The following is a 144,179-nucleotide window of genomic DNA, read 5'->3' on the forward strand; positions in this document are numbered from 1 at the left end:
TTCACCATAAAATTGCACTTATAAGAAATTCACATATATAGCTATTTATTCCTTTGTTATACACTGCAATAACTTATCTGCATACTAAAAACTTTACATGTAATTTTTATTTTTTTATTTTAATTTTTTTTATTTTTTTTTTCCATTTATTTTTATTAGTTGGAGGCTAATTACTTTACATCATTGCAGTGGTCTTTGTCATACATTGAAATGAATTAGCCATGGATTTACATGTATTCCCCATCCTGGTCCCCCCTCCCACCTCCCTCTGGGTCTTCCCAGTGCACCAGGCCCGAGCACTTGTCTCATGCACCCAACCTGGGCTGGTGATCTGTTTCACCCTAGATAATATACATGTTTCAATGCTGTTCTCTTGAAACATCCCACCCTCGCCTTCTCCCAGAGTCCACAAATCTGTTCTATACATCTGAGTCTCTTTTTCTGTTTTGCATATAGGGTTATCATTACCATCTTTCTAAATTCCATATATATGTGTTAGTATACTGTAATGTTCTTTATCTTTCTGGCTTACTTCGCTCTGTATAATGGGCTCCAGTTTTATCCATCTCATTAGAACTGATTCAAATGAATTCTTTTTAATGGCTGAGTAATATTCCATGGTGTATATGTACCACAGCTTCCTCATCCATTCGTCTGCAGATGGGCATCTAGGTTGCTTCCATGTCCTGGCTATTATAAACAGTGCTGTGATGAACATTGGGGTGCACGTTGTCTCTTTCAGATCTGGTTTCCTCGGTGTGTGTGCCCTCTAACACCATACATGTAATTTTTAAAAAAAGACTCTGATATTATATCTTCTTAATTTTTCCACTGCTTTTTCTCTTTTCAATCCCAAGAATACCTTTTAATATATTGGTGAAATATATATCTTTTAAATATTCCTCTTGAAAGAACTTGTAGCTAAACAGTGGATACTACATATCTATAAACTATAACATATTTGAGGAAAATCAAAAGCAGCAAAATCATATTATTAGTTAATGACTTACTCTTTGTGGTATATTACATTCCTCCATGCATCTTCAGAGGACTTGTATTTATATCAGAAGCAAAAAACTTTTGCAAACCTATTTCACATAGTCACCAAGAAGTAATTAAATTACAGTAAAACTATTAGACTATCAAAGGGCATGATAAGAAATTTGATAAAAATTTTAAACTCTGTTTTCTTTTGAATCAATCTTGATTTATGTAATTGTATGTTGTAATTTTTTACTTCGCTGGTACAATGAATTTGGAAAAGAAATGATAAACAAGAGATTTTTATTCATCTATTTATCAAGACAGTAATGAGTTCCCTTATGGCTTTTGAATGTAAAGCAAATTTCCTGTGAAGGATTAATTGACAAATGCATGTACACTTTTCTGCTTTATTGACAAGCTTCTAAATGTAAGACTTGTTCTCTAAAATTTATATTTCGAATTGACAAAGAAAAATAAGCTACTTCAGATTAAAATTTAAACTTATTTTCAATGCTCTTAAGGCCAGTGCAACTATTCATCTAAATAATATACTGCTTACCCGTTAGAATAGGTAAGAATAAAATATGTCTTATGCAGATACTCACCATTAAATCATATACATTTTATATAGATAAGCACAGTTTGAAACAACACAATAAGAGAAAGATGGACAAAAGATGGTAAAAACTGTCTACAATTATACTATGAGTTTTATCTTCCATTAATTATTTCATATTGACTAGGAAAGTTTTTTAGTGCTTATTAAGAAAGCAAGTAAACACAAGAAAGCAATATAGACACTAGTATGATAATATAAATGATGCAAATATAAATAAGAATATAAACAAAGCATAATATAAATCTCATAAAAATTTAACATTGCACAAATCAATCATAAACAGCATGTTATATACCATTTTATTTTAATGATTGGAGATTGAATATACATGAATCTGAATCTATCAGGGCATATTGTTAAGCATCCCTTGGGCAGAACAATAAACTCTTAACTTTATTTTCATCATCCATACAGTGATATTAATCACTCCAATCTTAAAAGACTGGTGGCTGAAATAAATAATAATATCAAACACGTGATTGATAGTAGACAACTAGTGGGCATTTACAGTTTCATTTCATTAATGAGAATACAACATGACCCAAATATTTTAAAATAGAGACCCATTCTTTCTTTTAGTCATAGTCATTCTTTTTACCATCCATCCATATACTCATTCATTCATTCATAGATGCTTATAGAGTGTCTATTATGTATCAAGTCCTATTAAAGACACTGTGGAACACTGTGGTATAGAAATGTATTCAATATAAAATTTGCTGACATATCCTAGCATGTCCTAAAACCACTTTGTGGTACCTCTCTAGAACCAAAAAGAGGAAACAGGTAATAAAATTTTTCAGATAAATATATATTTTAATAAGTGAGATTCTTATAATATGTTTTAAAAAAATTTTGTCCAAAATATATCAAACCTCTTTAAAATATAATAAAATGGTACAAATAAACTTTGTGTGGAAAATGCATAATATCAGCTGAAAATATTAGGGAAAGTATAGAGGAAACATAATCTCATATATTTTAACATATCTCTGTATAAAATTTAATATAAATTCAGCCAGAAACTGTAGAAACCTCAACTTCAGCTATCTTAAATTATAAAGACAAAAATTATTTTACCTGAGAGTAAGTCTAGAAATATGTCAGGTTTCTAATTTGATTGACATAGTGGATTAACTTTGACTGTTGTGAAGAGCCCACTCATTGAAAAAGACCCTGATGATGGGAAAGACTGAGGGCAGGAGAAGCGGACCATGGAGGATGAGCTGCTTGGATGGCATCATCACCTCAACGGACGTGAGTCTGAACAAACTCTGGGAGATAGTGAAGGAAAGGGAAGGCTGGCATGCTGCAGTTCATGGGGTCACAAAAAGTCAGACATGACTCAGTGACTGAACAAGTGAAGTAGCAATGTGATCAAAGAATGTAGTCCTTTCCATTTTTTGACTCTGCCATTCAGTCAGTTGTTGCTTGTTGACTGCCGGTAGACTTCTGTACTACCTCTGTACTCTACTTTCTTTGCAGGAGGCTGGAGGCCGCAAACCACATTTCTAAGGTTCCTATGTCAATGAAGACCCTGGTGGGAGATTGTAAAATTGGAAGAGAAAGAAACTTGTGTGTCTTCTGACGATGCTTTTTGCTGTTACAACATCTGTGAGTGTGATTTGAAGACAACTGACCGATGCAGAGAATTTGGAGGCTCTATCGGCATTCACAGGGTTTTCAGCAGCAAGGTCAATGGCACAGTGCTCTTGTGGCAAGAGCCCTGCCTTCAGCTAGTGGCCGGCAAGTGTACGGTCAAGGGCTTCGGCCAAAGGATGAGAGCAGCACTGTGGTACGTGTTCACGCTTTCTTCTCTTTGCTCCTCCATCCTTGCTCTGTCTTTTTTTGCTATTTCAGCCCTTCCAAAGACTTGCTAATGAATTTCCTGCATTAAATCCTCTCCTGTTAGAACACCTTGAGTCGCTTCTGTTTTCCTGACTGGACTCTAATTAATAGAGCCAGCTTCAACGATGACTTTGTCCTTAGGCTGGTAGGCTGGAGCAAGATGACAAGAACATTCCCCGGCATCACTCCAGATATGACAATGCTCACAATAATAATAATAATAAAAAGTTGTCTCTTCCTGCAGCTCTCTTAGGAGTGAAGACCTTTTCCCCAGAAAACTCACACCAGATAGCCCTTCATAGACCCAAAATAATATTATCTCTAAAAACAGACTTTTTTCCCTCTCTTTCACTTAAGCATTCAGATGTGGACAGTTCAGGAGGAGTACAGTGGCTCTGGTGTTGTACAAAACAAAGTCTAGTCCAACTTTTTTCTTCCCTATACCTGGGATGTGGTGCTAATCCTCATAATCTGAGCCGACACTCCAGCTTTCATAACCATATAGTCAGAGGATTTTGAAAGTGGAACAAGCATCAGCTCATTTTAAGGACGTGCATGCCTATGTACTAAGTCACTTCAGTCATGTCCAACTCTTTGCAACCCTATGGACTGTAGCCCACCAGACTCCTCTGTCCATGGGCATTGTCCAGGCAGGAATACTGGAGTCGGTTGCCATGCCCTTTTGCAGGGGACCTTCTCTACCCAGAGATCGAACCTGCAGCATGGCTCCTGCCTTACAGGCAGATTCTTTAACCCTGAGCCACTAGGGAAGCCCCCACTTTAAAGACACATCCCAGCAGTTGTACAAGTCATTTCTGCTTATGCACAGATGGTCAGAACATAGGCACATGGTCACTTTAAGAAGAGTGGCAATGGAAGATTTCCTTATTGTATTTTTGTGTCTGTGTAAAATTGGGAATTCTATTAAGGTATAAGGAAAGAATAGATATTATAGGAAAACTATTAGTTTTCAGCCAGCCTTTAGCCTTTCAAATATTATTAAGCATCCTTCTTTCTACTGAAAAGAGCATTTGCACTTTTCTTCTGAGAGATACAAGCACCAAGCCCTATTACACTAGAACACTCACCAAGAAATCTAGGCTCCCTTAGTGATTCAGCCTTCTGTACCATGTGCCAATGTAACTGCTCGTGGGCCAGTAATCTATAAACTAAAGCTGTCTGAAGCCAATACAAATAATGCACAGTAAGAGCTCAGATTTGGAAAAGTTCCATGGCAATTTTAACATCCTACTGGGCACTGATAACAAACATGTTCTTCTCTGTAAGTAGAATCAATTCTTCATTGATTCTCTTTTCGGCAAAGAGTTTTTGGTTTTTTTTTTTTCCTGCAAAGAACTTTTTGTTCATTATCTTCCATAGTCTTATTTGGCAGGAACTTTATTTTTTATCTTTCATAAATTTTACTAGAATATAGTTGCTTTATAACATTGTGTTGGTTTCTGCTGTACCTCAAAGGGAATCAGCTCTACATATATCCCCTCTTTTTTTGGATTTCTTTCCCATTTAGGTCACTATAGAGCACTGAGTAGAGTTTCCTGTGTGAAACAGTTGGTTCTCATTATTTGTCTATTTTACACATAAAAGTGAAAGTGTCACTCGCTCAGTTGTGTCCAACTCTTTGCAAGCCCATGGACTGTAGCCTACCAGGCTCCTCTGTCCACGGAATTCTCCAGGCAAGACTAGAGTGGGTAGCCATTCCCATTTTCAGGGGATCTTCCTGACCCACAGATCAAACCCAGGTCTCTTGCACTGCAGGCAGATTCTTTACTCTCTGAGCCACCAGGAAAGGCCATAGTAGTATATATATGTGTATATATATACATATACATATATACATATACATATATACATATACATATACATATAGTATATATATGTCAATCCCCATCTCCCAATTCATCCCTGTCCTCTTCTCCACCTTGGTGTCCATAGGTTTGTTTTCTACATCTGTGTCTCTATTTCTGCTTTGCAAATAGGTTCATCTGTATGACTGGAACTTGAAAGAGAAGGGTATACTAGAAACTTTTATAGACCACTCCCTACTGATGCAAATTTAGGGACCAGACATGATTTCAAGTCAGGTTTGGATTTTTTTTTGTGAAACAAGCCTGCCAAAAACTTGGTAGAGTTGAGGTTTGCTTCCTGCTAACTCCATGTGTGAGTTGTCACAGCCAAAGTTTTCATCTAGTAACAACTATTCACTTCATATCTGGTTTTGCACTTATTGATCTCTGTGTTGTGTTCATTCCGTCCTATCTCGGCTCTCAGGAAGCTCTCTCAGAATATGCATTTGGGTGGTATTTTAGCTGAGGTCTGGGGCTTCCCAGGTGGCACTGGTGGTAAAGAACCTGCCTAACAATCCAGGAGATGTAAGAGATACAGGTTCCATCTCTGGGTCAGGAAGGTCCCCTGGAGGAAGGCTTAGCAACCCACTCCAGTATTCTTGCCCAAAGAATCCCCTGGATGAAGGAGCCTGATGAGCTACAGTCCACAGGGTCACACAGAGTCAGACATGACTCAAGCAACTTAGCATGCACACACGTTAGCTGAGGTCTCTTTCATACTTAACACAGAGCACAAGGTTCTTCTTGTATGCAGGTAGTTCATTTGGGAGTCTGTTGTCAGGGAGCAAACATGAGGATTGGACTCTGAATAGGGGACAAAAGAAAGTGGCTTCCGTAGAGACAAGGCTGATGACTGGTTTCATGTGTGACTTTCTAAAGTACCTTATGAGATGATTCTCAAAACTTCTCAGTCTAAGAACTGGGAAGGCATTCACTAACTCTCTCACATCTCCTGTTAGTTTGCATGTGTGCTCAGGCACTTCAGTCATGTCAGACTCTTTGCAACCCCATGTACTATAGCCCACCAGGCTCCTCCTCTGTCCTTGGGATTCTCCAGACAAGAATACTGGAGTGGGTTTCCATGTCCTCCTCCAGGGGATCTTCCAAACTGAGGGATGAAACCCACGTCTCCTGCATTGCAGGCAGGTTCTTAACCCACTGAGCCACCTTGGAAACAGTTTTGTTAGTTTTAAGGTCACCCAAATTTCTCCAAGTTACAAGTCTGAGGGGGCTGAGACTGAGGTTTCATGCCCAAGAGTTAGAAATGTCCAGGAGCAGGAAAATAAAAATATCCAGAACATGCTTAGAGGTGGGGTACTTGTGGGCAAAGACAGTTAAAGCTTGCACGGCATTTTACACTATAGATCTGGCTGGAGTCAGAGGTGAAGTTGAGAGATGGTGAAGCAAAGTATAGGAGATGACTAGGCACTTGGGAATGTGTTGCCCTTAACCTAATCTTTGATGCTGGAATGGCTTCTACTGCCTTTCATTACATTTTAAAGCAAGATGTTGGGAAAAGACTTGCAGCCACAGATATATCTCCTGCAAAGTTTGCTGCTTTGCAGTCATATTTTATAACCACTTCCATTTCAAGCAGAGAAACTTCTGGAACTTTCTACTCTGCATGGTCCTAATTCACCACAGTCTCAATCACTTTATCTTATAGGCCATAAGGAAATAGCACCTCCATTATTAAAGCAACATTTCATCCCATCTCTGTTTGCAGGTTATTGCTGTTGTCATTGCTATTGTCGTTGTTCAGTCACTTAGTCATGTCCAACTCTTTGTGAACCCATGGACTCCAATACTACAGGCTTCCTTGTCTTTCACCATTCCCTGGAGCTTGCTCAAACTCATGTCCATTGAATCAGTGATGCCAACCAACCACCTCATCCTCTGTTGTCCCGTTCTCCTCCTGCCTTCAATCTTTCCTAGCATCAGGGTCTTTTATAATGAATTGGCTCTTCTTATTAGAACTTCAGCTTCAGCATCAGTCCCTCCAATGAATATTCAGGATTGATTTCCTTTAGGATTGATGGGTTTGATCTCTTTGCAGTCCAAGGGACTCTCAAGAGTCTTCTCCAACACCACAGTTCAAAAGCATCAATTCTTCAGCGCTCAGCCTTCTTTATGGTCCAACTCTAACATCCATACATGACTACTGAAAAAACCATAGGTTTGACTATACAACCTTTGTTGGCAAAGTAATGTCTCTGCTGTTTAAAATGCTGTCTAGGTTTATCATAGATTTTCTTCCAAGGAGCGTTGCCTTTCAATTTTATGACTGCAGCCACCATCTGCAGTGATTCTGGAGCCCAGGAAAATAAAGTCTGTCACCGTTTCCATTGTTTCTGCATCTATTTGCCATGAAGTGATGAGACCAGATTCCATGATCTTCATTTCTTGAATGTTGCATTTTAAGCCAGCTTTTTCACTTCCCTCTTTCACTTTCATCAAGAGGTGTTTTAGTTCCTCTTCTCTTTCTGCCATAACAGTGGTGTCATCTGCATATCTGAGGTTATTGATGTTTCTCTTGTTAATCTTGTGCTTGTGCATCCAGCTTGTGCATTATCCAGCCTAGCTCTTTGCATGATGTACTCTGCATAGAAGTTAAATAAGCAGGGTGACCATGTACAACATTGACGTACTCCTTTCCCAACTTGGAACCAGTCTATTGTTCCATATTCAGTTCTAACTGTTGCTTCTTGACCTGCATACAGGTTTTGAAGGAGACAGAAAGGTGGTCTGTTTTTCCTATCTCTTGAAGGATTTCCCACAGTTTGTGGTGATCCACACAGTTAAAGACTTCAGTATAGTCAATGAAACAGAAGTATATGTTTTTCTGGAATTTTTTTTATCTTTTCTATGATCCAACGAATGGATGTTGGCAATCTAATCTCTGGTTTCTCTGCCTTTTCCAAATCCAGCTTCAACATCTGGAATTTCTTGGTTCACATACTGCTGAAGCCTAGCTTGGAGAATTTTGAGCATTACTTTGCTAGCATGTGAAATGAGGGCAATTGCACAGTAGTTTGAGCATTCTTTGGCATTGCCTTTCTTTGGGATTGGAATGAAAACTGACCTTTTCCACTGTGGCCACTGCTGAGTTTTCCAAATTTGCTGACATTTTGAGTGCAGCCCTTTCAGAGCATCATCTTTTAGGATTTGAAATAGCTCAACTGGAATTCCATCACCTCCTCTAGCTTTGTTCATAGTGATGCTTCCTAAGGCCCACTTGACTTCACATTCCAGGATGTCTAGCTCTAGGTGAGTGATCACACCATCATGGTTATCTGGTTCATTAAGATCTTTTTTGTATAGTTCTTCTGTGTATTATTGCCACCTCTTCTTAATATCTTCTGCTTCTGTTAGGTCCATACCATTTCTGTGCTTAATTTGCCCATCTTTGCACAACAGGACTAGAAAATGATCATTCTTCAAACACCACAGTAATTGTGGGAGCCAAGAATTGTCAATATATGTTAAAATTTAGTGTGGGAAAAGTAAGCAAAAATGAGAATATTTGAATAATTTCAAATAATTACAAAAGGAATAATAATTTTGCAGCTATTATTATAGCCAAGTCTTCAAAATTCACATCACCAGTAGTAATGAGACCTACAGATTTCTGGTACCTCTAATGTAGTACGTTGAAAAGGGAAAACATCTCTCCTGAAGGGTTTGCATCAAGAAATACATACCCTCAGTCTAACCAAAAGAGAACATCAAACAAATCCAATTTGAGAAAAATTCTCCGAAATAATTGGCTAGGATTTTCCATTATTTCAAGGTCATAAAAGACAAAGACTGAGGAACTATCCTAGATTTAGAGAAGAAAGAGGAGATATGACAAGCAAATGCAATATGGGATCCTGGATTTTAATCAGTACTACAAGGCAATAGGCAATCTCTGAATGCGATTCTATAAATTTGTTAGTAGCATTGTGACAATGTAAAGTTCCTGGTTTTAACAATCATACTATAGTAATATAAAAGTATCAACATTTGGGGAAGTTGAGTAAAGGGTATGTGAGAACTTATACTGTAATGTTTGAAGTATTTTGGTAAACTATCTGCAAACACATAAACACTTAGCTTGAACATTTCTGAACCTTTTTTCTGTTTCCTTGTGGAATAAAGCTTCTTGTTTAGGAATAATATTAATTCAATGGGGATAAGATTTTTACAGGACCAATCATAACAGTAGGGTTTCCCTGGTAGCTCAGTGGTAAAAAATTCACTTTCCACAGCAGGAGATGGGTTCAATCCGTGGGCGGGAATATCCCCTGGAGAAGGGAATGGCAACCCTCTAATATTCTTGCCTGGGAAATTCCATGGAAAGAAGTCAGGAGGGCTACAGTCCAAGGGGTTGCAAAAGGGTCAGACACAACTTAGCAACAAAACAACAACAAGTCTTAACATTCATGGAAAAAAATACATCCATGGAGTGTGGCACAGGAGACATCTTTGAGTGGACATTTCAAGGCATCATGTCACAATGAATGAAATGCATGAGCTACACACATTTATGAGGCTTTGAAAAATCATAGAATCATAGAATTTTTTCACTGTAGTTTCTTTCTTATATATCCAACTTCTTAATGTCAAGTTCTGTTACAACACTTCAATGACAGGGAGTTCATGTTCTTAAAATACAGTTTACTTTATTGTTGAAGGGTTCTAGTTATCAACATCCTTTTATCAACCCAAATCTGTCTAATTGGTCTAAAATCTTCAGTATAGGACAGTCTAACTTCTTCTTCATAGAACAACTCCTATAATAGTTTAGAGCCACGGTCACGTTCACTTCTTCATCTCTTCTATTTCCAGTTCCTTCAGTTACTTCTTATATATTTTAGATTCCAGACAGCTTACTGAATTGGTCACTTTATTCAGCATGATATTATCATTCATTTGCTGAATGTGGTATTTCAAGCCTAAAAGGAGTTATTTACTATTTCTCTCTAGAGAATTCAAACGTAAAGTGTCCAATCAACCAATAACTCTTCACCTAAGCTGATTCATATGTACTGGTTGATAAGGGAAATTAAAACTTCAAATTACCTCATTCTTTTTTTTTTTTTCCTTTGGTTGTGCCATGCAGCATGTGAGATCCAAGTTCCCCAACCAGGGATCAAAACCCATGCCCTTTGCAGTGGAAGCATGGAGTCCTAACCGCTGGACCAACAGAGAAGTCCCCAAATTACTCATTCTTAAAGAGTGATTAGAGTCTGCACTTATCTATAATGTACAGGAAATGTGAATTTTCTTCTTGGGCATCTATAATATTGCCCTGTTGCAGGGTGCAGGAGAAGCTTCATTGATGCTGCCTAATCATGTGTGTGAGATATCCTGATATTTACTAAGAAATTAGACATTCAAAAGAATTCTTTGTTCTCAGAAGACATATATATAAAAAATTTCCTCACTCTATATTTTTGTGTTTCTCAGTCTTATTATTCATCAACTGGCACTTAAGTGCATTCACCAAACTGCATCATAAACTCAAAGTAGATTTTTTCACCTTACCCTATATGAAATTATTATGGTTATCAACCAATATTTGAGCCCTTAACATGAGCAAATCATCTAGGCTGTTAAGCACAGAGGGACAGAGTATGGAGTTGAAAGTGCACACACCTAGATTTGAACAAATTACTTAATCCTTCTAAGTCTTCATTTTTGTACTTGTAAAATGAGAATAATTACAACATGGAACTCATAAGGCAGATAACAGAAAACATCCAGGTGCTACATACAAAAAGTTTATTTGACTACCTGGAAAAGTATCCATTCATTATTAACATGATGTGATAATGATGGTGATGATGATGAAGCTAGCAGCAGGTGTTCTTATTAGACCTGTAAGAGTAAGTGAATAAGGCACCAGATCATGTCTGTGTACATTTGCTTTCTAAAGCTACCCTACCTTTGCCTTCCCGCTGACTCCACTCCTCATCTATTTAAAGATCTCCCAGGATAGCTTAGGTCTTCTCTTCTATGAAGTTATTCTGAACTACTCCTCTAGAATGAACTTAAAATATGTTTCTTCCACTTACATCAATTTACATCAGGTACTAACTTCTGCAGTGGAATTTAATTTCAGTCTTTGTCTCTCAATCAACTTGCAGCTCTTTTGAGGAAAGAAACTGGTTTTATTCCTTGAAACTAAAACAGTGCCAATCATGTAAGTCATAAATGTCAAGTTCAGCACCTTGAAGTTATTTTTTCCTAGTATGTTAATGAAAACACTTAAGGAAAAATCAGACTCCATGTTCACACAGTCCTAAGAATGGACTTTCTTATAACTTGTGTAATTCTGTATGTAGAAAGTGAAGATTAATCAATGGCAGACTTTATATTTGTACAATCTTAAACTAATTTAAGAAAAGGCATCTTATCTTACTGAGTTAAGTTAAAAACATTAAGCTTCTTAAATATTTAACTAAGAGTGAGACTAGTTTTTTCCCACAATTCTGTGTTCTCAAACTTTAACCATTTTTTACTATCATCTTCCAGATTCAGTTAAAGTGTGGTTCTTAACATAACTCCAAGTTTTAAAACTAATTAAATAAGGTTAAACACCTAGTGATTTCAACCTCTTTTGATCAACCTCAACATTTCTTCAAAAATAATTCCCATTGACCACAATATCTACCCTTTCAGTCTTCTTTCTCAAATAAAAACAAGAAAAAATTCACAGTGACAGTTCCAGAATCATCCACGAGGGGGCAAACATGCCTCATATACACACAAAGAAGAGAAAACGAGTAATAAACCAGGCTTCTTCGGTGACTCAGACAGTAAAGAGTCTGCCTGCAATGCTGGAGACCGAGGAGGTGAGTAACAAACTTGCTATATCGAGAAAAAATGAAAATGGTGTCAATAGAGAGATTTGACCTATATTAGAAAGAAAACATGTTACATATCTCTTTGAAGATAATATATTTGTTGAACTTTTACATTTTACTCTTATTTTCAGTGCCAGAGGAAGAACACCTGGAGATTGGAGCTAGGTGTAACAGTGGACAAATGTCTCTTTAGAGATAAGCAAAACCCTTGAAAACACTGAAAGCTCTATTATATTAATTTCTATTCTAACACCTTTAAGATTAAAAGTAGTCTTGCAAAATGCATTTCTAACAGACTTTATCAAAAATGCATACCTCACCTCAGATAATGCCATTGACGTAAAGGTCAAGAAATTGCAGTCAGGAATTTAGCAGAAAGAAACACGGAGATTCCTGTGTGACAGTGTGAACTGTGGAGGTTAGGTTCTAACTATGTTTGTTCTTACAATCCCACTATCAGTCAACATTTTCTGCTCTTGTGATCCAACATCCAGTTAAAATCCAGTATAGAAAAATCAATAAATAAAATCAAGTGTAGCGCTGCAGGCCTGATTCCTAAGTTCTCTGCTCACCAAGGTTAGAACACATGGGCCGCTGTTAGGATCTCTCTTCCATGTAGACGCTCTGAAGTCCCTCGGCCCTCACTGTCAGTTGGTATTGGCTGTGCAAAATGCCAGCCCCAGTGAAATGGAACTTTATGCCAATTCAGCATCTGTGCCAAACACCTAAACATGACTGGAGGAAAATAAAAAAACAGCAACCTTGCTAATTGGTCTCATTTAAATTCACACTCATTTATCCCATGTGAACTCTTAGTACTTACTAGAAAACTGACTGCTTAATCAATTCTCTTTTCTTCTGTCCTAGACAACAATTCTGTAACTCCTCTTTCTTTACGTCTGTAACATGTCTTCCTGTCTCTAAATTCTCAGTTGCTTCTTGTTGCACTGAGTCTATAGGAGGGATCAGAACAGAACATCTATGAACTCCAGACACCCAGTCTGCCTCCCTACCTGGGTCTACCTGAAACTACATATTTTGCCTTCCCTCTTTAGCACAAGCCTTGTGTGTCTTCCGTTCTAAGGCAAAACCCTCTCTTCTGCACTGGATCTCTCATCTCTTGCCTAATCAGGGATTTTTCTTCTACTGTATCTCCTCTTCCCTGAATCTTCCATTAGTTGTTCTCTACCAGATGTTCTCATTAGCATACAAAGATCTAATAGCTTCTGTCTTAAAGGGGAAAGAATTCTTTCTTTGTTCCCATATCCAGTTCTAATCATTGCCCCATCACTCTGCTCCTCTTTATAGCAAACTCTTCAAAAACGGTAGCTCTTTTTCCCACTTACCTGCTTCTCCCACTTATCTGTTTTTGTCCTCTCCACAATATAGAAACTATTTTCTTCTCAAGGTTGTTAGTGATATCTCTGTTTCCAAGTCCTGTATTAAATTAGCAGTTCTCATCTTAATCCACTGGTAGGATTAATGGTCACTTCTCTTCCAACACCTACCACTTGGCTCATGGGTTCCTGTTATCTCTTATTTCCCTTCTCACTCCTTATATCCTCTGGTGAATCCTCTAGATATTGGAGTGTCTCAAGGCTCAGTCCTTCAACATCATCTATTTTCTGCCTACACCTACTCATAAAGTGATTTCATCTTTAAATCTAAAAACTTTACATACCATGTGTGTAATCACTCAGTCGTGTCTGACTGTTTGTGACCCCATGAACAGTAGCCCACCAGGCTCCTCTGTTCATGGGATTCTCCAGGCAAGAATACTGGAGTGGGTTGCCATTTCTTTCTCCATTTACCTACCATGATGATTTACAGATTTTCATCTACAGCCATGATGCCTCTTTCTACTGAATTTCAGACGAGTATGTCCAGTTGTCTACTTTACATATTCACTAAGATCTGATTGGTATCACAAATTTAGTTTGCTCAAAAGTAGACCCTTAATCCTCTAAAGTTCTCTTGTGACCACTACCTTAAAGGCCCTGAATTAATTTTTTACTCACTTAACTTTCTAATCCCAACTTCTTAGAAATTTCCCTTTTGATTTTGTTGTTATTCAGTCCCTCAGTCGTGCCCAACTCTTTGCAACCCCATGGGCTGCAGCACACCAGGCTCCCCTGTCCTTTACCATCTCCCAGAGCTTGCTTAAATTTATGTCTATTGAGTCACTGGTGCCATAACCAGCTCATTTCACTCAGACAAACTATCCTCCCAGTCTCTGAAACACAGACAGTATAAGCCCAACCACCTACATATGCCAAGCCTCTTTTTCCAATGTATTCATATGACTCGTCCTCACACTTCTTTCAAATCTCTACTCAGATGTTCCCTAAACACCCTGTATAGTTGACCCAACCCTTGCATCATTATGCTGCTCCTTCATGGTCCTCTTTACCAACTAGCAGGCTATATTTATGCATTTATGGTCATTTCCTTCTACTGAAAAGTGAGCTCCATGAAGAAGAGATCTATTTGTTCACTCCTGTATCTCTTGTGTCTAAAACAGTGGCACAAATTGGACACTCCTTCAATGTCTGCTGAATAAATGGATATTAACTTGCCTGATGACCAAGTGCATTTCATTGAAATTTGCTTTTTAATTAAATTTAAATTTCCTCTTTTTATTAGCTTAAATTTGATTTGAAAAAGAGAGACAATTATTTATAAAAACTGTTCAATAATCTATTTATTGGGGCTTCCCAGTGGCTCAGTGGCAAAGAATCTGCCTGCAGTGCAGGAGATCTGTAGGAGATGTGGGTTCGATCCCTGGGTGTGGAAGAACCCCTGGAGAAGGAAGTGGCAACCCACTCCAGTATTCTTGCATGGAGAATTCCATGAACAGAGGAGCCTAGTGGGTTTCAGTCTATAGGGTCACAAAGAACTGGACATGACTGAAGTGACTAAGCACACACACACAGAATCTACTTATTACAATAGAAAAGTTTTCTTCAAAGCATACTTTTCTCCAGGAGAGATTTTGGTTTTAGTTTTGTCAGATTCTTTAAAAACTTGAGGTTAACAATGAGGTACCATTATACGCCAGTCAGGATGGCTGCTATCCAAAAGTCTACAAGCAATAAATGCTGGAGAGGGTGTGGAGAAAAGGGAACCCTCTTACACTGTTGGTGGGAATGCAGACTAGTACAGCCACTATGGAAAACAGTGTGAAGATTTCTTAAAAAGCTGGAAATAGAACTGCCATATGACCCAGCAATCCCACTTCTGGGCATACACACCAAGGAAACCAGATCTGAAAGAGACACGTGCACCCCAATGTTCATCGCAGCACTGTTTATAATAGCCAGGACATGGAAGCAACCCAGATGCCCATCAGCAGACGAATGGATGAGGAAGCTGTGGTACATATACACCATGGAATACTACTCAGCCATTAAAAAGAATTCATTTGAATCAGTTCTAATGAGATGGATGAAACTGGAGCCCATTATACAGAGCGAAGTAAGCCAGAAAGATAAAGACCATTACAGTATACTAACACATATATATGGACTTTAGAAATATGGTAATGATAACCCTATATGCAAAACAGAAAAAGAGACTCAGATGTATAGAACAGACTTGTGGACTCTGGGAGAAGGCGAGGGTGGGATGTTTCAAGAGAACAGCATTGAAACATGTATATTATCTAGGGTGAAACAAATAACCAGCCCAGGTTGGGTACATGAGACAAGTGCTAGGGCCTGGTGCACTGGGAAGACCCAGAGGGATCGGGTGGAGAGGGAGGTGGGAGGGGGGACTGGGATGGGGAATACATGTAAATCCATGGCTAATTCATTTCAATGTATAACAAAAACTACTGTAATGATGTAAAGTAATTAGCCTCCAACTAATAAAAAAAATATATATATATTAAAAAAAAAACTCAAAAACTCAAAAACTTGAGGTTAAAAAATTTAAAAACCATTGGCCTGATTGTTTTATTTCATGACTTCACAAGATAATGTTTTTTAAAAACAGTTTATTTGAGAATTAGTTACACCACACTATTGAATATATCATATGCCATTTACCAAGCATCTCACATAAGTAAATATATACATTTTACAATTAAATCTTGAGTTCCAATTACAGAATACTACCTGTATTATATAGATATGGTATTATCTGGCAACTCCTTACTAGCTAAAACAAGGTAAATTTTTAGCAATGTCTAAAGAAACAGTTTCTATTCTGTTTGTAATCACTTCCCTTCTCTCGTTTTCCTATTTCTGCTATAGATATTCAATATCAAATGCCAATCTTCAGACAATGATCATTTTCTAATACTCCTATATCAGTGCTTTCATATTAATGCAGAAAATTAAACCTACCTATAATTACCTGAAAACAGTTCTGTTTCTGTTACTATAGATTTGCTATCCCTGAACTACATTTGTGCATAATTTACATGGTATACTTTCTGACCCCATTGAAAAGGCAGATGTTTGTCATTAAAATTTTAGAATTCTGTAGAACATAGTTAATAAACTTCAGATGAGCATCTATTCCCCTCAACACACACAAAAGTACTATTATTATAGAAATCCTCCTCCTATCCTTTCTCATAAATCAATTATATAAAACAAAATTGGTTGTCTTGGACTAAGCGCTCAATTCTTTCCTAGTTAACTAAGTTCCTAGCTTAGTTAGGGCAGACCCACATGTAGTGATGAGGGCAGACTTGGCAGTCAGTGGATGACAGATGCATGGGCCAAATCACCCTGGCAACTCCTCTCCATAATAAATCTGAGAGGCTAATCTCTACTAAATTGTTAATGCCTGCTAATGAGATACTGGATACAGGGTTACTCCTTCAGATAGCGTATTTGCATTTTAATGAGTCTTTTCTGGAAGGACTCCTTAACCCAAAGCAGTGGTTCTAATGCTGACAGCTTTAGGCATGGAGGGCCTCTGGCTCAGGTTTCATATTGTCTGTCCACTGTGGAAACTCATGGCGTCATTCGCTATTCCACCTCTAATTCCAGGATCTCAAAAAGGAAGCATTGCAGACCTCAAAGTCACAATCTGAAGATTGTTTTTTTCAAAAAACAAAACAAAAAGGATTGTGCAATGAAAGGTCATGTATTAAAAAATTGGTCTGTTTCACCTCACCTTAGCCATTGCTCATTAACTTAAATTATCTGGCATATTGGTGTACGTCAAGTTCCAAGCACACAGATGCAAACCCACATGTTGATGTAAGACATTTCTCAGTTCACTTTGTAACTTTCTGTTTACCCCTGTCTCTCACCGTGGTATAGTATCTGAAGCAGTTAATTCCTGCCATTTGATAGCTTTAATTTTTGCTTTCCCCCTAGCACCCTCAATACTTACTGACTTCTATGAGTAAAAAGATCCTGGCATACATATGTCTCTTTCATTTATGGTTTTCTCAGGGTATAAGCCCAGTAGTGGGATTGTTGGGTCATATGGTATTTCTATTTCTAGCTTTTTAAGGAATCTCCATACTGTTCTCCAGAGTGACTGTATCATTTTACATTCTCACCAACAGTGCAAGAGAGTTCCCCTTTCTCCATATCCTCTCCAGCATTTATTGTTTGTAGGTTTTTTAATGACGGCCATTCTGACTGGTGTAAGGTGATACCTTATTATACTTTTGATTTGCATTTCTTTAATAATGAGCTATATTGAGCATCTTTTCATGTGTTTGTTGGCCATCTGTATGCCTTCTTTGGAGAAATGTATATTTATGTCTTCAACCCGTGTTTTGATTTTGGGTTGTTTGTTTTTCTGGTATTGAGCTGCATGAGTTGATTGTATATTTTGGAAATTAATCATTTGTCAGTTGTTTCATTTGCAATTATTTTCTTCCATTCTAATGGTTGTCTTTTAATCTTGTTTATTGTTTCATTTGCTGTGCAAAAGCTTTTAAGTTTAATTAAGCCCCATTTGCTTACCTTTGTTTTTATTTCTATTACTGTAGGAAGTGGGTCAAAGAGGATCTTGCTGTGATGTATGTCAAAAAGTGTACCGCAGTGTTCATTACAGCACTTTCTACAATAGCTAGGACATGGAAGCAACCTAGATGTACATCAACAGATGAATGGATACAGAAATTGTGGTACGTGGGAGGGGGGACCGGGATGCGGAATACATGTAAATCCATGGCTAATTCATTTCAATGTATGACAAAAACCACTGCAATGATGTAAAGTAATTAGCCTCCAACTAATAAAAATAAATGGGGGAAAAAATTAAAAAAAAAAAAGAAATTGTGGTACATATATACAATGGAATATTACTCAGCTATAAAAAAAAATGCATTCAAGTCAGTCCTAATGAGGTGGATGAAACTAGAGCCTATTATACAGAGTGAAGTAAGTTGGAAACAGAAACAAATATTGTATACTAACACATGTGTATAGAATCTAGAAAGATGGTACTGATGAACCCATTTTCAGGGCAGCAATGGAGATGCAGACATAGAGAACAGATTTGTGGACATGGTGGGGCAAGGAGTTGGGGGGAAAGAATTGAAAGAATAGTATGGAAACATATACATTACCATATGCAAAATAGAGAGCAAGTGGGAATTTGCTCTGTGACACAAGGAGCTCAACTCTGTGCTCTGTGACAGCATTGAGGGGTGAGACGGGGGTGGGAGATGGGAGGGGGGTTCTAGAGGGAGGGGACATACCTGCAGCTGATTCATGTTGATGTATGACAGAAACCAACACAATAATATACAGCAATTGTCCTCCAATTAAAAAAAAAAAAGCACCTGGCAAGTGTACTTTGATGGATGAAGGAAACTAAACTATTATAAGAAACTCCAGTAAGTCCGACTTCATAGAATTAAAACTATAGTAGGAAGGACAATATGGTATATTATGGGATTGTCCCAAATTACCACATTTAATCCCCACTGCCTCACACAAATTAAAAGGCACAATTAAACATCTACTTTGGCTCTTAAGGACAGGCCTATGTAATAGCCATTGTTCTTATTTCAAAAATGAGACAAAATCAGGCTATGAATGGTAGGATCCAAGCCCCAGTTGCTTCAACTACAAAACCCCTTACCTTCACAGTCATCCTGGTCTTCTGGCTTCCCTCATCTTCTCATCCTCCACTTAACATTACATGAACTTTTACCTTCAATACCTGATATCTAGCAAGTCCTTCAACTAAATCATAAATTATTAAGGCTTAGCATGTTCTCTCTTTCAAGGTATTTATTATTTGTTGTTTCTTAACATCTGTACTGGATAACTTCACATCATCTCATTATAACCTCACAATAATCTTCATGCAGTTGAGATTCTAACCTTCTTTTTACTGTGAATCCCTTTGACAATCCCATTTAAATCTTCTTAAAATAATACTTTTAAATTTATAAAATGTAATATATAAATTTCAAATGAAACTAATTGCTACTGTTTTAAATATTTTAAAATTTTTATTTACTTCTGGCTGCGCTAGGTCTCTGATGCTGGCTCTAGTTGCAGTGAGCAAGGGGCCACTCTAGTTGCAGTGCAGGCTTCTCACTGCAGTGCCTTCTCTTGTTGCAGGGGATGGGCTCTAGGGCACATCGGCTTCAGTTGTTGTGGTCCTTGGGCTTAACTGCTCCGCTGCATGTGGAATCTTCCCAGACCAGGGATCAAACTCTTGTTCCTTTCATTGGCAGGCAGATTCTTAACCACTGGGCTACCAGGGAAATCCCTAATTACTAATTTTTAAATGTAGTTATTAGAATAACTTACAAACAAAATTTGTGATATAGAAGTGTATGGGCATTTAAACTCATTAAATAACAAGATGTAACAGAGATTGTATTAACTACTATACTTAAAAATAGTTGTTGTTGTCTGCCTAGATTAACAATTCTGATACATGTGCATGGGAATTGAATAATTAAATAAATAGATGGTGGATGGTGGAAGCCACATTTCTCAGTACTGAAATATGAATATATGGATAAGTAAGACAAAGCTAAAACAATCTGTTAATGGATTATAGTGCAGATATCAGTATATATTCAGATCAATATAGGTATATAAATTTGTTATTTAGTCACTAAGTCATGTCTGACTCTTTGTGACCCCGTGGACTATACCCACCAGGCTCCGCTGTGCATGAGATTTTCCAGGCAAGGATGCTGGAGTGGATTCCATTTCCTTCTCCAGGGGATCTTCCCAGCCCAGAGATTGAACCTGCATCACCTGCATTAGAAATCAGATTCTTTATCACTGAGCCACCAGGGAAACGGATATATCAATAGCTATATACAAAAATATGTATTGATATGTGTATATCCATGGGTTAATATAGACATATTTCTTTGCTCTCTCAGTTAAGAGAACCTAAAGAAAATAGTATCCCATTAACAATCAGCACATCTAGAACCCAGATTTTGGTTTCTATTACCACTCCCCAATAAAAGGAATCAGTGTTCCTTAGAGAACTGGGACAGGAAATACACAAAATGAGCCTGGAGCATCTTGTGGTACCTGAAAGTCAGGAAGTGTTAAACACACCCATACACACACACATGCTAAACACAAGTACACACGCATGCACAGACACACACACACACACACACACACACACACACACACACCCGAAAGGTGCATGTCAAAAAAAGATAGGCACCAATAGAGAAAGCTCCCAGTGGTGAGTGCTGGAACAATTTAAACAACAAAATAAACTAGTATTGGATTATAACCCAAAGTATAAAATAAATATTCATGCATCTATACTGAATATATAAACTATTGAATGAATTGATATTTAGAGGAAAATAGAACTTCCTAGGTGCTCCAAGTGGTAAAGAACGAACCTGTCAATGCAGGAGACATAAGAAATGTGGGTTCAGTCTCTGGGTTGGAAAGATACCCTTGAGGAGGAAATGACAACCCACTCCAGTATTCTTGCCTAGAGAATCTCATGGACAAAGGAGATTGATGGGCTACAGTGCATCAGTAGTACATTGCAAAGGGTCAGACAGGACTGAAGTGCCTTAGCACACAGACAAATCTCCTATGCAGAAGAATTCCAAATAGTTTATGTGCATACTCTGTCCTCAAGGTGGTGAAGCAAAACTCTTCACTCCTTGGGTGTGGGCTTCAAATAGTGACTTCCTTCCAACAAGTGTAGTACGGAGGCGGTGAAGGAGTAACTTTACAGAGGAGAAATCTGAGACCTACCTCAGCCAGGTTATCAAGGTCAACATCAGCAGTCAAATCACATTGATAGTATGTACCCTTGATCTGACATTATAAAAATGACACTTCATCTGAGTGTTCTCCCAATAAACCATAATCCCAGTCTTATCATGGAAAAGCATTAGAAAGATTACATTAGTGAGGTATGTTACAAAATACTTGATCACTACTTCTCAAACCTGTCAAGGTTATCGAAGACAAGCTTGAGAAGCTGTCACAGCCTGGAGGCGCCTAAGGGACTTGATAACTAAATGTACTGTGGTGTCCTGGAGGGAAGCTTGAAACAGAACGAAGGACGTCAGACCAAAGCCGAAGAAATCTGAATTAAGCACAAACTCTGGTTAATATTATTGTATTAATATTGGCTCGTTACTTGTAACAAAACTACTACTATAGTGGAAAGTATTAATAATAGAGGAAATTGAGAATGGACTAATTCCAAACTATTGTTACAGGGAAGAATCTGTTTCTTTTACTTTACCCTCAGTTTCCCATAGCTTTTCTTTGCTAAAAGACTACTATAAATACATAATAGCCTGCCTCAGGGAACCCTGCCCTTCTGCCTGAATATTAAACCAAAGTGTCTTTGTTCAGGGAAACATCTTGACTGTGTCCACAGGAAAATGGTGGCTTGGTTGATAAGTCATGTCCAATTCTTGGGACCCGATGGACTGTAGCCCACCAGGTTACTCTGTCCATGGGATTCTCCAGGCAAGCATGCTGGAATGAGTTGCCATTTCTCTTCAGGTTATCTCCCAGATCCAAGAATCGAACCCAGGACTCCTGCATTGCAGGAAGATTCTTTTACCAACTGAGCTACAATGAAGCCCAAATGAGAATGTCTGTAAGAAATAAGAAATTAACCCAACCCTGCCCCAAGGCTGGTCATTCCAGAAGATATTTGTGAGATAAATAGCCTTTTTACTTTACTTCCTCACTTTCTCTCCCCTCTGTGTTCTATAAGAGAACCTGAAATCCAGACCCTGATAAGATAGGTATTTTGACATTAGCCTGCCATCTTCTAGGTCTGCCAGCTTTCTGAATAAAGTTGTTACTCCTTTCCTCAACATTCGTCTCCCAATTTATTGATCCGCTGTGTAAAGAACAGACTGAGCTTGGACTCAGTAGCACTATCTTAATTTTTTCTGTATATCTAAAACCATTCTAAAAAATATAATCTATTTAGTAAAATAAAAAACATAGTGATGATTTGACTGTAACATCATGGTAGTGATGTTGTAGCCACGCATTCCAGGAAACACACTCACTCAGAAGGACAGTGCAGATAGTGGAGTGCAGTTTATTACACCAGCAGGCCCAAGGCAGAGTCTCCTCTTAACCAAGGGCCTGACCAGTTTTTGTGAAAACCTTATATACCCTAAGAGTATATACACAAACCCCGCCTCCCCAAGTTACCTGAACCTAGTCTGAACGAAGGAAAAAGAAAGATACAATCAAAGTTAACCCATGATTCATATGTCTTAAGCCTAGGTAGTTAACAGTGAACACTTATCAATAGGCCTGTGGTCATACCCCAATAAGCATAATGGAATGTATGATTCTATTCAGTTACACAGATAATTAGGGTATTCTTTTAGGCGATGGAGAGCCTTAGGGCTCTTTCTTCCGGGGGCCTGGTTTTCCAGTTGGTATGTTGTTTCCATAGATACTGGGCATAGAGCTCAAAGTCCACAGTCCGGCCCAAGATGGAGTCCTGCTTTCAAGATAGAGCCTGTTCTGTTTCCTCCTTCAGTGATACTTTGAGATAGCTATAAAAACTGCGATAGGAAATTATCTGTGACATCTACTAGTGACAAAGTCACAGGCATCCCAATACTATTGTGGTTTGATGTCTGCATTTATACTTAAAGGAAATGCTAAACACTGTTGAAGACAGAGATTAGTGAAATTAAAGATGCAATATTCCCACTCAGATTACACACACCTTTTGATACATATCCCCTGCTCTTTGGTGGTATTCATGGTGTAATTTTACGAAAGTGAAGCTCAGAGAAATGAATTAGATTGTTTTAGCTTGCATTTTAGGGTCAAGAATTCTGAGTCTCACTGGATTCTGTTCGCTACACTACCTCCTAATCTTGGAGCCACTAAACAGGGGTTTGGGGACTCTTCCCAGATCAAGGGTTGGCCTTGGCCTTGTGCAATTGCACTCTTTAGGTTTCTGGACAAATTCAAGCATAAAACTGGGCTAGACCTGTTATTGTTGTTGTTCATTCACTAAGTTGAGTCTGACTATTTACAAACCCATGGATCGACTCTAGCATGCCAGACTCCTCTATTCCCTGTTATCTCCCAGAGTTTGCTCAAATTCATGTCCACTGAGTCTTGGTGCTATTTAACCGTCTCATCCTCTGCTGACCTCTTTTGCCTTCAATCTTTCCCAACGATAGGGGTCTTTTCTAATGAGTCCGATAGCTCTTCACATCAGGTGGTTAAAGTATTGGAGCTTCAGCTTCAGCATCAGTCCTTCCAATGAATATTCAGGGTTGATTTCCTTTAGGGTTGACTGATTTGATCTCCTTGCCGTGATGGGCAATTCCAAAAGGAAGTTGAGTATAAGAACTTCACTCACAGAACCCCAGTGACCAAGAGCCTCTCTCACTGGGGCTAGCTCAACATTGGGAAAAGAAACCCTGGTTTAGCTGTAAAGAGGGCATCTCTTTGGCATTTTTCCCCTTTCTTCTAAGTCCCCAAATTGTTGATCTGAACAGCTTAGGAGAGGGAGGGGGAAGGAAGACTAAGAGAGAGACAGAGATACTTGCCAATTTAAAGAGAGAAGGGCTTATATGCATATATGCTTATGTTATTCCCAATGCAAGTCTGATAAAAATCCTTCAGGAAAGAAAGAGATACAGCCATCTGTTAATGGGGGGATTCAGCTTCTTTGTTTCCAAATGTTATAGCTCTCACCGGAGCAGCCATCCCACGTGAGGGAGGGCTGATATGGGAGGTATTAGAGGGGAAACATCTGTTCACTAAGTACTCTACTGAACAGCAAAAAAAATCCTGGGCCACCCCTCTTGAGTGCTTTCTCTAGCCGGTCCTACTTCACTCCTTTGGGAGTTTCCTGTTCCATTACGTAGGTAAGAGAGCGAGAAGTCCCGGCTTTCATAATTGTGAGTGGTTTGACTGTGTGTGTACGTGCGCGAGTGTGTGTCTGTGTGTGTGTGCGTATTGGAGGAAAGTGGAGCCTGCTACAAGGGGCTTAGAAATCTAGTTGTCAATTTAAAATATTTTCGGAGTGCTTGAATGCTAGCTCCAAAGCGAATCGCACTCTCAAATTCAGCAAAATGAACAATACTGATAAGGAAGATGAGGAGGGTGGGAAACCCACACGGCGGAATGGAGCTGTCCATGAGGCGGCAGTGACAGGGGAGCGCTCGGGGGAGAGGCGCTCTGCAGAGAGAGTCTCTCGGCCTCTTCTCTCTCGGTCCACCCTCAGGCGACGCTTCTTCGGTAAAAAGCACTCATAGGAAATAATCCCAAAGCCGGGAACCCGGGCGATCGTCGGGCGCAGCTTCCGGGCGCGGGTGCCCGCCGCCGGGAGAGGTCCCTCTCCCCCCGCGGCTGGCGCGGAGTGTGGCGATCCGGCCCGGGGCGGGGGATGACTTCATGCGGCCGGAGCTCGGCGGCGGGAGCGGCTGCAGCAGCTGGCAGCTGGGGTGGGGGCCGGCTGAGCTGACCACGCGGCGGCCGGCGCGGCGGCACTGCGGCCGGGGGCAGCGGACGCCTGGGACGTGCGCTGACTCGATCGCGCCCGAGAAGGTAAGCTGCCGGGCTATCACTACCTTCGGCCGCGCTGCGCGGTGCTCTGCGCTCGGTTAATAATGGGGTTTGTGATACCCTGGGAAGAAGGCGACTGTCCCTGCTGCATTCTGTATTGGGGTGAAGGAGCAACAACTGGAAATGTTAATCAAGTGCTTGAGATCGGAGGAGCGGTGTTTTGGGGCAGACAAAGAAGGCGGTCAGCCTCTATATTCATATTAAAGATAATCGACCGTGGCAATGCTAGACTCACTTAGATATTGAAGAGTATTCAAAATGTAAAATAATTTTGAGTTGCACTTTTAACGTTGCTGCCTTCAACCTTCGCTTGGGTGTTTTCTGGTTTGTGAGCAGCAGGTCCTTGGCAGGAGCTTGGAGAAGTCATCGAAAATCTTCCCTCTTCTTCTGCCTTCTTCCCTTCTTCTCCCTTTCCAGTGCTCAGAATGGGTTCCGTGTACATTTCGACGTCAAACGCCCGCTTCAACACCCGACCCTTAGAAAGAGTCTCAGATTCGAGGTGAAACTTGCCTTCGGAGTTCAGCTTGGGTTGTGCAGCACTTGGCACCACTTCTCCCCTCATTTCTCTTGTCAATCATTTACTTGATTTTTTTTTCCCCCCGTGGATGCTGTGGCTATCCCCCGGCCAGCTCTTGTCAGCCCCTGTCCACCACCTCTTTTCCATGACTGATTTTGTCAAGGACTCAGAAAGGGCATTGCCCTCCACCACGTTTGGATTGTTACTCGTGTCCTTCCCCCAAATACAGGGCATGAAAAAAGTCCTTTCAGCCCAGTACCAACATGGTTTCCGATAACTCGCTTCGTTGGAGACCCTGCAGCTACCCCAGACGGGTTTCGAGGACAGCAGAATCCGTCGGGCTGTGAGAAAGAGAGAGCGATACCTAACGAATTTTGCTCCTGTGCCTAAGAATAGGTGGAAGTAGGGATGTGAATGCCAGCCTATCCCGTTTTTCTTGAAGCCTTTTTTAGAAGGCTGTGAGACACCTAGCTGGGTAGGGTATGAAGCAAGTCCTCCGGCCAAAGCAAGCCATGCGTTTGTCCTAGGATTCCCCCAATACCTCAAAAGAGTTTCCGGAGGCTTTCCCCACAGGCAGTGAGAAAGCCAGGGGAGCTGGCCAGTCTAAGCCTCGGGTTATTGGGGCATCCTCAAGGTTTTAGGGATTCCGACCTCGGATTTCCCCACAGACGCCTCGCTACTGAGCTCAAGTGCCCATTCCTGTGGCCCACCTAAGGACGTGCATTTGAATGTTATTCTGTGAAATGGTTAAGATGGCTGTGATGGGAATTGCAAATGTGCCACTTCCCCAACAGAGAACAGTTGCAATAAGCCGAACTGTGGTGTCTGTGCGTTAATAATATTCTATTTTGAAAGACATTTATTCTCTTTACATTTGAAATTATAGAGACAGTTTGACTCCAAAGCCCTGCAATTTTAACACATAGAGGAGATCAATGAAAAAGAGGACCAGGGTTTTATAGCTAAAAAATTGACCTCTGCTTACCTTTTTTTTTTTTAATATGGCTTTTAGACAAAGATACTGGTTCTGCAAAATCATGTTATATCATTATTGTTTTTCTGATTACAGATTCTCTATTTATAAATATACTGTGGAAAAATTTGACTTGGTTTCTTTGTTCCTACCTTCAGTATATGAGGCAGAAGGAGTAGGGGTGGGGGGTGGAATTTCACTCCAAGTGGTTCACCCCAGGAACTGTTCCTCTGAATCATGAAAATCTTTGGACCGAAAAATTTTTTGGCTTGTTGTTGTTATTATTATCTGTTGAATGTGGTTTGTGTTTGAGGTATTAAATTTTCAAGATTCTGAAATTTTGACACAGGCACATCAACTAGACAGGGAAACAAAGGACAAAAACATCAAAACCCTTTCTTTTACCACCTTTTCTACCTAATCGTAAAATATTTAACCATATGAATAACTTCTGAATAATAAGTGAAAAGCATAGTAAATAATATTTCATTTTTAAAAGAATAGTCCACGGTCTATGAAATACAGGTTAGTGCAATTGATCTTACGTACCATAAAAATTTCTGTAATTTTAACAGGCATATTTATGTTGAAGATAGTATATGAAAACATGCTAATGATGGTTAGAAATTGAAAATGTCTGTTACTTGGTTTCTGAAGAATCTGAATTCTTTGGCAAGAAATGGGTCAGGACTCGGGGACTGGTGCTGCCTAAAATCATCTTACCTGCCAGTGCTTTTACAGGTGAGATGAATGTACTAAGTTATAGATTATGGTTGGAGAAGCCTTTAGGGAAGAAAGAAAACCCAGATAGAAAATATAATTTCCTATTGTAGTGCAACTAATTAAGATAAATAAATTTAAGGGATTTCTGAACTTAGACTTTGTTACGTTTAAACAATTTCTGAGGAAACTTTCTAAATTCAAAGCCTTGGGAAGAAACAGTTGTGTGATATCCTGACTGAAACTGATTTATTACTTTATTTCCTTTTTTTAAAATGTTTCCCAGAGAAAGGAAAAATTAATCACCTGGTATTAAGGAAGAGGAACACCAAATAGAAGGGTGTGCACTATTAGATGTTAAATGAACTGTAGGAATGTTTTGTAGCTTTGACAAGATAGATTTGAAATCAGTCTGTTGCTTTCCAATCAAGTAAAAATGTATTTAGTCTGGTGGGTGGTCAGTGTTATCAGTAACTTTGTTGTCATTATGCATGCATGCTCAGTCATGTCTGACTCTATGTGACACCTTGGACTGTAAGCCTGCCAGGCTCCTCTGATCATGGAATTTTTTTTTAGTTTCTTACAAATCCCCTTAAATTACCCCATGACCAACCAAGACCAAGTAGTCTTTATTCCATTTTGTGCCCCATGACATCACACCTGTATGTCTTCTTTGTTCCATTCACTCACCCTGCTACATGTTGAAAACTTATTCACATCTTATACTGCCTCTTCCATGAAGCCTTCTCCGTAAGCCTACCCACCTTCCTTTATGTCTCAGATGTGTTTCTCCCTTGTCTAAATTCCTATGGCATTTTCCATTTTGGTCTGCCCTTTAGTTTGAACATGATCTGCTCTTGTAAAACAGGCCTAGAGAGCAGAGTCTGTGACTAACAACTTTTTATTACCTACAACTCATGATACAGTTCTTAGCTATGTATATGCAAACTAGATGTTCAGCAATTTGATTTTAGTGAAGAAATGAGTTATTATTTTCCAGGGGTATATATACACCTACTCTAATAGCCAAGTTGGGTGTGTGTGTACTTAGTCACTCAGTTGTGCCGACTCTTTGCAACACTGTGGACTGTAGCCCACCAGCCTTCTCTGTCCATGAAATTTTTTTCAGGCAAGAATACTGGAATGGGTTGCCATTTCCTCCTCCAGGGGATCTTCCCAACCCAGGGATCAAACCTGCATCTCTGGCATCTCCTGCACTGGCAAGCAGATTCTTTGCTACTGTGCTACCTTGGAAGTCAAAAGCCAAGTTAGGCTCTAAATGATGTCTGCAAGTACCACTTTACTTGTTTAAAATCCTTACATAATAAATAAATAAAGTACATTCAAATAGTCATATTCACAAAAGTTATTGTGAACTTACATGCCCTTAAATGGATATTGGCTCATCCATATTAAAAAACATAGTAAGCATCACAAAACAAAACTTATACTTATCCAAAAAGTCATTACCAAGACCCTGTAGTGAGCTTTATGCCTGTTTTCTTCTAGCAGTTTCATAGTTTCTGGTCTTACACCCGAGTTGCTTTAATCCAATTCAAGTTAATTTTGTGAGTGTTATAAGATTTATTGGTCCAGTTTCTTTTACATGTGAATATCCAATTATCCCAGAGTTCCCTTATATGTACCTTTTCTCTTTTCTCTTGCTGCTCTTAAAATTATTTCTTTGTCTTTGACTTTTAGCAACTTAATTACAATGTGTATCAATGTAGCCATATTTGAGTCCAACCTATTTGGGGTCATTTGGGCCTTATGGATCTGGATATCCATTTGTCATCCCAGGTTTGGGAAGTTTTCAACCATTATTGCTTTAAATATACTTTCTGTCCCTTCCTCTCTTTTCTCCTGGAATTCCCATAACATGTATATTGTTTATTCTTTTTCTTTTGTCCTTTAATTGGGTAATTTCTAATGTCTTATCCCCTAGTCTGCTGATCCTTTCTTCTGCATGGTTAAATCTACCTTTGATATTCTATTGAATTCTTCAGTTCAGTTATTGTTGTTGTGCTTTTTAATTCTAGTATTCCTGTTTTTTTTTTTAATGTTTCTATTTCCTTGTCAAACATCTTGTCTAGTTCACCATTGTTTTCCTAATTTCAGTGATTTGTCTGTGTTTTCTTGTAGTTCACTAAACTTCCTTAAGAGGATTATTCTGACAGTTCCTAGATCTTCACTTTTTAAAGGTCATTTATTGGAGCTTTATTAGTTTCCTATGGTGGTGTCATATTTGCCTAATTTTTTGTGATCCTTTATTCCTTACATTGGTAAGGATACTTGATTAATTTGGCTCCTCCTCCAGACTTAACTGGTGATTATATTCGGTAGTATATGGGGCTATGAATTAGTTTCTTGGCAGGGCAGCAGGACAGCACACGGAACCTATATATATAGCTCATTGTTTGGGGACCCAAGTCAGGCCAGAGCGTGCCCTGAATTCCCTGGTCAGGTGAAGACACTGGTTTTGCTCAGCAGAGGGGGGTCAAGTGCCACTGTACTGCTATTGAATGGGCTATACAGCTTCCCATGTGCTCTGATTAGGCTCCTGGTTAGTCAGGCTGAAGTCTTTTTTCCAGTGATAGTAGGGCTATGAATTAAATTCCCTGCCCAGGCACAGCAGCAGGAGAAGCACCTTTAAAGCCAGTAAAGCTCTTTTGTTATGTTAATTTAACCTGACCCGCACGCCACTGGCTTGGCATTGCAAACTATCAGCTGTGCCTTCTCTAGGCTTGTACACTGCTGGGCCACACAATTTCTAGGAGTTGTCACCAACCCTTCTAGTTCATTTGGGGCAGGAAGACCCTTTTCACAGAGTGGAGATGGGGGGATGCGTGAACTGGGGAAGGGCCACTCCAACTACCCTTTCTGTCTCCAGCAGGCTGCCCAGTTGGGAGGAGCTGGGAGCTACTCTCAGCCTTGGCTAAGGGTTAATCTCCCTGCCTAAGCGTAGTATAGGAGCCCTCCACGCCGGGTACTGTCTTTGCTTTGGGGGTGATTGCTCTGCCTGCCTGCCTCTTGGTTAGAGTGCCATTGGGCCACACAACTTCCAGGATTTATTGCCAGCCCTTTTGTTCAGATGGCCGGAAGACACTCTCCGCATTGGTAGGCTGTGACTATGCTCTTTCCCTGGGGGTAGGCAAACCAGGCTCTAGGGCTGTATGAAAATCAGGTGGATCTGTACCCCTCTGATTTCCCTGGTTGTAGTGCCCCCTAACCTGGCTCTACAGATGAACAAAGACACTAGTTGTGATCATTACTTGGGCACTGCAGGTATGAATTCTGTCTGTCACAATCCATGTGCTGGCTGTTGCATGCCTCTAACCCCTTCATCACAGTCCAACTTTCAGTGGTCAGGCCCTGCAGATTCCCCTGCAAACCCAGTGGAGCAGATCAGAGTAGTGACTCCCACAAAGCTACCCCAATGCTCGGGGCAGTGCTGGCTGTCCCCCAGTTCTCTTCTCCTACTGCAAGAACCAGCCCCTCAGTGGTGCTTCCCTGGCCCGGGGGAGGAGCAATGCAGCCTAATACAGTCTGTCTTGGTCTTTGTGGTGCAACGGTGCTTCAGCCTCATCTCTGTGCTCCGGGATTCTCTCAAATAGTGTCCTGTTTCCAAATAATTTTTGGTTGTTCCTCCTGTGAGGGCAGCTAGAGCCAGGAATGACCCTGGTAATTCCTCTGGGCTTACTTTGACAACATGTATGTCCTTTATAGCCCAGATATGTCTGGTACTTGAGATGAGGTTCTCCTTTTATTGTTATCCCAGCTTTAGGACGTAAAATCAGAACTCTTCACTAGCATTGGCACAAAGGCAGCTGAGAAGACTAGGAAGCAGGTGCCAAGGAGGATAGTGAGTCAAAGAACCTTGATTCATAGAAAAGGAATCCCAGAAGGAGCTCTAAATGTTATACATTCCAAATGATTTATTGAGGATTTTCCAATCAAAATCATTTTTACAAAAAGACACAGTTCTCAGACTTGGAGTACTATACTGCCAAATATGTGGAAGAGCATCGCCAGCAATTGAGTGGTGTAGGCTACTCTGAAATATATTGTTTCCTTAGGATGGATATATGTCTGCCTGAAAGTTACTATTTCTTTCTAATAATGCTATCTACAGTAATATATTTGCTTTTGCCAAGAAATGACATTCCTCTCAGGTTCTAAAACAATTACAAATACAAAAGTATATTAAGGTTTTTAGCTAATACTTAAGGAAACCAGTACGAGCTAACTGCCTCCTACTGATGCTAGGATTCAAAGACTGGTGTGAGAAGACCATTAACCTAGAAAAAACAGAGAGAGATGGAAAGATGGAGAGAAAGAACTCAGAAGAAGACTACTTTAACTGTTGCTTTCTTTGTTGTTGTTCAGTCACTTAGTCATGTCCGAACGACTCTTTATGACCCATGGACTGCAGCACACCAGGCTTCCCTGTCCTCCACCATCTCCCAGAGCTTGCTCAATGGACTCATGTCCATTGGGTCGGTGACGCCATCCAACCATCTTGTCCTCTGTCATCCCCTTCTCCTCCTGCCTTCAGTTTTTCCCAGCATCAGTGTCTTTTCAAATGAGTCGGCTCTTTGCATCAGATGGCCAAATTATTGGAACTTTGCTTTCTTTATTTGTCCCAAAATATGAGAAAAGCTGTATAAGTTCCTAAAATAAATGCAAGTTTATGGAAACTTCATAATATGCCTAATATGAGGTAAATTTTTACTTTATTTTATAGTTCATTTTTATTTTGGTAAAATGTCCCATAACATAAAGTTTACCATTTTAGCCAGTTTTAAGTAAAATCTAAGATTTTAATTAGATTAATTTAAAAAATAAAAAGATGAATTTTTAATTTAAAACTACCTTATTTCATATTTATGTACCTGCGTTATGGTATATCTTTTGTTGTTTTTTCTTAGTTTTTCTTTAGAGTATCTTTTAAACTTTATTTTAAAACAAAATAATTAAATCCCAAAGATGCAAGTGTCTTATTTAAGCTAAACTACTTAATGTTGGAATATCTGAAGTGTGAGCACAATTGGCAAAACTTTTAACTACCTTCCTTAGAAGAAGGCTGTCTTGATTTGCATTGTCCCAGAAAGGAGAAACTGAGAGCTTGCTGGGGATTACATCATGCTTTACTTAATTAGACATTAGCATGCTAAAAGGATAAGGATGAAGCAACGTGTTATAACATTTTTGAAAAGCTAGGTAAAGGTGAAGGGTTGCAAGAATACAGGCAGACACACCCTAGACATTTCACAGCAATATTTAAAGTATACTGTTTCTTTAGTGGATTGGGATGGAGGAACCTATTAACAAACATTTCCCCTATTTACTTTTGTGCTTATTGCTGTCTAATCAAGCGCGCGTTAAAAAGCAGACATGAGACAAGCATTCTCACTTTGGCCTAGGTAATCAACAATCCCATATCTTAACGGACTGCAATGACTATGAGACTGAGGATTCTTGGTCATTGCAATAGTAACAGCAACACAACCTGCTTTGTTCCTTTTGTTGTATACTGCCTAATGTGAATAAATAGAGAGACGTCAATGATGTCTTTAGGCCATTTTTTACAGTTCTCTCCATGAGGTTTCACACTTGGGTTCTCTGGTAATCAAAGTATAGTGAAAAACAACCAGGGTGCTAATGCTCTCTCTCCATTCACAAAATTTAATGCATCTGGGACTTGCAGAAATAATGTTGAAGTTGAATTGGTTGTTCCCACCAAATTCAAATTCAGATTTAAAGCCAGTCAAATTTTAAAGATTATAAAGATTTCCGTATTTGTGAAGTCACTATTTCACTACAGAAATTAAAATCTGACACTAAAATAAGCTGATATTAAAAAGTCCATTCAATAAGGGGAGGAAGATTGGCATCTTGGTCATAGTAAAAAAAAAAAAAATCAGTAAACTGTTCAGGTAAAATACTTGTGTTTGAATTACCTCTTAATAAATGAAATGGAAAATGAAATAAAATGGCAGTACAGCATTAATGGAAGGAAAGCAATCTGGTTGATTTCAGTGTGTGAGTGTAAAATAGAAGAGTTTTTTAGTTTGTCTAATAACATTTATTCTGAATAGCTTTTTGTCACTTTTAAGACCAATCAAAAGTTCTAAACATTATCTTCAAGGTTTGCTGATCACTAGGCCCTCCTCTTCCCTTTCTCTCTTTAATTTTTTTTTTTTTTTTATTTTGGGGAGTTTAGGTTACCACTTGTGTCCAAATCATGTCTTTCAGGAAGCGAACTTGAACCTTGAACCCCACCTAGTTTGAATCATACCCCTACTGTTTTCTATCTTTATGATAGAAACTCACCACTGTGAGTTGTTTCTTGACATTTAAACAGGAAAATCATAGGGTTGTCATGAAGATTAAAGAAGGTAACATAAAGAAGAATTTATAACATAGTAAGGGTTAATAAATGTTTCCAGCTTTTATCTTTTTAATTTTTCTGAGCAATTTACAATGAGATCTCATTACCACAGTTGTTCCCCAAATTTGTGAACCTCTTCCTACTTTTCTCTATTTTAAACCAAGCCTTGAAATGACTGAACTCATGGGAAAGTGTCTCGAAAAAGTCATCCCAGTGGCAGGAGAGGTTGGAGCTGCTGCACTGCAAAGTTGTCAGGCTCTGATCTGGCAGAAGCTGTGGGAATTAGACTTAGCTTCTATTTTTAATTCTGCAAGTAGTTGATTGGATGAGTTGGGAAAACTCAGTTGGCATCTTCCTCTTTTTCTGAACTGTACCATATGTCTAGTCACTCTTTTCACTGACTCATTATCAGACATGATATCAAGGTTGTTGAATATGGGTGTTGATTTCAAAAGCTAATGTTATAGAAAGTGGGAGTTGTTCTCTGTCTTAAAAGCAATAGTTGACAATTTAATTTTTTTTTGTAATACAGTGTTGAAACTCTGGAGAGAGGGCAACTAAAGCCTTGTTAACATGCACTTCCTCTAACAAAAGCCTTTAGAGATAATCCCTCTATCTGCCTTGTACCCCAATCTTTTTTTAAAATGTGTAACTATTGAAGTTTTTTAAAATGTTAATCAATATCATTAAATTGTCCAAAAAGGAACATTAATCTGTAACTCTACTGTACATCATATACAAATAAATCTTCTTGGTATATGGCATCTTTCTATTTTACTGAATCTCAAAGAATTTAGTGTACATGTAAGAATTTTAATGGAATACTGTTCATTACTATGCTCTACTGAGTAGATTCAATCACTAACAAAACCTTTAAACAGAAATAAAAAAATAAAGCCTCAATTAATATGAAAACTAGTACCAGAAACACCTGCCTACAAAAACTGTACTTTTAGTACACAGCATGCTTTAATGTGATAACAATTTTGTTTGGCTTAAAAAGCACATAATTTTATATTTTTATATGACTTATATATGGGTCATTTTGGTTTAAGCAAACAAGTACAAAAAGTGCCTAAAACCTTCCATTTAACGTATGAGCCATAGCTGTTCAACAAGTGAGCATTTTGTGGTGATAAACAGCTCTTGCCAAATTGGCAAACATTTATTTCTATTGGTATAGTCTAATCTGTGTGTGTGTGTATGCATGTGAGCATGTGCATGCGTGTGTGCTTACTGTGTCCAGCTCTTTGCGACCCCATGGACTGTAGCCCACCAGGCTCCTCTGTCCATGGAAATTCTCCAGGCAAGAATACTGGAGTGGGTGGGTTGCCATTTCTTACTGCAGTAATTCTTCCTGACCCAGGGATCGAACCCATGTCTCCTGCTTTGGCAGGCAGATTCTTTACCACTGTGCCACTTGGGAAGCCACAAATCATGTGTACCTAACCTTATTCTTGTAAGTAAAAAGTATAAAACATTTTTAAAAGTTTGTCCTTAGTTCCTAAACCAATATTTTTAATCCCCATTTGAATGCTGAATTCATTAGCTATTCACCAAAGGCTTGATGCATAGATTTTGTGTATAATCTGATCTTCAGATGATACATTGCACGCAGTGAAAATTCCTGTTTTAAATATACGTGTGCGTACATGTATGCACAAATATTATACAGAAATTATATAGAGAGACATTCCCCAACTTATAATGGTTCAACTGAATGATTCTTCAGATTTACGATGGTGCAAAAGTGATACTCACTTAGTGGAAAAAGTATTTTTTGAATTTTGACCTTTTCCCAGGCTTACAATATGCAGCTTGATGCTTTCTGGTGATGCTCAGCAGCAGCAGCTAGCTTCTGCTCCCAGTCAGCCATGCGTCATAACTGATAACTTTACAACCATTCTGTTTTTCACATTCAGTAGTGTTCAGTAAAACAAATGAGATGTTCAACATGTTATAAAGTAGGCTTCTATCAGTTGATTTTGCCCAACTGTAGGCTAATGTGAATGTTCTGAGTACGTTGAAGGTACGCTATGCTAAACTATGATGGTTGGTAGGTTGTGGGTACGCTATCATTAGTGTCAGTTGCTCAGTCACGTCTGACTCTTTGCGACCCCATGGACTGTAGCCCTCCAGGCTCCTCTGTCCACGGGATTCTCCAGGCAAGAATACCAGAGTGGGAAGCCATTCTCTTCTCTAGGAGACCTTCCAGACCAAGGGGTGGAACCCAGTCTCTTGCAATGCAGGCAGATTCTTTACCATCTGAGCAACCAGGGAAGCCCTGGGTGTAGTATAAGTATTTGCAATTTATAATATTTTCAGTTAGTGGTGGGTTTATCAGGATGTAATGCTATATAGTAAGTTAAGTATTTTATGTGTATTATATATTAATTATATTTAATCACTTATGTGTCTATTAATATATATACATATGTATGGATTATACATGTCTGTTTTCATGAACAGCTGTCTTCTGTTTCAAATATTTGATTATATTTAAGATAAACAAATTATTGGAGAAGCATTTGAATAATCTTTGTCTCCAGAGTCAAGTTTTGCAAAGAAAATTTATGTTTTCACTGTACATTTTTCAAAACTTTAAAGAATATTTTTGAAATTTTAAAGTGATTCTTTACTATATGAATATAATATATTTCAGGTACTACATATGTTATTTCTACATATATATATATTTGTAGACTTATACATATTTCAGTCAGTGCTTTTAAATCTGATCTTACTGGGTTATAACTACTGTAAAATTATGTGAGAATAGCGACAACTGAACGACTGAACTGAACTGAGTAGTATTGCTGCTTTTCAGCTTGGAACATGTTTCTGTTTCATTTGATTATATTTTATCCATTAAATGCTCTGGGCTTCAATTATCTCTTTTGTTTTGAGGAAGACATTTTATGGTGCATTAGAAATTTATTCTTCTGTCTTTCATGCCGTAATTTTCAGTGTCTCACAGAATCCTAATTTGGAATGTTCTCCTTTGAATTGTGTTTCAGTATAGAGACTTGCCCCTTTTGGAACCATCAGATCTGTTGGTTAGGTATTTCTCATTTTTTTAATTGGGGAAAGGGAGGAAGGAAACTGCACTTTGGAGCTTTCTAGTTTATTTCTACACTTGTACCTAAAAAAATTCACTTTCATAGTAAAACTAGAAACATGAGATTGGCAGTTACATAGTCCCAAATTAGGACAACCCAATATATTGTAATATTTTCAAGTAAGAGAAGCAAACTTGGTCTGACATTCATTTTGATCTTCCTCGCCACCCTAACCCAGGTAGTTTACTATTAACTAGATTTTGTAAAATAGCCACTTGTTGATTAATAATCCTGCTTTTTCCATTCTTAGATTCATAACATTTTTATACAAAGTTTTAAAAAATCTGTGAGTTGGATTATTGGTTTCCTCTTGATTTCTATCTGATTAGTCCTATGATTTAAAGATGCTTAAAGGGCACGTCTCAATTAAAAAACATAAGCACAGTAAAAGCAGTTTTTATAATTAATTCTGGAAGTAAAAGCAGTTTTTATAATTAATTCTGGAATACATTGTCATGATGGTAAAGACATATCTTATAGATGTCTAATGTTTGGATGCTTTATAAATAAAAGTAGTATGGTTAATCATGTATTAACCTATACTATCAGAAATTCCTTCTACATCCTTTCTAGGACACAAATATGACATTTCTATATTGTTTTCATTTAATCATTTTAATGAAGTATTATACTTGTAATACTTCATAAAAACACACTGCATCAATTGTAATACTATATAGTTTAGGAATTTTGATTCCATATGTGAATATACTAACTTCCGTTGAAATTGCTACAACGTAGGGCCAAAATTCGGAGAAGGCAATGGCACCCCACTCCAGTACTCTTGTCTGGAAAATCCCATGGACGGAGAAGCCTGGTAGGCTGTGGTCTATGGGGTCGCTAAGAGTCAGACACGACTGAGTGACTTCACTTTCACTTTTCATTTTCATGCATTGGAGAAGGAAATGGCAACCCACTCCAGTGTTCTTGCCTGGAGAATCCCAGGGATGGGGGAGCCTGATGGGCTGCCGTCTATGGGGCCGCACAGAGTCGGACACGACTGAAGCGACTTAGCAGCAGTAGCAGGGTCAAAATTAACTTGAAGGTTATTAGTGTTATTATTCTGGATTCTAATAGCTACTGGTGCAAATAAATCATAGAGACAAAAATATCCCTGGTTTAGAGCTTCTGCACTATTAATGACATACTGAGATGTCTCTTGGCTATCAGTAAATGATATATTTTAGACCAAGCCTATGAAATGAATTGCCAGTTGGCAGGCAGCCTTTGACAATAAAAATGCACAGATGTTTGCTACTCTACCTTTGCAAAATCATTGATTCACATAAATATGATCTTAGTAATTGACATATGACTATTAATGTTCAATCATTCTCTATAATATTCCTGTTGCCAATTATTAATAGTATAATGGGTAGACAGCAATTCTGTGGTACGTATTCAAATTTTTATTTAAACTCAATTGTAATCTATATTTCAGTGGTGTTTTGGTAATGTACCTACCACCTCACTTAAGTAGAAGGAAGTTTTCTAGGGGTTTCATGTCAGCTTTTAAATAAAGTAGTCTTTATTTGGGGCTTCCCCGGTGGCTTAGATGGTAAAGAATCTGCGTGCAGTGCAGGAGACACGTGTTTGATCCCTGGGTCAGGATGATCCCCTCCATTTAACTGTTTTATTTAAAAACACTAATTTTTTTTCATGGTCTTTAACTATAAATATTGGAATTGTCTATGCAACTTATAAACATAGGAATAAAGCGTATGAATTCTAATATATTTATACTATATGCTGAACTTTACATAATAGCTCACAGGTAACCTTCACTATTAAGTATTTTTAAATGCTTAGAATAGGAATCAATACAGAAACTAATAAATTAAAATTGTTTTTGTAGTATGTTAAGTGAGAAGAGAATGTTAAATAATACACAATGCATATTTACAGCTTGGTTTTCAGTGTCATATATATAGAGGAAAAAGACCTAAGGAAAATTTTAAAAATCATTTATCAATGGTTAGCTCAAGGAAGAGTCAGGATGACTCTTACTGGCTTTTAATCTCTTTCTGTATTTCCAAATTCATTGCACTATATATGCATTACTTTTGGAACTGTTTAAGAAGAAATATGCCAGCTTGGATAATTTTTTTTAAAATATTTAAACATTGTCAGATATCATTAAAATGTTCAAGTTTTACATAGCTCTCTGGAAGACCTAGGTTGGTCCTAAAAACACTGAATATATTAGAGGAGGGGGAGATTTCCCTCATTCTGAAATAATAATGATTAATAATATTTTTAAAGTATTAAATAATTTTCAAAGCATTTTTTACATACATATTCTCTTCAGACCACCCTAATTCTCTAGAATTGGTAGAAAAAGGATTGTATTCATTGAGCAGAGGGTATGGGAGGGAATTAAAGTTCATGAAATTTAGCAAATTGCCCATTTTAGAAGTGCACAGTTATTAAGTATCGGGGCCAGATTTCAAACCTGTTTCATGCCATGGCCATTCTAGTGCTTTCCACTGTGCTGTAGGAACTGGACTTGTTTGAGGTAAGCCCGAAAGGGGAAATAGACCTGAATCTTGTTCTAGTTACCAGTTTGCCCAGAGACCTCACTGGAGCCTGAACCAGGAAAACTTACCTGAATTTCTTTGTTCAATCCAAAGAAATGGCCATATTACATAAGTTCCTTGGTTTAATTTCTTTTAAAAAATCTTTATTGTTTTTCACCGTATTCCCATTTGTGTATCTTGTGTCTATAAGCTTCTCCAGAGAACCATGCCTCTTATCTAAAGGACTACATTGCTTAATGAACAAACATTGACAGTGCTGATGCTGAGTTAAGTAACATATCAGTCTAGTTTGCATGGACATGATGTTGACATTGGTATCTTTCCTAATAGCTCAAACGGTAAAGAATCTGCCTGCAGTGCAGGAGACCCAGGTTCAATCCCTGAGTTGGGAAGATTTCCGAGAGAAGGAAATGGCGACCCGCTCCAGTATTCTTGCCCGGGAAACCCATAGATGGAGAAGCGCATAAAGTCCTAAAAAGAGTTGGACACGAGTGAGCAACTAAACAACAACAAAATCTAAAATTCTCTCCTATAACTATGTTGGTCAATTGAAATGTATTTCACTAAGTTTCTCTGTGTGTGTGTTAGTCATTCAGTCACTAAGTTTCTATTAAGCATAGTTTAAACAGATCTTTATGAGATCTGCCTTAGCATTTTTATGCTCCTGAAATATCATCACTATAACCTGCTTTTTAAAATAGTCTTGACACCTACTGAATACTCTTTCACCTCCTACAGAAAGCAAGAAAAAGCATTTATGTTTTTAATTTCAGTGAAAGGTTCTTGATTTAAGAATTAGTCATTTACTGTCATTTGAATTTCAAGTGTGCTGTAAGTAGTTGGGGTTCTTTCTGTATAACTTCTCCAGAGTTTTCACATATATCATCGTTAACTTCATCTTTCACTTGGGATTGGTAAAATAAAAAGTTTATTTACTACTATTTCTTAGTTTTCTTCATTTCAAATATTCAGTGCCTTTTCAAAACTAATATTATAGTCTCATACTGTTCATTGACAACAATGTCAAGAAATTGTGATTCTTGTATTCAGTTAAAAAAACAAAATGAGGAAGTAAAGAAAAAATTACTGTAACTATGGTTTTCTCTCCATTTAGCTGAACATATTTTTTAGATTCTGAGACTGTGAATCCCAATATTAAATGTTATATATACAAAGAAGTGAAAAATAATTTACTCATTATGATTTCTCTATACTAAATAAAGGTTTTACAACCAGTTAGAAGGACTTCCTGGCAGTCCAGTAAGACTTCGCCTTCCAATGTGGGTTCAATTCCTGGTAGATGAGCTAGGATCCCATCTGCCTCGCAGCGAAAAAGCCCAAATATAAAACAGAAGCAGTATTACACCAAATTCAAAAAAATACTGGTCCGCATTAAAAAAAAAATTGTAATTTCCCCTCAAAATAATCCTAGATGGCAGGCACTATTATTACATATTTTACATATGGACAAACTGAGGCACAGAAAGATTAAATTATTCATAGTCATACGGCTAGTATGGTGCAGATAAGTATTTAAAATCAAGTCTCTGTTTTTGTGAGATTCCACATTCCCAACCCCTATAATGAATAGAAGGGTTTGATACCTACTGTTTGTCATATGCCCATTAACTAGCTTTGTGGAAGGGGGGTGGGGGAGGAAAAGAGGAAAAGGAGAAAGAATAGAGGGTGGCAGAAGAATTGTCAAAATTTTGCCAGCTTGTAGATACTGTGTGTTATATCTTATAATAAGGTGCAAATTAAGGACTTGAAGAAATTTACATAGAATAAATAATTTTAAATTTCCTCAAGGGAAGTTTTTGATAATATTATCAAATGGAGACAGCAAGTCAATTTCTATCTAATTCTAATTATAATTAAAATACTATGGCAGGCACAGTTTTGGAAAAAAAACAGTTCTGGTAATTCTCATAGTAATAATTCTACCTTTTCTTAAGTTTGTTATCTTTTTTTCCACACTTAACACTCTCAGCTTACTTAATTTTAATACCTACCCTTTTTCAAAAGTACATAATTCTAATTAGGCTTAAATCATAGGAAAATTGAAGAAGTTCAGAGCCTGTGAAAGAGGGAAAGCACCCCTTTCACACTCCCAAGTCCAGTTCTGTCCATTTCTATCACAGCTATTCCACCAAGAAAGGAGGAATTATTCTGATTGGTCAGATGTATTTGATCATTCACTGAACCGCATTCTGTTACATAGGGTCACTGTGTTTATTTAAAGGTACACAGCGGCAGTTCCCACATTTTTTTCTTGCCTGTTGCCTGGTTCTATTACAGCAGGTAAGTGGAGTGAAGGGCGTCAGAACCAAGGCCTCAGTGTCTGGGTTCTATTTTGTTTCATGCACTAGGGTGGGCTTAATCTAGCAGAACAGTGAGCTCCTCTATGTTTCGCTGGCCATTTCCATGCAGATGAGTCAAGCTCCATTTGGAGCCTGGGAAAACTTTTTTTTTTTAATTCTGAAAAAGAAACAACTTTATTGAGGTATAATTTAGGTTCCATATTTAAATTGTACAGTTCAATGACCTTTTTAAAAAAGTTTATTTTTAAATGTACAACAGGCTCCAAAACACTTCATTCTATATATGGGTAGCAATACATGTTATGGCAGGGAACTCAGATGCTTAAACAGGAATGGAATTGAGGATCACTTCAATGACCTTCATTAAACTTACCTAGTTGTGGGACCATCACCACAGTCAAGTTTTGTAACATTTTTATCTCCCCAATAAGATTCCTCTTACTAATTAACAGTTAGTGATGATTCCCATTCTTACCCCTATGGTCAGTAGCTCAGTCGTATCCTATTTGTGACCATATGGATTCCTCTGTCTATGGAATTTTCTAGGCAAGAATACTGGAGTAGGTTGCCATTTCCTTCTCCATGGAGCCTGGAAAATCTTGCATGCTCTCTCATCAACTTCTTCTTTCGGTATATACTCAGAAAATGGTAACATGCCCCGGGTAAGCTTTTACCTCAGCTCTGACTCAAGGTTATCAGGAATTCCAAATCTCTGACATGTTCTGTATCTTAAACAACAGATAATTTGTACATATTCTCATGCAGTTGTGGCTCAGTGGGTAAAGAATCCACCTGCATTGCAGGAGATGCAGGAGACTCGGGTTCAATACCTGGATCGGGAAGATTCCCCGGAGGAGGGCATGGCAGCCCATTCCAGTATTCTTGCATGGAAAATCTCATGGACAGGGGACACCTCGTGGGCTACCATTCATGGGGTCGCAAAGAGTCAGACGTGACACTTTTACACTACTCATGCAACTGGAACCTGTATCTGTGTTGATGTGCTTCAAGCTCGGATGACTGTAGATTTTAAACAAGATAATTTAGAAATTTTATTAAACATTTCTTCCGTGGCAGGCACTGTTCTAGGTACTCTTGATAAAGTAGTAAACTGAGCACTTACAATCAACAGTCTCAGAAAGGGTACTTAACATCAAAATTAAAACAAGAAAGAGGTACAGAAATCATACACAAAAAACAACAAAAAGAAGTCAGTTTAATATGTATGGTTGGCATTTTGGGGGTAAAAGACATCTAACACAAGGAGTTTTATAAGATTAATGATAAATAGTAATTAGTCATTAATCTTGTAGATGATTAATAGACTACAGTCCATGGGGTCACAAAGAGTTGGACATGACTTAGCAACTAAACACCAAGGCTGTCAATGTAGTGACCCTTTGCTCTTTATTCTTCAGGTGGCATTGATCCTATGCAATCAGAAGTAAGAGGGAATTACGGAGCATTCATATCATAATTAAATGTAGATTGAGCCTGGTGATTATCAAAATCGGGTTGAATCAGAGGTAGTGCAAGAATGTTCTTTGGAATTTTTTCTTGATGAACATCATTATCTATCCTTGAGTTACAATGATAGAAGCCAGTGAGTAATTTATCAGTTTGGTTCCCTATGGGAACTAAGTTGAATGATGTTTTCTCCTTTAGTCATTGACTTTCTACAGAGATAGCAGAGGCATTTCAAGTTTCCCAAACAAGAAATCTACCAGTAAACAGCCGTGATGGTAGATGTGTGTTATTTACGGCCATGGGCTTGAGAATATTGGTGAGCTGCATTTTGACTGCTTCTCAAGCATTCTGACATATTGGAACAGAAAGTGCTATTTAAATATAAACAGCAGTTTTTATTGAATTGCTATTAGTCATCTCTATGAGGAAGTGACCCATTAAGTAATAGATCCGAGTATAGGAGACCTGCCATGAAATAAGATTGATTTCTGCTACAGAGATCTTAAAGTAACTACATGTTTCAATTTGTGGTTTTTCTTCAATCATTTGTAAATTACCACAGAAAAATGCCATGTAAGAAGCGATCAGAATTTACTTTCCAGTGTACTTTCCTGGGCATTCTCTCTCTCTCCCTCTCTTCTTCTCTCAGACCCAGATGAAGAGCAATGTGGGTCTCAAGCTTTAGTGAGGATCTGAAGGCTTGTCAAAACAGTGATTTCCTAAGACTCAGCTGGGCATTTGCATGTCTAACAAGTTTCTAGGAGAAACTTCTGCTGCTGTTACATATTTGATAAACCGTTGCTCAAGTAAAAGGAATGGGAATTTAGGAAGCAGAAAGATTGAGAGCTGTGAAAAGCTGCCGGCAGCCTCTGATCTGGGTCACCAAGCTGTCCTAACTCTGGGGAAGTTCACCACGACTGCCCCGGGGAGCTCATTGAAAGTAAATGGCCCTCCTCTGAGTGGAGGCTGAGGGCAGCAGGATAGAAGGAACACTCCTGACCTCTCTTCCCTCTCTTAAACCCAGGTTACCAGTTAATGGACCATTTAACCTCTCTTTGCGCCATTCATTCTCAGATTCAAAGTGGTAATGGTAATTTCTTTTCCCTGTGATTAAAAAACAAGATAAAACAAAAATCTTAATGGTGCTTCCCTATGTGAAAATTTTCTTTGGATTAATCCATCTATTAGCCACTCTGATGTAGGAAGGAAGAAAGTTAGCAAAATTTATCTCACTCTGTAAAGTTTTAGGCTTTTAAGTTTAATTCTTTAGCAAGTTACCAAATACCTATTCTCCACTGCCTGGAGCTAGATATTTCCTTGAGTGTGTCTAAGATGTGGGGAGCCACACGGGAACAAGTACTGAAAGAGACTCTGAAAAACCCTGTCTAATCCACACCACTTTCATCACCGCCAGCTCTCCACTTAATCCACTGCCCTTCTCACTCTTTCCACACCCGAACACCAGCCTCTTTGTGCTTTCAACACTCTCAACATCTTCTGATCCCAAGGCATTTATAGTTTTTCATCTTCTGGAAATGTTTAAGAAAATTAGTCCATACGCACATACGTAGATTATGATGCTAGAGGGTATGGTAATAGATAGGTTATAACTACCTTGATGTCTCTGCTCAGATGTCACCACATCAGTGAGGCCTTGATCATCCTATAAAAATAACTTTTGTGCATAGCCATGCGGGTGCACATATTAACCCACACATGCTCTATTCCATGCCTGATTTGTTTTTCTCCGTATGCTGGGTCCCATCTGCCAAACAGTATATTTTGGTGTTGGTTTATTTTCTGTCTCTTCCCTAGGTAGAATGCAGATTTCAGGAGGGTGGAGTCTTGAAATTTTTCATTGCAGAACCTACAATAATCAATGATACATAAGAGTCACTCAGTAAATATTTCTAGGATGAAAAAAGAAAGGTGATATATCCTTACCATAGATTATCCATGAATATTTTGGCATTGTTTGCATTACTTGCTCAAAGGATCTTATACTCAGTCATACTTGACTATTGGCAGTTCTTTAGAACCACTATTGGTCTTTATGCTCTTTAAATGATGCTTTAGACTCTGCCTAGAATATTCATTTCTAAAACTTTTTTTGTCTTTCACATTTATGCATTTCCTCCAAAACACATACAGGTGTCCTGTTCTTCAAAAGTATTTCATGATAAACTCATTTTTCCTCTGTGCCCTCCTTCCGACCCTGGTTCCCTCTCCCGATATTTATCTAGTGGTTATGTTACACTGTTCGGTCCAGTTGAAACTCTTTCCAGTTTACCACAAACCACTTGAAAGCAGAGACGGTTTCTGACATCAAAAGCACAATGCTCGAATGCCTGGCATATGAAAACTCCTCGTAAATGTTCAGTAAATGGACAATAATCCACTGTAACCTTTTTCTTATCATAGAAGCTACTCTTCATTTCTCTAAACTTCTAAAATTTCCCTGAGGGATATGAGAGTAATAGTAATAAAAATATTTAACAATATTAAATAAAAACAATAAAATAATAATAAAATATTAAATAAAAATAATAAAAATCAAGAGAATGGGCACTTATGATAACTAACTTGAAGATCAGCCTAGTAAAAACTGGAATAGTTCTCCAGACTATCCCTGGGTGGGGAAGGTCCCCTAGAGGAGGGAATGGCAACCCATGGAGAATCCCATGGACAGAGGAGCCTGGCGGGCTATAGTCCATGGAATCGCAAAGAGTCGGACATGACTGAGCAATTAACACACACACTCACAGGCATTACACACTCACAGGCTTCCCTTATAGCTCATTTGGGAAAGACTTTGCCTGCAGTGCAGGATACCCAGATTCAGTTCCTAGATTGGGAAGATCCCCTGGAGAAGGAAATGGCAACCCACTCCAGTAATCTTGCATGGAGAATCCCATGGACAGAGGAGCCTGGCAGGCTACAATCTATGAGGTTGCAAGAGTCGGAAACGACTTAGTGACTAACTCCCCCACAGGCATTACGGTTTCAACAGAGGAATTTCAACATAGGAATTCAACATATGAAACATTCAGAACACAGCAGATCTTTAGGAGTCAAAGCTTGTTCTAAACTTTATAGCCATGGAGACTGGTAGAATTTGGAGATGTTAAGGTAGTGTATGTGACTGAGATTTGCATGTTTAAAGATGATAAAGACCCATCCCAGCAGAAAGATCCTACACACAACTGAGAAAAAAAAAGCCATTGGGCATTGTGAATGAGTGTATGCCTTGGCAGAAAGATGTTACATCTGTTCTTCCTACATCTGTGAGTGAATTATGCATGATATTACAAGAGGACTTTAAAATATGAGCAATTGGAAGCAAAAATAATAAGGAAGTGCATAGAAATGCAGTGAGTGAGTATTGAAAGGCAGAAGTGGTGTACTGGTAGGTCTGGAAATCAACTGTGAAAACTTTAAGTTGATTAAATGTAACATAGAAAATGTACAAGAAAAAGTTGGTGAGATCAAATTAATAGGCAAAATAAACTTTCCTCAATAGTAACATTTTTGCTGTATCAAAGTACGAATAAAAAGCAGCACATAAAGGATTGAGAAAATGAGTGTAATAATTCCTTTGTCATATGACTAGATCTAAGGTGAAAATTAGAACTCTATCTCAATGTATGGAGGGAATCATTGTTAGGAAATAGCATTTAAATTGAACAAGAAAAAGGATACTCAGGCAATGATCCAGAGATAAGAACTTGCATCCCATATTCATAAACTATGGTGCACAACTGTCAAACAATAATCAGTATGGAGGCTTTAGAGAACAAGCTTTTATTTGGGAGCTGGTCTTCCCTGGTTGGCCTGTGGTAAAGAGCAGTGCAGGAGATGTGGGTTCAATCCCTGGGTGGGGAAGATCCCCTGGATAAGGAAATGGCAACCCATTCCAGTATTCTTGCCTGGGAAATCGCCGTGGACAGAGGGGCCTGGAGGGCTAGAGTCCCTGGGGTCACAGAGTCAGGCATAACTCAGCTACTGAACAACAAGGATTGTACTTCTGGAGACACAGATTCGGGTAAAATCTAAAGAGTGCTCTGTAGAAAAGAAAGAATCATTGCTTATAAAGATAAAAGGTACAAGGTTGTTAAAGCTGTTTGGCAGGAATTATGATTGACGCAGGAAAGGAAATATTTGTCCTTAAGGGATTCTTCGTCACAAGTTTTTAGGGTAAGGGTTTGATAAATATCTTGAGTTTCTGGAACCTGCTCTGGATGCTTACGTCAAAACAATAAGTGATCAAAGTTCAGAGTCCACGTCAGCTGAGATGTGCTAAGTCACACTTGCTCAGTGGCCTCCTCAGAGGCTCCATTTGAGAGAACTCTCCTAGCAATACTGACTCCATTTTGATTTTTGTTTTACACAACTTACGTTCATTCCTCAAGTCTGTTTGGAACTGATAAGCATGTCCTTGTCATAGTACTTACTGTCTCTCACTGCGTTAAAATGTACAGTATCTGTTAGTTGCTTGGTCGTGTCTAATTTTCTGTGACTCCGTGGACTGTGGCCAGTCAGGCTCCTCTTCCAGGCAAGAATACTGGAGTGGGTTGCCATTCCTTTCTCCAGGGAAATCTTGCTGACCCAGGGACTGAACCTGGGTCTCCTGCATTTCAGGCAGAGTCTTTACTGTCTGAGCCACCAGGAAAGTCCTATCTATATACTATACTGTATATAGAAGTGTCTATATATATATAAATTTTTTTTAATGTGTACTTTTGTAAAAGCTTTGTGAAATAACAGCTAAATTGTACTCAAATATAATTTTCCTTAACATTGACTTAAATGTTCATTATAGTTCATATTTTTTTTCCAATTAGTCCAGAATTATTAAATTAGAGAATTATCATTTCGAGGCTGGTTTTTACTGACTTTAACTCCCATGTTCCTAATGAATAAACTAAGATTATTTTATCATTAGTATTTTCTGACCATTCAAAATTTGGATTGTTTCAAATGATTCTTCTTCCATCTCCACCAGAAATTTAGCTTTCTCTTTCTCTAGTGTAAGAAGAGCCTGTCGGCTTCATACATTTATGTCACTTTCTGATTATTATTTTATAATCTCTCTATTCCCTAATTTTTAATTTAATGTTAGAAACGAATGCTGGCACTTTCTCTAGTCTAGTCAGTCCTATAGCTTCCAGAACCAGTGCCTACATATACATTTCTAAATGATGTCAACTACAGTTCGCCAAGCTCTCTAGTTTTTATAGTTTTATCACCTATCTTCCCCTATACTATGACCTTATTTCTCACTTTCAAAATTAAACTTTCAGAACTCCATTGCAACAGTGATCAGTGGTGGTCAAATGAACTTGTAAAAGATAACCAAAAGTTAAAGTATTGTAACCATTAGCAATATAAAAGTTCAACTACTGTCTGTTCTGCAAATTAATACATAGTTAATACTGAATTTGTGGTTTCACAATGGTAGTGTGCTTCTTTCGAACATTTATTACATTCCTATTATATGCCAAGCACTGACTGACTCTTTGATTTCATTTTTGTCCCAATTAGTGACTAGTTTTGAAAATTTTGTTTTCCAAACACAGAAAGATGACTTGGTTTAAAAACATGCTGTGGTATACACCAAATACTAAGATGTGCATTCTTTCTGTCCTCACTATTTTGTTTCCATGTATCCCATCATAGTTTAAATATTTGTTTAATTTATTTATTTGGCTGTGTCAGGTCTTAGCTGGAGCACACTGGATATTCAGTCTTCGTTGTGGCGTGTGGGATCTAGTTCCCTGACCAGGGATGGAACCTGGGCCTGATGCACTGGGAACATGGAGTCTTAGCCACTGGACCACCAGGAAAGACCCCATCATAGTTTAGATTCTGTCACTTTTCACTTCAGCCCTTATAATAGTCTCCGATTATGGGAAGTCTCCACTTACCGTCTGTTCTCCATTCGTTAATTTCCTCAAACACAGTTCATACACACAGAACATTGCCTGAATGATGTTCACTACTGATGGCTGCTTGCTTTCTCAGCAACATTTAAAAGATGCAGTCTTAGAGGGGGAATGCTATCGCCACCTGCTGACTTGAGCCCAGCGTCTCAGAGGATGAAACTTCTTTCAGAAATGGGGAGGCCCAACTTGGAAGTGAAATGAGGAAGTGCCACAGAAGAGCTTATGGACCTTTTAATGACTTCTCAGAAAATATGCATACACACATACACCTGCACAAATGTCCAGTGTGATTTCAAAGAGATTCTCAGAGACCCCGTATGTCTTGAACACTGGGTAAGAACTCCGTTTCCAGACATGCTAAAATTTACAATAATGCAAAATCTGCAATAGTGCAATCCAGAGAGCTGTGCACTCAGACCAAATGACTTATATCCCTTGTAATATTATTTCTGCCAAGTTGCCCCATCTTCTTTTGGCTTGCATAACAGACAGTTACAAGAATTTTTCCATCTTCCATTGCATCCTTTATACAAAGAGGATATAAATGCACGTAATATCTTGCATATTATTTCTTAGGGTTAACAGATATCTGGTGTCCAGTATAGAGTTTCATGGACTACAGGCTAACTATTCTATAAAGGATAAACTAGTTCTTTGTAAACTAGACTGTTTATGTATTTCTCAACACTCTCTGTTTCAGTTATTCTTTCTTACCGTTTCATAAATTCTTTTGATGTGAAGTGAAACAAAGCAGGATGTTTTTGTTTTCTCTACACTTGGACAGAATTGTTAGAATGGCGACTAGGAGGGTGTCATGGTGGCAGAAGTGACAATCACAATGAGAGAACCCCTAAGTGGGTGTGGTTTTCCTACTTCAATTACCTGAGGGTTGTTTTCCAGTGCTAAAACTAGGATGTTCTGAATTTTGCTGTCCTGAAAGGAGTTAGTGTTTCCTTCAATTGCTATTATATTTCCTCTAGAATTCCTATGTAATTCCATTGACCACTGAATAAATCCAAAGTAAACTCCTTTGCCTGGCTCTCTAGACACTTCAGCTATTTAACCTATCACTACGGTTTCATCATCTCCCCTTCTCCTACATATAAGCCTACGCTGTCTTCAACCTGCACAAACCTCTCTTTGCTCCAGTGCTGGGGAGTTTTTTATAATCTCTGAGGCACTTTTCGTTCTGTTGATTATGCCAGGATTTGATTTTTTCAGATGTGATGCATATTAAATCTAATTTACATGTGTAACATGATTGTATAGTTAATAAGTTAGACCAAGAGTAGAATTAACTGACACCTAATAGTGACTATGATGTTATAAAACCAACATCTAAGTACATATATATGTGTTTTTTCATATATATTCATGTCTTTCAACACTAACCTCATCCTGTACGTTCTCATGACTCAAAACGTGCTTTACTTTTTATTTTCCAGGCCATTGCATGTGTTACTCTCTTTGCCTAGAATTCTCTTTTCTCAATACTTCTACTTGCCACAGTGTCCCCATGTAATAACCCTATTTGGAGAAAACTTTTTTCCGCCCCGCGTATGGGTTCCCCAGATCCCTGTTCCAAGCTCTGTTTATTCACAATGCATTGTAACTCCTTGTTTATTGTCTTACTTCATCGTTGTATCGCCAGTGCCTGTACAGCACCTAGCATATGGAAAGCACCTGAATGAATGAAAGTTGGTGACATTGAAATATCCATATAACTGGTTTCAGTTCAGTGTAGTCCAGTCGCTCAGTCGTGTCTGACTCTGCGATCCCATGAATCGCAGCACGCCAGGCCTCCCTGTCCATCACCTACTCCCAGAGTTTACTCAAACTGGTTTAGAGGAGTTAAATGATAATTGTCATTGAAATTCATAAAGATATTTATGCTTTTGACCCAGTAATCCAGAAGTCAAAAACTCAAATGATTTAAGGGTCAGACAGTTAATCTAAATGTGCATTGTTGGCCTGGGGGATGGCAATAGAAAATATCGGTTACGCTTGCCTCACCTAAACACATTCAGCTTTACAAACAAAAAAAAAAGAAAAAGAAAAATCATAACCTCTGACTCATTCTAGAGAAATAATTCTGGAGAGAGAGATAAAAAATTTAAAAAACAATTTGTAATAATGTTATTTGTGAATCTAACTGTAATAAGGAAAACAGAACACAACTAAAATAGGGAACTGACTAAATTACATATAGATCATATCCACTAAGTGTCATATATTCTTTAATGTGAAATAATCCCCCAAACTGTAATATATGTAACTGCATTTGTTGTTAGAAATGGTGGGAATAATGCCAAACCCTATGTTTGCTGTAATTGCCACCATGAGAAAACGTGCATCCTTGTTTCAAGGATTATGCAAAATGAAGACAGCTATGTTAGGCTGCTCAAAATAGAAATGATTTTTTTTTTTAAGTTCAGCATTTAATAATGCCATCATTTTCCAATCCTAATCTCTGGAGAAAACTTTGGCAATATCTTTTTGAGTCTTAGAAGACAGCACCTAGCAAGCAGAACCAGGTTACTTTGGGTAAGAACTGAAGAATATGAATTGTGGGCTAAGCTAGAAATAACATTGTCATAGCAACCTCCAAAGATTTCGTAGGAAAAGCATGGCTTGGATTTCTTTTTTTTAAGGAGTGTGACTAACAAGATCTCTTTTGAAACAGTTCTGATGTAGTGAGGGATAAGATACAATAAGTTTGATAAAGAGTTTTGTTGAGATTAGGGTATAGTGGCCTAACCTTGAGATCAGAAGCGAGACTTCTTAGTGCAGGATTAGCACATTTTGTTTGTTGATTAATGTTCGGTGATTTAACACTTAAGGTGATGCCAATCTGCTTCCCTGCACATAACAGTATTTATTTAATAATAAACTTTTAATAATATAATAATTCTATAATGATAATAATGGTTTTTATAAGTTAAAGAGTTCAATTCTCCTTATCCGGAGACATTTAATGTATTTTTCTGATTCTTTGTTGTTGTTATTGTTTAGTTGCTAACCTGTGTCCAACTCTTTGTGACCCCATGGACTGTAGCCTGCCAGGCTCCTCTGTCCATGGGATTCTCCAGGCAAGAATACTGGAGTGGGCTGCCGTTCCCTTCTCCAGGAGATTTCCCCGACCCAGGAATTGAACCTCTGTCTCCTGTACTGGCAGGCAGATTCTTAACCGCTGAGCCGCCAGGAAAGCCCTTGTGATTCTTTATAAAGACTCAGTTTTCTGTTCTAAGCGTTTTTTCTGGGATAATATGTATAACCTCCTGGAAACAGATGCCTGTAGAAATTGTGGTAGCATCAATGGGGAAATCATTGTAACTTCTTCCTTGGAAAGGGCATATTCCATCAGTCTCGTTGCCTCATTTGTTAAGCTGAATTGCCATCCTAAGTGACAAATCTTTTCAGTGTCCAAACTTCCTGCAAGAATTTGTGTGTTAACCCTATTCTGAGTTTAGATCAGAAGTGTCCCTTAGATGATTTTATAAATCCCAGGTTCCTATAGTTTTCAAAAGCTGGCAGCCCACTGGCCAGGCAATTGCTCTCTTTATACAGTGAAAGTTTCCTCAAGCAAATCAAATATGTGGCTTTGTACAATATAGCAACTAATGTCCTAAAACTGCTAACTTTTTGATCATGCTAAAACTTTGAGTGGTTTCTTGACTGCATTCAGAAAATCTGCTTCTGATAACATAATCCTGTGGTATCAACTTTGTTATCTTGCACAAATAAGCAGTCCTGATATAGGGCCACATGGAGGAAGACACTGTCAGTAATTATATTTAAGAGGAAACTTCTAGTTAGTAATTTTTTTCCAGTTCAAGGTAGATTTTTATAAATATGGGTTTATTATAAATAGCAATATGTCCAAAATATCATGTTTCTCATAACACATACAAATTTTTGACTCTAGCTTTCTGTGTAACATTAAAAACAAAAATAAAAAAAAAATCAACAAAGCACAGTCAAATCACCTATTACCTCAAAACAAGGAGCTGGGTGGCAGCATCAGTGTAATGAGTTAAGCCATATGAACAAGGAGCAGGGCCAAGTTTGAAACCCCTACAGTTCAGGATTCATGGAAACTGGCACCTGATCACCCTTACAAGTAACCCACTTAGTATGTTTTTCTGAAGCTAATGGTAAAGCTAACCTTTTTTAACCATCTGCTAAGGACAGAGATCATGTTATAAATTAAATGGAACTTTGATTTCTATTTCCATTTCTAAGCATTTGACTGCAAATTAAACCTCAGATTCTTAAAGAATTCTGTCTTCTATGTGAATGGGATCTGTCCACTCATTCATTCAACATCTACTGAGCTGATACTTCATACAAAAGACTGAATGAGTGGGTTAAAAAATATTTGAGGAGATTACCGTCTGGTTAGTCATATAGCTGAGCTTCACTCATTCTGAAGTTTTGAATCGGAAAAAAAGAGTTGAACCAGTAGTTCAGTTTTGCACATAAATAGTCCTAGAAAGCATAGAAGAAAAGAAGACTTTTTCCATTGAAAAAACATGAGTTTTCTGACTAAATTAATATATATCTTGATCATTTATATTTCAAATGAGAGGAAAGTTTGACAGATATTTTTCTGTGAACCCCTACTGCTTTGAGGCATACAAAAATTTGTTGCTAATTTGAGACTTTCCCTTTTAAAAAGTTGAGCAATTAATAACCTTGAAATTTAGGAAACTGACTGACATGGACTACCTAGGAAATTGTTTGCACTAATTTGATTTATAACTCTGCCCTAATCACTTGTAAAACTCAGCTAGACAGTAAAAAGTCCTCTACTTTCAAACCTCATGGTGAAGTTTTCCAGGTTAATCTGAATTGGTTTCAAATGTGATGAAAGGATGGAGATCACCTAAATTTAGTTTCTCTGTACAGTCGCATACAAAAGAATCGTATTAGACCACTATCGTATACCATACATAGATATCAACTCAAAATGGATTAAAGACTCCAGGGTAGACCTGAAACTGTAAAACTCCTAGAAGAAAATATAGGCAGTACTTACTTTGACTTTGGTTTTAGCAATATCTTTCTGGATATGTCTCCACAAGTCAGGGGATGAAAGCAAAACTAAACAAATGGGACTATTATCAAACTACAAAGCTTCTATACAACAAAGGAGACATCAACAAAATGAAAACTTATCAAATGGGAGGAGATATTTACAAACCATTTTTTCTGAATATCCAAAATATATAAAGAATTCATACAGCTCAAAAACAAAAAACAAAAGTCAGATTAAAAAATGATTAGCGAAGCTGAATAGATGTTTTCCCAAAGAAGGCATATATATGGCCAACAAGCATGTGAAAAATGTTCAACATCACTAATTATCAGGAAAATGTAGATCAGGGCCACAGAGAGATATCACTTCAAACTCATTAGAATGGCTGCTATCAAAAAGACAAAAATAGCTGGTGTTGGAGAGAAAATGAAGGAAAGGGAACCCTTGTGTCCTTTTGATGAGAATGTAAATTAGTGTAGCTACTATGGTAAATGATAATGGAGATTCCTCAAAATATTAAAACTATCATGATTCAGCTATCCACTTGTATTTACCTAAAAAATACAGGAACACTAATTTGAAAAGTTATATGCACCTCTGTGTTCATCACAGCATTGTTTACAATAGACGATATATGGAGACAACCTGAGTGCTGATAGACGAATGGATAAAGAAGACACACACATACACACAATAGAATATTACTTAGCCATAAAAAGATGAAATCTTGGCATTTGAGACAGCATGGATGGACCGTATATGTTAACTAGAATGAATCTCAGATGGAAAAAGACTGATATCTTATTATTTCACTTATATGTGGCATATAAAAACAAATGATGAAACAAACAAACAAAAAAAGTCAACAAGCCAAATTGAAGCAAACAAGTAGATACAGCTAACAGAGTAGTGATTACCAGAAGGGAAGGGAGTGGACTGAGGGCTGGATGGGCAAAGGGGGTAAAAATATGACAGACAGAAAGACAGACAGAAAGTAGACTTTAATGGTGAGCACAGTATAGTGTATATGAATGTCGAAATTTAATATTGTACACATGAAACATGTGTCATAAGCCAATAAAATATGATCATTAAGTAAATTTCTTTAACTTATGAAATAGCAACACACTTTGTCTAATTTACTTACCTTCAGAATTTTTATTTGTACAGATTGAACCAGAAGAAGTACCTTCATTGGTCTATTTGTTTTCTAAAGTTCTGAGACTAAATTGTTTTCACAGTAACTTCATAAAATTGTTGATAAAATGTTTTCATAACCATGAAAATATTATAATAAATAACTGTAATAGCTGCATTTATCTAAATATTTAGATAAATGTATAATAGCTGCATTTTCTCAAACTGATAAAGTATTTTCAAATGTATATCTCAAGTTAAGAAGAATTAAGCTGCACAGGTATAATATTTACTAATCTTTCTCAAATGATATGAACTTAATATCAGAAACCTATAATATATTAATACCCTCATAATGGAATTCGAATTTTCTCTTAAGCAGAAAATGATCAGGGCGTATGTGAGTGATTTTTTTTTCCCCTGTATTCCTGTTGGATTTGTTATCATGATCTCATTGTATATCATTTAAAGTGTGCTCTTAAGCATTTGCCAATTAAAGAAACTCAATATAAAGACACAAAGACCCCATCTGAGTTTGCTGAGTTTGCACAGTTATAAAACCGTGGCTCATTGGAATCTAACGTGCTATAGGAATTTTTTACATGGTGCTAAGTCACTTCAGTTGTGTCCAACTCTTGCACCCTATGGACTGTAGCCCACTGGGCTCCTCTGTCCATGGGATTCTCCTGGTAAAAATTCTGGAGTTAGTTGCCATGCCCTCCTCCAGGGGATCTTCCCTACCAAGGATCGAACCTGTGTCTCTTACGTCTCCTGCGTTGGCAGGTGGGTTCTTTACCAGTAGCACCACCTGGGAAGCCCTTTTTTTTTTGCACACTTAGCTCTTAAACTAAGAGCTTCCAGCTGGCTCAGATGGTGAAGAATCTGCTTGCAATGCAGGAGACCCTGGGTTTGATCCCTGGGTTGGGAAATTTCCCCTGGAGAAGGGAATGGCTGCCCACTCCAGTATTCTTGCCTGGAGAATTCCATGGACAGAGGAGCCTGGAAGCTCTTAAACTAATTTGTTTTGGATTCTGGGCAAATTACTTGGTACCTTGGTTAAGTGAGCTTTTGAAAAATATTTCATGTGTAGAGTCACTTCACATTGAGCTAATAGCTGTGTGTTTGCTAAGTATTTTGTGAGGAGAAAAGAGCAAAGAAAGCTAGATTTTCTTAAAAACACCGAACTATAATGTGTATGTAATGACTGGGTAATTACTGGGCAGAAACAGGGCTGCCAATAAAAGTCAAATATGTGGAACTACCTTCTTTTGCTGAAAATCTGTCCTAGTTTCATGTTAAATTTCATATTAAAATGATACTGCATTTTCCTATAATATTATTATAACACAGAGGATATATTTCTGACCAAAGACTCTACATCCACAGTATATGGTAAAAGCAAAGGTGTGATTATTATCATACTCAACTAATTTAAATAGTAAAATATATTCTAAACCTCATAATGGACAAATATATGAACTGTGAGGTGGTTAACTGTGTCTCTAATTTATTTTAAGAAGGCATATATCATTATGTTCAAACCATATTTATAGTATATCATAAAGTATAGCTACATAAAATGAACACATTAACTTTAATTACCACTTATTTACACTAATAGAAGTCTGTTCCCCAACAGGAAAGATGTACATATGTATATGGGTGTTTGCGTGAGCTAAATGACTGACATCTTTTTAAAAACTGTCCAAGAAAGTTTAAAGTAATGAATTTTCATGTACCATGAGGAGGTAATAAAAGTCATTCTCCCATATTTCCTTAATTCTGAGTTGCCATATGTTGTATATGTCCTTAAGTTAGTAAAACTGTTTTTGGAAAGAAAAAAAGCAAGTACAGCAACTGTGCACATTAGAAGGAAGATTCTGGTTTTTTAAATTTTATAATGAAAAAGAGGTATGAAGATGGAATATATTTTTTATTTACCTTAGAATTAAATTTGAGTTTAAGATTAATTTCTATAATGTGTGTGTTAGTCGCTTAGTTGTATCCAACTGTTTGCAATCCCATGGACGGTAGCCTGCATGCTCCCTTGTCCATGAAGTGTTCTCCAGGCAAGAATAATGGAGTGGGTAGCCATTTCCTTCTCCAGGAGATCTTCCCAACCCAGCAGTTGAACCTGGGTCTCCTGCATTGAAGGCAGATTCTTTACCATCTGAACCACCAGGGAACCTTGTTATGCAATCTATCTTGAAGTAATTTGTAATTTGCTATGAGTGATTTAGAAATTTCCAGATTCCCATTCATTTTTGAAATTCAATATTTTAGTTAAATCCAATTATTTGTGGCTTCCCTGGTGGCTCAGTGGTAAAGAATCTGCCTGTTAATTCAGGAGACGTGGTTTAACCCTGGGTCAGGAAGATCCCCTGGAGAAGGAAATGGTAATCCACTCCAGTATTCTTGCCTGGGAAATCCCATGGACAGAGGAGCCTGGTAGGTTACAGTCCATGGGGTCACAAAAGAATCAAACACGACTTAGTGACTAAACACAACAATAGTCAATTATTTGAAATCCTCTGTCAATCTAGACTGCCCATGAGGCCAGTGCCTGAGCTGATCCTCTAGAGACCTTCATGGAGATTATAGTAAGGAGAGCTCTTGCTGAGTAATTTATAGATGGCTACCATCATTAGGAATTGCTCCCAATTTTATTCATGATTCTGAACCCTTGAAATCATCGAAATACCAAAAAATGAGAATAAAACCGTTAGGAAGAGTGAATACTTGGGCCTACTCTCAGAGTCTCTGAGGCAAAGGCACATTCTGTGCAGAAGTGTAAAGAAATATATTTTTGGAAAAATAATTCTAGTTACAGTTAGAAGTTGGTGAACTCTGGTTTCTTTTGTTACTGGTTAAAGAGTTTAGAGCCATTGAAAACATTTCCCTCTAGACACTGATATGGTGAATTTATTTTAATCAGCAGTTACACAAGTTGACCCAAGTGCTAGGCAGTAGTGAGTAGGATACTGGGCAAAAATTTTTTCTTTCTCCTTGTACAAAACCTGGATGCATCTTATCAAAGGACAGAAGTAACCAGGCAAAAGGGATGTTGACTCAAAACTATTGCAATTGGAGAGAGACTCAACTCAACTCTGCTGAAACAAAAGTGCTGGAGGAGTACCTGGAGGACCTGCTAAAACTTTTGAAGGCGATGTCAACAACAAGGAGACTATCTCTTGTAGCACCATCAGCTCTGCACATCACAGTTGAATGGATACTGAGATAACATCAGAAGGGCTCTTCTCTTATACTTAGGACATTCTCTGAAATATCTTTGTTTCTTTGCTTTATAACCGAAACGATTGTTTAAAGGAACATCCTTTTTTTTTTTTTTTTTTTTTTTCAGATACACACAGGGAATGCTATTTATTAACTCTCACTATGTGCTGGAGTTATGCTGACAGTCCTCTTATATATCCCTATGTATCAGACAGGAAAAGTTAAGACTTCTGATATTGGTTCCATATGGTTAAATAAACTGTTTAGAGGAGGATATTTCTGAACTGGAGAGGGATGTCTGGGACAAGAGCAAGCCAGATGGAGACAATTTAATCAACCATTTAGTCTTATCTGGAAGTCTGATAAAATTCAAATACTTATGTCTGGCTTATATGGAACTTATTTTTCAACATAATATGGCTTGTCTATTTTTCATAAGAATTTTGGATGAAAAGGAAAAAAATAATTTAGTCAATAAAAGAAATACTGATGATCCTCATATTTCTTTGAAATGCTTTGGTAAATTTCTTGACTTGTCATCTGACTGATTTTTACACTTTTCCAGAAAAAAAAAAAAAGCTTACTGGGAGGAAGTAAGACTTAGTGCTTTTCCAGTGCATTCTTGGTATTCTTCCAACACTTCTGGAAAACATCATTCTATCACATATTCCTATAGAACTGTCAGCTGAAATGAAGAACCCTCTTACACAGCTTCTGAGACAGACGTATCAGGATATTCTTAAAGAGACCATATCCAAAAGGCATATTTAAAATAATTAGTTCATCATCATGCCCCGACGAGACTGCAAGGTTGCTTAGCAACCGAATCAGGCACGCTTAACAGGAACGTGGATAGAAACAATGGAGAGAAGTGATCAAGATCTTAGGCAAATTCTTTGAATTAAATCTTCATGAAAAGATATCATGGAGAGAATGAGTTTTTTAACTTAAGAATTGTTTCCTGAGATTGGTACAACATTATTTCATAGCTAAACATCAACCACTTTTCATAGAGTAGATAGAACAATGGTACTTTCAGTCTTTATGTAATTGAGGGCACTTACAAAGCAGTATTTATCAGTGTTAGCTTAAAAATGCAAAATATGTCTATGCTGTCCCATTTTCTTTAAAGCTCTAGAGATATAAAGAAAGAAAGATACTTACAAAATATATACTTCAAATATATTTGATTAATGGTGTATTTTATTTTTATGTCATCATACATAATTCAACTATAAAAAGCAAAGCTATATTCTTTTAAATTTGAACAACATATAAATATATGTGTGTATATATGTGTACACATATACACACAAACATGCATTGTCTATCTAGTTCCCATTTCTAGTAAAAAAAAAAAAAGAATGAAAGAAAGAAAAATCCTACAAAGCATTATCTCTTTGGAATTCCAAGACTGACTAATTTTTGACTAGTTTGACTGAATGGGCTGATTTTATACTATAATACGTGGAAAAGCACTGACTTGCTTCTGTTAGTAAATGGAAACAAATCCAACACATACGGTTCTCTTGCTATAATACCTAAACTCCTAAGAAGCTCAGTCAAGGAATAAGCTCAACATCCAGGCAGAAAACCTCTGCTCTGACCCTAGTCTCATCTCTGGCTTGGACTTAACCACCATAAACCTCATATTCCTCTTGTATAAAAGGAGACCTCCAAGATTATTTCCACATTAAAACTCCTAAAGCTCATGGCCATCAACTCCTTAAGTAGCATAATTCATTTTACCCATGGAGAAATTCGTTGTTTTTCTGAATCGGTTATAGGACTACTGTCTTTATGTAAGTATTAGAAGTAGCAGGCTTGTTCACCAATACATTCAAGTATCAGACAGAAGATTTTCAATACTGGTTTTCTTTTGTTGTTTTTCTCTTTGTGCATGATTACATGTTGCTGAACTGCTTTTTAGTTTCTGGAAGCTAAAAACTGGCAGGTGCAGATATAATAAGGGCAGCCCTTTAAATCACCAGCCATTCTGTTTTTAAAACAACTGGCTTTTTTGCACAGTGTTCAGAAGAGGGTTAGATGAGCAGATCTGTTTTCCTTTTCTTGAGAAGTTTTGTAACAGCACCAAAAGGTCATCCTTAAAATGTCAGACAAGATCAACAACAAAATCTTGGAAAACAGCCAATCCACCAAGGAAGCAAACCCAAAGGACTATTTACAGATGCTAACTATAAATAAGCAACAGAACCCTGGAGTGGAGGGAGGGCAAAGGAGAGAAATGCTTTGTAGGCATAGCAAAGAAATATTTTCAAGAGATGCCTCGTGGCATTGAACCGTTGGGAACCAGTAGCAGCAAACAGACCTGGGCCCCAGCAATTGGTAAAGGGCTCATTCATCAGGAGGGTGGAAGCAAGAAGTCTAAGATCATGAGTCAGAGAAGCAGAATCATGAGCCACAACCCACACCGGGTGCTGTATGCTATTGTTAAAGAAAAGTTGATGTAAATATTTTAAATGCAAGGAAGTGAAAAGGTGGCTTTTTAATCCCACTAGTTGATGCCAGGCCAGGTTTTTGATTATGTGAAGAAGGATGTAGCCCTATTGCCCTGACAGATGAGTAGTACAGAAGATGCTGTTTTCTTCCCACAAAAATACCACTTCTCCTACTAACAATCCAAAAGGGAGAGAAAGCCTTTAACAGAAAACACATTAAAGGAGACTCGCAGATACTTAAAACCAGAAACTAATATTGACGAAAGAAGCAAGTAGGTTTAAGAAGAGGAAAAGCTACAGAAAATGATTAAAGTTTTGCACTTTTAGTTGATGTTTTTAGAGTTATGAACAGAAATGGAGAATTCTCTGACATTTGTATTTTATCCGTGATTCATTAGAAGTTTACTAGGATGAAAAGTAACTTGCTGGCAAATGTGGAAACTAACACTGAAGCCATAGTATAAGCCAGAGACATATTTGTAGCAAAAGATTTCACAACTTTGACATGATTAACACCAGAATCATATTATAGTTATACTTACATTAGATTTTGAAATACTAAATGTATATTCAGGAGAAATAGTCAATAAATTGTACATAATATATTACAGTAGTAAATGTTAGGTTCTTTTCAATGAATACTGTATAGTTTTTTGCAGTCTTTTTAAAGAGACTCATTTTAAATACATATTGTTTCAAATTTGGGGAACAAGAAGTTTAAAATAAGATGAACCAGATTTCTACAGTCCATTTTCAGATGCTCAAAGTGAGCAGGTTACTAAATGGAGAATGGCGGAGGCCATGTGCTAATCTGTGCATTTCTTGCACTGTTTTAATTTTATATCAATACATCTATAATATTCAAGGGCACAAATCACTCATATATTATGCTTTTCAGGCAGACTGATACACAGGAATAACAGTCACCTTCAGAACTTTCTTTTCCACCTAATTAGAACAGACCTTAGGCAAAACTGTGATGTCTGCTGTTTCATCATGCTCCACTTTCCAAGTTTCCCCTGTGAGTCTATTTGTTACTCTGTCCTGTTTGTTTCCTAATACCCTCTGTGGAACTCTTATGCCCTCAGGTTCTCATTCCTCCTCCACAGCATCAAAATTTGCTTTTGAGTCATTCAGGTTGAGGTAAGAGTGACTAAGGTCTTAAAGCTCAACCAGTATTTGAATATCAATGGGAAAGAAAGATTGAGGGTAAAGGGATGAGATTCAGAGATAAAGGGATGAGAGTTGACTGCCAACCATCAGTTAGTAGATGGGAAGACATTTTTAGGCATCAGAACTTTTCTGCCTCTCCAGTCATAATACATGTTCGGCAAGCTATATAGTTGGAGAGATGCAATCATAGGAAAGGCTCAAGATACCAGAAAATAGAAACAAAGCTGTTTCTTCTTAGTTCATAAATAGGCTATAGGTCTGCTAAAGAGAACATTAAAATTGCCGGGTTTCCTGAGCCCCGAAACCAGCCGGCAGGGCAAAGGAGTTGAACAATGTGGCATTCGTGTTGGTTAATGGCAGAGAAAATTCAGTGTGGAGTTAAAGATGCTAAAGCAGATATCGGGATGTTATCTGTGTGTATGCGTCCATTGTGTATGTATACGGAAGCCACCTCTGTCATCTAGGAAGACATTTAAACCTTCCAAAGTTATTAATTCACTGAGGAGAAACAATTAGCTTCAACATCATTTTATTGCTAAAATTGGGTCATATTTGAAGGATGAATCAATAACAATGATTTCCTTGAAAGGTCTCTTAAAGCTATTGATTTTTTTATGGCACTGGTATGAAAGGGGGTTTCTCTGAAAGAACACAAACAGGTAATACTATCTTTCAACAATTTTGGCAGTAGTAATTGAGCAAAAACTACAATATGATAGAAAGCACAGTTAGTTTTCTTTGTCTCGTATACAAAGTTAAAAGGCGGAAAAACCCTACCTTTTATTATTTTATATTTAATAGTTATGTAAATTAAAACAAGCTGATCATATTACCCATTATGGTTATTCAGTTACTCCCCAAAAAAATTTACTTTGAAAATGAATCCTGAATATGAATACATTTTGTATTCAGAATCATGGGGAAAAAGAAGCCTCCATTTAACTTATGTGGGCGAATCCCATAGTTATTGATCATTAATGAGGGAAAGCCAACTAATTTTCTAACATTTCATCATTTTCCACTTTTTAGCAAAAGAGGGATTTTATTACTCAGCACAAGGAACTATAGCCATTATTTTATAATAATTAAATGTAGTATAATCTATAAAAATATCAAATCACTAAGTTGTACTCCTGAATCTTTTGTAAATTGTCTCTACTTCAGTAGAAAAGGGGAATTTTGTTTTTCTTATCAGATGTTCTTTTGTTTGTTAGAAGCGAGGAAAAACAGCACTGATCTAAAGAAGTCAGTTTCTTGATTTGCCTGATGATTGTGAGTATGAATAGGCGTGTTCTCCATAGAACAGTAGCTCTTAACCAAAGAGAAGTCTGGCTCTGACATATTTTGCAAAGAAAAGTGTGACAAGATGTAGCAAACCTTTTAAATATTTTTGAAGTTTAAACAATTAGTGTACTCTGCATGAATTTTATCTTTCAACTAAATCGTTCTACTCTGGAATTTATGATGTGTGATCCAGGTGAATTTATAATACTGAATTTATAAAGAAAGTGTAGTAGAATTCACATATCTCCATATCTTATATTGATGGCATTTTAAAATTAAATTTATTTTTAATTGCAGGATAATTGCTTTACAGTGTTGTGTTGGTTTCTGCTGCACAACAACGCTAATCAGGCATATATCACCTCCCTCCCACCAGCCCCTTTCTACGCCTTTAGGTTGCCACATAGCACCAGCACCAGACTGGGCTCCCTATGTTATGTAACAGCTGCCCACTAGCTATTTTACACATGGTGGTGTATATATGTCAATGCTACTTTTTCAGTTCTTCTCACCCTCTCCTTCCCCTTCTGTGTCCACAAGACCATCATCTACATCTGTGTCTCTATTTCTGGCCTGTAAATGGTTCATCGTACCATTTATCTAGATTCCATATACATGCATTAATATATGATATTTGATTTTGCCCTTCTGACTTACTCCACTCTGTATAACAGGCTCTAGGTTAAATTCTAATACTAAACTATTATTGTTTCATAAACTAGGAGAAAATTGTTCTGATAACAAGCAGGAGATGCTGGCAGGGACGATAGATTTTCCACTCTTTCCTTTCTATTTTTTGTGAGCCTAATTACTCTAGTTGACCAATTAATGGCAACAAACTGACAAAATTTTCCTGACTACTAATTAATTTGCTCTAATTTCACTAGTTTTTTTACTGCTAAGGCTTCTACTATTTCTGTGAGTATCATCTTACCCTACTCATCCTATTTACCTCTTCAAACTTCCTCACATATAGAGAACCCAGTTCATTAACTTGAGTCAGATGATACTTATAATCAGAGAAAAAACAAAGAATTAATATAATACCAGCTAGTGTAACTCTTAATTAGAAGGTATGTTTTGAGGGTTTTAAAACAAAAGAGGGGTAGAAATGATAACAGATTAATTTTAGGAAAACTGTAGTATACAGATAGAACACAAAATGACACCACGGATAATTTTCCAGGAATTTAATGTACTTGATATATATCCAATGTGTGCCTATGGATGGTGAGCAACTAGTAGTAAAAAAGAATCACATAGTTACATTTCTGGACAAATCAGGTTATCAAAAAGATGTAATAATGTCACTGTTTACCTCAATAATTTCTTAGGCATTCTTTATTGATTCTGCTGGAGGTTACATGAGATTATCCGAGTAAAAGCGTTACAATGACTTCAGCATTGTAGGACAGGAACACAGTAAGAACTAAAGGCAGGGAAGGAAATGCATAAGTAAGAAGGAAAAAGAAATGAAAGAGCTGAAAGATGTATTACTTGGCTATCAGGTTGCTAGGAGAGTCCATTTTGCTTTCTCTCAATCTTCATAATGCTCTTATCAGAGTGGTATTAACATACCCATTTTTCAGGCCAGCAACCTTTAACCATAGATGGCACTTGATTGTCTGCCAGGTTTTCAAGTCTGTGATGGGGACAGTAAAGTCAGAAATTTCAGTCCCAGTCAGATCAAGACCTAACAGAGGCACCATTATGAAATCACATAGCCTAGACTCACATCTGACCACATTAAAATGTTTATTCTTCTACAGGATGATAGCCTTTGTTTCAAGAGGAACTATCATTCTTGCCCCTATAACAATTTCTCTGAGTTTTTTGTGCCAACTAAAGACTTTGATTGAGTTTCATATTAGCAAAGCCCTGGAATTACATGAATATGAATAGTTATCTACCTATCTAATTATTTTTAGAGAAGGAATGCAGAGCTGTTATCAGATTCTCAGAACTCAAACTAGTAGTTTACATTAAATGAGGTAATTAATTCCCCTTCTGGATTCAAGCATTATAATTATTTTTAATCCTTACCATAGTCCCTGAAATAGCTATTATCTCTAATTATCAGTAAGGGAACTGAGAAGTAGAGAAGTCTAAGTAAGTGAGAGGACTGGAATTCAAATCCAGGTCAGTTTCAGTCTTGAACATGATGAATTTTATACCCTACACTGCATTCTATACTCTCACTGTAGATGATCAATAGATGTTAATTTATTTCCTTTACCCAAGTTGGGGACAAAGAACACAGGTGTGTGAAAGTAATGTAGAATTGTAAAGCAGTTCCTAAATCAGTACAGAGTAGTTTTAATGTAAATGATACAACAATAATGCTAGTCAGCAGTTACTGAATAATTTATATTGTGCTGAGCTGAGCATTAAGTACTTTACAAGCATTCTTTAAAGGGCTTCCCTGGTAGCTCAGCTGGTAAAGAATCCACCTGCAATGCAGGAGACCCTGGTTAGATTCCTGGATCAGGAAGACTCCCTGGAGAAGGGATAGGCTACTCACGCCAATATTCTTGGGTTTTCTTGGTGACTCAGATGCTAAAGAATCTGCCTGCGATGTGGGAGACCTAGGTTTGAGCCCTATGGATAGTATAAATGTGCCCAAGTGATGAAGATAGCATGATCATGTACAGGCAATGATTGAGCAAGAGTTTTCTGGGCTGATAGTTAAATTTTGTCCAAGACATTAAGGAGAGAAGGGATGGGCAGTAGTGGGGAGACTGGAAAGTTATTCATTGTAGGGAGAAAGCACTGATGGAAGTCTTGTACTGCTTCTTTAAGAACTGTGACCTGATAACCTGAAAACTGAGGTTCTGGCAAAAACTGAAGGCATATTTTTTGTAGTGTGAAAAAAATTAATAACCAGCATCTATTCATCTCTTCATGTTTGATATGACTGTTTCGTAAATGTGTTGAAATGACTTATAAGCTCTCTTTCAGGTCTGCACTAAATGTTTATATCACAGCATTAGGGCCCATGGGGCAGCATTTGCAAGTCCAAACTTAACTGCTCTCTTTCTTAGTGTGGGAGGTGAGTATCTATGGACTTGCAAAGCAAACAACAGTAACAACAAACTTGTAGTATTTTCTTTTATCTATAATTATTAATAATGTTGTGAAGAAACCCAATTTGATATATTTATGCCAAAGTATAAATGAGATCTTTTTTCCCAGTTTTCTTGGGATTTAATTGATTTATAATATTGTATTTGTCCAAGAAATAGAATGTGATGATATGGTATATGTATATGTTGTGAAATGATTACCACAGTTAACCTCAATTCACATAATTATAAATTCTGTTTTTGTAACAAGAACTTTTAAGATCCTTAGCAACTTTCAAACATACAATATGGTGTTAATATGGTTATTGTGACCAAGCTGCACACTACATCCCCATTGCTCATTTATCTTATAACTGAAAGTTTTTATCTTGTGATCATCTGTACTCATTTTCCCTGTCTCCAGCTTCCTGCTCTGGCAATCAATCCATTCTTTGTATCATAAGTTCAGTTTTTTAGATTTTACATATAAATGAGATCATAAAGTATTTATCTTTGTCTAATTTATTTCATTTAGCATAATGCCCCGAGTCCACCCACGTGGCCACAAATAGCCAGATTTCCTTCTTTCTAATGGCTGAATAATAGTAGGTTGTTTTGAACCCCATTTTATTTATCCATTCATCCATCAAAAAACAGTAAGGCTATTTCCGTATCTTGACTGTCATAAATCCTACAGTGAACATGGAGGTACAGATATTTTTTTGAGATAGTAATTTCATTTCCTCTGGATATATAGCTAGAAGGAAAATTGCTGGATCATATGTTAGTTGTATTTTAATTTTTTTTGAAGAACCTCCACACTATTTTCTATAGTAGCTGCACCAATTTACATTCTCACCAACAGTGCATAAGTTTTCTCTTTTCTCAACATGCTCACCAACACTTGTTATCACTTGTGTTTTTGATACTAGCCATTCTAACAGGTGTGGAGTGGCATTTAGCTAATTTAATTAGTTCTTCCTATAGAATTTTACTCATTTCTACCACATATATTATCACATAAAGATTTTTGGTCATATCATAGTATCAACATGATAACCTAGGTCAGCTAATTCTGTGTTCTCCATTTAAATAACAGTAAATCACACAAATCTTTCTGAAAGAATATTGTAATTAATCTCCAAAGATAGTTTATAATTCTGTATTCTCTGCTTTCATACACATTTGGCATTCTTTTGACTTTCAGTATTTATTTATTATATTTGCAAGCCTTTTGTTAAAATAGCTGGTACACAAATCATTTCCTGATTGCCACACGATTCTATTTGTATTTTAGAGTCATTAACCTTTGGAATACAACAGTAACTGGAGATTTGCCAGCAAAACAGTGCTTCCTTTTGGCACTTTTTGGAAAGAATATTTGTAAATCTGAATTACTGATTTATTTTGCATTCTAAATTTATATGGCACTTTCTTTTAAGCTAATGTAAATTAGACTAATTATAAGCTGTCTTTTTTCCCCACCAGGGCAAGTAAAAATATAATTTGTAGAAAGGATTTTCCTCTCCACATATTGAATCACTGTTCTCCTCTTCTTTGAAAGTTAATTCTGATTAAGATGTATTTATAACTCATTGAAATCTTTGACAAAACCTTGGCATCCCTTTCAGTAATGACACATCACACTGTGTATGTGTGCTTAGTCGTGTCTGACTCTTTGTGAACCCATGGACTGTAGCCCACCAGGCTCCTCTGTCCATGGGATTCTCCAGGCAAGAATACTGGAGTGAATTGCCATTTCCTCCTCCTGGGAATCTTCCTGACCCAAAAATTGAACTCTCGTCTCCTGTATCTCCTACATTGACAGGCCATTGAAATACTTTAAAACAAATGAACAGTAATAGCTTGAATGACAAATATTACTAATATTGATATAATTTATTAAGGAGAATATGTTACAATGTATTAAAATGCAGATAGACAGTGAAAGAACAAATTTAATTTTCAGCTAAATATTGCATTGATATTTAGACCATTGGTTAAAACATGAGAACAGGTTTCTTCCATTTCAGGGAAGCAAAATACTTGTAGATCACTTAACATTTATGAAGCATGTTCTCAGTCTATAGGTATATATTTCCTTTATACATGTCATTTAATTTAACTACATCCCTCTGTAATTGATAGCATTATCCTGTTTGCAGATAGGAAACAGGTTCAGAAAGATTGAGAATGATAACTAATCCTAGTAAGTAGCAAAACCTAAACTGATCTAATTCCAGGGCAAAGCTCTTTCTGACACATCAATGTGGGTCTTTATCTCTTTGAAAACTGATGAACATTAAGAGCCTTCTTCCAGAGATATGCGTGGAGAAATAACATGAGCAATGATAAAACAGTAATCTCACTAAACCATTGGTGTGTGTTTGGTCTTGCTTTCACTGATAGATCTTTTTGCAAAATTGCTTTCCTCGAGATAGTGGACTTTTAAATATTTCCTCTGGAGGCTTTTCTAAATTATAACTATCAGAAAATGTTTTGCTTTAAGGCTAAAGAAAACTGAAAGCTTACTTAACTACACCTCATAATTCCTGTCAGGGTAGGTATTATGAACTCTACATCTGCCAGGATTCAAACTTAAATAAGGTGCCTCCACAAACTGTTCATTTCTCTCTGATTTCTTCCTGATATTTTGAAGTAGAAATAATCGGATAACTATTCACACAAGAGAGAAACACTTTTTCTTGATCCTCAACATCATGTTGCCGTAGGCTAATTCTTTCTCTTTTTCATTGCCCCTTAATACCGAGAATGTGTTTCGGGGCCCCTCCCTCAGGATGCTCCACTCCGAGTGCATCTTACATAAACCTTCTCAATCAGCCAGTTTTTGACAAATGGTCTTAGGGTTGATTGTCCCCATATATGTATAATTCTGAACTTGTCTACAACTTAAAGTCAGTAGAGCGTAATGGTTGAGAGAATTGGCACTGATTTGCAAAACAGTCGCACATGACTTAGCAACTGAACAACAATAACAACAACCAGACCAGAGTCCAAATACTGCCCATGCCCCTAATTAGCTGTGTAAACTTGGAGAAGCCATAAGAAATCAGAGTCCTCATGCGGAAAACGGTATAATAAAAGCATCTAGCCCATACAGTTAGTGTGAAAACTGATGGAATGTGAGAGAGTGCATGTTAAGCATTAGCACAGTGTCCGGCTCTTATTAATCATACCTGCTCTTATTGTCAGTTATTCACTTTCTATTCCTGGTTTCAACTCAGTGCTTAATATATAACAGTTGTTCAACACATATTTACTAGATAAAACTAGTTCTATTTAAGCAATGGGCCAACAGCAGAGTAAATACCCTTACTCATCACTTTGTCCCTGGAAAGCAAGAATAGATGCAAACCATCATAATCTCTTTTCTCACTCTAAATTTCCCATCCAGCCCCAGTAAATATTCCTGAACCCCAACAAGTTAAAGAATTTTTCAAATCACACAATTTGAAAATGGTTGGGCTTCCCTAATCTAATAATGGACTTCTCAGGTGGTGCTAGTGGTAAAGAATTCAACTGCCAATGCCTGCCAGAGATGCGGGTTCGATTCCTGGGTTTGGGAAGGTTCCCTGGAGTAGGAAATGGCAACCCACTCCCAATATGTCCCAGGACCTCAAGGTCACCAGGTGTATATTAATGCAGTCTAGTTAATATAAATGATTATAGTTCATAAACTGCTTATGAACTCGTTTGTGCCTTTTAAAATTTACTAACTACAAACTGCTTTGTTCACCTCTTAGTCTTCCAAGTTTTACAACAGACTGGTACATGGAAGGTGTTTAAGAAATATTTGTTGAATAAATGAATACATATGTAAATGAATAGAAACTATGAAACACTAACACAAAAATATTTTTCTTTCCAAAAAATAATGAAAAAATTTCATTCAATAACAATCATTCTTAGTACTGATACATGACTTAGTCGTTCCTATTCAATACAAAATGTTCCATTCCATTTTTTTCTGATTTTTTACAAGTTATTAATTAATGGTTTTCCTAGTAGCTCAGATGGTAAAGCATGTGCCTGCAATGCAGGAAACCCAAGTCTGGCCCTGAACTAGATTTTCCTTTTACATTCCTTCTCTATTCAGTGCAGTGCTTGGGTAGCTAAGAGAGGAGTTTGGTTTCTCAATTGCCTGAACACCTTCATTTTGGAGGGTTTGTGGGTTAGGTCTTAGCCTCTAAATTACCGTATCCATGAGGTTTACATCGGCATTCTCTTTAAAATTAATTCAAGTTGTCTCTGACTCTTCGCGATCAGTTTGCCCAAGTATCTGTATATCTGGTTGTCTGCTCTCTCTTTCTCTCTCTACACACGCACACACGCACACACAGAGAGAGATTTTCCTTGACTTAGGATGGGGTTATGTCCTGATAGACCGATTGTTAAGTTGAAAATATTGTAAAGTTGAAAATGCATTTAATACACCTGACCTACTGAACAACATAATTAATTATCAGGGCTTCCCTGATATCTCAGTTGGTAAAGAATCTGCCTGAAATGCAGGAGACCCCGGTTCGATTCCTGGGTCGGGAAGATCTCCCGGAGAAAGGATGGACTACCCACTCCAGGGAAGGGAAGGGATGGGCTTCCCTTGTGGCTTAGCTGGTACAGAATCCTCCTGCAATGTGGGAGACATGGGCTCGATCCCTGGTTTGGTAAGATCTCCTGGAGAAGGGAAAGGCTACCAACTCCATTGTTCTGGCCTGGAGAATTCCATGGACTGTATAGTCCATGGGGTCACAAAGAGTAGGACAGTGACTTTCACTTTCCCTTCACTTTCAAAGGCAATACGAAGGTCAATGCTAATGAATTAATGGGTTTGGCAGTGGACTATTTACTGACCTCTATTAAGGAGATATGAATCAGCTCACCAGCCGAGACTGAGGGAAGCAGAGAAGATGGAGGAAATCTAAGGAGAGTGGGTAAAGCTTCTAAGGAAACGGCCCTGAAGGGGAATTAGAAAGAACTTCCGGGTGAGTCAGGCAGTATTACCAGTCTTGAAAACCCATTTGAAGGTGGTTTGGTCATTAATTTATTGAAATACCAATTTCTTGTGCCAAAAGATTTTTTTCACCCGCCGGCTATGTTATAAAGAGGTAGAAAAGAATGAGAGATAACAATCGACAGACAATTCAATTAGTGATTTTAAAAACTTTTTCTGCTTCCCCCTCTCCCACTCTGAGGAGCCTTCACAGTCACAGCTGCCCTGCCAGTCACACCTACCCCAACGAGGCAGCACTCCATTATCAAAAAATTCTAAAAAATGGAACATAGATTTCCAGGTTAATTTAGCAAACTCAAACATTATACATGATATCTTCGGTTGGCAAAAGTTTTTGCAGTATAATTTAGTATTGCAGCATATTTACTTTTAACATGTAATTTGTCAATGTCTAGCAAGATAAAAATGTTAATAGCGTTTTACACATTAATTCTAATTCTGGACCCTTATGCCAATAAATAATTTATATCTAGAAAACTATTACATAAATAAAAGTGCTCATTATCACATCATTTGTAATGAGAAAAATTGGAAACACCTTTAATTCTTAATAGGAAGATAATTTAGTAAATTATACCCGCTTATTAGAAAATTATGCAGTTGTTATAATTACAAGACTATGGAACAAAATAGAATAATGCTTAATGAGGGAAGAATGAAGAAAGCTGACTTAAAATTTTGTCTACCTTGTGACAGTAATTATGTAAACATAATATCTATTAAAAATTAAAACAAGATAAGGTTTTGAAAGCTCTATAATAGTAATAAGGATTTTATGTTTGTTTTGAAATGTTTTTAACATGGCACTTTATAGTTTTTTTTAGAGGCATAATAGGTTTTTTCTACTCCCTTTCTTAAGAATTTCTGATTATTACTTCATTTTTCCATTTCATAGTTTCAAATACAATCAGTGAGTTTACCATCAGAGAAGATTAGACTTAATTTGATGTTTCATAATTCCAAGTTATTTGGTATAAAAAGACCATATGCATTTGTAAGTTCTTTAAAAATATAATTTCAAGACTTTTTTTTGTGCTTAATCTTGCCTAGTCTGGAGATTAAGCAAACTACCTAAAATTGCTAGCCATTTTTTTTCATTTTTCTCCTTCTTATTCATTTATCTTGCCCTTCACAGAAATGATAACAAATGAGTCTGCAGGTGCATCTGCTAATTTCTTAAATCCCCTATTATCCACATTACAAAATCATACCAGTAAGAATGCTTCAATTATGTTCAGAGCTCTTTAGTTTTTATGCTTCAGCATTCTGTACGAAATATCTTATATATCTTATATAAGTGCAAAACTTGGATTCAACTTCTGGAAGCTTTTGATTTCTTAATTCAAAAGTGACAGATCCTTGATTCAGCCATATGATTCACAATTGTTTGTACAGTAAGAAGCTCCTAAATCATGATTTGATGAATACCTGGCAGTTTTCTTGCCATTTTTCAAAAGTTCTTTATTAAACATCTCTCTCTCTCTCTTTCACACACACACATGCATTTTGATTAAAAACAGACTTTGGCATTACAAAGTTTAAGATTCTATTTCCAGTTCTACAGTATCAGGGCCACTTCTCTTCAGGCAAGTAACCTAATGTCTCTGAATCTTGTTATTTTCATCTCTAAAATGGAGATTACAATTATATCAGACAGTCCTCCAAACATCCGTAGTGATTTCAGACTTTCTTTTTCAGAGTCAGGTACAAAGCAGGCACTCAGTAAATGACTAGTGCTTTTATTACCTTATTATTATTTCTGTATTTAATTTTAACTGGGTCAGTGAGTTCCTATAATAAAAATGCAATTTCAAGTAAATCAAGTAACACCTGTTATCAGCAAAATTTTAACTGAGTTCATTACTTTCTATGCAACTCAGATTAGTGTTCTGCCTTTTTTCTGTGCCGTATGTAGGTGTTCAACAGATTAAGTTAATAAATGTATGAATGCATGAATGTGTAGGTGAATGATTAAATGCTTATTTTTGAGAAGGTAGAAAAAATATGACACAGTGGAACAAATAAAAAAATAGTCTATGGAAAAAATGGCAAATTCACATATGTGCCCAGGGCCAGCCTAGGAAAAATTGCTTTTTTTTTTTTTTAAAGAAAAATGTGTCAAAATAACTTATTTAGCACTAATAAAAACAATGTCGTATCAACCATACTAAAATAGAATGTTGAGCTACAGTTCCATTAAGTGACATTGTGCCAGCACTCGTTCAATAAGTTGTGTCCGACTCTGTGGCCCATGCTCCTCTGTTCATGGAATATTCCTGGCAAGAATACTGGAGTGGGTTGCCATTTCCTCCTCTAAGGATTTTTCCCAGGAAGTGAACCTGAGTGTCCTACGTCTCGTACATTGGCAGCTGGGTTCTTTTGTGGATTCTTTTATCACTGAGCCACTTGGGAAGTCCCTGAGTTACATTATACAGTCTCAATTTGTGGGAAACTTTTGAGATGGCTGAAAAAAAGATGGTGAGTGACCTTTGAACGGAAAAGATTGGAGAGAAATGGCTTTTCCTACATTCTACTGTGCCTTTAAGTAAAATGCTTCATAATCTTGCTGCATAGCTGTATGTCATTTGGCTTTAGGCACCTATTGTGATTTACCCTGTGAAGATAAGGTTTTGCCATGGAGAGGATTTGTAGAAGTAACACACTTTCCAGTACCATTGGCAACCACAAGTACCAAAAACTCCAGTTTAGATGAAACTACTGTCAAATGATAGTATCATTTTCTTGTGAGTGTTTTGGGAAAAGATGGGTATAAAGTGTATACAAGTGAACCGTTTATTGACTGAAATAACATTTCATCATTTTGAAAACATACATTGAAGTTGTTAGAGCATCGTACATTACTCTATTTCACTGTACTTTAGACATTGCCTACAATCAACTGCCTACCTATAAATTGTAGTAATTTCTGCCCTTCGAAACATTATCATTTACTAAAGTCCATACATTAGTCAAATTCCTTAGTTTTTACCTAATTCCCTTCTGTTTCAGGATTTCATTCAAGACATCACACTACATTTAGTTGTCATGTTTCCTTACGCTCCTCTTGGGATTGATGGTTTCTCAGACTCCTTGGTTTGGATGACTTGGACAATTTTGAGTAGTCAGAATTTTGTAGGATGCCCATTATTGGGATTTGTTTGATGCATTTTTCATAATAAGATTAGAATTATGTGTTTTGGGGAGGAAGACCACAGCGTAGAAGGGTTATTTTGTCAGATCACATCACATATACATAGTATCAGCATGCATTATGCATGCTGAGGTTGATCTTGATCACCTGGCTGAGGTAGTGTTTTCCAGGTTTCTTCATTGTAGAGTTACTCTTTTCCCCCTTTCCTCTTGTACTTCTTGGAAGGAAGTTTTGGAAGGAAGCTTAGCCCACAACTAAGGAATAGGAAGTTATGCTTAAGATGGAGTATCTACATAAACTATTTGGAATTCTTTTTCACTCGAGTTTTTTTCTATTCTCATTCATTTATTTATGTATCCAATTATTTACATCAGAAGAACTCATGGGTTTTTATTTTATATTTTGGGTAATCATCTAATTCTACTTTATCTGTTGCTCAAATTGCTGTAGTCCTGAACCTTATGAACTCTTTCAGTTGGCTTTTGTGCCACTTTGATGTATCCCCATTTGGATGATTTATTTGTTTTTTACACTTCCATACCCTATATGATGGTCTAAGCTCATCTTATATATTTACTGCCCCAGTCCTAGAATCAGTGATTTCTTCAAAGATAACTAGATCTTCTTATTGGAGAATGGTATTAGACACAAAGATCTGGGTTTGGAGTATGCTAACTGTGACTCAAATGTCGTTGCTTCTAGGTCTTCTCAGCTGACAGAGCAAAGAGATAATATGTGTGTATATTAACCATGTATATACACATATCTATATATATCTCTCTACATAACTGTATAAAGCTAATGTGAATACTAAACTAAATATGAATGTATATTGAGGTTTCCAGCTCTAATCTGTTATCACATAGATCATTTTAGCCCCATATCTTGCTTATCTTTACATTGCAACTCCAGCAAAACACTTGACTTTTAGAAGTGAGAAAATCAAATTGTAGCAACTTTGGGAAGCCACATTATCTAGCAGAATAATTCTTAAAGGGCAAGGTGTGCGTCATCAAATTTTAATTTACAGTTAGCAGTGCCTTTTTAACATCAGTAGGTCTCTAGACTTCTGCTTCCAAGAAATGAAGCAACTCATTTCTCCCAGGTTCTCTCCCTTGAAACTAAAACCCTGAACATAACAACAAACTAGCAAAGAAAGACACTGAAAGGTGGAAATGAGAAGGCAGAGTTACTAAGGACTTTGGGACTTGGGGAATGACATGGTGATGCGTCTCTTGTGTTTCCTATTGCTTCCTATACACTCCTATAGAGGGTACTACAGGAGCCTCCAAATCATAACCACCAACAGAACACAGAAAAAGCTTCAAAAAAAACCTGTTCTTCCAAGCCTAAGTATGAAGAAAAGGGTTGCGAAAAACAGAAAGCTGTTCGGGCAATACACACACTATTCAGTGGAGGGTACCTGGTGGTTCAGATGATAATCTGCCTGTAATGTGGGACACCGGGGTTTGATCCCTGGGTGGGGAAGATCCCCAGGAGAAGGAAATGGCAACCCACTCCAGCCATTTCTTGCCTGGGAAATCCCATGGACAGAGGAGCCTGGCGGGCTCTAGTCCATGGGGTCACAGAGCAGACATGATTGAACGACTAACACTTTCACTTTTCACACTATTCAAGCCAAATACCATTTCCTACGTCTTGTGGTTTTGGTTAGGCTAAGTGAGGTTATGATCTTCCACGCCACCCCACTCCTGCCCTCCAGAAAAGGCAGCACTCTAATTCCCCACCAGGTTTGCAACCCACTCTAGTATTCTTGCTGGAAAAATCCCATGGACAGAGGAGCTAGTCAGACACAACTGAGTGACAAAGCATGCACACACACATCCATAGTGTATATATCAATTCCAGTCACCCTCCCTCTTCTGCTTGGTATCCATAAGTTTTTCTCTATGTCTGTGTCTGTATTTCTGCTTTGCAAATGGATCATCTATACCATTTTTCTAGATTCCATATACATGCATTAATATATGATAATTGTTTTTCTTTTTCTGATGCACTTTACTCTGTATGACAGTCTCTAGGTCCATCTACATCTCTGCAAATGACCCAATTTTATTCTTTTTTATGGCCGAGTAATAGTCTATTGGGAGTTCCCAGGTGGCGCTAGTGGCAAAGAATTTCCCTGCCAATGCAGGAGGCATAAGAGACAAGGATTTTGATCCCTGGGTTAGGAAGATCACCTGGAGGAGAGCATGGCAACCCACTCCAGTATTCTTACCTAGAGAATCCTGCGGAGAGAGGAGCCTGGAGAGTTACCATTCATAGGGTCGCAAGAAATTGAACATGATTGAAGCATCTTAGCATCAGTTCAGTTCAGTTTCTCAGTTGTGTCTGACTCTTTGCGACCCCAGAGACTGAAGCGTAACAGGCTTCCCTGTCCATCACCAACTCCTGGAGCTTGCTCAAACTCATGTCATCAAGTCGGTGATGCCATCCAACCATCTCATCCTCTTTGTCCCCTTCTCCTGCCCTCAATCTTTCCCAGCATCTGGGTCTTTTCCAGTGAGGCAGTTCTTTGCATCAGGTGGCCAGAGTGTTGGAGCTTCAGCATCAGTTCTTCCAATAAATATTCAGGAGTGACTTCCTTTAAGATTGACTGGTTTGATCTCCTTGCAGTCCAAGGGAATCTCAACAGTCTTCTCCAACACCACAGTTCTAAAGCATCAATTCTTTGACATTCAGCTTTCTTTATAGTCCAACTCTCACATCCTTACATGACTACTGGGAAATAGTGTGTGTGCAACTTATTCCATTGTGTGTATGTATATGTTTGTACACACATCTTTATCCATTCCTCTTTTGATGGATATTTAGCTTGCTTCCATGTCCTGGCTATTGTAAGTAGTGCTGCAATGAACACTGGGGTATATGTGTCTTTTAGAACTGTGATTTTCTCAGGGTTTATGCCCAGTTTTCTGGATCATATGGTAGTTTTATTTTTAACTTTTAAGGTACCTCCATACTGTTTTCCATAGTGGTTCTATCAACTTACATTCCTACCAACAGTGTAAGTATACTTATCTTTTGATAGCCAGGATTATTATCACCCTTCTCCAGCAATCCAGCCACAGTAGTTCCAGAATGATCTTTCTAAAACTAAAATAAGCAAATTTATCTTATGAAAATCCCTGATTGTGTTGTGGAATTTTTCTCTCTTCTCTCCTAAGTTTTCAATTAAAATCCTTCAACGGATTCCCACATCCTTGGAAAAAAATCTCACATCCTAACTCTTTTTGTCCGTTGGGATGCTATAAGAATACACTACAGGTTGGGTGGTTCGTAAACAACAGACATTTTTTCCTTGCAGTTCTGGAGACTGGAAGTGCAAGAACAGGGTGCCAGTATGGTCAGATGAGGCTTCCCTGGTGGCTCAGTGGTAAAAAGTTGCCTGCAATGCAGGAACAGTAGGAGACATGGCTTAGGTCTCTGTGTCGGGAAGATCCCCTGGAGGAGGGCATAGCAACCCAGTTTAGTATTTTTGCCTGGAGAATCCCATGGATAGAGGAGCCTAGTGGGCTGCAGTCCTTAGGGTCACAAAGAGTTGGACACAACTGAAGTGACTTAGCACTCATGCATGGCATGTCAGATGAGGGCCTTCTTCTGAGTCAGACTTCTTATTGTACTTTCACATGGCAGAAGAGGCTAGGGAGCTCTATGGTGTTTGTTTGTTTGTAGGAACACTAATACCATTCCTGACGGCTGTGCCCTCATGATCTAATCTTTCTCAAAGACCCCACCTACAATGGGAAATTAATATTTCAACATATGAATTTGGAGGGGCACACAGAAATTCAACTGTAGCACTTACTATGCATACGTGGCCATTCATGATATTGCTTCTGACACCCTCTCCATTATCTTCATTTCTTATACTCCAATGAGCATTTCTTATATTGATTATAAATGGATCTCCTTTGTGCTCTGATTCTTAACTATTCATTTTCTTGCAACCGTGAATTTATCTTCTCTTTTCCTTAAAAATGCACCCCTCCTTCCTGTTACATATCCATTTCCATTGACTTCTATAGGAAGCCCTGCTGATATCTCCCATATACTGTCCACAGCAAGAATTAAGATCTTACTGTGTCTTCCTATAGCAGTCTGTAATAATTTTTACTGTAATTATGAATTTTATTTGGATGTCATATTACATTTAATTCTAGATGGCAAGATTATGATTTTAGTAACAGTAACACTAGTGTTAGCTTAACCCATGATATACTCTAGCTGTTCAATAAATGTTTGTTGAATGAGTGAATGAATGAATGAATGTATGAATCATCAGCTTGAATCTTAATCATTTTACCTTTTAAAAATCTGTTCAAAGACATAGTTTTTCAAAAAATTAAGCACTTAGGATCCTAAACTCCATTTGATAGAAGAAATTTTTACTGACACATCATGTTTAAATCCCTCTAGGTAAAACCATTAACCCAGGAATTTAAGGTTATCCATTTAGACTCACAAGCCAGTAACTAATACCTCCTGCCTCCACTGTATCAGATGGTATCAGTGCTCAACTCATATCTCCCAGCCTCATCATTCTGGTATATACTGATAGAATCATCTAACATCTGCAATTAGCCACTCTAGGACAGGTCAGAAGTGTGCAGGAGTTAATATATCTGGGTGTAGCTCTCAACCAAGGACAGAAGGGGACTGGAAGATAAGTACTTCAAGTTTCTCACCCCATCTTGGAATAACTCTGAGATGTGTTCTATAGCATTTTAGAGAACTCCCCTGGAGGCCTGACAGCAGTTTCCTGCAGGAGAAATCTGTTCAGTAGTGTACCTCTATTGATTTCTTTCCATATCTCTACTCTCAAATCCCACCCCACTTCTGAGTTTTCTGGAAGAACCTCCCAGATGAACAGTTGGCATCCAAATTCTTGCCTCAGGTTCTACTTCTAGGGGAATTCAATTTGTAGCATCCTACCAATCCAGTGCTCCTTACAGAGCCATCACTGCTACAAGTATGAAGGCATGGTTCATTTTGTGTCACTCCACCTGCATCCTAATACTTTTAAACAGATTGGCAAGAGCATGACCTTGAAGAGAAAAACAGTTTACATGAGAATGGCCAATGGATAAAGGAAAGGAGAGACAGTGCCATTTGTTTTCCATTGATGATAGTATGAAATTTATAGACAGATGGTCTAACAGGTGTGACTATAGTTTGTCTAAACTGCCCCCTTGGTTGCTAAGGAAACTGCTATTATTATTATGGAAACACAGTCTCACAACTTTATTGCTTCACTTGATGTAGCCTTTTTCTTAACTCTAGTATCTTTCTAAATCACTGAATAGCAGCCAACAGATTCATTCTCTTCCCACGACTTCATCACAAAGAGACACACATGTGCACATCCACATACACACGCACACTTTTGTGTATGCCAGTGCTAGAAAAGACAAGCTCATGGTGCAGGTATGCAATGGATACTGTAAATTACAGGTCTCCAGGAAATACTGTTCTACAGGTTTCTATGTTTATTTCATGAATAATTAAGTTTAGTAAAATTAATAATTTCCTAAAGATCTTGATGAAAACTGAAGAAAGAAAATTCTAAAGAAAAAAACTTAGAAACCTGCCTTTTGCCCTCACTTTGTGCCTTAATGAACAAAAGATAACAAGGACTTTTTTTGAAGTCTTTGTTTGGGTTGAAGACACAAGAGGCAGCCTGTACTCTTATCATAATATGTTGAGTTTGTGAGTATGTAAACTTTTTCATCTCCTGCACTGGCAGGTTCTTTACCACTAGTGCCACCTGGGAAGCCTGTGCAAACTTAGAAAGCATGAATTTTTTGAAAGCTATTATACTATTTAGAAGATGTATGCTTGGATGTTTACTTAAAACTAAAAAATGAGGTCTATAGATACAAATAATTTCTCTTTCTGTATCCATTTCAGTTTCCTGAATTTCTGGGAAGGCCTGGTGTCTCCAAAGGAACAGTTTATAGTAGAAGTGTGGAGGTCTGATTCAAGAAAAAATAATCCAGGATAGCCAATGAATTGAGGACAAGAAGGTTTCCAATCAGGTAGGAACACTTAATCTCACACAATCACCTTAAATAAAATGTGCTGTTACCTGGATACGACACAACTGCTTGGAAAAGATGGATTTATAACCTGCTCTACAAGGAAACTATCCCCAGTTCCCTTGGAGGTTGTGGTGTTTATCAGAGAGTACCTTGGGGGGAAATGAGTACAATAACAGTACGATGCTTTTTCCATTTTTAGCTCATTGTTTACAAGTACACTCGGTGATCTTGGTGCCTGTGATCTAGTCCCATGAGCTTAGGTATGTGGAACAGCAGTTAACCCTTTTTAGTATTTTCTCCCAAGACAAATCGTTTTTATAGGTTGTTTCCATGATCTTCTAGTTGCTTATCACAATTAAGCATCAAGCCTCCTAAATGAGGTATAGTTCCAATCATTCTGAAATTAGCTTGGTTCTTATTGGGACACATCTTTTTGGTCTTGGCACAAAGTGAATTCACATAAGGAGTTACAAGGAGGAGAATGGGACATGGGAAAGAGGAGTTCATTGTTCCCTGTGCACGTCAGAACTCCTCTGACAATTGCATTTTCATTAGCAATGTCAACTTAAAAAATATTCACAACCTAAAGGTTGAGAGTTATGTTTTATTTGGTGGGAATTTTTAGGACTTCAAGATCAGGAGACAGCATCTCAAGTAACCCTGAGAGAACTGCTCCAAGGAGGTGAGACGGGGAGCCAGGTTTTATAGAAGTTTTGCAACAAAAGGCAGGTAGACCGAACATCAGATCATTGTTAATTAAAGAAAAATCAGATATTTCAAGTAGTTTTAAGTAGTTTAGCACTTTTCTATGTATGGGAGGATGCAAGAGTCTGGGCTCATTGAAATCATTCCTTTGATTTGCACCTCAGCTATATGGAGCCAGTATCCTGTGTTTTCATATCTTGAGCTCCCTCAGGGCTGACCATAGAGAGTGGCTGCAGTCTGATCTCTGCTAGATGGTAGATAGTCTTTCTTTCCTGAGTTACCTCAGGGCTCACCAGTTTACCATCAGTGATGCCTGCAATCACTGATGACTGTCACATCCTTTGTCTACTGATATGCAAGAAATTTTCCATTTTTCAGAGTTTGTGATAAAACCTTACAGTAAAAGGAATAATGAAGTTGTCCTATTATATGGCTGGACAAAAGATAGTAGTGATATCAACATCAGGGCCTATCTGTCTCATCTGCAGTTATAGAGTCAGTGTTTACCTGAGTATATATGACTCCTTATCAGTATTCAATAAGAAAAGCATGTTGAATGACTAAGGATGAATTAATGAATGAAAAAAGTTAATATAGTAGAAACTGTGTTTTATCCTTGTATTTTCTTGTGTGCTGACTTCTGTATTTCAGGACCCAGCAGTGTTACTGACAAATAGAACAATTGTTGGAAGAATGAAACCTCGCAATTCTAAGAATAATTTTAAGACCAATACAGACCTCATATTTGTCACGGTCTATGACAGAAGTATCCAGAGATGAAAGCCTGGATCACAGATACTGATAGAGTTAACAGAATCTATCAAGTTTTAATAATTTTAAATTCACCCCATTACATCTAGGCATTTACTTACATGAGCCATATAATTAAATGCTGACTGGAAAAAAAAATGCCCAACCTAAAAGCTGAGAATTCTGTTTTATTCAGCAGGCATACTGAAGACTTAAGTCTTAAGATTTAAGACTTAAGTCAGGAGACAGCTTCTCAGATAGCTCTGAGGGACTGTTCTGAAGAGATAAGGGAGGATCCAGGATATTTAGGACATTTTGCAAAAAAAAAAAAAAAAAAAAAACAGGCAGTCAGAACATCAAAAGATCACTGCTAATTAAAGAAACTAGACATCTCAAGTTAATGAATTTAGCACCTCTCAATACCTGGTAAGATGCAAGAATCTGGGCTCATTTGGAATCATCCCATTGATATGCACTTTAAATATCTAGGGCCAGTATTCTGTTTTTTCTATCTTGAGTCCCCCCCTGGTGCAGCTTTGGGGGTGGCTGTAGTGTCTGGCGGCTTGATGACTATAACACCCTTTGTTACTGATATGACAGGCGATATCTTTGTCCACATAAATGACTTGAATATGGATAGCACATCCACGGATGCGCAAAACATGATTCTTGGAGCATTTTTACAAAGTTAAGGGCAGTTTCAGAATCATTAGCAGCTAAAATTGCTCTTTATACATCTCCACAGGTAGGTAGTCAACTGCTGTTCCTAGCTTCTTTATTCCCAAGGGATAACAAACAGCCATGTGATTCAAGAAAGAAATGTAAAATTTAGCACCATGCCATTTCCACAAAACCAAACACACAGATATACAGATTACACACACACATACACAAACTCTCTCAGATATGAAGTAATAACCTAAAATAGGACCCTGGAACTCATTGCAAAATAGCTGATGTACTCATATTTGATGATTTTCTTTGATTAATTTTGATATTTATATAGATTTATATTAATAACATTCAGAGTTGCTATATGGAAAAATAACTTTGTGGCAATATTGTCTTTGCCTGTGTTGTCAATAATGTATGAGATTGCCTCCTCTGCTCCATCCTTTTCCTGTAATATCGTGTGGGCAGGAGATGTAGTTATCAGTTGTTTTTAAAATTTCTAGATAGCCAGAAGACTAATATCACTTAAATAAAGAAGGCAAATTATCCCAAAGGAGGTGGCTTCATTATGGAACATAAAATCCTCATAGTAAAGGGGAAGAACTTCATAGCTAAAAGGCTTCAGTTGCAGAAGATTTGTGAGTAAATATGTATGTTGTTTCAAAGTGGACTTTCTTTTCTATAATTAATGTCTGGGACTTTGATACTAATGGATTTTGACTTTAAAGTATTATTAGGTAATATACCAAAGGATATATTAAATTGGATGTAACTTATGAGAAATTATAAAATAAACACACCACCAAAATTAAGAACTAGAATCAAAATTGTTGAATATTCTCTCTGTTCTCTACCCTGGTTTCACCTTCCTTTCACCAAAGAAACCACTCTCATCTTGGCTTTCTGTTCAGCATTCATTTAATTTTTATGTGATTTGGCTTGTTATTGAAATTTATAAAATGGATATCATACTTTAGTTTTCTGTGCTTGCTTCTTTACTCAACATCATGTTTCTAAGGTTCGTACATTTTGTTTTAACTCATGTTCATTCATTTTACTGGAGAAGGGAATGGGAACCCACTCCAGTATTCTTGCCTGGAGAATCACATGAGCAGAGGAGAAAATTCCATATTGTATAAACATAAGAAAATATATTTATTAGTCTATTAATGATATTGAGACCTATTAGGAACAGTACTTCCATGAACATCTATTTTAATGTTTCCTGGTACACATGTGCAAGATTTTATTTAACATAAGTAAAAGAGCATACCACTAAGAGTAGAATTGCTGAAAATTCAAATATTCAACTTTAAAATATTATGTCAAATGTTTTCCAAAGCTATACTGTCTGTTTTTAGTCCTTCTGTTCTATAGCCTCACCAGTAAGAATGGACAATCTAGGCAGTATAAATTCTCTTCCAGTTTTTGTATTAGTTTGCTCGGTTTCCCCTAAAAAATTATACCACAGACTTAATGGCTTAAAAAAAAAGAGATTTATCTTCTCCCAGTTCTGGAGGCTGGAATTCCAGGATCAAGGTGCTGGCAGTTTGGTGTCTTTCTGAGGTCTCTCTCCTTGAGTTGCAGATGGCCACTGCTTCCCGGCTGTGTCTTCACATGTCCTTTTCCCTGTGCTTGTGCATCTTTGCTGTCTCTTCCTCTTCTTATGACACTGGTCATATTAGGTTGAGAATCCTTCATTTGTTTAAATAGTTGCCTGTGTTTCCTATTCTGAGAAATTCCAGGAAATATCATTTCTCCATTATTCTGTTGTTTATCTTTTTCTTACTTATTTCTTATTGTTCTTTGTGCTTAGTCATTCAGTCGTGTCCAACTCCAAGACCCTATGAACTGTAGCCTGCCTGGCTTCTCTGTCCATGGGGATTCTCCAGGCAAGAATCCTGGAGTGGGTTGCCATGCCCTCCTCCAGGGGATCTTCCCAACCCAAGGGTTGAACCCCAGTCTCTTGCATTGCAGGCAGATTCCTTACCAGTTGAGCCACCAGGGAAGCCCTGGTATTGTTCTTTAAATACAAGCAAATAATCCTTTGTCAGCTATATCTGACACAAATAAGTTATGTCTTGCCTTCTTACTTTTTTAATGTTGTCTGGTGATAAATAGAAGCTCTCAATTTTAATGAAATCAAATTTATCTTTTAGCCTAGTGCCTTTTTGTCTTACTTAAAATGTGCTCTCCTAGCTTGATGCTACACAGATATAGTAGATTTTCTTCTGAAAGTTCTAGTGTATCTGTGTTCTATATTCAAGCCATTAATGTATCTAGAATTGACTTGTGTATATATTTCCCAATTTCTTTGTTTTCTTATGAATAATTTAGTTTTCCAGGATCACTTTGGAATGATTTTTTTCTTAGGTGTGTCTGAGCTATTCTTGAACATTTGGCCATTCGTATGAATTTCAGAATAAGCTGGTATGCAAAACCTCTGTTAAATATTTTTATTGTAAATATACTGAATGTTTAAGTGAAGTTGGGGAAATTTTACATCATTATGATGGTCTCTTTATCCATAAATTAAATGTATTTCTCCATTTATTTATGTTTCAATGAGGGTTTGTCATTTTATCCATAAATGTCTCGCACATCTTTATTTAGATTTATTCCTAGGCAACTTTTTTTTCTATTTTAAAGAATTGTTAAGCTCTTTCTTTTTGCTGGATTAGAGAATCCAGTAGGTTTTTGTATGTTAAATTTACATCTATCCATCTTGCTAATATTGCTTCTTAGTAAGAGAGAGAGTTTTCTTAGCAAAAAGGAATAAATGTAAAACTAAATAAAAATGTTATGGGTCAGCTCTGGTCAGTAATAGAACTCTCTGTGATAATGGAAATGTTCTTGTGCTCTGCTTATGCTTAGTCACTCAGTCATGTCTGACTCTTTGTGATCCCATGGGCTGTAGCCCGTCCTCCTCTGTCCATGGGATTCTCCAGACAAGAATACTGGAGTGGGTTGCCAGGCCCCGCTCCAGAGGATCTTCCCAACCCAAGGGTTGAACCCAGGTCTCCTGCATTGCAGGTTCTTAGTGCTATCAAATCTATAACCATTAGTCACATATGTTTTAAAAAAATTTTAACATAAATTAAATAAAATTAAGTAAAACTAAAAATTCAGTTCTTGAGTCACACTTGCCTACATTTCAGGTATTTAATAGCAAACACTTGTTAATAAGGGACGCTATATTGGACATTCAGCTCTAGACTATTAGACTGTGGAGCCATGCAGTCCTGGGATTTTATCTTTGTCAGTGGCCTAATGAGATCTTTTCATGTGCCTATTATTCTGTTATTAAAAAGAGAAGTTACTTAACAGTCATCTGGCAATGGCACCCCACTCCAGTACTCTTGCCTGGAAAATCCCATGGACGGAGGAGCCTGGCAGGCTGCAGCCCATGGGGTCACGAAGAGTCAGACACAACTGAGCCACTTCACTTTCAACCATTGGAGAAGGAAATGGCAACCCATTCCAGTGTTCTTGCCTGGAATATCCCAGCGACGGGGGAGCCTGGTGAGCTGCCATCTATGGGATCACACAGAGTCGGACACAACTGAAGCAACTTAGCAGCAGCAGCAGCTAACATTTTGAAATAATTCAACATACAGCTTTCACCACCCATGAATTTCTTGAACCATATTTATGTTCTTAAACTACTTCTTGAATCAAGTGTCCACTTGATTCATGACCTTATAAATGCAATTTTGATCATTTTCCCCGAAATCTCATATTTGTATAACCATGTGGAAATGTATTTCCTACCTTTTTGCCCTCTTATAAGCTCTTTCTGTATTTTAATTCTCATGAGCCTATATCCCCTAATGTTAAATACTTAATATCAGTAGTTTGTAAAAAAATTTAAGAGATCATTGGTAAGATCTTTTTTTTCAACCATCTATACATTTAAACAGTGTGTTGCAATAAGAAATAATGCTTAGTAATAAAAAGACCCAAGCCATAGTTTTACCCATCAAAATGAACTTTATATGCATTCAAATAAGGTTTATATAAGGTATATAAGATTAATTCTCATTCTAAAATTGTTATGGTTATTTGGGCTTCCCTGGTAGCTCAGCTGGTAAAGAATTTGCCTGCAATGCAGGAAAACCTCATTCGATTCCTGGGTTGGAAAGATCCGCTGGAGAAGGGATAGGCTACCCACTCCAATATTCTTGGGCCTCCCTGTGGCTCAGATGGTAAAAGATCCACCTGCAATGTGGGAGGCCTGGGTTGGATCCCTGGGTTGGGAAGATGCCCTGGAGAAGGGAAGTGCTACCCACTCCGGTATTCTGGCCTGGAGAATTCTATGGACAGAGGAGCCTGGCAGGCTACAGTCCTAATTTTCCCCTAACTTTAAATACTTATTATAAATAGTTTGTAAAAAATGTAAAAATTAAGACATCACTGGTAAGCTCTTTTATTTTCAGTCATCTATACATTTAAACAATGTGTTGGAATAAGAAATAATACTTGGTAATCAAAAGACCCAAGTCATAATTTCACCCATAAACATGAACTCTGTATGTATTCAAGTAAGGTTTATATAAGGTACATAAGATTTATTCAGATTCTAAAATTGTTATTATTATTTAGAAAATTATGTTTGAAATATGATAAGATTCAGAACCAATAAAGGTTTGAAATCTATTTAAAGAATCTATAAAGAATTCAAGTATTTTACCTTTTTCCCTTATTTGACATTTACATGTACTCCTTCATCTTTCACTTACAGCATGCTATAGCTGCAGTAGCCACAAAGACAAAATATAATGTCTAAATATTGTGTACTTTTTTTATTTTTTTTATTTTATTTTATTTTTTTTAAATTTTTATTAGTTGGAGGCTAATTACTTTACATCATTACAGTAGTTTTTGTTATACATTGATTTGATTTAGCCATGGATTTACATGTATTCCCTATCCCAGTCCCCCCTCCCACCTCCCTCTCCACCCGATCCCTCTGGGTCTTCCCAGTGCACCAGGCCCGAGCACTAGTCTCATGTACCCAACATGAGCTGGTTATCCGTTTCACCCTAGATAATACACATGTTTCAATGCTGTTCTCCTGAAACATCCCACCCTCGCCTTCTCCCAGAGTCCACAAGTCTGTTCCATACATCTGAGTCTCTTTTTCTGTTTTGCATATAGGGTTATCGTTACCATCTTTCTAAAGTCCATATATATGTGTTAGTATACTGTAATGGTCTTTATCTTTCTGGCTTACTTCGCTCTGTATAATGGGCTCCTGTGTACTTTTTTTAAATGAAGACTTTTGTTTAAAATTGTTATAACCTAAATTCTTGATTCCCCTTTCACAACTTTTTCTATTCTCCATGCTATTGCAATCAATCACTTGTGATAGAAAATTACTCCTTTTTGTTTGTTTGTTTGCTAATTCTTTTTTAAAAATATCACATTTCAAACTATCACCAATTCAGGAAACATTGGAAAATGAGCCTCAGAATTCCCAGCATTAATGTTTTCTTTCATTGGCTCTCAGGACACCATCCTCTCCTAGATTTCTCCCCTCCTCACTTGCCATTCACAGTTTCCTTTGTGATGCCTCCCACCCCTCACGAAATTCAAAGACACTTACTCCTTGGAAGAAACACTATGACAAACCTAGACAGCATATTAAAAAGCAGAGACACACATCACTTTGCCAACAAAGGTTGATATAGTCAAAGCTAAGGTTTTTCCAGTAGTCATGTGCAGATGTGAGAGTTGGTCCATAAATAAGGCTGAGCCCAAATAATTGATGTTTTTGCACTGTGGTGCTGGAGAAGACTCTTAAAGATCCCTTGGACAGCAAGGAGATCAAACCAGTCAGTCCTAAAAGAAATCAAACCAGTCAATCGTAAAAAAAAATTCGACCCTGAATATTCAGTGGAAGGATTGATGCTAACGTTGAAGCTCCAGTACTTTGACCACCTGATTCAAAGAGCTGACTCATTGGAAAAAAACCCTGATGCTGGGAAAGACTGAGGGCAAAAGGAGAAAGGGGTGACAGAGGATGAGATGGTTAGATAATCACCAACTCAGTAGATGTGAGTTTGACTCAGTAAATGTGAGTTTGAGCATATTCCAGGAGATATGAAGGACTGGGAAGCCTGGTGAGCTGCAGTCCATGGGATTGTAAAGATTTGGACGACTTTTGACTGAACATCCTACCCCTCAATGTCTGTTAGAATGCCCTGATGATCATTCCCAGCCCTTATCACTCTCCACCTACTGTCACTATTTATAAGTTTTACTCTAGTTCCATTACATTAATGAGAAGATGACTGTGAATCCCAAATTCATACTTCTAGGCCTAACCATTCACCCAGACTCCTAATTCCAATTTCCCACTAAGTATCTCCAATCTATGCACAATAGACATTTCAAACTTAGCAAATAAAGCAAAATATTTTGCTTTGATCCACCCATTGCACTCTAGTTTCCCCCCATAACTCATCCAGTTGTTCAGGCCAAAAGTGTTAGATCCATCCTTAAACTCTCATTTTCCCACAATTCCTACATCCAGTCTGTTAGAAATCCTTGTCAGCTCTAACTTGAAAATACATTCTGAATCTATCTATGTCTCACCTTACTATTGCCATCTTCACCTTACTCCAAACCATCACTACTAGCCTCATCTAATTCAGTAGGCAGCCTCTTCCAACAATCTCCCTGCTTCCTCATTACCCCAATCCTTATAGTCTTTAACCAATACAATAGCCAGAATAATCTTAAAAAAGCATAAATCATATCACATTATTTCTCAAAACCTGTTACCATGACTCTTAGAATAGAAACTTATCTATTTTTACCTGTTTACATGCTTTATTCAGTATTTCTCCTGCCCTGCCCAGCAAACTCATCTACTGCTACTATTGTCTCACATAACCATACCCAAAATTTCTTTCTGCAATGGCCTTCTCAGTATCAGGGCTTTTGCACTTGCTATTCCCTAAAACCTGGAAGATTTTGAAAATTGGTAAGAATCCTCCCAACAGAGATGCTAGGTGGCATTTAGGTTTCATTTTGTAGAGTTGTTTGGTAGAAGATATTTTTGCAAAAGATAGATACATTTTACTTTGGAGACTGTTCACACATGTAGCAGTTTACAGGTTGGTTAAATAGCAAATGTGAATTGATAAAGCTAATACAAAAAAGAACTGTAATTGATGAGACCTATGTGTTTTAAACCATGAACTTTGAGTGATTAGACATAGTTTCAGTATCAATATTTAATTTATGAGAATTAGCTGAGGTCTTTTCCAAATGCCCATTATCCCCTACAGAACTTCTGATCATGCATCTGAATTTTAGCAAATACCTCAGTTGATTCTGTTGCAGGTGGTATTCAGTCCTTTAAGAGACACCAAGCTGGGGGCACAGCAGTAAAGAATAACCTCCCAGTGCAGGAGACGCAGGTTTGATTCCTGGGTGGGGAATATCCCCTTAAGGAGGAAATGGCAACCCACTCCAGGATTCTTGCCTGGGAAATCCAAAGACAAGAAAGTCTGGCAGGCTCCAGTTCTTGGGGTTGCAAAGAGTTGGATATGACTTAGTGACTGAACAACAGGCTTGTGTATTTGCTGAGATATGAGGAGATCAGTAAAAGTAGAAAGTCAAGAAACACCTGGAGTAACAGGCAAATTTGGGCTTGGAGTACAGAATGAAGCAGGGCAAAGGCTGATAGAGTTCTGCCAAGAGAACACACTGGTCATAGCAAACACCCTCTTCCAACAACACAAGAGAAGACTCTACACATGGACATCACCAGATGGTCAACACCAAATCAGATTGATTATATTATTTGCAGCCAAAGATGGAGAAGCTCTATACAGTCAGCAAAAACAAGACCGGGAGCTGACTGTGGTTCAGTTCATGAACTCCTTATTGCCAAATTCAGACTGATTTTAAGAAAGTGGATAAAACCACTAGACCATTCAGATATGACCTAAATCAAATCTCTTATGACTATACAGTGGAACTGAGAAATAGACTTAAGGGACTAGATCTGATAGACAGAGTACCTGATGAACTATGGACAGAGCTTTGTGACATTGTACAGGAGACAGGAATCAAGACCATCCCCAAGAAAAAGAAATGCAAAAAAGCAAAATGGCTATCTGAGGAGGCCTTACAAATAGCTGTGAAAAGAAGGGAAGCGAAAAGCAAAGGAGAAAAGGAAAAATATACCAATCTGCATGCAGAATTCCAAAGAATAGCAAGAAGAGATAAGAAAGCCTTCCTCAGCCATCAATGCAAAGAAATAGAGGAAAACAATAGAATGGGAAAGACTAGAGATCTCTTCAAGAAAATTAAATATACCAAGGGAACATTTCATGCAAAGATGGGCACAATAAAGGACAGAAATGGTATGGACCTAACAGAAGCAGAAGATATTAAGAAGAGGTGGCAAGAATACACAGAAGAACTGTACAAAAAATATCTTCGTGTCCCAGATAACCATGATGGTGTGATCACTCACCTAGAGCCAAACATCCTGAAATGTAAAGTCAGGTGGACCTTAGGAGGCTTCACTATGAACAAAGCTAGTGGAGATGATAGAATTCCAGTTGAGCTATTTCAAAAAAGTGCTACACTCAATATGCCAGCAAATTTGGAAAACTCAGCAGTGGCCACAGGACTGGAAAAGGTCAGTTTTCATTCCAATCCCAAAGAAAGGCAATGCAAAAGAATGCTCAGACTACCGCACAATTGCACTCATCTCACACACTAGTAAAAAGATGCTTAAAATTCTCCAAGCCAGGCTTCAGCAATACGTGAATGATGAACTTCCAGATGTTCAAGCTGGTTTTAGAAAAGGCAGAGGAACCAAAGATCAAATTGCCAATGTCCTCTGTATCATCGATGAAGCAAGAGAGTTCCAGAATAACATCTATTTCTGCTTTATTGGCTATGCCAAAGCCTTTGACTGTGTCGATCATAAAAAAACTGTGGAAAATTCTGAAAGAGATGGGAATATCAGACCACCTGACCTAACTCTTGAGACACCTGTATGCAGGTCAGGAAGCAACAGTTAGAACTGGACATGGAACAACAGACTGGTTCCAAATAGGAAAAGGAGTACGTCAAGGCTGTATATTGTCACGCTGCTTATTTAACTTATATGCAGAGTACATCATGAGAAACACTGGGCTGGAGGAAGCACAAGCTGTAATCATGATTGCTGGGAGAAATATCAATAACCTCAGATATGCAGATGACACCACCCTTATGGCAGAAAGTGAAGAACTAAAGAGCCTCTTGATGAAAGTGAAAGAGGAGAGTGAAAAAGTTGGCTTAAAGTTCAACATTCAGAAAACTAAGATCATGGTGTCCAGTCCCATCGCTTCATGACAAATAGATGGGGAAACAGTGGAAACAGTGGCTGACTATTTTTCTGGGCTCCAAAATAACTGCAGGTGGTGGGTTGCAGCCATGAAATTAAACGACACTTACTCCTTGGAAGGAAAGTTATGACCAACCTAGATAGCATATTAAAAAGCAGAGACATTACTTTGCCAACAAAGGCCCATCTAGTCAAGGCTATGGTTTTTCTAGTGGTCATGTATGGATGTGAGAGTTGGACTATAAGAAAAGCTGAGTGCAGAAGAATTGATGCTTTTAAACTGTGGTGCTGGAGAAGACTCTTGAGAGTCCTTGGACTGCAAGGAGATCCAACCAGTCCATCCTAAAGGAGATCAGTCCTGGGTGTTCATTGGAAGGACTGATGCTGAAGCTGAAGCTCCAGTACTTTGGCCACCTGATGCAAAGAGGTGACTAATTTGAAAAGACCCTGATGCTGGGAAAGATTGAGGGCAGGAGGAGAAGGGGACGATAGAGGATGAGATGGTTGGATGGCATCACCGACTCGATGGACATGGGTTTGGGTAGTCTCTGGGAGTTGGTGATGGATAGGGAGGCCTGGCATGCTGCGGTTCATGAGATCACAAAGAGTCAGACACAACTGAGTGACTGAACTGAACTGAACTGAAGATCAGATTCAGCACTAATTATCATGAAACTCACCAATGAGATGCAACTGAAGATCAAGTGACAAAAGAGAAAGAGGATCAAATTGTGTTTGATGAGGAACAGTATATTTAGATAATTACAAAGTAGTTTACCACAAAATTATTAATATTGAAGGAGAAAAAATAACTTTACGATGGAGAAGACTGACTAGATACCCCTTACTCAAATGAGTAAAATAATATTCCAGTAAGGTTACAAGTTAAAAGTTTGCCAAAATTTTTGATAGGATGCAGTAAGAAGAACAAGAGCTTCACCACTGTGTTATTCCTGCCAGTTACACATATCCTGAATCTAATGAGACAAATACAAACTAAATCCTGCAAAATAACTTATTTATAATCATTAAAATTTTCTAGTTAATGAAATTTAGTGGAAGCCTGAAAAAATTTTCGAGAGTAATACTAAAGAGACAGGCCAACTAAATGCAATATATGAGTCTGGGCTGATCATTTTCTTATGAATGGCTTGACTGGGACAACTGTCAAAACAGAAAGGAGACTCAATATTAGACAGCCAGGTAGTAATGAGTCAGTGTTAATTTCCTGATTTTTATGATTATATTTGAATATACTGAATATATGTTTGTGGGAAATACTAGAGGATTTGGGGGAGACATTGCATTGTGTTGGCAGCTATTCTCAAATGGTTTGGGAAATAAATTGTTTTTATTGTCATTTTAACTTTTCTATAATTTTTGAGATTGTTAAAAAAAATACAAAATAAGAGGAAAAGATCCCTAAGTTAGGTAATCCTCTTTTTCTTGGCGAATTGCAAAGTTAAAAAGCTCATTTATACCATTGTAAAAATTGTGGTCAACTATTCAGTCTATTTGTGTTGATTTCTGTTATTAACAGCATAATATCTTATTTTCTATTTGAGATTTATTTTCCCTAATTATGCATTTTGTTTTTCACTCTATGAATTTGGTAAAGTCCTCAGTATTAAAATAAAGATTCCCAGAAATGAAAATAAGTTCTTAGAGAAATTTATAAATGTCTACCTGCCTTTAAAAATGGAGTAAATTGTCATGAAATTTATAAGGGAAAGAAACTATACAGAGCACTCCTGTGCAGAAACTCAAAATGGTTGCATATGTTTATCTGTTAAGAGGTCTATGATAAACAGCAGCTATATGTTCAAACTTACATGCAACCGTTTAAATCACATTTCGTATCAGTCCATGTAACTGGACAATTCAGGAAGTAAATTAAACAATTCTTACTTTCAATACTTTCTAAGGTCAACACTTAGAATAATGAAAAACTTATCTTTCACTCTAAGAAACCTGGGTGGTTATTAGTTAAAACAGATGTGTTGTCCTATTGGCCTGCACCTGGTTATAAATAGCAATGTGACTTGAGAACACCCTGGACACAGAGTGGACTTTCTAAATATAGCTTTTCCTTTCCACAAAGGCGTTTTACAAGAATGCTACCTTTGTGAAAATGTAGCCTTTAAAGAGGATACAGACACTAAAGTCAGTGACTTTTAGACATAAAAAAGATTTGAAATATTTTCTTAGCCTGGGAACTCACATTTTAGAGGCATAGAAACTGAAGTCCAATGAAATTAAATATTTCGCCCAGCATCAAATGGCAGACAAGTAATAATGACAGCACTCAAGCCTCTATCTTCTGAATCCATTGAATGCAGCATATAATAGTTTGCAATAACTGCTTATTGTCATTGCCCTCAACACCACATTCCTTCTGTGCCTTAGCGCTCCTGCATATTTAAGAGGGATGATAATATTATCAGCAAGCATTAGTTACAAATAATTTTTTTTTAATTTTGCTGTTTTGTAATTCATTTTTGAAAAATTGTATTTCTGTGTTAAAAATGTGTGAGGACAGTTTCCTTCATTCTTGAAACACCTCTCCCCACATTTACCGTCTTTTATTGTTAAATTATTGTGTAGCAGTAAGTACAAAAACACATATAGTAGAGGAGATAAGTGTCAGAGGCAACAAAGAGTGTGTGGCGAGGATGGGAGGCAGGGGGAGGTTAGAGCTGTCACACCTTAAAGGGAGATGGGAAGAGGGGGGAGAGAAGCAAAATTTATTTGTTTGAAAAAATATAATGGCAAATTAGTGTCTAAACTTAATACAATACATTTTCCTTAATTTAAGTCCCAGGTTAACTTCCATTGTTTGCATTGCCACAGACAAGAAAATAAACAAAGCAAAAGAGATTTTTGTGTACCATAATTTTACATTCATTTCATAAAGATTTCTATAAGACTGTAAAAATAAATTTAAAAAACAATAGTCTTATCTTTATTTTACCTGCTTCCTTGCACTTTAATAAGTTGGTAAATGACATTTAAATTCAATAGTTACGATTAATTCTGTTCTACAGTTTTAAATATGCTGGTGATTATGTGTGTGTGTACATGCATGCGTACCTTTACAGCCAGTAAAGTAAAGATTTTGATCAAATAATTATTATCATCTAGACTAAAATCAGATATGATAGAGGGACCAGCCATTGGTGAGTTTAAAAATTACCCTGGGTGATTAATACATGTAGCAGGACTGCAGGTCTCTCTTTAGATGAAGCTCTTAACTGCAAGTATAACTAAAAATGGCTCTAATTTCATATCTGAAATCTGCTTTATTTAGAGTTCTTTGGCTTGTTCTGTTTCTATAGTCTTTGTTGTGCTATAAAAATATCAGAATTGTGAATTAATGAACTGATATGTAAAAGTGAAATACTGGAAGATAAGATAAACATGAAGTCCTCTAACTGTCATGCAAATAAGTTTGGTTGACACAAAATTGGAAATTAGATAAAGACATTACATGAATGCTCAGTCACTTCAGACATGTCCAGCTCTTTGTGCTCTGTGCACTGTAGCCTGCCAGGCTCCGCTGTGATGGGATTTCCCAGGCAAGAATACTGGAGTGGGATGCGGTGCCCTCCTTCAGGGGATCTTTCCAACCCAGGAATCGAACCCACATCTCCTGCGGCTCCCACATTGCAGGCGGAGTCTTTACCCCTGAGCCACCAGGGAAGCCAAGGAAAAGACAATAATAAATCATAATGCTGAAATTAAAATCTATAACTTACATCAGTACAAAAGAAATCCTAATTGGTACCACAAGGTAATGAATTCAGTACTTTTCATTTGTTAAATATGTGCCTAGTACCCTGCACCGTGCATATAAAACTTCGGAAATTTGGAGGACAAACAAGAAAAACAGAAGCTCTCTACCCTCTAGTTATTTATACTGTAGTCAATTAAAGTTCTCTACTTTGAGATTTTTTCTAATTCTTCATTTCATTGTAATATCTTCATCGGTTTTCTTTGTTAAAATCAATCTTTAGCACTTTAAGTAGTTTCTTCAATGTTCCTGTTAATGAAATACAGTCATAATAGTAACTTCTAATGCTAATAATATAGTTGATAGGAGAAATGCTCAAAATTGATTAGAAAGTTGATTTTGATAATCTACAAAATGTCGTGAGGTTTCCCAGGTAACGACTTCTCTCCTATGCAAAAATGCACTTAATATTTATCATCTAAGCTTATAAAAACTGTCTTACTTTACTCATATACAAGTTTTACAACATTCTTTAATTCATATTTTCAGGTAGTTTATTCAGTTATTTCTCTGGAAACTGTTGATTTATATATATTATATAAATATTAATATTTATTTTTCAGTAGTTTGTTAAAAAATGGCTTTTTTAACTGCTTAAATTTGTTTAATTTATATTGTCCTTCAGCATTTCCTTTTCTCACTGAAGCCTTTCCTACTGATTTCAAAATGCCTGAAAAATCTGGAAATTAAAGTAAATGTATGAAAAATTTTCAAGATAACATGTAATGATGGTAGATAAGAGTATTAAACATTGTGCTGAAGATCACTCCATTAATAAAGAGATTAATCAATAACACTAACATTCAGACATATAATAAAAAGGAAAAATATTAATCATAATACTGAAAACAATGACATTTTCAATAAAGGGAGCTATTGAATATTGTATAGGAAACTAGTATCTGCAAAGCAGATAAATTGGCAGTGATTATGCATATATTTAAAATATGTTGAAACACAGTCATAAAAACAGTTTTCTTTTCAGCGGAAAAGAGACATATTGAAGTATTCAAGCACTACTTCAACTGGAATAGACAGACACCATGCAGAAAGTACATGATTGTAAAAGAGCAGATATTAGCATTTGTGTGAATATGTGTGCTTTTATATGCATTTTCATTCATTCAGAAAGGAAAAGAATGAAAACTTTATTTTATTTTTTTCCATTTATTTTTATTAGTTGGAGGCTAATTACTTTACAATATTGTAGTGGTTTTTGCCATACATTGACATGCATCAGCCGGGGCTGGTGCACTGGGATAACTTTATTTTAAATGTGGCATTATGATAAGCTGAAGTTCCATTCTTAGACTTTTACTGCTGTTCCTTTGTGTGTGTTCAGTCGCTCAGTATTGTCTGACTCTTTGCAACCCTATGGACTGTAAGCCACCAGGTCCTCAGTTTGTGGAATTTTCCAAGCAAGAATCCAGAGCAGGTTGCCATTTCCTACTCCGGGGGATCTTCTCAACCCAAGGATAGAACCCCTGTCTCTTGAGCCTCCTGCATTGGCAGGCAGACTTCAGTATTCACCAAAGAATACTATACTGTCATTTATCAAATTAGAAATTTGGAAGCAATCCTAGGATTCTCATTATAGAGTCACCTGCCTTCATGCTCCCCACTCAGTAAGAATCCCTGACTTTCTTATATGGGAAAGCTCTTTCCAATGCACACCTGCTCTGTCACTCTCCAGGGCCAGCATCTCTGCCTCAGCATCCTAGTGAAGTCATTTCTATTTCAATGTGTGCAGGGCCATCTTTAAACCTTTCTCAGTCCTAGGTAATTGCACTTTTAGAAGCTTCACCCTAAATGTTATCAAATGCATTAAAATATGCTGGAGAAAAACATGGTCCCAAAGGATAAATGCACCCCAGTATTCATTGCCACCCTGTTTACAATAGCCAAGGCATGGAATCAACCTAAATGCTCATCAACAGAGGAATGGTTAAGAAGATATCACACACGCACACACTCACATGCACACACACACACACACACACATATATACAATGGAATATTAGCCATTAAAAAGAATGAAATAATGCCATTATGGATAGATCTAGGGACTGTCATAGTGAGTGAAGTAAGACAGAGAAGGAGCAGTATAACATCCCTTAAAAGTGAAATCTAAAAAGAAATGATACAAATGAACTTTAAAAGCATTAAGAGACTCACAGACTTAAGAGAATGAACTTGTGGTTGCTGGGGGTGGGGTACTATATGGGGAAGGATAGTTAGGGAGTCTCAGATGGACATATACACACTGCTGTATTTTAAATGGATAACCAGCGAGGACATACTGTATAGCACATGGAACTCTGCTCAGGGTTATGAAGCGACCTGGATGGGAGGAGAGTTTGAGGGAGAATGGAGAATGTGGTTTTGATGTGAATAACTCCAGGGCCCCATTCTGACATCAGTACTATCACTCACTGTGTAAGATACGGGCAAGTCCGATTAACCTCTCTGCTTTAGTTTCTTCATCTGTAATATGCAAGTAATATTACTTGTCACTTGCCAACCTGCAGTACTTCTTCAGCTAATTGACTATCTCAGCAGGGATGTCTCAAAGATCAGCTAATAAATGATTTATAAACCTATTGAAATATTAAATGATGTCGATAACCTTAACAAAAGGACAGAATAAATCATTCCATGTGTTAATAAAGTGAAATTAGAATAGATTACTTGGAATTCTGGAATGTTTTTTGCTGCTCTTATTTTTAAGAATCTTGTCATAATTAAGAATACACAGAAGAAAAAGTGTGTTAGAGGAAATAACAGTTCATCTCTATATTGATGAAAAGTATTGTGAGACAAGAAAATGAAATAAATAAGAAGTAAAGTGCTTTCTGAGCTGCTTTTACCATTGACAATGGTATAACATTGACAAATTTACTTTAACGATTAAGATCTAGAGTAAGATAATTAAATAAATCTACAATGTGCTTTTGGCAGATGTAAGAACAATATACAAAATCTTGTGCCAAGCATTCTGAGGGACTCAAAAATAAAAGACTCAGAGTTCAAAGAATATATAAGAAGAAGGGCACCAAGAAGATATTTAATGCTTACATGTGTGTGTTGTTACTTCAGTCCATAGTGCCAAATAAATATTATAGTAAAATTATTCACTATATAATACCTGGAGATGAGGAGGTGGTGTGGCTTATAAACTAGGCTTGAAAGATGAGGAGGATTTTGTCATTGGGAGAGATCACTTCAGGTTGAGAAGATAGCTTGAGAAGACCAGTAAGAGAACACGAGAGATATTGCAAGTGTTTACTGTGATCTAACTTTGTATGCTTGGGAGAGGTAGTATAAGAGAAAAAAGAAAGTAAATTAGGTTGGCTTCAAATTTCAGAAGGCCATGCAAAAATCCTAAAACTATATTTTGTGGGTTCCTAGGAACTACTGAAGATTTTTGAGTATTTTATGTTTTAGAAAGTTAATTTTGGTGATAGTGTAAAGGGTGAGTTGGAGAAGAATAAGTTTAGATAACTAAGTAGTTAGCCTGTAATTGCAGTAGTTGAGAGAGAAGATAAAGGGAGTGACCAGAGAAAGATGGAAATGAAGAATATTTAAGAAACATTGAATGGATAGAATTAAAATAAGGAAGTTTGAGAATTGATTGAATGGGAAGAACTAGTGAGATGGAAGTTCAGTTCAGTTCAGTCGCTCAGTCGTGTCCAACTCTTTGCGATCCCATGGACTGTAGCCTGCCAGGCTCTTCTGTCTGTGGAATTTTCTAGGCTAGGATACTGGAGTGGTTGACATTCTCTTCTTCAGGGAATCTTCCCAACCCAGGGACTAAACCCAGGTCTTCTGCATTGCAAGGAGATTCTTTACTGTCTGAGCCAAAATGATAAGGATAATAAACAGCTTTGGGAGTAGAGGTAGAGATGTAGCAAAGCAAAATGAATGAATTTGAGTTTTTAAGGACATCCATGGGGGAATATCCAATAGGCAGTAAAAATTCCCAAGCTACTCTTTAAAAAAATATCTTGCCCCCATTATAGATATCATAGCCATCTGTACACAGTTCAAAATTAAGACAATTGGGACAAATGGAATTAGCAAAGAGATATAAAGAACAAAAAAGAGAATAACTACTACTTAATAGATAAGGGAGGGAAAGAGCAAGAAGAAATATCAGGAGATTATGAGGGAATCAAGAGTACAATCACAATCAAAGCCAAGGGAGAAAGAAGTTCCAAGGAGAGAGGAATAACACTGTAAAATGTTATATGTAATTTAATATAGATGATTATTATGAAAAGCCCATTGAATTTTGTGATTAATCTGTGATTTTTTGATTAGTTCTGGTAAGTTGATAGATATGTAAGTTAAACTTCAGAGGAATTAAAGCAATGTAAAGAAGAGATTCTCAACCCCTGGGCCACAGACTAGACTAGACCACTAGACTAGGCCACTAGTAGCAGTCTGTGACCCGTTTGGAGCCAGGCGGCACAGCCCCTCCCCAAAGCTCGTGTTACCAAGGTGACCGTAACCAAAATGAGATTATGGAGTAGACTGGACATAAGCAATGTGCTTTAGGTATCACTGTCTCCTATCACCCCCAGGTGGGACAGTCTACCTGTAGAAGAACAAGCCCAGGGCTACCACTGATTCTGCATCATGATGAGTTTTATAATTCTTTCATTATATATTACAATGTAATAATAATAGAAATAAAGTGCATAATAATAGTTATGCACTTGAATCATACTGAAACCATCTCTCCCCCTAACCCCCACACTGGTCTATGGAAAAATTGTCTTCCACAAAACCAAAAAGGTGCCAAAAAGGTTGGGTACTGCTAATGTAAAGGATGCAGGAAAATTAGTATCTAACTCTTGTAAGTTTATGAATAAATGAAAGTAAAAGGTGAGTGTTGTAAGAACATTCAGAGTTAAAAGATGAAATATATTTTATAACAGGTAAAATGTAAGCAATTTTATAGGCTTTGGAGAAGGAGAGAAAAGGCAGGAGGGCACGGGAGGATTGAAAGAACAATAATAGAGGCACTAGTCGAGTATTCATGTTGGCAAGAGGACTCAGATAAAGACACGGTAGTTTTGATGTGATGATAAAGAAAGAGAAACTGAAGGAATTTATGTAGGAGGACCTTGACATTCTCTATAAAGTCAATAGGCAAGATTTTCAATGGAGAGTAAGAAGATGAAATAAAACTTAAGAAGTGCAAAACAATACATTGCTGTTTTTAGGATGGTAAGCAGGTCAGCTAGAAAGGAGCAAAGAAGTTCATGAGTAGCTTGTTCATGTTGCCTAATTAGATACTATAAATGTTTTCTCAAGCAAGGTAGCCGGTGTTTCTGGCTTTGTAACATTTTTAGGCTCAGATTTCTCATTACAAAGTTTTGATTTATTAGGTACTGTGGAAAGAAAACAAAAAGGATTTGCATCTGGCTGAAAGAAGAGAGAAGAAGTTAAGTAATAATACAATGAACTAGGTCATGAATTTACAAAAACAATATGAAGATATGCCCACATCATTTAAGGAAATATATATATAATCTTAAATGAAGGCATAAGGATCACAATTGACTGGAGATCAGAGATGATTTGATGAATAGAGGGAAAACAGAATAATCGTTAGTATCAAATGTTGGAAGTTCTTGGAGAATTTTTATTATATACTGAAGATCAGGGACTATGTGAAGAACTCCCCCTGACAAATGTAGATGGGTTATTATTTCTAGTAGCATTAGTCAAAACGTTACTGTGAAAAACCATCAAAGACTAGCTGTTTTTTCCTCATGTTAGGCAAAATTCATTCTGCGAATACTTTGTCATTAAAAAAAAGTCAGTGCCTTGGATTTAGAACAAAAGAGGGTTTGACTTGGCAGCATTAATGTGTGTCGGCATCATTGTGTGTTAAAACTCAGTATATGAGATTGCTTTTTTAAAGTGTGCTTTTGATAGGACACTATTCAAACTCTTATAACAATAAGGGTCCCATTATAGTAAATGGTATTCCAGAGAATGCAGTATCATAATCTAGTGCAAGAATTATAATTATGCTTTAGCAGAGGAGACTTTTGTGGAAATTTTCAAATTGTTGCTATTAATAGAGTGCTGTTCTTGATTTCTTTACTGTCACTCACTCCAAAGTGTCACTGGGAAATAAGCCAATTCAAGAAAAAGGGGAAATTAAAGTAGCCTCAAGTTCTGGCACCCTGTTCTGAGCTCCTGAGACTTAGTTTGAAACACTCTGATATGTGAGACTGGGGGGTTGTTTTTAGAAAAAGTTACTAGATTCCTCTTAAGCCTGAATTAGATAAATAAGTAATATCCTTATACAGGAAAAGAAAAAAAGATAATGCTTAGCATGGAAATAGCTGATATTTCCAAAGTATTTTAGGAATCAAAAACTTGCTTAGTTAAGTTCTTTACTAAAGGGTTCCCTCTGTAATCTGTAGTGTTGGCTGGACAGCCTTCTGTTACTGTGTAGATCGGCAGTTATCAAAATTTGGTCCCCCAATTTCCACATGTCCCACAAACCCTTTCAGTCATTCCCTGAGATACTTCCAGTGGATTCACAAGTTCAAAATAATGTTCATACTAATACTGATGCTATTTGCCTTTTTCACTTAACTGACTGATGTTCGTTCACAGTAATGGTGCAGAACCATAGTGAGGAAAACTGCTGACACCTTAGCATGGATTGAGTCAGCAGCAGCAAACTCTGCTAGTGACCCTGGTATTCTTCACCACCACACACTCAGAGTTAATATTTTTAAAATGCAAGATTTACCTAAGAATGTACATGATCAAACAGTAAAGATATATTAACATTAAAAATATATACAGTCTCCACCCTTAAGTAGAGGTCTTTTTAATATTCTACGTGATGAACTGGTATATCACTGAAGCAGGTACCAACCGCATGCTGGTTGTCTTAAGTAAAGTACTTGTATGACTGCTTGGGTCAAGAGCTGAATTTGCAACTTTCTCATGAATCACCATTTTTACTTGAAAGACCTGACAAGCAAACTGTGGATTTTCAAACTTGGGTATTTGGCAGAGACTTTCTTGAAAATGAACAGAGTGAACTTGTCACTTCAAAAGAGGCAAAATCCAACTGTATCTGTTGCCAATGATAAAAGCTGAGCTTTCAAACAAAAATTACAATTTTGGAAAATGTGTTAGCTGCTCCTGTGAACTTGTCAGTTTCCCAATTCTTAAAAACTTTTTTGATGAGATAGATGGCATTACTAACAAATGAAATATTGTATAATGACCTATGGTACCATCTGGAAATTTTGCAGTGAACCAATATTTTTCCAAATGATATTTTTTTAAAACATATGTGGTCAAAAGATCCATTTAAAGTGCAAAGTAGACAATAGATTTTAATAAAGCAATATGGGAAGCATATTGATAGGTTTTTAGATTCCCCATTGCAAAATTTAAAAATCAACAATTATCTGAAAAAACTATTAAAGTTCTCCTCACTTTTCCAACTAAGAAATCTGTGTGATGCCAGATTCTCCTCATATACTTCAACTAAAACAACATATTGAGACAGATTGAATGCAGAAGCAGATATGAGAAACCAGATGTCTTTTATTAAGCCAGACATTTGCGAAACTAAGCCAGAGAATTTCAAAATGTAAAATAATGCCATTCTTGTCACTTTTTTTCTGGCTTTGGAAAATATATTTTATTTCACTAAAAAAATATTTATGGAAACATGTAATGGACTTGTTATTTATATTTTAAGTCAATTAATAAATATTTAAAATGTTCAGTCTTAATTTCTCATATAGTAAATATCAGCAGATATAACCATATATACAAAATCTCATTGGTGGTCTCAATAATTTTTGAGAATATAATGGATATCTGAGACCAAAATGTTTCAGAAACACTAAGGTATAGACCAAACCCTAAGCACATAGTAAACTACTCAAGGACTTTTAACAAATATAATGTTATTTTATAAAGTAACAATTGGGAAGTCATGGAATTGCATTTATAAATGATATATAGGAACTATTTTCCTTCTGTTTTAAAAGCAATCATACCATTTATATTAGAAGACTTCAGTGCCTGTGATGACATTCTCTCCATTCTTTCTTCCAAGTCTGTGAGTCTCATTTCATGTGTCCCCATTTACAGGAGTAAAATTAGCATGTTATCCAGTCACCATTTGGCTCATGACTCAATGTCACTATAAAAATCATTTAAGCAGCTTCATAGACCCAACTTCTCTTAGGATACATCTGTGTGGACGCTTTAATTTGTTTAATATTGGAGACGTAAGTACAATCTATTTAAATCTATCAATTCTACTAGGATGAAATCTTCTGGTTTCTTCTCTCAGTTTGTGTAAATGCTATTTAAAAGGATAAAGGGCATGAATAAGGGAAAATCCAACCTGAATTATCTCACTTTAGAAATCCATTAGACAAGCAAAGTAAAATTTAGAATACCAATATACTGTCTCCTTTGTTAAAAAGGGAGAGTGAGACTTTTTTAAGAGGGGGGAGAAGAAAACAAGATTATTTCTTAGTCATGAGTTTTGATTGGATTTTTAGATATCAATATTTAGAGATATGCTTTAAAATTTAATCTAATTTTAAATAGTACAATACTTAAATAATAAAATGTCTTTTCCTTTCTCTAATCAGACTTTGGATATTAGTATAAATAACTTGTGTATAACTAGAAAAAAGCATATTATATTTTTCTAGATATTAACAAAAAGAATATTATCTTTTCTAGACATGACAAAATACTATGATTTTTGTCATGTCTAGAAAATTCTAATTATAGCAACATAAACAGGAAGCTCTAATGGAATCAAAGCCCCCCTTTGGTAAATTTTCCAAATTTTCTTCTGATTAGTTTATTTTATATAAGGCCAGAATATGTGCTAATTGCTACTCTATTAAACTTCTACCAGCTGCCGACACTTATTAGATATTTTTTGTTGTCATTTTTGGGTGAATATCTGTCAGACAAAACATTTGGCAACAGTTTCCCCAGAATGTCTAAGCAAACAAGAAGTCATTATACAGTGATTATAATGCTGTAAAAGTTATTTCCAGTCTCTGGTAGTCATATTAATAAATGTAAGAGCTGTGTCTAAATGTTTAGTTGGACGTGGAAAAGATAGCTGCTATGCATGTAAAAATGACTGTTTTGAGCACCTAATGGGAACTCACTAAGGAAGTGTAATCATGGAAAGAGGAAAAAAAAGATCCAGTTTATAGCATCTATATGTCTTATTTCAAAATGTAATTATATTCTTCCTTCATGTATTTACATAGGCATTATTTGTCAGCTGTTGTTCTTTTAGTGAAAAATAAGTTTATTGTCTAGAGAAAGCAAATGTAAGAAGAGTGGTATACTACTTTACAATAATAACTATTATATTAATGATTATAATGAGTGCCATAATTGAATGCCCAGTACTTAGTTTCTGAGGTTTATAACTGGATGCACATCAGTCTAGCAAATATATTTCATAAATGCTTAAGGAGAAAAGAAGTTTACAGAGGTACTCTCTTACAAGTCTCATTATTGTCTTTACTCAATCCAGTTGAAAACTAGGCATACACATTTCAAAGGTGAACACAATATACGTGTATCAATATATCTCTCATAACCCTGTTTCTTCTTCCATGAGCTCATTTTTTTAGGAGTACCTTAATGAAAATTCAAATTAAGTCATTGGCTCCCCTCTTACAAGTAGAATTACCACCCTCCCTAGGAATTAACATCCCCAGATATATAAATCATAGCACAGTACACCTTTTAATTCATATCTTCTCATGGAAAATGTTACCACTTTTTTCTGTCTCACTCTGATATTTCAAATCTTGTTAAATCTGTTATCAGCAATGTGAATTAGAAGCAAACTCCCACATATATGAGTATTATTATGACAGTCTATATTTGAAAAAATGATAGTGACAAAAAACAAGGAACTTTATTGCAGAATACAGTACTCTTTATGCAAAACTCACAGACCTAGGTTTAAGTCATAGTTCTGTGCCCCATTTAGCAGTCACTTAACATCCCTGAAACTTACTTTCATCAATTAAAAAAATAACATAGCCTTGTTATTAGATGAGAAATAATAGCAGTTGTACTATTTTTAAAGCCTATGTTTTAAAAAGTCATAAAGAGACTAAGAATGAAAGACAATAACAATGGATGTGAGATTAATTTATTCCTGTAACTCTTTTTAACAGATATATTTGCTGGATATAAGAAGGTCAATGACTGATTCTTAATTTCCACAGCATGTGTCCTTATTTCAAAACATGACCATAGAAAGATATCTGTAAAGATATCCAATTATAAATCTTTAAAGCAACATAGAAACTAAGTACTATGTTTGTTAATGGTGGTGAAGTAAGTAATGAAAATATTGTTATATTTAATGGTACTGAATTACTTCAAGGTCAAAAACCATCCAAATTCGTACCTAACCCATAGACAGGCAACCTGGTAGAACAGAAAGAGTGGACTGGGAATTTGCAGACCTTCATTCCAAATAATTAATTATGTGAAAATTGGCAAGTTACTTGAACTCTCTGGTCCTCAAATTCTTCATCTATAAAACTTTCCAGAGTTTTAGAATTTGGTAATTTAGTGTAGGGCTTCCCTGGTAGCTCAGACAGTAAAGAATCTGCCTGCAGTGCAGAAGACCTAGGTTCCATCGGAAGCAGGGATGTGCTCTGTGGCTACTGATGAAAGGCTATCAATATATTTCTTCCTCATTGTTCAGTTCTTTTCAACATACTTTTATTCAGCACTTACAATGTGCTAACGGCTCTATTAGGAATACTTTGCTGTTAAAATATTAACAAAATGCAGTTCCTGTCTTGTCAGAACTTGTGATCTGTCTAGAAGGTGAGTCAACCATAATGCTAGTTAGAATTTTAGTGCTCTTACAGGCACAGATCAGGGCCTGTGGGAATGCTAACTGATGAGATAGGGGAAAGAAGACAAAGAGAAGATGGGATTTGGCTGAATTTTGATGGCTAAATCCATTTCAATAGGCAAGTTTGGGGATTTTCCTGGTGGTCCAGTGGTCAAGATTATGCTCCCAATGCAGGGGGCATGGGTTCAATCCCTGGTCAGGATGATTAAGACCATGCATGCTGCTCTCTCCCCACCAAAAAAAAAAAAAAAAAAAAAAACAAGCAGACTAACAGACTTGAACAAATGCACCATCAGAGAAGATCTGGGAAGATATATGTATTATTCTGTAACATACAAAGTGTGAGAGTGAGTGGTTAAAGTTAGTGCACCAGCAGTGGGTTCTTCCCAGGTTATGGGAAAACTCAGCACTAATCCTGGTGAGAGTTTTTCTTGTGTCTTACAGAGAATAATTATGAGTGACATCAAATAAAAACCAACGTGACTTGGCAAATGATTAGACATGGATATTAAGTAAAGAAATAACTAAAAAATTGGGGTAACAAAAAGTCAGACATGACTGAGCAACTAAGCGCAGCATAGCACATGGTCAACATGGTGTATTAATGATTCAGATTTTCTCTATTTGTGTTTTAATTATTGTCTAACTTTTTTTTGTTGAATTTGAAACGTTTCCAAAACCAACTGGAAGTCCCCTATTCAGCAGCCAGTTCCTCTTGTGTGTGAGGAGACTGGGAGAACGTTCTGTATAGGAGATGCATACTTTTGTATTATCCATAGTGAGAAATTAGAAGCATTGAAATTAGATGAGTTATTCAAGTCAGTAAGTAAGCAAGGTCGATGACTGATTCTAAATCTCCACAAAATGTGCCCTTATTTCTAAAGATGACCCTAGAAAGGGAGATCGTAAAGAACATAAAGGTCAAATGGGATGGAAGCAGGACAATAAGATATCATGAAAGCTAAGTAAAGTGACAGTTGTTGTTTTCTTTCTTTTTTAATCAGCACTTTCCCACCATGTGCCAAACACTGTGTTAGGCTCTTGAGATACATAATCCAAGTAAATTTTCATGATCATCTTGGGAACTAAGTATATTATCATATCTATAAATAAAGAACTGGGTACAGAGGGATTAGACACGACATAACAAGTAAATGGAAACTCTAGAATCAAATACAGATACACCTGATTCCTATTTTGCCCCTGTACCTTTTAATTTGTCCTAGGGGAGAGTTTCAAGGACACTGTAACTAGCAGTATCATGTCACAGAGAGCTCAAAAAGGATGGACCCTGAGAAGAAACTTTAAGCAGTTATTTAATGTTAAAACAGATCATTTAGTGATTTGTAAGAAAGTAGTCTCTGTAAAAAAAAAAAATCCTATACAAAGGCCATAGAAAAATTCTAAAGGTTGGTTCAAGAAAAATGAGAAAGTAAAGGTAGCTGAACCCTTCTGAGAAGTTTAATGAAGGAAAGAGAAGGTAGTGCAAAGATGTATGAAGGTTGAGGAAAGGGTATTGAGTTGAATGGTTGGTTCAGTTTTTTAAGTAAGGTAACACTTGAACAGGCTTATAGACTTCAAGAAGAAATCCAGAGGAGAAACAAGACACAAATTACTGAGGAAAAAAAAAATGGATTCAGCAAGATCCTATCGGAGGTAATAAGAAATAAAATCAATTTGTCGTTGTTCAGTCACTGAGTCGTGTCTGACTCTATGACTGCATGGACTGTAGCACTCCAGGTTCCTCTGTCCTCCAATCTCTCCTGGAGTTTGCTCAAATTCGTGACCCTCGAGTCAGCGATGCCATCCAACCATATCATGCTCTGTTACCCTCTTCTCCTCCTGCCTTCAATCTTTCCCAGCATCAGGGTCTTTTCCAATGAGTCAGTTTTTCACATCAGGTGACCAAAGTATTGGAGCTTTGGCTTCAGCATCAGTCCTTCCAGTGACTATTCAGGTTTGATTTCCTTTAGGATTGACTTGTTTTGTCTCCTTGAAGTTCAAGGGACTCTCAGAGGCTCCTCCAGCATCACCATTTGAAAGTATCCATTCTTTAGTGCTCAGCCTTGTTTATGTTCCAGCTCTCTCTTCTGTGCATGACTACCAGAAAAACCATAGCTTTGACTACACAGATCTTTGTCAGCAAAGTGATGTCTCTCCTTTTTAATATGCTGTCTAGGTTTGTCATAGCTTTCCTTCCAAGGAGCAAACATCTTTTAATTTCATAGAATCAGTAGCATGCCTTAAAAAAGAAAGCAGCTAATTTATCTAGAAAAAAAAGTAGCGATTTGCAGAGAAATATATTTGAGATAGGAAGAAATTTAAGAACTTGTAACAGATATCCTAATCTTTTCCAAGAAGAAAGATTCAGAGTTGTCTCTTAAGGCAGGTAGTATCTGGTTGTGTGGAGCAGAAAGGGTTTGAAATGCTTTCCACAGAGAGCAGCATAGTGAAGAGTCAACTACAGTGAAACAAAAGGATTTCTCTACAACTCATAATGTGTACAAATAATTGAGTAAAAAATGTTTAGTTGAGCCAATTGGCACAGTTTTGTGGCTTTTTCTGGTAACACTCAGCCACCAAGTAATGAGATCAAAGATAGTGCACTGTGCTATTTTCCGGGTGGTGTAGAGCAAACACATTTCTTGATGCTAATAAGACGCTACATGAAGTGGTGGGCAATTGATCCACACTGGGCTAAGAGGAAACTAAAAGGAAAAAAAGGTTAAAGAAATTAAAGATATGACCAGTGTGAAGAATAGCTTCACTGAGAATAAGAGGAAAAGAAAAAAAAAAATACATGGTAATTGTCACAGAAGGGAATTCCAAATTCAAGATTCTAGAAATGATAGAGTTTTGAATGATCATTTTTTTTAAACTCTCACTTAAAGTGTCATTAATGATTATGTCGTCCAGCTGTCCTGCTTTACTTACTAGAAAATGGAAGGTCAGAAGGTCAAGTGATTTTTTTGACTGTCACTCCATGACCCAATGGCAAAACCAGAACTAAACCTAGGATCTTCTGAGAAGCATTTGGAGATTTTATTAAATCTACATGAAATCACATTGCCATAAAAAAGAATGGTAAATATAGTCAAGTGATTGGAAACCAATGTTATCCATACTATAGTCACAGTAAAGCGTGCATTATTCATATATTACCTATTTCAGCTTTTCCTCTGTGCTTTTTCCTCTTTCAGCTTGCTCTTACAGGAGAGTATAAAAGATTTCCCCAGATTAAATTAATAGCTCTCTAGTTACACACTGGAAGAAGAACTAAGTCTTAAGGAAGGTGCTTGACTGCCATCCTGAATTACACTGTAAATGGCATCAGGTTTTTTCAGAGTGACACTGTGCATGTCCATGATGGGTTCCACAATTTTAGCTTCTTCTACATTTCATATATTTTGAAAAGTTTCCTTTCTCTTGATTATTGGTTATGGGTTTTTAATTTTAAACTGTGGTCAAATGGAATTTGAATCTCTAGGAGTAGGAGAGAAATTGTGTTATTTTAAATTTCTGTTTAAACAAAATTAATCCAATAGAAATTCATTATTCATATCTTAATATTCATCTGCCATTGACCTTCAGGAAAAGATGTGTTTTTAACATAGGAAATGAACTTAAAGACTTACGTTTGGTGATCTTTTGTAATTACATGTATCTCATATTCTACCTTGAAAATATTTCTTCATTAAATGTTTAAGTATGTGTGTTACCTGGCTAAGAAAGGCAATCCCAAAGAGTGCTCTAACTACCGCACAATTGCACTCATCTCACATGCTAGTAAAGTAATTCTCAAAATTCTCCAAGCCAGGCTTCAGCAGTATGTGAACCATGAATCTCCAGATGTTCAAGCTGGCTTTAGAAAAGGCAGAGGAACCAGAGATCAAATTGCCAATATCCGCTGGATCATCAAAAAAGCAAGAGAATTCCAAAAAAACATCTATTTCTGCTTTACTGACTACACCAAAGCCTTCGACTGTGTGAATCACAATAAACTGTGGAAAATTCTGAAAGAGATGGGAATACCAGACCACCTGACCTGCCTCTTGAGAAACCTGTATGCAGATCAGGAAGCAACAATTGGAACTGGATATGGAACAACAGACTGGTTCCAAATAGGAAAAGGAGTAGGTCAAGGCTGTATATTGTCACACTGCTTATTTAACTTATATGCAGAGTACATCATGAGAAACACTGGGCTGGAAGAAGCACAAGCTGTAATCAAGATTGCCGGGAGAAATATCAATAATCTCAGATATGCAGATGACACCACCCTTATGGCAGAGAGTGAAGAGAAACTAAAAAGCCTCTTGATGAAAGTGAAAGAGGAGAGTGAAAGAGTTGGCTTAAACTTAACATTCAGAAAACTAAGATCATGGCATCTGGTCCCATCACCTCATGGGAAATAGATGGGGAGACAGTGGAAACAGTGTCAGACTTTATTTTGGGGGGCTCCAAAATCACTGCAGATGGTGACTACAGCCATGAAATTAAAAGACACTCCTTGGAAGGAAAGTTATGACCAACCTAGCTAGCAGATTAAAAAGCAGAGACATTACTTTGCCAACAAAGGTCCGTCTGGTCAAGGCTATGGTTTTTCCAGTGGTCATGTATGGATGTGAGAGTTGGACTGTGAAGGAAGCTGAGTGCCGAAGAATTGATGCTTTTGAACTGTAGTCTTGGAGAAGACTCTTGAGAGTCCCTTGGACTGGAGGGAGATCCAACCAGTCCATCCTGAAGGAGATCAGTCCTGGGTGTTCTTCGGAAGGACTGATGCTGAAGCTGAAACTCCAATACTTTGACCACCTCATGTGAAGAGTTGACTCACTGGAAAAGACCCTGATGCTGGGAGGGATTGGGGGCAGGAGGAGAAGGGGACAACAGAGGATGAGATGGCTGGATGGCATCACCGACTTGATGGGCATGAGTTTGAGCAAACTCTGGGAGTTTGTGATGGACAGGGAGGCCTGGCGTGCTGCGATTCATGGGGTCGCAAAGTCGGACACGACTGAGCGAATGAACTGAACTGAACTGAACTGATGTGTGCTAACATGTCTGTTTGGGAAAACTCACTTTCATTGACTCCTTTTTAAATTTGAAGATTTTGTTTAAAAAATTCAATCAAGAAAGATTATTATTCCTCTCAAGGAATGACTTACCAAGGGGGCAACGAGGGAGCTGTCCTCCTGCACTGGGTGGGAGAAGTATTTGATCATTGGCATAGTTTAGAATTGCTGGTGCATGGTGATAATGAAAAGCAAACTGGATTTTGGCCAGTCTCATTATTGTTCTTAGATTCTCTGCAAACAACACCCTTGCTTACTGCTTACCTCTAGGATGGAACCCTTCCACTCCACCCCCACTACCTTGGTATGCTACTGATCTCAGGTTCTCTCTGGAATTGAAGACTGCCTAAAATGATATTAGAGAAGGAGAATTTTATGATCTAAACCAGGTGTCCACAAACTGTGTGCTCAGTTGCTCATTGTGTCCAACTGTTTGTGACCCCATGGACTGTAGCACACCAGGCTCCTCTTTCCATGGGATTTTCCAGGCAAGAGTACTGGAGTGGGGTGCCATTTCCTACCCCAGGGGCCACAAACTATGGCATGCAGGCCAAATATGGCTGTATGCCTATTTTTCTAAATACACTTTATTACTTTTATTTAATATATTCTCTCTGACTGCTTTTGCACTACAACCACAGAGTTGAGTAGTTGGATAAAGACTATATACTCTCACACCTAGAATACTTACTGTCAGGCTCTTCACAGAAAACATCTGTGTTCCCTGACTATTAGTAATCAAAGTATTACTTGCTTTGTGGACATGTAAGCAAGACAGTTATTTCACATTCAGATTATAGGCCAGTAATTTAACAAGTGTTTTTATTAAGTGTTTACCGTTGGCCACCATTACATTTACCTATCAATTTTTCTCTTTTTTGTAGCCCCTGCTATGTGGATATTTGTTAGCAATGACTGATGTGGAAACTACATATGCAGATTTTATTGCTTCAGGAAGAACGGGTAGAAGAAATGCAATACATGATATCCTGGTTTCCTCTGCAAGTGGCAACAGCAATGAATTAGCCTTGAAATTAGCAGGTCTTGATATCAACAAGACAGGTGAGTTGTTTGACATCTCTCTGTGCAAACGGAGTGATTTGCAGCATTTCACTAAGTAGGATTAAGGCATGAATAAAACACCTTTGGAAGTAACCCGATAGAGTCATGCTGCTGCTGCTAAGTCATGTCAGTCGTGTCTGACTCCGTGCGACCCCATAGACGGCAGCCCACCAGTCTCCTCCGTCCCTGGGATTCTCCAGGCAAGAACACTGGAGTAGGTTGCCATTTCCTTCTCCAATGCATGAAAGTGAAAGTGAAGTCGCTCAGTCGGGTCCGACTCTTAGCGACCCCATGGACTGTAGCCTACCAGGCTCCTCTGTCCGTGGGAGTTTCCAGGCAGGAGTACTGGAGTGGGTTGCCAGTGCCTTCTCCAGAGAAAGTCATAAACAGTCTTATATATGTAAGGTAAAAGGCGGGTACTAATCTCTTAATCACTCCCACTCTGCTTTACAGTGTTTCCTACTCAGATGCAGAGACCTTAATCTGATTTTATTAATGCAATCAATGAAACACATGAGTTTTTAAAAAAATCCTCATCTCTATAAAAGCTCTGAAATATCTTATGAAGAACATTTAACAAAGCTGGAGCTAGGACAATACTGGCCATCTCTAACATTTAACAACATTAGATGTTTAACAAGATACATAGGTGAGTCTAACAGACCTCAATTTCCAGAACCATTTCAAAACAAAAGGGTCTTGAGGACCAGTTTTGTTGAGAATGGTAGTAAAATAGTTGGTTATATAAATAAGTCTTAGGTAAGAAGTTCTTTTAGTTTTCCTCGAATCATAGACTGAGTTTGAAAGGCTGTCTTATTATTGGGCCCCAAAGTCCTACCCACCAAATCTAACTTTACCAATGAAAAAGTAAAACAAGTTTGACATGTCAAAATACTTCTGAATCCCCTGATAGTTCTTCCATCCATAGCTTTTGCAAGTATCAAAGCTGAATCTATTTCTCTGGGAAAAAAAAAAAAACAACACTTGTGCAAACAATCTTTAAATATAAAAAGCAGTTCATGATTAAGGAACCACATGTTATACATATGAAAAACACTGATCAATTTCTGACTTGTGATAACAACTTGATATTGTTGTTGTAACTTCTATGCTACTAGAATTTTTATGCAAAGCCTTCCAGTTACAGTATTGGAAAACTGAGTCAGAGTATACATATATGAATGAAATAGCTCAGCAACCTTATCTTAAAATTCTTAGGGACAGAACTTTATTCAGTGATTACAGATCAGCAAGTTATTGGTCTTTTCAAATTCAGGTTGAAAATAAAACCATAACAATCACTTATGTGGAGCATACAGACTGAAGTATATTTTAGTTTTCATTGCTTCTCTATCAGTACTACTGGGAGTTAATTTTCAAAATTAACTGCTAACTCTGAGAAAACCTATAGGGAATCATTCCAATTTGGTGGCATAAAGAAGTAGATATGTTTTTTCCAGCAATCTTTGAGAATTTGCTAATCTTTTCCATTAAATTTGTATTCTGTATAAATATTCTATTTTAAATAATTTACATTAATTTAGCCACCCTTAACATAAGGATATTTTTATTCATAGTGTAGTTTAATTTATTTTTGTCATTGTTGTTTTCGCTGAAGTTAAGACCCATTAGCCACAAGACTTTTCTTATACCAGAGATTATAGTCTCAATATAATCTATATAGATTATGTTAAAATTTAAATAAATTTAAATTTTATATTAATACATAAATATATTTATATTTGATGTTAATATACTGTAATTGAATATTAATAATTTAAAATAACTCAGAAATATTTATGCTTCCAGATGTTAAAGTATGTCTACATGTTAATTGCATTTCAGTGGGCTCTGAAAGAATTTTGTTTCTCTAAAAAATCACAGAGTCCAGACTAAGGCAAAATATAAATAGCACTGACTTTATTATTCTAAGTACAAAGAACTAAAAATAATAACTATGACCAAAAGTCTAAAATATTAGAAAAATGACAACTGTATAGTGACAAATTAAATAAAACTAGCTGAGAATAGTGTGGGACTTCATTTGTAGTTCCTGAATATTTTGGCTTCTTTTTAAGTTTGTGTTCAGCAATATTATTGTCTCATCTTTATCTTGATTTGTTAACAAGCATCTATTTAGCCACAGCTCTGTGTCTGCAGCATTATGCTGAGCCCTGAGAAGTGTCCCTGGATACCCAGAAAATCCCAAGCCCCATGGAGTCAAGATCCTCATCTTGTATTTATGCAGTCACTTTCATCTTTAATATTATCAAGTTCTTATTTCATATGCTAATCTACACATCTCAGATTCCGCTATCTGCATATCTTGCAGGCTTGCTCATTGCTCTAATGAAAATAGTACATGAACATTCTATATAATGGGTCATTTCATATTTTTTGAAACCCCTTTAGAACAGAATATGATTTTTATGTGGAAAAACTGCTTTAAATTTCCCTAAAGTATGGTGTGGGCTTCCCTAAAGTAGGTGGTGCCTCAGACCATAGAGAGAAGCCGCCTGCAATTCAGAAGACTGGGTTGCATCCCTGGGTCAGGAAGATCCCCTGGAGAAGGGAATGGCTACCCACTCCAGTATTCCTGTCTGGAGAATGCCATGGATAGAGGAGCCTGGCGGGCTACAGTCCATGAGGTTGCAAAGAGTCAGACCCAACTGAGCGACTGAGCACAGCACCAAGTATGGTGTACGGTGAGGTGTCTTATGTACTTGTTAAGCGTAAAGAAAAAATTTCCCTCAACGTTTCTAGCTAAATAATGGCCAGCCTGCTTACCTTTATGAATTTGAGTGATGGTAATAAATTCTTAGTAAAAATTTGCAAGACCTCCAAATATTTTGTCTACTAAGCCTTATTGGTTGCTTAGTAAACACATGTAAATATTTAAATCTTTGAATCAAGAGTTGCCTGCTGCTTGCACCCAAGTAAAGTAACCCAATATGGAGAGAAAGCATTTTTTTATTTTGGTGTTTAGATTGTTGCTAAGGGTGCAATTATGAAGGTGGTTTTATTGGATTTGTACATAAGTTCCATCAGGGCAGGCCAGAGGCCATCATAACTATCCAACTAGGGGGTGACCACCTGACATAATGTCCTTCCACTGTTGTTTTTAATTTAAATTAATTAAACCTCTGAGAAGTCAGCTAGGTTATCATCGTGTTCAAAATAATGTAAAACACAATGTTAAACTATTTATTAAAATAAGACAAACATCAAAAGGTAAGCTTGTTCCCTAATTCTGATTTCTGCCTAAAGACACATTTGATTTCTGTAACTGGTGAAATTACAAGTGCCATACCATGACCTGGCTATGACATTTCCCAACTATTTATCAAAAGCATAGAGCACCACTAACCACTTAAAAAACTCAGTTATTTTTTGCCTTTTTGAGCTATGCTCTCCCAGAACCAGAATTAGTCTGCCCTTGAAACATTTAGGGGTTCCGAGGTGGCACTAGTGGTAAAGAGCTTGCCTGCTAGTGCAGGAGACATAAGAGACATGGGTTCAATCCCTGGGTTGGGAAGATCCCCTGGAGGAGAGCATGGCAACCCACTCCAGTATTCTTGCCTGGAGAATCCCATGGACAGAGGAGCCTGGTGGGCTACAGTCCATGGGGTCACAGTCAGACATGACTGAAGTGTCTTAGCACTGGCACTGAAACATTTAAGCTGCTTCTTTCTTTTTAATATTTATTTATTTATTTAGTATATTTTGGCTGTGCCAGGTCGTAATTGAGGCATGTGGGAACTTTAGTTGCCACATGCCCAGGGATTGGACCAGGGATTAAACCCGAGCCCTCTGCTTTGGGAGCACGAAGTCTTAGCCACTGAGCCACCAGTGGCTAAGTCCTAAGGGAAGTCATAAGCTGTTTTCTTGATGGGGCATTGATTACCAAGAAAATGTACTTGTCTGTATAAAGATTTAAGAATAGAGGATTTCTAAAATGTCCAATAAGATGTTGAGAGTCATTAAATATAAGCAATCATTTTTATTTTGCCTTTATCCTTTTTATGTCTCTAACAGAAGGGGAAGAAGATGCACAGCGAAATTCAACAGAACAAAGTGGGGAAGCCCAGGGAGAAGCCGCAAAATCTGAAAGTTAACACTCCACTTTGACCTTCATCAACACCTGACGATGTCTCCAATCTCCAGGCCTGGCTGGAATGCATTTATTTCCAAGAGTGAAAAGGGGAAGAAGAAAATGGCTGTACTGCTTTGCAGGAACCTGCTTGTTATGTTAAAAGTGGGGGCAGAGGCTGTGGCTGCAGACAGACTTTTCTCTACCTCTGGCATTAGCAATGGTTGAAATCATGTGGCTTGTGTTTGGATGTCATTTTTGTATGGATCCTTTCACTTGACCATATGATGAAATGCTTGTAGAGAGTAGCAGTGATCTAGATGATGATGATTCTGTAGCATCTGGCCCCTCACAATGTCAGAGGATTTAATTGTGTCTAATAGCAAAGGGTTGGTTGAACCCCAGAGTTTAAATATCTCTGGCCTGAGTATTCACCCAGTAAAAGAACCATCCAGAAAGTACTGTTTTTAGCATTATGTATCTGTGTGTTCCTGCTTTGTTATTTACACTGTTTTGTATTGTACAATATAGATGCTCAGCACTGCCCCCTTCTTCGATTGCTTATGAAAAACAAAAATGATGCACATTACTGTGAATTTTTATACCACTCATTTTTTAAAGGGCTGCCTAAAAATTATGCTCCATAGCGAGGTGGTGTACACAAGATAGGACACACTTTTTTTTTAAAACAATCTGTCCCCTTAATTCACTGCTGATGAATTAAGTCTAACAGATTCATCGGGACTCCTTTGCTTATTATACAGACATTTGAAAATATCCATTAATGTGAATATTACCTGAATTCAGTCTGTTTGGTGTCTGCACAGACCAGAGTTCAGTCTGCAAATTTTGTCTTATTCCCAAATGTAGAACTTTTTCCGACTAATATTTTTATTTCCAACTGTGAGATTTTTTGAGAACTGGGGATGTGGGAAGGTGAAGAGAAAATAATACTAAGCACTGGAAATATTTTCTTCTCTGGAATCAAATTTCTCACAGTGCTGTATGATACTACTAACATTTGGAGGACAGCTTATCTCCATGGAGCTGAAAAAGATGGAGAAAATCACCTTGCAATCATGTGGACACCAATCACAAAAGTAAAGCCCTTGTGTTGTATTTTTCATGTCTTTTTTCAGCCCTATCAGATCCAAATGTTATTATGCACTTTTTAATGTTTGTAAACTTTTACTAATAATTAGTGTGAATTGCATTCTGATACAATAATAATCATCATTAGAAGCTGACAAAATCCTTATTAATACTGTTGATGGCCTCTGCTGTGTTTTGACATCGTGGTTCTCATATGGAAAGTTTCTATGAGCTGTGTAATCCCTCTGGTCAGTATTATGAAATCATTTCTCAGTGGTAATAAATAAGGCACCAGTGATATGCCAGTGGCTCATGAATTACTGGACACATAGCAGGCAAAAGGAAGACCCTTTACAATAAAGACCCCACTTAACTCTCCTCAAGGTCTTAGATACCATTCCATATGAAGTAGTTTAAGCAGTATTTCAACAGGTAATCTACCTGGATACACCAGGAACTCAGCCCTCCTTTGTAGTTACATGAAGGATGAAAGGTAAGTTTGCCCTCATCTCTCTCTACAGTACTTTATGAATGAGTGGGATAGGGGCATGGATATCACTTGGTCATCAAGCATATAGTAAAAAAAAAAAAAAAAAAAATTAGCAGTGTAAGTCTTTGAGAAAATAGGAAAGATTAAATTTTAGAGTACTTCCTTCTGCTTAACCCAGTAGGATCCAAAATATCCAGTTAATAGTCAAACAAATCCACCTATTATTATACTCACAAGTGGGAAAAGAAGCTCCTGAAGCTATTGTAGACAATTTCTGGTAGTCCATTTAACACATTCAACCCATACAATCACTTTTACAGTATCCTTATTTATTATACTCATAGCTTTTTTGTGAATGTAGGTAAAGCTCTCTTCATCCTTAAAATTGTGGAATTCCAAATTGATTTCATGTGATTTTGTAAAGTTTAGGACTAGTGCTGAGTATATGTGGAGGATTTCTATTCCTGTGTGATATATGATTATTAATGCATGTGGTATCATGCTCGTCTTTGAATATCTATAGTTGCTAAATTGTGAAGTCATATGGAGCTTTTGAATTATTTTTGACCTCTTACTGCTACTTTGTCTGCTATATTCAAACCCAGAGATATTCCCAAGCCAGAAAATTACACATCCTGAAATGTTGCTCAGCAAAAGTTCATAGTATCTTCCAAGTTTTACCATAATATCTTTTACTTGAAAGTCAGTAATATACATGGAGTTGATTTTTTAAGGGGAGAAGGAAAGAGTAGAAAACTGACATTGATTTGAATATACACATTGAATGCCTGTTAACCAACTGACTTTATGCTATTCACTTCACAGCACATATTCTCCCATTTAATCCTCAAACAATTCAGTTAAAGAGGTACTATTATTCCATTTCACAAATCAGGAAATTAAGATTGAATAAGGTATAAGTTTTACAAGCTTAAAAAGCTAATAAATGATGAAATAAAAATTGAACCTGTGTTTATCTGACTCCTGGGAGTTTTCTACCACACATGCCGTAAATCTGAAGCCAGTTACAGAGCATGTTTATCTAGAAGGGAACTTTTAAGGATGGACTAGATCAGTCTCCATATTTTAGAAGAGGAAATAGTCCTGAAAGGGGCATTCGTTTTTCTCAAGGTTACCTAGATGAGCAATAACATAGATGTGAGTAGCAATTGTATTTTTTTTAAATAACAATAATAAATTTAATTAAAACATGTTTGGGATTATACTTCCCAAAAGACATTTTTCTGAAATGAAGTCTGATAACTTAGCATGGTTTAGATTTTTTATGTTCCATGCTACTCATTTTGTTTAACTAGAAATGTGAAAATTTCAGGTTTTCAACTGATGTGCAACAGGTGTAAACTTTTCAAATTTACCCTTTGTCAGTTTTAAGCATCCTGTGCTGACATATTGATATCATAAATTCATAGAAATGTTTTTCAGCAGATAAGAGGCAGAAAGCCTCCAATTTTTAGGTAGCACCCCCAGAGCTGTGCACAGTAAATGCTCAACACCTGGAAATGCACTGGTTTAGAACATAAATGATATTGTTCTCTTCTAAGAAGCAATAAGAGGTAAAGAAATGTAACTGCAGGCAGTGGTTTCTGACTGAAGTCACTTATTAATAACAGGGTGGAAATGTCTAATCATCAAGTGAAAATAGGAAAGGATCTATGTTTATGATGTCCTAATAGGCCCTAAATTGTTCTTTAATTATGAGTGGCAGTCTCTGAAGTCATTTGTGAGCTTGTATGACTTTTGTATTTAGCGATGTTGCATGCTCACATACTTGATATTAAAAATAATACATTTTTCTGAAATGTGTGCAGTCTATTAAGAGTATTTATTGAACACACATTATGTACATGATGCTCTGGAAAGTACTGCGGGTGACAGAGGAGAAGGCCAAAGCTTAGTCATCCTAGGGTGGACGTAACCAGCATTCCAGCCTTTTTCCTGGCCTCTACGCCAATAATTTTCACCTCCATCCCATGCTGGTAGCCCACTTCCTGGACTTTATCACCTACCAGAGACATCCCACCTCTCCAAATATTAAACTCCAATATCACTGCGGTCTCCTTACTTGCTCACCTGCAGGACAGTGATTTTCAATCAGAAGAAACACAGGTGTTTATCAGAATCTCCTGAAAGTTTTTACAGGGCTCCCTCCTCTGTCTCGGAGAAGGCAATGGCAGCCCACTCCGGTACTTTTGCCTGGAAAATCCCATGGATGGAGGAGCCTGGTGGGCTGCAGTCCATGGGGTCACGAAGAGTCGGACTCGACTGAGCGACTTCACTTTCACTTTTCACTTGCATGCATTGGAGAAGGAAATGGCAACCCACACCAGTGTTCTTGCCTGGAGAATCCCAGGGACGGGGGAGCCTGGTGGGCTGCCGTCTATGGGGTCGCACAGAGTCAGACATGACTGAAGCGACTTAGCAGCAGCAGCAGCTCCTCTATCTGCGCACATGCAGATACACTCATGCACAAACACCCTCTTGGAAACATTCCCTGTGAGAGTTTCATATCTTTTTGCTTCCCTCCCACCTCCACACCTTAAGAGCCACTTATCTAGAAGAAGTGCAAGGTTTTCTGATGAACCCACCCTGTTCACTGAAAAACTAAAATGAATCAACAGAAGGAAGAAGGAATGCTCACAGACACACAGGATTTTACTATATTATGGATAACAGGATAGAAGAGCAAAGAGTATAACTCTTATCTTAGTGTTGCTTTCTTTTCAAAACAAGCACCAACTAGCACTCAGCCTGAATTCAGGTGAAGATATAAGCCAAAGAGACAATAAAGGATGTATATTTTTAAGTTCTTCTTACTCAGGTCACTAGGATAAAATACTACATAGTAATTTGGGACAAAATACTAGCAAACGTGCAACCAGTTTGCGTTAGTCTCTCGTGTCTCTTGTAAATGTTTTGCATCTCTCTAGTCCAGGATATGGGGATTTGGGGTCCTAGCCATCTCTCATTGTAAAGTTGTAATTAACAACCTTCTGACTGTCACTCATTATGTTTCTAATTTGTACCACACCTACTTTCTGATTATGTCAAGATGGGTATTTTCTCAGCAACTCTTATCTTAGCCTGGAATCCCTGTCAATCTTTCTCTTTGATGTTTTCAATTTTCCTTGCTTTCTTGTCTTTCTCTCTCCTGTCCAATCCAACACTACCAAACCATCTCCCTTCTCTCTGCTTGTTTTCTGGATGACTGTGAAAAGTTTATAACAATGTTTATTCATTGTTTGCAACCTCAGTTTAGACAGAGTGCTACACAGCTCTTTTTTCCTGTCCCTGGGAACAGAGGAAGTTTCCCATTTCCTAAGATTATTCCTTCATCTGAGGTTTTTAAACCATTTTCTTTCTGACCTTAACAGGAGGTCTGTCAGTTATCCTTTTTGCCGACTTTACCCTTTTCCACAAAGGTGCTCAGGTTCTCCAGTTCTCTTTCCTTAACTGCTTGTCTCCTAAAATAGCAATTTTCATGCTTCTCATTTCTTATTCTCTTGCTGTTTGGCTTCCAGCTCTTTTTTTTTTTTTTTTTTTCATTACTAATGACATCTGACCTCTCAGTACCTGTCAAAGAAGCCCTGGACAATGTGAAAATTAAAAAGTGATGATGTTACAGAGGTCTCAAGCTTCACCTAAAACCAAAATTCATGATTTTATAATTTTGATTGACATTAGCATGGCACAGTAAAGCTATATAATACAAGTCTTCTTGAGGATGGAATCTACATATCCCAAGAAAAAGTCTCTTTTCTCCACCAGGTTCTTATCTTCATATGTATGTGTCTTTTCTCTCTGACCATATTCTCTCCATGTTTCTCAGCTACATCCTCTGATCCTGCAGTGTCCATTTCTTCATAGGAGTGGTTGTTACTTGTCGGCACTAACCTGGGGCCCATGCATCCAGAGGTGGGCAATGTTATCCTGTGATGTTTTGGAATTCTCTGTTTCATTATACCCTGGGATGACTCAGTGATATTACCAGTTCCTCCAACAGCAGTCACATACATGCAAAAACACTTAACACCTTTGTACCCAGTCCCATCCTAGTCCTCTGAATTAGACCTCCTAAACAAATATATCAATCCAAATGGTTAAATATAATGGATAGTTTATGTATGTTTTATCAGCCAACGCTATGGAATTTAATCTTATTCACCATGGTTTTTTTTGTTTGTTTTTTTGAGACGTCTCATTTGCCCTCCTTTTTTTCCCCAGGAGTATTTAATTTGTTATCTTTTGTCCTTTTCTCTCTGGCAACTCCTCACTCTCCTTGATGAGTTCTTTTCTTTTCTACATCCTCACTACCTCCCTAGAATTCCATCTTTATTCCTTTTACCTAACCCCACTCTACACTCCTCTTCCACTCCAACATCATTAGTCACCATAATAGCCATGATGATCCCCACGTCCTCATCCCTGGCCCAGAGGTCACTCCTAATCACCTGACTTATTGGATAGCTTAACATGGGTTTCCCAAAAGCATCTTAAAATTCAACATTACAACACTAACTCCAGGATATGACACCATCCCCTTACCTGCCTTCTTTCCTGTGTTACAGATCCCATATAATAGTGGTACTGGTTTCCCAGCAACCTTAAATTAAAATTCTCAGACGTTTCTTAACTCTTCTTCCTCTAATTTTTTTTCAGTTCCTCTAATTTTAACTACCTCTTGAAACCGCCCACTTCCTTTTGTCTACACTTTAGTGCTTTAAATCATTTCCTATCAAATATATCTGAGCAATGGCGTGCCTTGTCTGACTCTCTCTAACCATCGTACAACCAGAAGTATCTTTCTAATACAAAAGTCACATGATTTCACTCCTCTAATTTGACAAATCTTTCAATTTAGCCAACCCAACACTTTTTTTGGTATAAGTACCATATTTTATCTTTATATAACTCCTTGGTCAGATGTTCTTCAGGTTGTTGGCAAATTCTCCTTGATCTTTCAGACTAGCCTAACTTCACCCTTTTTTAAGAGACTTTTGGACTTGTGTCTCCATACCCAAACCCCATCCTAGGAAATTTACTATTCTATGTATTTTGCTCCCCTAACACTTGGTCTGCAAACATATCTCACTAAACCACAGCTATTTGTTTTCATGTCTATCTCTCAAACTAGAATATGAACTCCTCAAGGGCAGCAGCCCTCTTTTATTAATGTTTGTATCTTTATTGTCTATTAGATACTCAACAAATATTTAGAATAAATGTCTGCCTTCCTGAAGCTCACAATATAGTTGAGACACATTTACACAGATCTATCAGAGAAAAATGCAATTCAGAGATACTGTTTGAAAATAGTAAAAGTTGCATAAAATTGCACTGCAGAAGATAAACACTTGATTTCTATCACCTAATCAGTGCAATAAACTTAAAATTTAATTCCCAAATTACACTGCACACACACACATATACACAAAGATTTGATATAACTTACAGAGATGAGCTGTTTAATATAGTACAATGTACAAATAAATGAGCAAGTCAGACTGTGTCATTTAGTTAAGCAGTTATCTTGGTAAAGGTATTTATTGACATTCTGTAGTATGAATTTCCTTCAGTTTGTGGAATTGAGATTATCCAAAAAGGGAGGTTGTATCTTAGTCTCCGGACCTAGGCAACACATTAGCCAGAGAGGAAGATCTCTGGAGAGATGTTGTTGGCTTTGAACAAGGGTGCATTGGAATTTCTAAGAATATGCTTTACAGAAGTGTACTCTAATATACACTAATAGCCTAACAAAATAGGAGTCTTGATAAGAATATGGTGAATTTCAGTGGCAGAACTCCATAGAAAAAAGTGGGAAATAATGTAAGAAACATGTTTTTGTATACTCAAGAAAAAAGCGCATTGATAAATACATATATATATATATATATATATATACACACATATGGGTACATGCTCAGTCACTCAGTTGTGTATGACTCTTCGCAATTCCATGGGCTGTGGCCTACCAGTCTCCTCTGTCCTTGGGATTTTGCAGCAAGAATACGCGAGTGTGTTGCCATTTCCTACTTCAAGAGAGCTTCCCCACCCAGGGAGTGATTCCACATATCTTGCATTAGCAGGCAGCTTAATTACAACTGAGCCACCTGGGAAGCCCATATATACACATATATATATATATATACATAAAACCTTAAATTATTTTCCCTGAATATTGTATCATTTGGGAAAAAAATAGAAAAATAGTAGTAATCAAATTAACACTGGAAACCTAACAGGACTAAAGAAGTATCCTGTACTTTTTTGAGTGTGAAACAAAGAAATAAAAATGGCCAAGGTAATGGTGTAGGTAATTTTTAACAGAACACATGTTTGCACTTTGGCTGCCATGATTCATTTTACACATTTCACTTGAGTAGGATGGTGTGACTATTATGACTGTCCCATTAAATTTCTAAGTTTTCTTTTACTCCGCATGCTCTTTGAAATCCATAAAACAATATATAACTGTGAATTTTAAGAGCATAAAAGCTATGTAAAAATAGCTATAGCTAGGGAGTGACAACTTAAACAGAACCTGCCTTCCCAGATGGTCCTAAATAAAATTCAGTAAGTCGTCAAATTTATTTAGGAAATATTTATTGAGCTTTTAGTAAGTTTAAGTCTCTGCATTCGATGCTATAAGGAGTGAAATTTTTTAAAGACTTTTAAGAAATTTTTAAAATCTTTGACCAATGAAACTGAAATATATGATGGTGACCATGTTTTTTTTCTATCAGCATTCCCAGACTTCCCCATCATGACTCCATTCCTCATTGTAAGAACTCTCCTTCTGTTTCTACTGTCTAATGAGAAGCTGCTTTTTGCTCAGTTGACTCCCAGGCCTTTGTAACAAAAGTGGGAGAACAGATCTAGACACAGATTAGAGTGATGATAAGAGGGAAAAGAAAATTTATGAAGAATCCATACCACAATTGTTCTTTATTGAGTTATTGATTGAAGCAGACCAAAGAAAAGAACAATTAAGTTATCCAGCTAACACGTTTAAGTCAATTTGTATAATAAAAAGCTAAGAAGTAGATGATTAGGAAAAGCTGTGAAACTGGGTTTCTAAAAGGATTTGACAAGTAAGAGGCTTCAATGAAGAGAAAAAGAGAATTGTATCAGTGTAATGTGGACAAAGGACAGAAAAAGAGAGCGTTTTTATAGGCTATTAGCTATAATGGCAATTAATTAGCTATCCTTTACTATTTTCAAAGAGATAAATGTAAATATTGGGAATACTGTTCAATCATTTCTGTGTTTTGGATGAGACTTCTTTTGAATATGGCTCCACACAAAGAGAGGGCCACATGATACCCTAAGTTTTATTGACATGTACTCATTTAATTGTAATGGTAAGACAAGCACATATATATTTGTAATAAATATCTAAGTATAATGAGCAATAGTAGATGAATATGGAACATACCATATAAATTCTTAGGGAGAAATGTCACTCAACAGAAAAGATCAAGTGAAGCAGTGGAATGATTTTTTAAAATATGTATTGAAGAAAGAGAGATTATTAGACATTTTACATAGGAAACAAAATGAGAGAAACCGAGGCCCACAGGTAAAAAAACATGCCATCATATATTTTTAAAAAACTATCCAAATTAGCTAGTGCATACTCTGAGGCGACATATTGAGACAGATGCAGGAGTAGAAATCTGAGACCCCCAGAAAAGGAAACCTGGGAGACCCAGGAGTTGAGAAAGTCGCTGAGAACTCAGACCAGCTCCAAGAAATCACTCATAGGGAAGAGTGTGGGCATCAGCACATGTCCCAAGCACAAAGACCCCAAGATACAGCTGGGATCCATACCAAAGTGCCTACCATAGAAACAGAAGAATTCTGAAAGTTAGAAATTAAGTTTTTACAGGCAGGCTTAGAGCTTCAAGATAAAAACAGACACAAGGACTTACATCAAGGTTAAGAATCCAACAGCTGAAAGAAACAGACGTCAGAGGAAAAGTGAGAAGCAGGAGAGATGCGTGCAACCAGGCATAGACAGGATCCCGCCCAGGAAAGCAGCTGCCACTGTCCTTTATCCATGCTTCTGCTCATGCCCTGAAGTACTCCTCAGTTTTATAGACTCCATACCTCTTAGCTGACAACATGTGGTGCAAGTACAAGGGAGAAATGTCCTTTAGCACCATATAAGGGGGAAGGAGACTCATTGATCTTCTCTCAGGGCGGTAATAACTATCATGTTCTGAATATGCACTGCATGTTTGATTACATGAACCCCATTTTTCAAGACCTCTTTGAAATGAGTATTCTCTCTCCTTATGAATGACCAGAGTAAGGCTCAGAGAAGTCAGGTGGCTTGTCTAAGATCACGTAGCTTTTGTGTTGTAAAGCCAAGACTGAAATCTAAGTCCATCTTCCCTGACATTTCCCATGCTCTTCCAACTCTACAAGTGCTGTCTAGTAGAAAAAGAATACAAGCCAAAATGCAACTTTTTTTTTTACATTTTTTAGTAGCCAAATTAAAATGTGTATTTTAATAGAAGTACCAGACTTACAGGGCTTCCCTCGTAGCTCAGTTGGTAAAGAATCTGCCTGCAATGCAGGAGACCTGGGTTCAATCCCTAAATTGGGAGGATCCTCTGGAGAAGGAAATGACAACCCACTCCAGTACTCCTGCCTGGAGAATCCCATGGACAGAGGAGTCTGGCAGGCTCCAGTCTATGGGGTCGCAAGAGTCGGACACGATTTAATGACCAAACCGCCACCACCCAGGCTTACATGCTTTTCCTTGGTACTTAACTCCCCAAACTTTTGCTCCAGCCCTTCTCATTACCAAACATAATCTCTGGTCCAATAAATTCAATTCCTTGGAAACTGCATTTGCTTTTCCTAGTCATTGCCCTTCTTGCAGATTCAAGAGATTTAAAATACGTTTCTAAGAAAATGCAAAATTTGTGTCCTCCACAGGTGTTCATTCATTGGCTTAATCAAGGAAAATACATCAATTAGGATATTTCCTAACTCCAGCCAACCTGAACAAAGAAAGCAAACTGCATCCTTGAGACCCATGCTACAGTGAATTCTGAGTAAACAATTCCTCAGTGTGTTAAACACCCAACAGTATTCTGCCACTTGTTGGAATCACAATTGCTTCACAGTGTTGGGTTTTTTTTCTCCCTGTTCCCAGAACAAGTGCCTTGTTGTACTTCCAGCCCATACAAGAATATTTTGAATGAGTCTGACTTTGCAAAGACAGCACTTGCAGCTGAAAATAGGAAAACACGACCATCTGTTCCTCCCTTCACGTTCAATCTGACAATATCCTAATACAGCTGTCTTCCTCTTTGACTCCGTCCTACTCAGCCAACCTGCCTCATTCCACCCGTTTCTCACTCAAGCTTCCTCACTTACACTGTGTCTCTCCACATTCCTCTCCTCCCACTCACCTATCACTACTTCCCTCTGTTTTAGCACTTCATGATTCTTAAAATCCTCAAGAATACCAAGTTAATTGCTTGCCATTTTCCATTCTTCCAACTCCAGATTTTTCTTTCCCTCAATCCCTCTGCCTAGCACTTTCTGCACTCCGCAGCTACTACCTAACTTTTTGTGGGAGAAAGAAAAGAAAAGGAAAAGAACTCCAAACCTAAGCTTCTAGGATCAACCTGAAGTTTGCTGGAAGGATGGAAATAAGCCCTACGTTTTGGGGAGGGGCAGGGGCTTTCCAGGTGGCACTATGATAAAAGAACCTGTCTGCTGATGCAGGAGGCATAAGATACGCGGGTTCGATCCCTGGGTGGGGAAGATCCCCTGGAGGAGGGCACGGCAACCCACTCCAGTATTCTTGCCTGGAGAATCTCATGGACAGAGGAGCCTGGCAGTCCATAGGGTCTCAAAGAGTCAGACAGGACTGAAGAGACTTAGCACACACACACCAATGCAAGCACTGGGGAGGAACAGGGGCATAATGGAAAGTGGCAGGGAGGAATGCATAAGTGACACTGGTGACAAGAGTAATTTTCACCTCTGTGCTTAGTCGCTTGGTTGTGTCTGACTCTTTGTGACCCCATGGACTTCTTCGTACATGGGAATCCTCCAGGCAAGAATACTGGAGTGGGTTGCCACGCCCTCCTCCGTTGGATCTTCCCAATCCAGGGATGGAACCTGGTCTCCTGCATTACAGGCAGATTCTTCACTGTCTGAGCCACCCAGGAAGCCCCAATTTTCACCTCTATCACTACAGATTTCCAATGAGTCATTTATCAACAATGGGAGAGATGATGGTAGAGGATACCAACCACCATCACCACCAGAAATTTCACAAGTTGCCCAACTATCAGAGATACCTTGATTTTTTTTCATCTATCAATTCAGTCGAACTCCAAATGACTAATAACTCTAGGAAACAGTTGGCAAATATACTTAGGAGAGATTGATCTTCATATCATGGGCCCAGAACTTAAGAGTTCTTCTTACTGACAAAATGTATAATTTTGTCCAACTTAATTATCTACTCCAAGTACCAGTTTTTTGTCAGCAAAAGGAAGTGATATAGCATCTCTTAAGGATGTCGAATAATAATAGATAAGGGGAAAATTGAAAGATTAGTTAATACACATAAAGCTCTGAAAACCATGCCTGCAATTCCATATAAATATTAGCTATTAACATTGATGTGTTGTTTTATGAAATATGTATTTATAGTCTAAGATAACTCAGAATAGTCAAACAGCTTACACTTCTTTACGGGCAGCGCTACTCAGTGGAGTAGCACAGAGGTTTTACTTATTTACTATTTGAACAAGTATGAATAAGTTCCTTCCACACGTCAGGTTCTTTCAGGATGCTAACTCTACAGTGGTTCAACCATATGGATAGTCTCCAACCATGTGAAGCTTACACATAAATAAAAGCTGGTTTAACTGGATCCTAGCAAATGACATACTTAGAATATGTACTCTAATCTAATGTAGGAAAGTCAAATTTTGAGAAGCAAAATTTGAATTGGGAGGAAAGAGAAAAAGAGGGAGGAAAATCACTTCAGGACTGCCTTAGGGTCAGTTTAAGTTCAGCTTTAACTTTTTCTTGTAATTGATACTTCTGAAGTTTCACAGTGTCATAGATAGCAGAAGGGGACATACATACTCACAGTGCAATAAAGCACAAAGCCCTCAAGGACTGGCCTTGTTAGGACAGGGGGAATCATTGGACAGGCTCAGTCATTTGACGATGTTGATTTCTTATTGGCACCTCGGAGAGATGTTTTCTTTTTTGCCTTCTAATTTAAGTGCAGACAAAATTCCTTTCTCTTTGTTTCCCCTTAGTAAAGCTGAGGCCAGACAAAGAGTCTGATAAACACCAAGGAAATAAAAAAGAGGAAAAACAGAGAGCGTATAGATTAATTGGCTTATTAAAGGAAGGTTTCTTCTTTTTAATCTGGTTAACTGCAGTCCTAGATCTCCAGGCCTACCCATTACTCATGAGGCCCTCTGAAGCAGAGGTGACCAAGCTCTGGCACTGTTCTGTGACCTGTTATGAACCTGACTACACAGCGAAGGTGAGTGACAGGCGAGTGTGGGAAGCTTCATTGCTATCTACAGTTGCTCCCCATCACTCTCCCATCACCCCCAGATGGGACCATCTAGCTACAGGAAAGCAAGCTTAGGGCTCCTACTGATTCTGCATTATGTGAGTTGTATCATTATTTCATTATATTTTACAACATAGTAATGATAGGAATAAAATGATCAATAAACATAATGCACTGGAGTCATCCCAAAACCATTCCCCTCACCCTGGTCTGTGAAAAAATCGTTTTCCATGAGTCCAATCCTGGTGCCAAAAAGGTTGGGGACCACCGTCCTAAAGATAGATGAGACACTACCCAAAAAATTCTCCCTTTTCATCTAGAGACCTTTCCTCCTATCCCAATTTCTACTAAGCGACTCTTTTTCCTCTAGACAGATATGTCAGGAAAGCTGTCTTTAATACATACCTATTTCCAGCATACGGTATTTTCTACATGATTAATACTCATGTTTTATTCATACATACCAAAGAAGTATTTTTCATTGATTTAAAAACAAAACAGGCTTGAAGCCCTCAAAATCACAGCTAGGGATTATATAGGGATTATGAAGCTATTTACTAAACAAGAAGAGCTGACTTTTAAAATGTTATCACTGTTAACAGTTTTTATATAAAAAGAATTCCTTTTATCCTAAGTAAATTCTATATAATAGACATTTTGATTAGTCAAATATTTTCCATAATTGTCCTTGAATAAATATTTGTGTTAAATAAGGCATGTTGTCAGATAGGAAAATCGTTATTTAACAATAATTAAATCATCACTCATAAATCTCAAGTATAAAACAAAACATAACTATATATTTTTATTTCTGTTGAATCATATTTCTGTAAATATCGATAAATGATAAGTAATAGATTTCTGCCTCCTGGTGGCCATTTGTGGTTCTAAAAGAAAAAATAGCCTGTGTCTCTTAAAATACAACAGAGATTTTGTTTTAGAATTTTGTTTAAAAGGCTACTCATTCTGGAAAGCAATGGTAGGTCAGCTTGGTACCAAGAAGGGAAAAATTTAGCAGTGGCGGCCAAAGACATGAGTGACTTCCAAGGGCACCGTGAAACACAGTTCCCCCTTTTCACTCCACAAGCTTGTAGGTTCTAAACATATGCACATAAACTCAAGTCCTCAGGAAACCAGTTTTGATCAAACTAAAGTGTTTACCTGGTAATTCTAATACATTTATCACAAATATCTTCCTTTAAGCCTCACAGTCCTGTTACAGTATGGTTTGCCTTTAGCTAAATGGAATAATCTTTATGGAGTATTCTTTACATGCATTTTCCTGCAGTAAGGTCTCTTGTGTCAATCAGATATGGCCACAGAAAGGTATGCTTCTTTGTTTGGTTAAGTTACTTCACTTGGCAATAAATAAAACCTTTGGGAAATATCAAACATGCCTTGACAGGAACATAGCATTGCTTACTGAAACTATATATTAGAAATGCAGGAGGTTGGTCAAAACCAAAATTTACTGAGGTGATTTTTAAAACCAGGATTTATCAAAAGCTGAGTCAAATTTTGAAGTGTTGCCTCAGTAGAAATAATAGTGAAATATGTTGCATGTCATGTCAATAACATTTAACTAGTAAATATTTAACTTAAATATTTATAAGCTTATGGTACAAAATGCTTTTTTGAATAGAAGGAACATGTTTCAATTGACAATCTTAGCAGCTAAGCTGTAAAATTCTGTAACTTTTAAATTGTTATATAAATTAACTCAAGATGAATTAGACACCTAAATCATGTGTTTTTTTTTGCAATATAAGGGTTTAGTTGGGAAAGAAAATATTTAAAATTTATTCTATATATGTCACAATATTCTTTTGATTAGTGCTGGTCTGCAAAAGGGAAAGAATAGAATGGATATCACTTTAAGCATAAGTAATAAACATAATAAGTTAACAGAATCCAAATTACTAAACTTACTTGTATGTAAAATATTTTGTTAAACACTAGTGAAATTTGTTTGTCTTTTAAACTATTGTTTTGAAATAGAAAAGGATTGCATTTCCATTGAAGAATGTTCTCATACAGTTAAAGAAACAATGAATTCTTGAGAAGAAATAATAAACTTGACATATAAGGACAACTTTCATTTATCAAGACAGCTCTTTAATATACCTCAATATACATATTAATTTTAGGGTCTGGGAGTGTAGATGAGGGAGTTGATGATGGACAGGGAGGCTTGGCGTGCTGCAGTCCATGGGGTTGCAAAGAGTTGGACATGACTGAGCGACTGAACTGAACTGACATTTTAATTTTAAAAATGTTAATAGAAATATTTAAACATATATCAAGTAAGAAGTAGTATGATGAACTCCTATCTAGTCATTATCCAGCTTCGACATTATCAGTTCTTGGGGAATCTGGTCTCCTCTACACTCCCAGACTCTAAAACCCAGTGGGATCACTTTGAGGAAGATTCAGACATCATATTGTCTTCATTTTAAATACTTCAGTTTGCATTTCTAACAAAACAAATTGTTTTATGTATTATTACTGTAGCATTATCACAACTAAAGAAAAAGAATAATGTCTTATTATCAAATTGCCACTATTCCACTATACAATGATCTCATTAAAATGACTCTATTGTTAGTTTGAATCTGAATTCATAAAAGGTCCATATATTATAATTTTGAGAAGTCTCTTGAAGTTCCTTTTTAATTAATAGGCTTTATTATTTAGAATAGCTTTAAATTTGCTGATTGAGCTGACAGAGAGTCCCTGTCCAAAACTGGCACAGTTTCAAACCCTGTTACTAACATCTTACATGATTCCAGTTGTTGTTGTTGTCCAGTCGTTCAGTCGTGTCTGACTCTTTGAGACCCCATGACCTGCAGCAAGCCAGGCATCCCTGTCCTTCACCATCTCCCAGAATTGCTCAAACTCATGTCCACTGAGTCAGTGATGCTATCCAACAATCTTGTCCTCTGTTGGATCTTACACTATTATGGTACATTTGTTCAAATTAATAGATACTGACATATTATTAAGGACTAAAGTTTATATATTATTCAGATTTCCTAGTTTTTAACCTAATGTCATTTCTCTATTCTGGGATTCTATTCAGGATATCATATTATGTATAAATATTGTCAGATCTCCTGAGGCACGTCTAGCTTTTGGCAGTTTTTTAGACTTACCCTTCTTTTAAATGACTTAATTTTAATGAGTACTGGTCAGGTATTTTGTAAAATATCCGTTAGTTGAAATTTGTCTCTGATGTTTTTCTCGGGGTTAGACTCAGATTCTGGGTTTTGAGAGAGAAGATCACAAAGGTGAAGTGCCATTTTCATCACATCATATCAACATATGCCACATATTTGATGTCATGTTGATATTGACTTTGATTTCCAGGCAGAAATTCTTTCTGTCAGGTTTCTCCTTTGAAAAGTTATTCTTATTCTTTCCCATCTCTATGCTGTACCCTTTAGAAAGAAGATGTGTGATATTTAGAAAGAAGATGTGTGATCATCATGTATAAGCCCACGCGAAGGAGTGGAGAGTGATTTATCCACTCGTTTAGGGCTGGAGTGTCTATAATTCACTTGGGATTCTGCATGGAGATTTGTCTCTTTTCCCCCATGCATTTATTTATCCCATATTCATGAGTCATATATATTTATCTTATATTTTAGGTTATATTCTAAATAATTTAATATGTAATGCATGCATGCGTGGGTGCTCAGATGTATCCAATGCTTTGCGACTATGGACTGTATAACATATGGATTATAGTCTGCCAGGTTCCTCTGTCCATGGGTTTCTCCAGGCAAGAATACTGAAGTGAGTTGCTATTTCCTCCTCCTGGGGGGTCTTCCTGACCCAGGGATCAAACCAGGGTCTCCTGCATTGGCATGCAGGTTCTTTACCTTTTAGCCACCTGAGAAGCCCTATATATAATAAATAATGCAAAACAAAACTGTTTTGTTTATTATTCAGATAGATTCCAGTGTTGGTCATGGGGGATTCTCTCTATTGCCTCCTGTGCCTCTCTGACCTATTTCCCCAATGTGGAGTTTTTTTGAGGGCTTTCTTCCTTTCTGGAATTTCAAGATGATTTAGGGATATTTTGTGTATTTCCTGCCCTGTCTCAAAATCTGTCATTTCTCTGATAATCCCTGGCTGTTTTATGGGAGAAGGGGATTAGAAACTAAGATCTAGGTGCTAAATGTGTACACTGCCACTGTAGTCTCCTAAATTTGTAATGATTTTTTAAATTTGCACACATTAAACCTCAATCTTTGGGCTGTAAAGTTCTACCTGTTTTTACAAATGCATAATGTTATATATTCAGTATTCCAATATTGCATATAGTAGTTTTGCCACTCTAAAAATCACCTGTGCTTCATGTAATCAAGTCCCCAGCCCCTGAACTCCAAACAGCCATTGAAGTTTTTACTGTATCTATAATTTTTCCTTTTCCAGAATGACATATAACTGAAATTGTATATTATAGTACAAAGCATTTTCAGACTGGCTTTACTCATTTAGCAATATGCATTTAAGCACTCTGCAGTTATCCATGTCTTTTCATGACTTGATAGTTCATTTCTTTTTATAGCTGAGTAATATGGCATTGTAGCCAGAGTTTGTTCATCCACTCACTTATTAGAGGTCATCTTGGTGGCTTCCAGCTTAGGCAATCATGAGTGAAACTCCTGTAAATATTTTTATGAAGATTTTTGTGTGGACAAAAATTTTCACCTTAAGTTGATAGACACCTAGAAGCATAATCACTAAATTATATAAACACTATATTTAGCTTTGTAAGAAATTGCCAAACTATCTTTCAAAGTGGTTGTAACATTTTGTCTTCCCACCAGAAATGAATGAGAGTTCCTGGTGTTCTGGGTTCTCATCAGCATTTGGTATTATAAGTTTTTTGAAATGCTGTCATTCTAATAGGTGTGTAGTACTTTCTCAGCTTCCTTATAAATTGCAATCCCCTAATGACAAACAATTTTGAGTACCTTTTATATGCTAATTTACCATTTGTATGTCTTCCTTGGTGAAGTATCTATTCAGATTTGTTGCCCACTTTCTAGTTGGGTTGTTTGTTTTCTACTTTTTGTTTTCAAGAGTCTTTTCTATATTTGGGACAGAAGTCCTTTATAAGATAGGTGTTTTGCAAATATTTTCCCCAATATGTGGTTTCTTTTCCTTTTTTAAACAGTGTCTTTCATAGAACAGAAATTTTTATTTTTAATAAAGTCTAAATTATGTATAACTGAATATTTATAATTCTTCTCTCCTTTATAATACTGTTGTCATTCATTTCTTTTATTCATATGCTAAATTTATTCATATCCAATATTGTTGCTATTATCACTTGAAGCAGTTATCATTAAAAATAAGAAAAATAAAATAATTCTTAATAATAAGAATATGTTAAAAGATAATATAAATACATTTACTTATTAAATAAATAAAAATAAGTAAAAGGAAATAAATCTTATTAAGAATAAGAAAAGTAAAAGCTTTTGTTTTACCATCATTTATTCCTTCTCTTCCTCACATTCTTCCTTTATTTAGGTAGATCCAAGTTTTTGTCCTTTATCATTTTCCTTCCCTCTGAATTCCTTCAGCTACTGTTTTTCTGAGAAAATCTTTATTTGTCATTGGTTTTTTGAAGGATAATTTCATTAGATATATAATTCTATGTTAGTATTTATTTTTCTAATGCTTTAAATATCTTTCAGGGGTGTTTGTTCTGAAAAACTAAAAATCTCATTTCAAGCTCTCAAGAATATTGGTGTTTCAATTTCACAAGATATAAAATAATAATGAATTACAATTAACATTTGACAAAGGCCTCCTTGAAAATAAGCCATAGAGAAGAGGTTGTTTCATGACTTTCCTGAAATAGTCCCTCATTGTGACCTAAAAATCTTAGACTGGGTATGAAATGAAATACTCTATATGCAACAGACTCAAACCAAGTTATTCAACTTCTCATTAAAAAAAAAATACCTTCTCAGAGTTATGATTTGTCTTTAAATTCTCAGCACTGACAGAACAATATAAGAAATCACCTACAAGGAAAAATATTTCTCAGCTTTTACCCAAAATCACAGATGAATACATTGGGCAACGTTCCTTGTACACAGGCCCTCTGAATAAGTTCCTCTGAAAGTTAACATGAGGTCAGAAAGAATGCATTTTCTCAAGATATTAAATACAGTATTTCCTTCCTGGAAAGCTAGCCTGAGACATAAGTGAAACATACAGAATTTGAATAAAACGAAACAAAAACAACAAACTAGAGATTCAGGTAAAACCAAATAAAATGGTGAAATTGAAAGGACTGCTCTGACTACCAATACCCGTGACTCCAACATTCAAACAACTTCTTTCCCTAATAGGATTCTCATGTACACAATCCCACTTAGTATCATTGATTTTAACCCTGACCTACTGAATATAAACTGTTTGACGCCTCCTGTGTGCTGTGAACAAAAATGTCACCTGCCATTTCAGTAAACTGAGGATGATCAAGCCATCAACCCAGCTGCCCCTTGTGGCACACCCTGGGGGGAATTCAGAATGGGGAAAAACAGGCTGCCTGCCACCAAACCATCAGACTCTGAAGCCACCCCAAGAGGTGTACCCCAGGGGGATTCAGGATAGAGAAAAATAGGGACCTGGCCCTAGAAAGTTAAGGTGCATATCAGAAGATTAATTTCAATAAACTCAGACTCTTGCATCTCGCCATACACAGAAAAGCACTAAATTCAGTAACTTGATATATGTGATTTTCTTTAATTAGTGGTAATCTTTTCTTGAGTGTTTTAATTGGTGGAAAATTGCTTTGCAATGTTGAGTTGGTTTTCTGCCGTACAACAATGCAAATCAGTCACAGTTATATATGTAGCGCCTCCTTCTGCAGCCTCCCTCCTCCCCCCATCCCACTCCTCTAGGTCCTCACAGAGCACCAGCTTGGGCTCCTTGTGTTATATAGCAACTTCCCGCCATCTATTTTACACGTGATAGTGTACATTTGTCAACGCTACTTTCTCAATTCATTCCACCCTCTCCTTCACTTGCTGTGTCCACAAGTCTGTTCTCTACCAGGTTCACCAGTGCCATTTTTCTAGATTCCATATGTATATGCATTAATATAGGATACTTGCTTTTCTCTTTCTGACATACTTCACTCTGTATAAGAGGCTCCAGGTTCATCCAACTCACTACAACTGACTCAAATCCCTTCCTTTTTATGGCTGAGTAATATTCTACTGTATATTTGTGCCATGTCTTCTTTATCCATTCATGTGTTAATAGACATCTAGGTTGCTTCTATGTCCTATCTATTGTAAATATTGCAGCAATGAACACTGGGGTACCGGTATCTTTTAGAATTTTGGTTTTCCCATAGTGGGATTGCTGGGTCACATGATGTGTGTGTGTGTGTGTGTGCTAAACTGCTTCAGTCATGTCCAACTCCTTGGGACCCCATGGACTGTAACCTGCCAGGTTCCTCTGTTCGTGAGATTCTCCATGCAAGAACACTGGAGTGGGTTGCAATTTTCTTCTCCAGGGGATCTTCCCAACCCAGAGATCAAACTGGCCTCTCTTCTGTCTTCTGCTTTGGCTGGTAGGTTCTTTACCACCAGCACCACTGGGTCATATGGTAGATTTATTCCTATTTTCTTATGGAGTCTTCATACTGTTTTCTTTTTTTTAATTTATTTATTTTAGTTGGAGGCTAATTACTTTACAGTGTTGAAGTGGTTTTTGCCATACATTGATATGAATCAGCCATGGGTTTACATGTGTTCCCCATCCTGAAACCCCCTCCCACCCATACTGTTTTCTATAATGGCTTTATCAGTTTTCATTCCCACCAATAGTGCAGGAGGGTTCCCTCATCTCCACACACTCTCCAGCATTTATTGTTTGCAGATTTTTTTTGCTGACGGCCATTCTGACTGGTGTGAGGTGATACCTCACTGTAGTTTTGATTTGAACATGTTTATTTGGCCATCTGTCTGTCTTCTTTGGAGAAATGTTTTTCAGGTTTCCTCTCATTTTTTTGATTGGATTGTTTGTTTTTCTGATATTGAGCTGTATGAGCTGCTTATATATTTTGGAGATTAATCCTTTGTTAGTTGCTTCCTTTGCAATTATTTTCTCCCATTCAGAAGATTGTCTTTTCATCTTGTTTATAGTTTCCTTTGCTGTGCAAAAGCTTTTTAAGTTTTATTATGTTCTATTTATTTACTTTGCTTTTATTTCCATTAACCTAGGAGGGTGGGTCAGAGAGAATCTTACTGTGATTTATGTCAAAGAGTGTACTATTTAGCAGTAATCTGTTTTCTTTTTTTCAAAAACTCTTATATATCCTGGCTCCTCACTTACCCCTTCAGAACAGTCCTTCAAAGCTATCTGAGAGGCTTAAGTGCTCAGTAAGTCCACTGAACAAAACATTAATTCTCAACTTTTAGGTTGTGCCTTTTATTCAGTAAACAGTGCTCAATAAATTTTTATTCTTATCTTAACTGCCAATTATACCCTCATTTTTCACTTCATTTTTCACTGTGCCCATGACAGCCAATATAAATAGAATTAAAAGTACTTGAAAGACCCAAATCCATAGTCATAGACTTTGAAAGGTTCAAATTTGTGGAGTACTAGTGAAATACATGCAGAATTTTAATCTAAGATTCATAAATCCTCTACATTCTAGAATTTTAATATAGGATAACATTTCCTAATTATTCTGTCTACCACTTCTGTCAGCTTTGAGAAATATAATAGCTAACCATGCTTTTTTTCTCTTTATCTACCACACTGTACTTATGTCACCATAAAAGCAACATAACCAGAAAATCTCACATTTCTGAATGCTATTATATGCCTTCTGTTAAAATGAAAATGGACACTCCTCTACTACTGAATAGCTTCTTTTCAAGTGCCAGGGTAAACTCTGACTGATTCCAATGAAATGATCTGAATTTTCAAGCACTGCACATGTCAGCATTCCAGTGAAGAACTAGGACAGACAGGAGTCGTTTCCATTCACACAAAAAATCCACACACTTGATCTGACTTGTCTTGGTGTATTTAACAAAACCACAAGTGGTGATATCCTGCTTAGAACCAAAATACTTCCTGCTATTCTTAACAGAATTTAAATTTGTCTCCTGGCTGTCTTGCAACTGTCTTTCTCTCTGAAGCAAGACACCAAATGGCCCCTTTAGTCCCAATTTGCTTATTAGAATAGGCTATTTGCTTTGGGGATAGAAAGCAACTTAAAGAATAACAGAATTATTATTCTTTCCTAATTTTGGTTGAGAATGACCACATTTATTTCATAAAAAATAACAAAAAGCTTATGATAGAGAATAATATAGGGTTTACTTATAAAGTTTCAGTTACATGTCCATGGAGAACAATCTCCCTAGGAAATAAATGCTTATCTACAGTTGCCTCAAAAGATTTACTATTCTGAGGATATGGGATAAAATAATATTGAAGGTCTGAGGCAGTTATTTTGATTTCAATTGTGGTTGAAGTTACCCTGCCACACTGCTCTGAAATTATCATGGATTAAATATTTCACAAGTTATGTAGACTATAAATTTTAGTAGACTATAAAAAGATCCATACACCAAGTATTGCTAGACAATTATGGGAAGAGTTCTCCTTCTTAGTCTCCACAAGTATGCAGATAAAATTAGGCTAAAGTGAAATATCAAGGACAACTTTAAGAAAATAAGTGTGTTGCAAGTGGATAATTTTAAAAGTAAGGAAGCAGGAGAGGCTAATATGCATTAAATGTCTCTGTGCTTGGTCCTCATAGCAGCCTTGAATATTGAATCTAAAAGGAGAATAAGTGTACAGAGATTAGTTCTTTGTTCCAAAGTTATCAACTGTGAATGGCCCCCTGCACATTCAAACTCAGTTCATTTTGTTAGAAATATTCTTATACATGCTCCACAGAAAGGAATTAAACAGCTACTTCTACCCTTGGTATAATGGTTGCACAAGCATCAGGTTTATATTTAGCAGCATCTGTTGCTATCGTTTCTTCAACTCAGTGCCCTACTGTGTCTCCACAACAGACTCAGGCCCTATTAGAAGGAATCCAGGATGGACACTTAAGCATGCCATATTAGTGCAATAGTTTTGGCAACAGGAAGCCAATATGATATCCATTGATGATCTATTCCTTATTTGTGAGCAATTCATATTTTGTAGTAGATATATCTCTCTGATGGCCTAAAGCAAATTAGGAAAAAACATCCCTACTGAAACTCTTCTGTTCCCTCATCTTCCCACTGTTAGCGTATGTTTGTTTATTACTTTGTGTATTTATGTATATATACATCTTCCAAATTGTAAGTTCCTTTGAAGGTAGCAAACATAAAATCTGATTTTGTATTCTTTCTGCTGGAAAGAAAAATCTCTTAACATACTGCGCTCTCTCTCTCTATACACACACACACACACACACACACACACACACACACACACACACATCTGCCCTGTGCATGCATGCTCAGCCACTCAGTTGTGTCTGGCTCTTTGCAACCTATGGACTGTAGCCCACCAGGCTCCTCTGTCTATGGAATTTTTCAGGCAAGAACACTGGAGTCGGTTGCCATTGCATTCTCCAGGGGATCTTCCCAGCCCAGGGATCCAACCTGCGTCTCTTAAGTCTCCTGCACTGGTAGGCAGGCTCTTTATCACAGCACCTCCTGGGAAGCTCTATGTGTATGGTGATGATTGTTGTCGTTCAGTTGCTCAATCGTGTCTGACTCTTTGTGACCTTATGGACCGCAGCATGCCAGGCTTCCCTGGCCATCACCAACTCCCAGAGCTTGTTCAAACTCATGTCCATCGAGTTGGTGATGCCATTCAACCATCTCATCCTCTGTCATCCCCTTCTCCTCCTGCCTTCAATCTTTCTCAGTTTTAAGAACTTTTCCAAAGAGTCAGTTCTTCGCATCAGGGACCAAAGTATTGGAGCTTCAGCATCAGTCTTTCCAATGAATATTCAGGACTGATTTGCTTTAGGATGGACTGGTTGGATCTCCTTGCAGTCCACGGGGCTCTCAAGAGTCTTCTCCAACACCACAGTTTGAAACCATCAATGCAGTATCCAACCTGCATCTTCTGTGTTGCCAAACTGATTCTATACCACTGAGCCACCAGGGAAGCCCATATATATATATATATATATATATATATAATTTCTTTTTGTGTAGTTCCCATATTAGTGGAAGCAGTGACAGATTTTATTTTCTTGGGCTTCAAAACCGTCGTGAATGGTGACCACAGCCACAAAATTAAAAAATAAAAAGCTATGAAACACCTAAACAGCATATTAAAAAGAAGAGATATCATTTTGCTGACAAAAATCCATTTGGTCAAAGCTATGGTTTTTCCAGTAGCCATGTATGGATGAGACAGCTGTACTATAAAGAAGGCTGAGTGCCAAAGAACTGATGCTTTTGAACTGTGGTGCTGGAGAAGACTCTTGAGAGTCCCTTGGACTGCAAGGAGATCAAACCAGTCAATGTTAAAGGAAATCGACCCTGAATATTCACTGGAAAGACTGATGCTGAAGCTGAAACTCCAGTCCTTTAACCACCTGATGCAAAGAGCCAATTCACTGGAAACACCCTGATGCTGGGAAAGACTGAAAGCAAAAGGAGAAGGGAACAGCAGAGGATGACATGACTAGATAGCATCACTGACTTAATGGACATGAATTTGAGCGAACTCTGGGAGATAGCAAAGGACAGCAGGGCCTGACATGCTGCAGTCCTGAGGTCTCAAAGAGTCAGATAGGACTTAGCCACTAACAACAATATGCTAGTGCATTTTCTGCTAGCTAAACTCTGATGCAAAACCACTAGAGGGAGATCAAGCATCATTTCCTTTTCTTTGCTTGTTCTAGTTGTTAACATTATTTATATAACTTTAACATTGTATAAATGTTCCACTATGAATTAATTTATTGGTGTTCCTGAAGATTTTCCTTCCAAGCTACTAGAAATGTTTGAACAAAGCTGAATCCAATAAAATTAGTCACAAGAAGTTTAAATACTTCCACAATCCCCATTTTGTTTAGTCTTACAGCATTTGATTAAACAGTTGCAATCATCTTAAAATCTGCATCAGGTCAAATGTGAACCATGAATAGTTTATTCCCACAGTAGTGGATATTTCATTCACTCTAGGTTTATGCATTACTTAAATTAACCACAAGTTTGAAAATAAAATATGTTAACATGAAAACAATGAGGCTTAGGAACATTTCCTGGCATTTCAAAAATTATGTGCTAACATGAAGATTTTTGTTGTTATTATTTAGTCACTAAGTCATGTTCAAGTCTTTTGCGACCCCATGGACTGTGGCCTACCAGGCTCCTCTGTTCCCGGGCAAGAATACTGGAGTGGGTTGGCATTTCCTTCTCCAGGGGAATCTTCCTGGGCCAGGGTTCAAACCCACGTCTCCAGCTTGGTGGGTGTACTCATTACAACTGAGCCACCTAGAAAGCCCAATGTAAGTATAATAAACTATAATAAACAGTCTGTTTTAAGAAAATCAACTGGTCAGTATACAGATGAATTTTTGTTTTATTCTAACTTTGACTGAATTTCATCTTGAGAAACTTTAATTATATATTAACATTCACATATTGAGGGCTTCTCACATGACTCAGTGGTAAAGAATCAGTCTGCCAATGCAGGAGACCCAGGAGACATGGACTCGATCTCTGTGTTGGGAAGATCCCCTGGAGAAGGAAATGCAAACCATTCCAATATTCTTGCCTGGAAAACCCCATAGACAGGGGAGGCTGGCAGGCTACAGTCCACGGGGTTGCAAAGCATCAGACATGATTCAGTGACTGAGCACACACACAATCACATATAGATAAATTATGCCTTTATTTACAAAGAAGCAGTTTTAGTAGTTTTGAGTCTCAAAGGTCTAAAGTTATTAAGAAGAAATTTGGGAAAATATAGATTAAATTATCTATTGACACTTCTGAAACAATGAGCAACTAACTATGCAATAAAGAAGTCTTTTATTTACAGAAATAGAATGAATATTTAATTCAAGGACAACAGAAAGAGAAGTGTTAAGGAAGAAAAAAGTACTTATCAGTCAGTTCTCCCAGTCTTTGACTCATGGAAACAGGCTGTTAAAAATAAGCAAACCAATGTTATCCTCTGATTTTCCAGACAGAATATGCTTCTGGAGTCAAAAGACTGGGCTTTGAAATAAGCTCTGCCATTTGCTAATTATGTGTCCTAGGAAAACTAGATAACTTCTTTAAACCACAGTTAGATCCTGTGAGAATAGTTTCTCTCTCATGGGATTGCTCAGTGGATTAGCTGAGACACTGTGTATAACACATTAAACACCATGCCTGGCACAGAGCTCTGACTCAATAAATGTAGAATTACTATCATGTGAGGAGCTCTGCATCTTGACAAACAAGTTGGACAAAATGCATCATTTTCTCAGTGCTCCTACCATGGTCTCACAGACTGATTAATTACTGTTATAGATCATCCCCCCTCTCCTATATATCATATAAATCAGGGGTCCCCACCTCCAGGATCTAATGCCTGATGATCTGAGATGGAGCTGATGTAATAGGAATAGAAATAAAGTGCACAATAAAGGTAACACGTTTGAAAAATCGAAAAACCATTCTCTACTCCCTGGTCCATGGAAAATCTGTTTCCCACAAAACAGGTCCTTCGTGCCAAAAAGGTTGGGGATCATTGATAGAGATCATTCTTCCATTAGATTTCAAATTCTCCCTTTCA

At 37.3% G+C, this 144,179-nt stretch overlaps 1 protein-coding gene across 3 annotated transcripts; it reads left to right on the forward strand.

The window, feature by feature from the left end:
- The first annotated feature begins 24,840 nt into the window (after positions 1–24,840).
- Positions 24,841–120,609, forward strand: PKIA (cAMP-dependent protein kinase inhibitor alpha). Of its 3 annotated transcripts, XM_070477200.1 has the most exons (4): positions 25,065–25,153; positions 80,660–80,787; positions 112,940–113,117; positions 117,153–118,599. In XM_070477200.1, the coding sequence occupies exons 3-4, from the start codon at positions 112,967–112,969 to the stop codon at positions 117,230–117,232; spliced, it is 231 nt and encodes a 76-aa protein (XP_070333301.1). In that variant the 5' UTR covers positions 25,065–25,153; positions 80,660–80,787; positions 112,940–112,966; the 3' UTR covers positions 117,233–118,599. The 3 variants fall into 3 exon arrangements, with proteins under 3 accessions (XP_070333300.1, XP_070333301.1, XP_070333303.1); XM_070477199.1 differs by lacking the exon at positions 80,660–80,787 and having other exon boundaries at positions 24,841–25,153; positions 117,153–120,609; XM_070477202.1 differs by lacking the exons at positions 25,065–25,153; positions 80,660–80,787 and adding an exon at positions 104,256–104,347 and having other exon boundaries at positions 117,153–120,609.
- Positions 120,610–144,179: the final 23,570 nt, after the last annotated feature.

This window comes from Odocoileus virginianus, chromosome 15 (assembly GCF_023699985.2).
Source record: "Odocoileus virginianus isolate 20LAN1187 ecotype Illinois chromosome 15, Ovbor_1.2, whole genome shotgun sequence".
Lineage (NCBI taxonomy): Eukaryota > Metazoa > Chordata > Mammalia > Artiodactyla > Cervidae > Odocoileus > Odocoileus virginianus.

Bases quoted from the DNA above. Each gene is read 5' to 3' on its own strand.
- PKIA (XM_070477199.1), top strand. From the start codon at position 25,001: ATGCGGCCGGAGCTCGGCGGCGGGAGCGGCTGCAGCAGCTGGCAGCTG. The intron at 25,154-112,939 runs GTAAGCTGCCGG...TCTTTTTTGTAG, and splicing joins ACTCGATCGCGCCCGAGAAG to CCCCTGCTATGTGGATATTT. The intron at 113,118-117,152 runs GTGAGTTGTTTG...TGTCTCTAACAG, and splicing joins TCTTGATATCAACAAGACAG to AAGGGGAAGAAGATGCACAG.